The 123,502-nt window shown below is 31.5% G+C and overlaps 4 protein-coding genes and 1 long non-coding RNA gene across 6 annotated transcripts; 2 read left to right on the forward strand and 3 right to left on the reverse strand.

Annotated features, from left to right (window-relative positions):
* Window positions 1-990: 990 nt before the first annotated feature.
* On the reverse strand, window positions 991-18,121 carry LOC127718180 (hemicentin-1-like). Of its 2 annotated transcripts, XM_052224142.1 has the most exons (12): window positions 18,078-18,121; window positions 16,898-16,964; window positions 10,314-10,595; window positions 9,130-9,396; window positions 8,098-8,403; window positions 6,875-7,210; window positions 5,587-5,673; window positions 4,997-5,024; window positions 4,408-4,445; window positions 3,099-3,230; window positions 2,498-2,541; window positions 991-1,342 (listed from the first exon to the last, which is right to left on the reverse strand). In XM_052224142.1, exons 2-12 carry the CDS (start codon window positions 16,953-16,955, stop codon window positions 1,055-1,057), a joined length of 1,866 nt encoding a protein of 621 aa, XP_052080102.1. In that variant the 5' UTR covers window positions 16,956-16,964; window positions 18,078-18,121; the 3' UTR covers window positions 991-1,054. The 2 variants fall into 2 exon arrangements, with proteins under 2 accessions (XP_052080102.1, XP_052080103.1); XM_052224143.1 differs by lacking the exons at window positions 16,898-16,964; window positions 18,078-18,121 and adding an exon at window positions 12,837-13,023.
* A 14,746-nt stretch (window positions 18,122-32,867) lies between these two features.
* LOC127719085 (uncharacterized) lies at window positions 32,868-34,316 on the reverse strand. Its single transcript, XR_007990159.1, has 2 exons — window positions 34,224-34,316; window positions 32,868-33,013 (listed from the first exon to the last, which is right to left on the reverse strand). It is a non-coding gene; the product is annotated as an uncharacterized LOC127719085 (long non-coding RNA).
* Window positions 34,317-51,462: 17,146 nt separating this feature from the next.
* Window positions 51,463-61,828, forward strand: LOC127719086 (uncharacterized). Its single transcript, XM_052225123.1, has 10 exons — window positions 51,463-51,533; window positions 51,846-52,109; window positions 53,149-53,454; window positions 55,176-55,493; window positions 56,193-56,279; window positions 57,283-57,316; window positions 57,646-57,677; window positions 59,930-60,016; window positions 60,174-60,220; window positions 61,398-61,828. Exons 2-10 carry the CDS (start codon window positions 51,959-51,961, stop codon window positions 61,614-61,616), a joined length of 1,281 nt encoding a protein of 426 aa, XP_052081083.1. The 5' UTR covers window positions 51,463-51,533; window positions 51,846-51,958; the 3' UTR covers window positions 61,617-61,828.
* A 15,825-nt stretch (window positions 61,829-77,653) lies between these two features.
* Window positions 77,654-78,614, reverse strand: LOC127718741 (ras-like protein rasX). The gene has a single exon (XM_052224796.1). The coding sequence runs from the start codon at window positions 78,612-78,614 to the stop codon at window positions 77,820-77,822; it is 795 nt and encodes a 264-aa protein (XP_052080756.1). The 3' UTR covers window positions 77,654-77,819.
* A 6,797-nt stretch (window positions 78,615-85,411) lies between these two features.
* On the forward strand, window positions 85,412-119,581 carry LOC127718181 (UDP-N-acetylbacillosamine transaminase-like). The gene is made up of 5 exons (XM_052224144.1): window positions 85,412-85,498; window positions 105,525-105,817; window positions 109,455-109,711; window positions 110,260-110,964; window positions 112,610-119,581. The coding sequence occupies exons 2-5, from the start codon at window positions 105,748-105,750 to the stop codon at window positions 112,901-112,903; spliced, it is 1,326 nt and encodes a 441-aa protein (XP_052080104.1). The 5' UTR covers window positions 85,412-85,498; window positions 105,525-105,747; the 3' UTR covers window positions 112,904-119,581.
* Window positions 119,582-123,502: the final 3,921 nt, after the last annotated feature.

A 123,502-nucleotide genomic window follows, 5' to 3' on the forward strand; every position in this document is an offset into this window, starting at 1 on the left:
ATTCACGTTTTCTCACATATTTTAATATAGATTGAGTGTCCTAACATTTTATCCGAATATACTTTTTTTTACAATCCTGTCAAAAGATTATTTCCTGGTATATATGTATAAATAACAATTCGTGTGAGAGCAATAGAAATAAATAGTTTTACTGATCATTTGTCATCTAATTTTCTTGTCAGTAGTTTGATTTTTCGAGTGTTTGAGTTATTTGTCATTGTTTATAATATATATTTCTTCATTTCATAATCAATCTGTCATAGCATAATGTTAATTACTTTTTATGATATTCCAGGGCACCTGATTTTTCTTTATTTTCCAATGGATGAAAATCCGGTTGCGCACTTTTAAATGTTTTAAAAGCCTTATAAGGTCACACTGCTTAATGTTTCCTTATCTTTCATTCACAAGGACGCATAAGTATTATACACTTATATTTAAAACTGACATCAAAAAGTACAATTGAATGACTGGCGCCTCAATAAAGCCCTTGATTATCAATAATAGACAGTTTAAATGTCATGATTCAGGTTTCAGACTAAGTCAACTTTCTTAGAATATGATGTTGAAGAATATTTATATCTTTTACAAACGTAAAACGAAAAATCCCAGATTTGAACGCACTCAAAACCATAGCAAACGTATGCAATTGAGAAGACTTGTTTTGTGTCTACAAACAATGTTGGAAAGCAATCTTTTTGAATGAAACTAAAACCAACAAAAACAAATGTCAAACAACCAAGCAACATAACGTTCTGACAAAAATAGTTCATGTTTGTGTGTCTTATATTTTGTAATTCATTGACCAGACAAAATTCTGTTAAAGCTGGTAACCAAAGTGGATGCAACAAAGCATAGGGTACAATTCTACGTATTTTTTAAAACAACAGATCTAAATCATTTAAATAACACTTTATAGATTTGGTGCGGCCGATGCGCTTTTTCATGTTAAGCTTCATAAGTAACACTGAAAGGAAATAAATTGGAAGCTATATCTATATTTTATTGTGATATCATTCAATCTATATCTAAGCGCAATGTTTTTGCATTTTACTTAAACATCGTTAATTTTATTCTTTATATGCGAAAATATTGCAAGATCCTCAATTTCAACGAAATCTTCGTCGTCACTATTCGATTCATTGAGTGTATCGAGATCCTCAATTTGAACGAAATCTTCGTCGTCACCATTTAATTCATTTGGCGTATTCAGGACCTCTGTCTGCACGTGTGTTAAATCGACATCGGCATAGACAGTTTTGTTTTCAATTCCTATGATACGCATTTCATTTCCAGGTATAGAAGGTTTAAATGTTATATCTGCATAATTTAACTGTCTTGTCTGAAAAATAAATGAAAACTGAAAGAAAAAATTTTATTGTGAAAATATACCAATTTTACCCTAATGTTGATATCTTTTCTGATAATTTAAATCTGTTTAATTTTTGGCCTTCATAATTCATAGAAATTCTTACTAATAAAACAACCCAATATTTTTCTTCTAATACAACAAATTTTGTTTTTGCAAAACATATTTTATTTTTAATACCAAATCCGTATTATATTTTAGGTAAAGTTCCCTGTCAGTGGCTGTTGTTTTCGGGACTCAATAATTGATCAAATGCTTGGCTAAGGATTAACGTGAAAGATTCTTATTGACATGATGAACCACTAAGCTTACACTAGCAAATGAATTGTAGTCTGATATGGTTATTTTCATCAGAACAGCTCTTAAAAGTCTGAACAATAATTTTTTAAGTAAAATTAAGATTAAGGTATTTCCAGACTTATCCGCTGCAGTATATTCAGTAATGTTCAGACCATTCACTTGCAGTCAATTAAGATCTGTTCATTATATGTTCAGACTGTTAGGTAGATGTTTTTACCTGTACAGTCAATTGCAATACTGAATTGTTTGAAACGTTTCTGAATAGTACAGAATTGACTGCAAGCGAATTGTCTGAACAGTACTATACTAACTGCAGTCATTTAAAATGAAATAAACTAAACGCTTAAGACTGAAAATGACTTGATGATTTATTGTTCAGCCTTTTAGATGATTTTAAGATCAAAATGACCGTTTCAGAAAACAATGTTTTTAAATAGTGAAACAGCAAATAAAAAAAAAACTTTTTATAGCTTTTTCACAAATACAATTTATTCAATGAAAACAATCAACTGCTGCATAGAGTACATCAGTCGTTTTGATAATGTGTATGCACTGTGGATTATATAAACGTTGATTTTAATTCACTGAATAATACTACACACTTTTCGTACTTCGACGAAATTTTCAACTTTGGCTTTATGAATCTTAGACACCAAGATCCGATTTTTTCCCTTTTGAATACATTAGGCATATTGATTCTTTTTTTTTTTAATTTTGATACAAAAATAGAAAAAAATAGGTTTGAAATTGTAAGTTAAATCTTTTCTGAAATATATTCAAATCGTAACAGTCCAAAATTTAATAGAGTGTAAAAAGATCATGACTCACCGGTACCTGGAAACTGTTGCTTAATATCTGCGGTCTTTGGTTTTCTGAGGAAAGATGAATTTAATTATTAATTACAAAAAAAGATAAAACAAATATATTAAGTTCGACATGTCTGTAAAATATAGTATAATTCCTTCAATATAAAGGATCAAAATGTGATTTCAAATATTTCATTAGCAATTTTAGAGTTAATTTTTTCAAATATTTGGAGTATCAATTTTGTATTGTACTCACAAATGAATAACAAAAAAGAAAGTTTCGGAACGACAAACATCATATTTTAAAACAAAATTTATTACATGTACACGCACAACCTTTATGGTTCATAAAACGTTGTGTTTCTTAGTTGCTTTTATTCTCACTGTATGATAGAAAAAAATCAAGATTAATATGTAAAAGATAAGGAGATGTGGTATGATGACCAATGAGACAACTATCCACCAAAGTTCAAATGAAGTGGATGTAAGCATTTATAGGCCACCATATGGCCTTCAACAAGAGAAAACCCCATACCGTATGGTTGGCTATAAAAGGCCCCGACATGAAAAATATGGAACAATTGAATCGTTCATTTAACCACTGAAACTGAGTTAACATGTACCTGCATTAGAACTATCAGTCCTTTGACTGGTTGAACCTGTAGCATGTTCTGACAAAGTACTGCGATGTATGGCCTCATTGAATCTAAATGTATTTGACTGATAAAGTACATTCTCCACAGATTCTGCACCACCTGTAGTATATAAGAATATTGATTGAAAAATACAGATTAAAAGATGAAATCCAAAATACTTTCAAATTTAAATATAATTATTTCTGGCAATTAGTGTTGAGTATTCTTTAATTATTTTCATTTTGCTAAATATGTTTACTTTTATATGTGATAGACATATAAAAATAAATAATTTCTACTGAAAATGATGTTCACTGTTGCACAGCTTAGCAATCTCTAGTTGACTTAGAATTAAAATAGCAGATGCTATACTATTCTTACGAGGGTTTGAGCTGCTCTGCTTGCAGATTAAATAGGCTTTCAATTTCTCTTCTTTTCGCCAGATTGGGTCAATATTCTTGGCTGCCTTACCTTCCATTGCATCTCATGTTTTGAATGCGATTCTTTTGTCAGTCTGTAGTTCTATATGAAAAGTTTTCTTAACTCTTTTCGTCTTTACGCTTGTTGCTTTGGTCATGCATTTGTTTATAATTCTATCACATATTTTTATAACCTTTCATTTCTGTGATGAAATTTTCGTTTTTAAACAACGATGAATATACTAAATGTTGCATAGAATAAATAGTTACAGTAAATTATATAATAACTACGATATGATATATTATTGTTATTTTCGATAGTTTTGTGTATATTTCTAAGTTCATTTGTGAACTTTCCATTTCTATGTAGCAACATTCCAGCCACGCCTGCATACGGAGTATGTATCTCCCAATTGTTTCGATATTCAAGGGCTTGTGTTTCCTATCATGATTTCCTTGATAGAGGGTTGCTGCTCACAAGGAAGCTATTAAAACAAGAGTTCCAAATGGTGAAGATGAAATCATCCCTTCGTAACTACAATCCCGTCCTCTTTTCACGAATGTGACCTACCGAATTAGACTTGTTACCGGGTTTGTCCTAACATGAGCAACACGACGGGTGCCACATGTGGATCAGGATCTGCTTACTCTCCGAGCACCTGAGATAACCCCCAGTTTTTGGTGGAGTTCGTGTTGCTTAGTCTTTAGTTTTCTATGTTGTTTTTTGTGTACTATTGTTTGTCTGTTTGTCTTTTTCTTTTTTAGCCATGGCGTTGTCAGTTTATTTTCGACTTATGAGTTTGAATGTACCTCTGGTATCTTTCGCCTCTTTTTAGAATTAGTGAATAACAAAGTTGCATTTGATTAATTATTAATACCTTCCACAACTTCTATAGCTTTGTCGGAAGTTTGTATTCTGAAAGAAGAAAATTACATTTTATTCTTACATTCTTTTGTGTTTCAAAGAGATGAATCAGTTATTATATTTTTATGAGATATTTGAAGATACACTAACATGATGGATTAAAACGTATTTAGGTAGATCAGGTGTCTTCTGCCATCTTGACAATCGGTCTACATTTGTTAAGAAATGTGCTCATTTTTGAAAATGAATATAATTCATTTTGTAAAATTTCATCTGACTGTAAATTGTTTTCTTTTTCTTTTTTTTACGCCTGTTTTTACATATACAGAATTATTTTTGTTTAATTTTTTCGACGTCGACATATAAGGTTAGCTTATGTAAATTTCATAAAGGAATGTGCAGTGATTTTTTTCTTTTTATTTTGTAACAAGAAAACGAGTCCGATAACCCCTATTTTTAGTTTCATTTCTGAAAACACATTACAAGATCTCTCTTACTAGTTTCTTTGTATCAAAAGTATTTATTATAAAAAAAATTACGTTCGAAGAAAAAGTATTGATATATGAATATGATATTAGTGAGAGAACAAGAAGGGTTCCTACCTTTTATTCCTTAATCTTTTAACAAGTGCTGTAATAGAAAAGAAAATAAGTGGAGGTTCAAAATCACTTGGTACAAATGAATATCAACGTATGTTCCTGTCAGCGTATGAAATTGAGAAAACTTCTGACAGATTTTACTTTCAATGGATTTGTTTTTATCAATCCCTTTAAGTTTCAAAATATTTCAAACCATTATTCAAAGGAGAAAGTTTGTCATTCATAATCAAAGATTAATTGTGGTGGTCATGTTTCTCATTCGATCAAAACAAAATTGGAACTTTTTATAAAGGACTGTCAATATAGCGTTTCTGTCAAGTTAATGCAAGATCGACAAAGCAGTTTTAGTAAAGAAAGATGCAAATGTGATGATCAATTGAGTTTCAAAGAGAAGTATTAACATATTGGACATGTGAGCTAGAACGTATTTTAATCGTATATTTAAGAACATTCTCGATGTTCTATTCATTATGTGCCTCATTAATGTTAGCTCAGTAGATTCTAAAAGATAAACCGCAATATAGAGGTACAGTGTTTATTCCTGCAAATAAAGAAATGTTGTTTAATGTATTTATATTTATATTCATACTTACCCACAACTATTCCCGATATGATAAGTATGGAAGTCAATAAAGACAGGACAATCACACCAAAACCTAGTACACGGGGTCTTTCAGTTTCTGCAAGTATGAACAGATTACGAAATATGGACCTTAATTGTAGCATTGTATTTAAGGATATACGAGGTTTTTTGTCCTCTCAATGGGCACTGCTTTTCTGTTCCATTTTTTATTTTCATTTTCTTCTTAACTCTCGATCAGGAGATAAGCTAGACAAAGAGGAAACGTTTTAATTTGTTTCTTTCTGGCCCTACATCTTCATATCTGAATGTGTTTGTTACAAGCTGTTATAAAGCTTTGTGACAATACATATCATTATTATATACGTGTAAGCATTCTTTCATCATTGTAAGAACACTTTCATGGAAGGTTACATTTCAACGCAATAGCACAAACTTTTAAGGATTTTGACAATGCATTATGAGTGGATCACGAAATCGGCATTCTTTCTCAAATCAAAGTGGGGTTCGTGATGCTCAGTCTTTGGTTTTCTATGTTGTGTTTTGTGTACTGTTGTTTGTTTGTCTTTTTCTATTTAGCCATGACGTTGTCAGTTTATTTTTGACTTGTGAGTTTGAATGTCCCTTTGGTATCCTTCGCCTCTCTTTCTCATAGCATTATAATCATTAAGTTTCCGACTTTTTTGCCTTTTGTTCTTTTTAAACAGATTTTGAATCTACCTTTCAAGAAAAAGTTAGGACCTAAAATGTACTTCAGAAGTAGAAAAAAAGTACATTTAAATTAATTAAGTAAAAAGGAAGTTGAAAAAGGACGGATAACAACTCTTAACGTTAAACCTTTTATTTTTTTGGTATGCTTAAAAATAAAATTGAGAATTGAAACGAGAAATGCGTCAAAGAGACAACAACCTGACCAAAGAGCAGAAAACAGCCCAAGGTCATCAATTGGTCTTCAACACAGCGAGAAAATCCCGCACCCGGAGGCGGGCTTCAGCTGGCCCCTAAACAATAACGTATACTAGTTCAGCTAATGGACGTCACACTAAACTCCGAAAGATATATAATGAACCAAAATTTAAAAACATACAAGACTAACAAAGGCCAGAGGTTTCTGACGTGGGATAGGGGAAAAATGCGGCTGGGTTAAACATGTTGTGTGAGATCTCAACCCTCCCCCTTAACCTCTAGCCAATGTGGATTAAACAAACACACAGCAATACCCACGGTAAAATTCAGTTCAAAAAAAGTCAGAGTCCGATGTATTAATAGGTAACAGACGAAACTAAGCAAAATGACATTACCTGTATTCATACATTTAGATTCTACAATTAAACTACTATTTCCATGGTGATTGCATAATGTGATTTTATATTTCTTATTATCCCTTTTTTGCAGCACGGCTAAGCTGATTACAATTTCCAGTCCTTCTATAGTAGTATTCGTGCCATGAAACACATGCGTTGTGTTTTTTGGACTCATTTCTATATCATGCCGTAAATGTATACTGTTTTCTTCTTCAATATGACTGCATTCAATGCTCGATACATTGTGCACAACCACAACCACCTTTAATTTAATGTTGTCCCTTAATTTTCCAAACTGTATTATTTTGTTTTCCTCTACAAAAACAGGAGGACCTGTGAAAAGTATAATGATAAAATACGTTAATTAAAGAGACAGGGGTTTACCGATGCTCAAATCTCGTAAATCGATGAAACAGAGACAAATCAAGGCAAGAAGCCTGAACCGACGGAATCGTATGAAATTCAAAAGGAGCTAGACAGGGGGCGTCGCCAGGGTAACAGTTTCCAGCTAAGCATACATCACCAGTTAACAAGTCAATAAACAAAAAGAAAAATGATAAGATACTTTGAATTTATAAGTTATGATGTCGCTTTTTATCTATTTGTGTGTGTGTTTGCATTTGTCTCCAAATTATGTCATCAAAATAAATCTATGTATGAAAGAAAAAAAAAGGTTACCGTAGTAAACAAAAGCTGACTAGAACTGAATAAATAACATTGCTTGATATTCTAGATAAAAACCTTTCTACACAACTGTTTGCCTTTTAGAGCTTGAACTTCTTTTCATTGAACACAGTAAATGGTATATTTTCTAATTTGCAATTTCACTAATTTGGGTTGTTAGATCGTTGTCTTTTTGACATCTCATTTTATTCAGATCTAACAATTTACTATTAACATAATAAAAATATATGGTTAAAATTGTATTAAGGCATGACTAATACATGCGTAAACAACAAATGCTTAAATGCTTGAAAGAGTCTGACCAGATATGAATGTGTCATTGTTCAATTATGTGCAAAAGACAACATTTTAAAAATACAACTAACTGACAATTGCAACGAAAATGCATGAATTTTGTTAAGTTTACAGCGAGGACAATATCTGACAAATACCTTAAATATTTAACGTTTGTATATCCAACAAATCAGATTATGATGAAATCAGAGCAATAAACTAAAATTCACAGACTTTGATAATTACTAATGAAATGTACATACCTTTCCAAACAACAAAAAGTTCGCCGTACTGGAATACATTCCCGTGAGGATCGGGAACTCCATTACTTGCATTGCAAACATATATGCCACTGTCATCAAATTTACTGGTCGTGTTTTTTAAAATAGGTAGCAGAAGCTTTCCATTAGACGTAGAATTCAGGTATCTTATATGTTCATTGAAATATGAACGGTGCTCCCACCTACCAAATGTAAAGCGGTTTGGTACACCTTCCGGAAAACATTGCAACTGTCGCAATACTTCGTCTTTAGAAAAGTGAATGTATTGCTTTTCCATGATTGGAGGATCTGTAAATCATTTAAACAAATAAAGTGATAATGAAATGAACAATAATCTTTAGTTTTCAAAAAATGTTACTTAATATACCTAATCTTGTTTCAACTATAAAAATTAATACCATACTTTCTAATAATAAATGAGACACAATATTAATAAGAGAAGCAGATAAAAATTTTAAAAGCACAAACGATGAGTAAAGATTTCTTCTTGGATGTGAAATATTTGTTCATGCTTAATCAAATATCTGGCTTTGATGTAAAAAAAAAACAACATTTCATTAACATGGATGAATAAGGGGATACATACTATTCCTTTTTTCTATATCTCGTAATCCCTCATTATTTCTCACTAATTTTGATTAACAATATTTTCAAGTAATTGACGGCTAGACAATATGTGCATACTGCCACTTATTCAAACAAAAAACCAAGCGTAGTACAGTATTATTCATCTGTCGTTCATTTTTTGTAGATACCATGTTTTCAATCAATGGACAACATTTTATTTCAATTTTATTAAGAATAAATGTAAAATGATTGCTTTTAAATCAATGTTATGTTTTGGTGGGGGTGTTCTTTTTTTTTTTATCCTTTTCAATAGAAATATTCATGTTCATTACTTCCCTAATGAAACAAATTATAGGCTTAATTTCAGAATCAAATATTTTTTGAAAAATAACATATCCTCCCTTTTTACAAACAAAGATCGGTGTCATGTGTAAAAATCTTTATTACATAGGACAGTGAAGTTAATTCCTTTTCTATCCTTTCCTATTTCGTTTTCTGCAATACACGAATATTTTCCTCCATCGCTATCGCTTATATTCATCAAGGTAAGACAGATACTGCTAGTAAGATGTGCTTCTTTTGTTACGTTTTGGTCTTTAAACAACCACATTGTTTTAGTAGAAGGTCTGCTGTTAGAACTACAGCACAGTCTGTTTGTTTCTCCTTTGATAAAATGTCTTTCATCTGGGAAGTTAAATTCAAGAACAGGCTTATCTAAAAAAAAAACATCTCAAAGATAGAAATGTAATACTTTGTATATTTTGTATATATAATAAGGATGATATATACCAGGTAGGAAATAAAGAAACATCTAAAAGATCAAAAATCGAAATAGGCGAGACAATGCTTGAACGTTTCAAATCAAAAGAAATTCGACAGGTGAACGACAACATATAAACACTTATACAAGCAGAGAACACTAAAAATTGTATTGTTTTGCAATACAAACATGAGCGCTCACAAACATGTTTAACCCCGCCACATTCTTTATATGTCTGTCTCAAGTCAGGAGCCTTTAGTTCAGTGGTTGTCGTTGGTTCATGTCTGTCATATTTGTTTTTCGTAAATTGTTTTGTTATAAATTAGGCCGTTATTTTTCTCAATAGAATGGTATCATATTTTTCATGTCGGGACTTTTTATAGCTGATTATACGGTATGGGTTTTACTCATTGCTTCAGGCCGTACGGTTGCCTATAATTGCTTACATCCACTTCATTTGAACTTCGGTGGATAGTTGTTTCATTGGCATTTATACCACATCTCCTTACTTTTATATAAACACACAGTTAATAGGTCCGGAACATTAGGCATATTTACAAACGTTGAGGTGGCAAGTCACTCAGTTAACCTTATAAATGTTATACGAGTTTAACTTTTGATAAGGTCTGTTTGGCTTTTAAAGCCCTGTATGTATTTATCAAATTATTAGTTTTTTATTTTTTGACGCAACTGTCTTTTCAAAATTTATGTCTTGATTAATGTATTTGTGTTTTCTATTAGTGCTGTATTTATATTTATTTATTAGTCGTCATCTTGAAAATTTACTGTAGCTTTGTCAGAAATTGCAATATAATTTGATTTTGCTACAATTACCCTTTCAGAACAAACACAATACAGTAATTCAACGTACATCTTATATGCAGTGTTATGACTTTTTCTATAATGTTTTCTTTTTTGGCATCATGCACTTGACAGCAGAATTCCGACAAATGATCTTTTTTCGTTGGAATAAAAGAATACGCCACATATCCAGAACGACCTACTGCCACTACTCTGTCGTTGTGTCTCCAAAGAATAGTTTTTCTGATGTTAACACCGTTGAATATGCATTCTAAAGAGAGATTGTTATTTTCAATTCCACGAAGTATGGCGCCTGGTTTTTCGTTTGTTATTGTAATGTTCGCCATAGAAACTGTAAAATGAAATAAAAATATATGCTTATAGAACTTATAAACAAATTGTATTACAACGTGTTTGGATACCATTCATACGTCCTTATTTTGGTATAGAACTGCACGTGTTTAACCTGTAGTTAAGGCTCTTAAGTTGAAGCAGAAAAATAATTGAATTTCAATATATAGTACTGTTAAATGTAATTTACATTTGTGTGGTATGAAATTTCAAACGAGTTCTTGCTCAAGGTATTGGAGTTGTTTGCCATTTAGGATTTTACATGGCCGCCAATAATCGTTTAAAATTTATACTAAATTTAGCAAGTGTCGATACAAATTCATCTATCGGGTTTTCATTGAAACTGAAAGTATCCTTATATTTTTGTTAACAAATATATTGTTTGCTTTCAATAATAAATAAAATCTATTGAAGCCCTTTGATTATATGGGTTTGCATATTTTATTCTTAGTGTAAAACAAGTTATAGTATGAATCAAATAGATATATTTTCTTCTTTTGTATAAAAGAAAAATTGGTAAAAAGGTGTAAATACATTTGGATATTCCAATTTATAAAGATCCACGGGAAGGATCATTTACTGATCTAAAGAACGCATTCGTTTGCATCAGTAAAATTTTCCCTCCATTAATATCTTAAAATTCGGTAACAATCAATAGGTAAAGGTTTAGTTGCCAAAAGTGTACATTTCACATTTAGGAGTGCGAGTAAGAGTCTACTCCGTTGTCCTTGAAACGTAAAATACAAAAACATATTTTTAATATATTTTAACAATATTATTTTGCGTCAGAATCAATTGTTTTATATTTTAGGGATTAAGGTTGATTTGATAACTCAAAATTTTCATTACCAGGAAAAAAAGGCATCACAATGTATATGTGTCAAGTTTATTTCTTATTCAATAAATCATCGTTACAGCTTAGGTTGGATTTTTAAACGCAATAAATCTTTTAATGCGCATTATAATTATTTTTTATACAAGTTATTTCATTTTCGTTGTAAGTTATTTAGGCTTGAGTATAATGTTATACATGAAAATTTACCTAAAACGGAGGACGAGAAGAGCGCTCACTCACAAATGCCTTAAACGCCTGTCAAGATTATCTGAACGACTTGCTATAATTAAGTATAAAAAAGAAGATATGGTATGATTGCCAATGAGACAACTCTCCACAAGAGACCAAATGACACAGAAATTAACAACTATAGGTCACCGTACGGCCTTCAGCAATAAGCAAAGCCCATACCGCATAGTCAGCTATAAAGGGCCCTGAAATGACAAATGTAAAAATATTCAAACGGGAAAACTAACGGCCTAATTTATGTACAAAAGGTCTTGAAAGGAAATCGTTCCTACAAAACAATAGCTAATTTCAGTATTTAATCTCGGGCTTTTTCTTTTCAGGCTCTAAAACAATTTTCAATTCTGTCATGTTACGAGTATTTCTATACACTTGTTTAGTATGTTATTTTAACTTTCAAAAATTCGTCTTTAATAACCAATCAGACAATAATTGTCACACAATATTGTTTCAAACGGTAATTACTGGGTAAATCCAAACTATCAATTTGGAATCGTTTATAATATGATGTGCTTATATCAAGGGTCATTATGACAGGACGTCATTTCTACGATGGTAATTACCTTATTCTTAATAAAAACAAATTCAATATTGTCAATTTGAGGAAAGTCTGACGGTGCAGAAACCTACCTTAGCATGTGTTATAACAGCTCCGATTCATACTTATATTTACTTTATTTAAATTGTAAAAATAAAGAGATATGGTATGATAACCAATTAGACAACTATCCACCAAAGAAAAATTGACGTGGGTGTAAGAAACTATAGGTTTAGGATAAATTTTTTTTATCACATGCTTGAATATTTTCAAATTATAGGTATCAAAACGAGTGAGAATTATATATCACTTGATATCAACTTGAGTTAATTGATTTGAATATAATAATAAACGAGTCTTTGGTCAGTTTATTGTTATTATTAAAATTAAATAAAGAGAGTTAATATCACGCGATACGTAATTCTCACGAGGTGTTAAATGTTTTCTCTTATAGCCAAAAAGGACATTGTGGTAAAATATTTTCGATTTCGGAAGCTTCTTTTACTATATAAGTCCGCATACTGTATTTTAATCATATCAGACTCTGTTCATTGTGATACAAGAACAAATGCAGGAAATATATGCATGTAATAAGTCACAACCATAAGATATTTGCAATTTACCTGTGTCCAATGTTATCATCGTCATATACAGTAGCCGACAGTATCTCTCGTTCAGCATGCTTCTTGTCTTGAAGTTTAAAAGATATTATTTACACTAAGAATAAATAAAATACAAATACTAATGCATCAAAGATTTTGGAGACTTAATTGTACGTTTTCATAACCTAAGCGCGGAAGATCCTTTCAAACTTAAATTGACCGGACGAAAAATACAAATACAGCGGCTTCTTTTTTTTGTGATGTTCGACAGAATGATATACGTATCAGCGGTATTTAATTCATAACAGCCTTTTGAATCAGCAAAAATCGAGCCAACTTTACTCATATCTTAGGGAAAAACATCGTTAAAGTCAACGCAAATTGTGAGCCAGGAAGTCCGAAAGTTTACAAAAAATAAATGTTGCAGGTAAAACAATTGTCATTCCTTTCCAGCCCTTTGATAATTATACGTTTTTTCACAATTTCAAGCCAATTTGGAGAAACACCTTTTATATGATGACGCATTCGTATTTTTTCGTTTAAATCCTGAAAAAGTGTAAAAAAAGTCAAAGTGAGTACAATCGATTGTAGATATTTTTGTCTGGTCAATTTAAGTTTTAAAGGGTCTTCTGCGCTTACGTTAAGGAAACCAAGATACTTATAGAAAGCGCAAGCTCTGAAATATCGTACAAGCATAGAAAAGGAAAGTTCACAATTGGGAAGCTAAAATCATCCCATTTGTCGTAAAACGTTGCTCTTAAACCGACCCTCATTGTCTATTAATAGACTTAACTGTATCTGTGGTATATCTTATTTAAAATTCGGTTGGATAGATGTGTTCAACAAAGTCAGCAGTATACATTTGTAGTTTTGTTTTATAAAGTTTAGGTTTTGCTTTGGTCAAGCCAGTCCTACTGAAAGAATGGAGTCGTCAACTATGGGAAGGTGGGTCAATGACTATTGTCATTAAACGTTGAAATGCAGTTTCTTTTCCGACAATCTGACATTTGAAACTTGGACCTCGTCGGACATGCATCGCAGGTAAATCATGTAAATGTAGTAAATGTATTGAGATGTTATCAAAGTAATCAAGTAATTTGTCACACCTAAGTAAAAACAAGCAGATATTTTCGACAGGCGGATAACCTGAAACTTGTATGCGCTTCCGCTCAGTTTTAGTACTGATACATGACAAGAAAACGTATGCTGTGAAAATGCAAGACTGCAATACAGCATAATACTTAATACCTTCAAACAGATAATAATATATTAATTAAATACTGGTTTGGATATGCTGACTGTATTAATAGGCAGCCACGTCCTGCCATAATAGGAGTGTTAAATTATAATTCGGCGTCGCGTGTAGGGTTAAAAGCCTTTGCAACAACTCTCTAGGAGTCTGAGTGTGGCCTCTTGCATGGCAAAATTTCAGTCCCTTTCCAGCATGCAGTCTTGCTCTATTGATATTGCAAATTTCCCGTCTTCATCCCTGTGCACCTACTTTGTAGAACCTACATATTATTTTGATATCTCCGCTTGATGAAGTAGGGGTTTATAGTGATTGGGGTGTCTTTTTGTCCGTTTGTCCGTCGGTTCGAACCAATGTCGTCTAAACCAAAGAATGAATTTCATTACAACTTTCACATAATCTTTATTTCGTAGTGTTCTTGTGCACGACCTCTTATACTTTTTGATCAGAATGATTTCTTTGGTTTCTATAATAAAACATAGATTTTTAAATTTTATATTAAAAGGGATTTAACATTCCCCTTTTGCATTTCATCATAAACTTGTGAATGGTTTTCAATCAGACGTTCTCAAATTCTTCAGGACTTAATGCAAATGTGCATCTCCTACTTTACTTTTTTATCAAAATGATTTTTTGGGGTTTCCATATATACACATGGACTTTGCCCCTTCATAATATAGGGATAAACATTCCCATCCGCAACTTATCACATACCAGTAAATGGATTACAACCAAACTTTCACGGTTTCTTCATGACATCATGTCATTGTGCTTCCTTTTTTTTCTTTTGATTAGAATGATTTCTGGAGTTTCCCATACAAATACGTGGATTTTGCCCTTTAATATTATAGAGTGAATATCCTCCATCCGACACTCTTTCTACACCATTCAATAGATTTCAATCGAATTTATAGATTCCTTTTAACATAACGGTGTTGTGAGCCTCCTATTTGAGCAGAATGATATCTGAGGTTTTCAATTCACAAATAACGACTTCACTCTGTTATTATATCATGAATAGTATATCCTCAATCCGCAACTCCTCTTAAACCAGTCAATCGATTGCAATCAAACTTTTGCAGATTCTTCATAACATAACACTATATTTCGTTCCGATTAAAATATTTCAGTGTTTTCTGAAGCGATAACAGGGAATTTTTCTTAATTTTTTTTACATAAGAGTTATTTTCGCAGTGCCATTCAGCAAATCATATTCACACTACAGTACACTTTTATATCCGTTTCGCCTTATTTAGGGGGTACATAACACTACAGAGAGATAACTCTGTAAAAATCAGCTGAACGTTTTAATCACGTTCTATGTTTAAGGAAATATTAAGCTTCTCAATGATAAAAAATAAGTGTTTGTCAAACTGCTATGTATCCAATGAAATTTTTCTCGATAAAGTGTGTGGTTCAATTTTTTTTGAAATTTTTATATTTTTGTCAAAGGGTCAAAGTAAATATTTTGTCAAAATTTTATGAAAATTAAACGAGCCAAAATTAATTTTAGTTAAGGTGTTTGGTACCACCTTAAGAGTTTTCTAAGAATCTTTATAACATATGGCCAAATTGCCCTCCTTATTTAGTTGTTGATGTCAATTAATTTCCAAAAGCAATGAATAAGGAAGGAGAGGGGGTATTATTTTGTAAGCCTTCCTAACGGTATCTCTAGTATTTTATATTTATTGTTCTGAATATGCCAAAACTTATTCCATTCGGGACGTTTAACAAACAGGAGACAAGTTTTGATGACATTCGATGTGGTTTTATCCTTTTAAACACATATACAAAATTGTACTTACCTGCAAACTATTTCCTCAATGCATTTGTACTAACGAACTTTCACTCTCACAACTTACAGACTTATTTCAGACGAATTGATTTCATGGTGTACAGTAAATCAGTTTCTATTCATTGAACTCATAATTGTGTATTGTTTCTTTAACGTTTTTTGTTGGTTAAATACAACTTAAGTTCATATGTCATAGATATATCAATTAAATTTACATATCAAACATAATATGATGTTTTAAAATTTATCCGATACAATGGTATTTCCATAAAAAAAACCATACAAATAAAGAAAAGAAACTGTTACTCCTGCTCTTGAAAGGCTGTATGCTGATGAACTGTTTATATATATGATATGTATTATAATAAATAGTGTCAAGTGGAAAGAACAATACGTATCATGATATACACGAAATTGTAATAAACAATTACTAATGCTTCCTGTTAAACATTAAATACAATTTGACGTCATGTATTAAAATCAAATCCATGAATGATAATTGTTCCCTGTGGTGAATTCTGTTGAAAGATTTCCTTTTCAACATTGTCCAATATTAAATGAGAATGAGGGGCCTTTGCAATAAAAATCAAATATATAGGAAAATGTCTTTCTTTGTCATGTTTGTATTGTTTCTAGTCTGAAAACTGTAATGTTTTCAAAAGAAGTCATTTCTTAACTGCTCAATTTTCTCGTTTTCTTGCTTGATAAGGTTCTTATGGATGTTACAACAAACCTTACAATATCATCATCTTTTATTGAATGGTTTTCCTGTTTTGAGTTTAAGATTTTCAACGACAACAGAACAATAAAGAGAGTTAATATCACGCGATACGTAATTCTCACGAGGTGTTAAATGTTTTCTCTTATAGCCAAAAAGGACATTGTGGTAAAATATTTTCGATTTCGGAAGCTTCTTTTACTATATAAGTCCGCATACTGTATTTTAATCATATCAGACTCTGTTCATTGTGATACAAGAACAAATGCAGGAAATATATGCATGTAATAAGTCACAACCATAAGATATTTGCAATTTACCTGTGTCCAATGTTATCATCGTCATATACAGTAGCCGACAGTATCTCTCGTTCAGCATGCTTCTTGTCTTGAAGTTTAAAAGATATCATTTACACTAAGAATAAATAAAATACAAATACTAATGCATCAAAGATTTTGGAGACTTAATTGTACGTTTTCATAACCTAAGCGCGGAAGATCCTTTCAAACTTAAATTGACCGGACGAAAAATACAAATACAGCGGCTTCTTTTTTTGTGATGTTCGACAGAATGATATACGTATCAGCGGTATTTAATTCATAACAGCCTTTTGAATCAGCAAAAATCGAGCCAACTTTACTCATATCATAGGGAAAAACATCGTTAAAGTCAACGCAAATTGTGAGCCAGGAAGTCCGAAAGTTTCCAAAAAATAAATGTTGCAGGTAAAAAAATTGTCATTCCTTTCCAGCTCTTTGATAATTATACGTTTTTTCACAATTTCAAGCCAATTTGGAGAAACACCTTTTATATGATGACACATTCGTATTTTTTCGTTTAAATCCTGAAAAAGTGTAAAAAAAGTCAAAGTGAGTACAATCGATTGTAGATATTTTTGTCTGGTCAATTTAAGTTTTAAAGGGTCTTCTGCGCTTACGTTAAGGAAACCAAGATACTTATAGAAATCTAAGAATCTTTATAACATATGGCCAAATTGCCCTCCTTATTTAGTTGTTGATGTCAATTAATTTCCAAAAGCAATGAATAAGGAAGGAGAGGGGGTATTATTTTGTAAGCCTTCCTAACGGTATCTCTAGTATTTTATATTTATTGTTCTGAATATGCCAAAACTTATTCCATTCGGGACGTTTAACAAACAGGAGACAAGTTTTGATGACATTCGATGTGGTTTTATCCTTTTAAACACATATACAAAATTGTACTTACCTGCAAAATATTTCCTCAATGCATTTGTACTAACGAACTTTCACTCTCGCAACTTACAGACTTATTTCAGACGAATTGATTTCATGGTGTACAGTAAATCAGTTTCTATTCATTGAACTCATAATTGTGTATTGTTTCTTTAACGTTTTTTGTTGGTTAAATACAACTTAAGTTCATATGTCATAGATATATCAATTATATTTACATATCAAACATAATATGATGTTTTAAAATTTATCCGATACAATGGTATTTACATAAAAAAAAACATACAAATAAAGAAAAGAAACTGTTACTCCTGCTCTTGAAAGGCTGTATGCTGATGAACTGTTTTTATATATGATATGTATTATAATAAACAGTGTCAAGTGGAAAGAACAATACGTATCATGATATACACGAAATTGTAATAAACAATTACTAATGCTTCCTGTTAAACATTAAATACAATTTGACGTCATGTATTAAAATCAAATCCATGTATGATAATTGTTCCCTGTGGTGAATTCTGTTGAAAGATTTCCTTATCAACATTGTCCAATATTAAATGAGAATGAGGGGCCTTTGCAATAAAAATCAAATATATAGGAAAATGTCTTTCTTTGTCATGTTTGTATTGTTTCTAGTCTGAAAACTGTAATGTTTTCAAAAGAAGTCATTTCTTAACTGCTCAATTTTCTCGTTTTGATGCTTGATAAGGTTCTTATGGATGTTACAACAAACCTTACAATATCATCATCTTTTATTGAATGGTTTTCCTGTTTTGAGTTTAAGATTTTCAACGACAACAGAACAATAGACTGAACGAGTAATTATTCAATGTTGTTCGGTCAGTTTTCTATCTAAGGAAAATATTACTTTAGCTGTATTTGGCAAAACCTTTTGGAGTTTTTAAGACCTCAATGGTCTTGATCTTCGTACTTTATTAGGCCTTTTGAACTGTTTTATTCGGCCGTCACCGATGAATCTTTTGTAGAAACGCTCGTCCAGCGTACACAGTTTTGAATCCTAGTATCTATGAGGAGTTTATATTCAGAAAAAGCAATTGTGGTAAAATCAATACTCATCAGACATTTCATTCGTGGTAATTTAGGATTTGTACTTTAACTTGTATTTTAAAAATGCAAAATGATGAACACTGCATTATCTAAAATATGAGAGATCACTGATGGATCAAGCCAAATACATTAACAGCACTGAATTTACAGCCAGAGACACATCAGATAAAAATTGTTTAAACTCTTAACTATACTTTAGGTGTGTATGTTCTTTTGAGATGTAGTTATGATCAACATGGATGGATCAGCCTCACAAACATCTTTTAGTGTAATCCTTCAAATGTTTCAAAACGAAATACAATTTACCTGTGAATTAATGATTATACAAAAATAAGATGTGGTATGATTGCCAATGAGACAACTTTCCACCGTTAACCAACTGACGTAGAAAGTTAACAACTATAGATCACCGTATGACCTTAAACAACGAACAAAACCTATACCGCGTTCTATTTTTTTTTTTATTTGATCCGCTTTGAACATTTGTATTACATTTTGGATATTAAAATATTTTGGCCTCAAACATCATTTGAGAGACATCAATTGTCGAAATGCGCATATGTTGAATTGAAATTGGTGCCGTTTATAAATGTTATTACTACTACTGGGTCGATACTTCTGCTTGTGGACTATAAGTCTCCGATGGTATCACCAGCCCAGTGGTCGGTACTTTGGAACAAACAGATATTGTATGAAATTATTGGTAATTAAGGAATATATCTCCCTCATGCAAAGCTCTGATTCCTTGTCCAGATTTGAGTATACTTTAGGACCTTTTTTGGTTTGATCCGCTTTTCAACATTTGTATTCGATTTTGGATATTCAATTATCTTGGCGTCAGGAAGAGACATAAATTGTCGAAATACGCAGCTGGTGCATTAAAATTAGTACTGTTTATGCTTAAAAGACCCCGAAATGATATATGTAGAACAACACGAAAGAGAAAACTAACCACCTGATTTATGTACAAAACAATAAATGAAAAACAAATTATGATATACAGCAACAAACGATAATAACTGATCAATTGCAGGCTGTACTGTTTATGCTTAAAAGACCATGAAATGATATATGTAGAACAACACTAACCACCTGATTTATGTACAAAACAATAAATGAAAAACGAATTATGATATACAGCAACAAACGATAATAACTGATCAATTGCAGGCTCCTGACTTGGGACATGCATGTTGCGGGTTTAAACATGTGTACAGGCGCGCCATCCCTCCCCTAACATGGGATAATGGTGTGACAACATCATTTCTGAAAAACTCTATACGTGCCTTAGTCATTTCAGGTCAGTAGAATAGTTTTCATAAAAATAAAGGTGTCGCATATAGTTATTTTGAAGTCTCATTAGTTTTAAAATTGAAATCAATTGTCACAATATGTGCAGAAGATTTAGTATAAGTAATCTCGATCTTATGGTTTGACTGTGTCATCATATATAGGAATATTTGCAGGACAAATATTTTTATTCCTGTTATCTTTTCTCGTTCAATTGAGTACTGTCAATCTTAGCAGTTACTATATTTATCTTCCTTAATACATGATCACTATTAAGTTTATATAAGACCAAGAATACTGCTAAAAATCAACAACACCTATCGAACTTTGTAGATATATCCCGGCATTATTCACTGCAACATTAAATTAATAATTATAACAAAAATACCGAACTCCAAGGTAATTTCAAAGAGGGGGGGGGGGGGGGGGGGTCATAAAAACTGACAAAATCAAACGTCAACCTTATCAACCAACTTGGTATAGGCATTTTCCAAAGAAAATTGTGGGTAAAACCGGGTTTTATAGCTAGCTAAACCTTCCACTTGTATGAACACTGTTAAAGTAACTGTTTAACGACTTTGGAAAACGAGATAAATATTATATCAGAAAGTCGTTCTCATTTTAAAAAATGGTCAAATAAATTACAAAAATATGGTATTAACGGGAAATTAGTAAATAATCTTTTGGTATATATAAAGATATTGAGTCATGTGTCGAAATCAATTTTCAGATATTTTTCCCATGTCTATCCTTTCTTACATTTTTAATTACAATGTATCTGACAAAGAGGAATTGTTTGAATCTATATTTTTTTAAATCAGTATTGGTTTGAACTAGGCGAGTTTGAATGTAATCACACTTTCTTCGGTTTTCTGTGTTTATAGTTTGTATTTTTTCAATGTGTTAGTTATTAATCAATCTATTTTGTTCATGATATAAATTATCATTATTAAACGTTACAGCTGGATTTTGAAAAGTTTGAAACTTTTTGTATTTAATACGTATCCTGTTGCGTGCTTTCTTCCTTAAAAGGTTTTTAAGCAGAGAAACATGTTTCCTCGTGCGTCATACCACAGGAAACAAAACTATTAATCATATTATTAGACGTTAAAGATCAAATTAAACGGAACAATTAAGCTAGACTTACGCTTTACTTTATAACTTATATTTTTTTTAGTTCAGCGTTAACTTGTAGTATAAAGTTTAAGATTTTAACCCCAATTTTCCACACATGTTGTTAAAGAAGTTGAATCTTACGATAAACTAATTGACACTGTCAGCAAAAACTGCACTATGCTAGGTGACTTATATTAGAACAAGATTTTAATATTGGAAAATGATTTTACACTAAAAAAACATTACGCAAATAACAGAACATAGAGCTATAACTAATTGTAAGTCACTGATATTTGTATTTGTATTTGTACCTATAGTTGCATTAGCACAACTAATGTACTTACAGATTGCTTATCCACAACCCTCAGTCAATGTCTACTGACTTTGAAATTGTTGCATAGCTTGCATGTTGAAGTATGCGATAAGGTCAATTTAACAGTTCAAGAAGGTTAATTATATTTGTTATATAACTACTAGTAATTAGCGTTTAAATGTCTCATTTCTACGGCGAGTATATTGATCCGCTCTTTTAGTCATGATTCATTTACTTTGAAACCTTTTCATAGTTTAAATGTTAACGTTTTTGATTGAGCCATTTGAAGGGAACCATTTATGATAAGCCAAAGTCTTTTGGTAAGCAGTTGTTAAGCAGTGACATGTTTGATTTTCATTGAGATTATTTGGCCCCGGATCATTGACTTCAAAATTTTGAATAGTTAACATGTTAAAAAGTAAAAATACAAAAATACCGAATTCAGAATTCAGAAATTTCAGAATGGAAAGTCCCTTATCAAATGGCAAAAACTAAAAAAACATCAAACGAATGAAAAAGAACTGTCATAATCCTGACTTGGTACAGGCATTTCCTTATGTAGAAAATACTGGATTAAACCTTGTGTTATAGCTACAGCCCCTGGATGGTGTAAACTTCCCAAAAAAAACCGTGTATGGTGTATCGTGTAATGGTGTATGGCATATGGTGCAATGGTAGAAGGTGTATGGTGCTATGGTGTATGGTGTAAGGGGAATGGTGTAATGGTGTAACGTGCGATCGGGAATGGTGTGAATGAATGGTGTACGACATTTAAAACTATGCAAAATATTGATAAGAACTGATCTTAATTTAATACATTAATTTACAATATTGTGATCAAAATTCGTTTCTCAAAATAAATAAATGATTTTGTAGTCGCACGCTTTCTTTGAAATTAAATTGCATTATGGTGTAATGTGTAAGGTGTATGGTGCAAAGGTGTAACGTGAATGGCACAGGGTGTATGGTGTAATTGCACAGGGTGTATGGTGTAATGGTGTATGGTGAATGATGTAATGGTGTATGGTGTTAGTGGGAAGTTTACACCATCCAAGGGCTGTATCTAAGCCTCTCACTTGTATGACAGTCTCATAAAATGCAATAATATGGACAACAATGTGTGAACAAAATAAACAGACATAATAGGTAAAAATGTCAACAATTGGGGTACAGCAGTCAACATTGTGCAATAATCTTAATCATTATAAAAGCAAACAACTATGTCAACAAAGAAAAACAAAATGACATATAGACTCTCTATAGACAAAGCACATATTACATTGTAAGCAAATATGAAAGACAAGAATACAAAAAAATGACCACATCACAATAATACGATGGCGAGATGTATAAATATCGAGCCACGCCAAAAGGATACTACCAAAAATTGATTAAACAGTAAAGGTTAAAATATTCAAAGACAAAAAAATAAAAAACGAACACTGTAATACGTTATTAAGATGATAAATAACGTCCGTACCTAGAATCTATACTTCAAGACCATCATGTATTATTTGTGAAACTGATACGGAATTTTTATCAACAAGGTCTTTGTATCTTCCGATGAACTTTCTTTTAGAAAAAAGACGCAACGTTCTTTGACATAACCCTCGTTCATCAACTTTATGCCTAGACACTGGTGACGTTTTATAAAGTCCGAGTAGCAGCTGCAAACTCTTGAATATCGAATGAGTTGGGAAATGTGTATACCATATGCAGGTGAAGTTGGTATATTGCTGCTAAGTTGTGGGAAATTGATAATTTCAAAATTAAAATCGTCTCGTTTGTCATAGATTCTGGTACTGAGATGACCGCTTATGTCAAATTCGAGGTATAAGTCTAAAAATGAAGTGTTGTAATTTAATATAAACATTTGTATTATACTATAAGATATGTGTCTATATCTTATGATATTATTATGTCCCGAAAGATGTTTCACAATCTGTAAAATCAATCACGACATGATTAACACTTATAACCTAAATACCACTGTATGTATATCTCTGATATCAATAATCCAGCTTTCGATTACAAATATATGACACGGAAAATTCTTGTTCATTGTTGAAGTACTCTCCTGCCTTGGATTTTGTGAAATAATTTATAGCGCGATAGAATGTACTTCCTGTTAGGGATGTATTTTTGGTATCACATACGTTACTATGCTCGATCCCTTTTTTTATACATCTGATGTGGAGAAAAAAAACTCATAAGCCGACGGGAGACTGACCGAAAATGGCAAAATACTAGAAACAACGAAAGGCCAACAGTCCACAAAGCACTATACAAAATAAATCAAAGTCTGCCAACATGAAACATTAACCCTTACAAAAACAAGAATGTGTCCATTTTACACGGATGCCCTACTCGCACTACATTTTCTATGTTCAGTAGACAGTGAAATCGGGGTCAAAAAGACAAAAATAGGTATCGAAAAAAATTGTTAACAAAGGTACAAAACTCCAAGGTAAATTCAACAAAGAGAAATTCCGTAAAACATGACAAAATCAAACGCTCAAATATTTCAACCAAAAGAACGAATGGAACAAAACTGTCATATTCCTGACTTGGTACATGCATTTCCGAAGAAACTGATGGGTCTTGGTTTGAGCGTACAAATCGCAGACATGAAAGACAAAATTTTGATATCATATACATTTTTTTTATTTAAATGATGATCTTTTTAGAAATTTATGCTTTGTATAATGTCAGCCAAAGGAAACAAAATAAATATAACGATTGAAAAAAGTAAACACCTTTTCATCCATGAAAAAGGTGTGCGTTTTATGAATATAAGCTTTTCGACGTATCGTCTATAAAATCACTTGAGCTAGGTAAAATGTCATAATATTAAAGAACATATTTAAGAAAAACGAACAATTAATAGTTATTTGACTTATCTTAAAAGTGTAAATTTCATTGTGTCTGACCTCAGTTTTGCTAAGTGTATTCAAAATATACAAATATTCATATAACAAAATACGACCCACAGTATTCATGACTTTTCACAATAAAAACATGTTTAACCTCGCCGCATTCGATATGTGCCTGTCCATAGCCAGGAGCTTGTAATGCTGTTTGTTTTTTCTCGTTTTAGCTGTTTTACATGTTGTCATGATGTCATCTTTTAAAACATACAATATGCTAAGAATGCACTGTTTAAGCTTGTTTGTCCCTTGGTCTCTGGTGGAACGTTATCGCATGGGTAATTGTATCACACCTCCTTAATTTTATATTAAGTGCGTTTTGTTATACAGTTGCGCTCATTCCATGGTTACAAATCTATGGTCTTGAATAAATGGGGTATACATAAACGTTCACTAGAATTGTCAATTCTTGAACTGTTTGAAACTAGCAAATGTTCAGTTGTACAAAGTCTATTTTACTTAAGACCATCAAAGTTCCGTAAGCATCAGATATCTGCACGGACAAAAAGCATTTAGATAATAACATCAACGGTACTAATTTTACTGAACCAGTTGAGCATTCTGGCAATGAATGTCTCTTCATTGATCATCGAAGCTAAAATATTCAAAAAAGCTAATTTTATACAAACGTTGAAGAGTTGATCAAACAAAAAAAAGGACCAAAAGTATAGCAAAATCGGGAGAAGGAATAGAAACGTGCATTAGGGAGATCTTTCCTTAATTTAAAAAAAAATTATTTCGTAAAACAATTCTTTAACAGCAAATTTCAATCAAACAATATCCGCATTTTTATGCCAGTACCGAAGTGTTTGCTCCTGGGCTGATGATACCTTTGTGAACAAACTGTTCACCAGCAGAGTTATCGACCCAGTGGTAGTTCAAAAAATACCAGTACCAATTACAAACGCGTATTTGAACAATACACGTCTTTTTTGTGATGCTCGACGCCGAAATATTTGAAAAACCAAAACTTGAAAAAGTCGGAGAACTCATCAAAAGGAAAAGGACCTATAGTATAGTTAAATTGGGACAAGGAACCGATAAGTAGTTTTACCTGTGTTCGCGAGTTCACTCAACCTAATACAAGTTGACTATCATGATTAATCCAAGGTAACTGAAAGTGGCGTGAAACACCAACAAACAAACAACAACACAGTTATTAAAGACAAGTTCTACTGACAAATATTTCAACATTAGAACAGTCTTATGAACTTTAACGGAACCTTATCCATAGTAAAATCGAGCAGCGAAAGAAAAAATAACACGAAGAATGTACATTGGAAATCAATTAAAAAATCACTAATTCCATAATGATAGACATTAAAATGAAAAGTAAACAAGTGAAAACAGAACAAAACTAAGTACTTGTAAAATATCAATGAATCCTCGTAGTAACTTGAAGCCAAATTAAAATTCTCTGACTTACAGATGTAGAAGTCATGGTGTCCTATGCTTTAACACTGTTCAATGTCATTATATGTTCTCAAACCTGTAACCTAGGTAAATCTTCTCAGTGTCAAATATCTGTTTTGCTAGGCATTAAAATTTGTTGTGACGTAAATGGGACTAAACAGGAAGGTACCATATGATTTATTACTCATACTTCCGGTTTCAATTGTTCAACTTAATGCACATTTTAATTTTTTGTTTTTTTTTTTTTTACCACCAATAGTGTTCAAAATTTTGTCATTTTAGCTTTATTGATTGTCTTGTTGCAGTGCAGTGCAAAAAATATTAAGTTTGGACTTATATTGAAGCAGATAGTGATTAATCAAACAAGAAATAATCATCATCATTGTCATGATTTTATCTAACTGTTATCATGGTTATAGAAACAAATTCAAAGGATGAAGACAATTGATATACGACATAGCTGGCTAGAGTTAACTATTATATTGTATGAAACGGGTATTTATATTTATTTACTATTGATAATTATTTTGTATTCTATTTTGCTATTAACTCATACATTATCAATAACCAGTATAAAGTTGATTTGTACGAGCTTTGGAAACACAAATGTTCATTAACCGATCCACTTCAAAACTTAAATTGTACTCTTGTCCAAAATTCTCAAGGTTTGAATTCATTAATGGTATTGACCACTATTGGGTCGATGCCATTGCTTGATGTGTTTTGTCCACTATGGTATCACTAGTCAAGGAGTCATCACTCTCGAGTCTAATGCAGACAAACGCTCGTCTGACGTTCTTAATTATAAGCCTGGTATTAAGATGATTTTTTTTTTAAATACAGGTTTCCTGATTTGCTACCGTACCAACCGTAGTACGAACTGGGAGCCGTCGTTGAACTTTTGAAAAAAATTCATACATGCCCTTAATGTCAACGTATGTTTTATGAATCATTCTCAAAAGTATTTGAAGGATTTTTAGCTACAACTTGATATTAATTTCATGTGAATATTTTGCCTATTCATAAACACGATATTGCGTGTACTCGATTTTGTTTTCAACCAACCGTTGCAAGTAACCGTTGCACGAACGGTTTGTAATTAAGATTTATTTTCCATGAAATTGCACAGCCAAAAAGAAGCTAAATATAAAGCACATTTATATTTTATCTAATGTTCGCCTGTTATATTGATATATAACACCATAGACTGAATAGGTTGGCATTTTTGGGGTAGGCTTTTAGAAAACATGATAGAGTAAGAGCTATTTTAACATACAATACTGACCTCATAAATTAAAATGTATAAATTATGAACCGGTTGCACAATTGTTTGCACCTACATAAAAAAAAACTCCTGTGCAAGTCAACTTATTGTATCAAATTGTAAACCCGACTAAGCAAGTCTCTAGGTATATATATAAACTTATATCATATTGTTGACCAACACACCTCATTATTAAATAATCAATATCGATGCTTTGCATTCTTTAATAGAATTTGATATTGTCACTTATTTGAGTAGTTTAAATTCATTATCTATACCATTCTGATATTTTTCTGTATTTTCGCAAAAAATCGTCATACACACGTATGAGAAATATTACCAAAGTTAAAAGTACGAAGAAAGGGTCAAATAAACGATACGCTATAATTAGATGACAATTGTTCTAGTCTTTTTTAAATTCAATGATTTGAGACATTGGTGGGTTTTTTTCATCGGCGACAGAATAGTATTTATTTATTTTTCAATATTTTTTTTCAGTTAGTTAACTTTTTTAGAATGCATTTCTAGAAAAAAGAATATTCAGTTGTTGATAAACAAAAGATGAAAAGAGTGCCCTTTTCTCACTTAATATGAAGTCTTAGCTCTCATCCTCTCAAGAAAATTTGTTTCTGCTGTATTGATCAAAATAGATAAATAATAATAATAATAACTAATTTCAAAAATCATGCAAGAACTAATATGAAATCGAAACAATTTTGACATGTTAACGAATATAACCAACATCAGTAACACGTGTTTTAGAAAGTAGTTCATAGATATTTTTTTAATTATTCCAAATTCTGTTTATACACAAGAAAACATGTTTTTTTTCTATAAATAAAAAAACAAAAACAATACCTATAACAAACAGAAACTCAAATCTATATTTAGAATCTAAAAGCCGTGTCAATTCAGTTCGTTTTGGGTCTGTTTGCTTCATGCACTTGTTCACAATTAAATAATCTGATAAAGAATCAACGATAAAGTGTAATAGAAACGTTAAAATCGTTATGAAATAAAAAGTTATGCTAGTATTCTGCTGATGTGCATTTCAATTTTTAAAATTTGATCATTATGAAAACTTTTCGACTCCGCGGTTAAACCCAGCCTACTATTATTGAAATGGTTATGGACGACATTTTTCAGATAAACCACATTTTGGAATTTTTGGGTTTTTAATGTTCTGTAACCTGGTACAAAGAGTATTTGTTTCTTTTTTTAACCTGTTTTGATTCGATCACAACTGATGTGGACGAAACGCGCTCGTCTGGAGTAACAAACTATTATCCTCGTATCTTTAATGAGTGTTTTTTTCTATAATTTTAAAAGCAATATCATCCAGGTCACAAAGAAAAAAAATTAATACATATGAAAATAATATGATATTTCATAAATAATACTTTAGTTTAAATGACTGAGATATGTTTTTTTTTTGTAAAGGTTATGTGCAACTCAATCCAACTCGTGAAATAAATGAATGTGGGTCATTTATACACAGAGAAAAAGGTAAGCCATTATATCAAAGTATCCTTTCGGAATCACCAATACGGTTTTAAACAAAAGTGGAAAAATCAACAAATAATCCCCGATGGGTTCTCTTGTTTATTCTTTCATTCCAAGAAAGAAGATCATAAATATATATTTTCTTTACAATGGCTCATTAGAAGAACACGCCCAGGTTTGATATTTGACGTGAGTTCATCTAAAGATTTTTTAGGATGTTCATTTTCCACAATTTCTAGTTTTCTAGTTTTTTTGTTTATTTTTTAGACTCCTTATGCTTTTTTTCTTAAAGTGAGCATTAAGAATGTTGGCAATGTAACCTCATTATTTCTGATTTTTTTTTTCTAAAACCAACATTCAAAATATACTTTTATGTAGTCAACTATTTTGACATTAATGTCATTTTAGCAATATTTTGAATAGTTTAACACGACTTTTATAATTTTATAATCAAATTTCTAGGAGACATTTTACCTTCTAAAGCTTTACATTTTGAAAATGCTTTGCTCTCACCACTTTTTACAAAAATCACACAACATTATTAATGTGTAACATGTGTAATGCAATTATGATAATTGTTTAGGAGAAAGTGTTATATGAAAGATATAACATTTTAAATATTTTGAAATAACGTTCGTCTTTTATTTTTTAAAGATAAACCGCATTTAACAATGAACTACACCTCAAACAAGGTTTATGAGGGACAACCCGTCACACTCTGTTGTTGCTCTGAAAGTCGGACATACACAGTAGAAATATGGTGGATGAAAAGTTTAGTACTGTCTTCAAAGTATGATTCGAACTTCATTTGTCATAATATTATAAACGTCAGTCGTTACGATAGCGGTAGTTACCAATGTTTTGCAGAAATCGAGATTGGCATTGTGAATGCTGAGGTTGTAATTGAAGTTTTATGTAAGTCTGAATTTATGGTCGACAATATTTATTGTGTTTTCGATCTCTTACTCGTTCAACATTGATATTTATGATAATTTCGGAGATCAAATATTGTCCACAAAAAAAATATACCGTTTCAGAATCTAAATGAGTATGTGATATGTACACCAAAAAGTCATTGGTTTGATTTATATTCTTAAGGACGTAGTTAGCCAATCACAACATTTAGATGTAAGCTTTTGAAATTAATACCCAGAAAGCATTAGATTCTGAATCGTCGAATTGGGTTTTTTAGAAAGACGTGAAGTGACAGTAAGAGAAAAAAAAAGGGTCGATTTATTGTCCTTGTGAATTAGCGTGTGATACTAGTATGAAAGAAGGCTTTTAACTCATAGCATAATGTATCTTGCGATCGAAACGGAACATGAACTGTATATTTGCTAGCATTCTGTACTTTCAATATGAGTGCAGGCTGTTTAACTTTGAAAAGAAATAAAAGCTTAGCCTTGAATTCCGAACATCTGTCAGAAAATATTGTTTGTACATATAATTGTAATCTCTACAAAACACAGTAATTTTTTATGAGTTCATGTCTTATTATAATTTAGCTTCAGAAGCCCCCTGTTATTAATAAAACAACGGAAACACTCGATCGGAAAATTAAATTTGGGGAAAGAAATGGTATTCTTTATTTGACCTTTTTAACTTTATGGATTCGAGCGTCACTGATGAGTATTTTGTAGAAGAAACGCGCGTCTGGTGTACAAAATATTAATACTAGTATCTATGATGTGTTTAATTTTCATCATTTTTTTTATTTGTTTCAGTAAGTGTTTTGTGACATTTTTAATAAAATACTTTCAGATCCTCCTGATATTCCAGATCAACACATAAATGTAACTGAAACTGATATTACACGAACCCTACAGTGTATCGCACACGGGGTACCTGCAAGGTATTCATATGGTCAATGGAAGCATCTGTCATACTTTGGAAAACACATCAGATATTTAAATTCTACTGCTGACGGAAGAGTACTTCTACCGCTAATTTCAAACAAGATCAACAGATATCAGGACAGCGGTATATATATATGTACTGCGTCAAACGGAATTTTTAATAGTACCGGTTTTAGTTTTCAGGACGGAAAGATTTTCGTTGTTTCAAATGGTAATACGTATGTATATCAAAACGGATATGGGGTTTGTTTCGCGTCAATGTCAAAATCTCTCTCTCTCTTTGTCACCACACGCACACTATCTTTCAAAAACGCGGTTGGAACGGTTTCGGATTAATTTCCGAAACACTTTTTACCTTAATTTATAAATAAAAGGCGTCATTACTTTAATTTTAATACTCTCAAAGCCATAAAGCAGATCAATATCAATGCAAGAAAATTAAACAAAAATGGATGGAGTCGCATTAACACAAAAAGGAGCGAAACCGGATGCGTAATCAACTACTGCTTTACATACTTCATCGTCTATGCGACTCCACACTCAGTCAAAATGTCACAATTGGTAAATTTTTCAAATCACCCCAGTATTCCTGTACTTGCCAATTTACGAAACATGTCTTAAGTGAGTTACGACACAGACACATCGTACCAATTCCTGATGGTGACCGTAAGAATAAAGAAATGTAGATTTCAGTAGTTCATACCCCGTTAATGAAGTCCATTTAGAGTAAACAAATACTACCGTAACGTATTAAGGTGGTACCTAACACTACAGGGAGATAACTCTGTAAAAATCAGCTAAACGTTTTAATTACGTTGTATTGTTAAGGAAATATTAAGCTTCTCAATGATCAAAATTAGTGTTTGTCAAACTGCTATATAACCAATGAAATTTTTCTGATAAAGTGGTTGGTTCAATTTTTTTGAAATTTTTATATTTTTGTCAAAGGGTCAAAGTAAATATTTTGTCAAAATTTTATGAAAATTAAACGAGCCAAATTAATATTAGTCAAGGTGTTGTGTACCACCTTAATTACGATATTAAAATATTTAAACGCCATTGAATAGAGCAGAGAAATGAAAATTAATAATTGAAAAGTTGAAATCATCACGTTGGTTATATAGTTTGATAACTCTTAAAAAACGAATTTAACTTGTTTAAGGTAAAGTAAATAAATGTTCAGCACAGAAACAGCATTCACAAGACATTCATTACTCGTCGCGAGCAACCTACCACAAGACCATTCTTTTTTACAATGCCTATAAAAAATGTCAAAAGTGATCTGTTATTTGATGATGTAACCCAGCAGGCACACAACGTTGATTTAACATTGAATCAATGTTTATTTTCTATGTTGAATCAATGTTGAATTATTATTAGATGTTTGCAAATTTGTATCAACGTTGAAATCCTACGTTGAATCATTGTTGATATTCAACTTTGAATCAATATTGAATAATGGTTGCTTCAACATTGTTTAAACGAATAACTCACCTTGAATTCCGATTGAATTCAGGGTGAATACCATATTCAACATGGCATCAAAATCGGTTAGTGGTTGTATTCAACTGTGTTTCCACCTAAAACTTAAGTTTCATTCATCCTGTATTTTCTGTGTGTTGCATTCCATAATTTTATACTGTAGCAATATTCAAGCTAGTGTCTTCTCAAGGCCCTCTACATGCTAAATGTCATAGCAACATTCTGCCGCAGGAAACTTTATCCAATAACTGCTCCATCAGACCAAAATATACAAAAATCTCAGAAAAAAATTGATGAACTTTAAATAATATCATTGCCTGGTCATATTTGACATGATGTGATCTTTTGCTCATTGTTGAGGACTGTATAATGACCCAAAGATATATAAATAATGTTCTGTGGTTGATGATTGTCTTGTTAACAATAGGCAACAATAAAAACTTTGAATATATACCATTGACTGTCAATTACTCATAGAAGAATTTTCAACAATAAAACTGAGAGACCACATTCTTGTGATAAGAGCATGACTTGACCATGATGATGTCAACAACCAATCAACTGAATAACAAATATGTGTGTTTAGGGCTTTTCTACGAACCATAATTTAACCCCCAAGATTTTTTTAACATTAAACGATATGCATATAAAAACACAAATTATCATAGAGAAATATTGATCTATCCTTATTTTTGAAAGCACACAACCCTTAATACACATAGTTTTTGCCCAATGTCTATTCTAAATATCTGAGTGATCAAAATATAAAACAACTTTTGCTGTTCCTACTCCATGTATTCTAATGTCCAACCACTGATTATAGAGAAATATATCAATACGATAAAATTAAAATAAATTTATTTATTAATAGTGAAAACTTCAACTTCTTTCTTCTCCCACCCTGTCTTTTTGGGGCCCATTTCAGAAAGGTTGTTGTTTGGTCAGACACTTGTCGTTCCGTGATTCCATAGGTCTTCATGATGACATCTACAAAATCAAAAGTTATAACATTGTCAAGTTTAATACTGTTCAACATATTTAACTATTAATAACTTCATAATGATGATATTTAAAGTATAAATCAAAGGCATAAGAACTCATGAAAACTAAATGAAAGTTAAACTTCCATCTAAATCTCAACTACATTTCCTTTTTTATAGACCAGAAGGTATAATCTGCAAGAAAATCCTAAATACTACATTTTAACTTGAACAAATTGAAGGTTTATCCACATATGTCTTTTTCTGTATTACTTGTGTTGATGCATGGATATCTATCTGATTGACATATACAAGGGTTGTAAAGGGGGGTTCTTAACACGAAAACACGTGAAATAAAAATCCCCAAAACGTCGCACGCAAAATAAAAATTGGGATAAACGGAGCACGAGAAATAAAATCGTAAATGCTAAGGAAAAAGTACTAGCAGTTATTACTCAGTCGTTCTTGGAGATCACACAGTCATGATAATGGACACGAAATCCCTGCGGTCACCTTTTCGCGTCTGCTAGTTGCATCCGATTTGAAAAAAAAATATTCATAACTTGATAGCAATTAATATCCATGATATCCTGGGAACATATAATTTAAAAATCCAGACTGACTTGGAATTTAGTCCCGGTTTACTTTTTTTATCAAATGTGGGACAAGCACGAAAAATTAAGAGTACCAACACGAAACACGGAAAATAAATAAGGGGAAACACAAATAACGCATGTCGAACCAAAGACAAGAAAACGAGAAATAAAAAGGCCAAATACGTTGCATTTCTTTACCTACCTCATATGATATACCCATCATCTTTGATTACCTTGTCAAAACACTACTTCAATTTTGACAGTAAAATATTAAAGGTCCAACTTGGTGAGCCATATAGCTTCTGACCTTTCCATCCCAATTTTGTAAACAACTCATGCCCCCCTTTTTTGTGAGATTTCGTGGACCTGAATTGAACAGGTAAATAAAAATAAAATTTCTTTTTTCTTTTGATTCAATCATATGATGAATTCAAATAGTCAACGATAAAAATTCATGAGACGTTGCAAGGTAAATCGGGAATGGTAACATGCTAAACATCCCCCTTTTCCTCGTGTAAAATTTCAACTTTTCAGTACAGTTTTCATAACAACTTGATATGCTCACATTTCGAAAATACGATACTGTATTAACTGTAATCACAACAATTTATATATACTTACGATAAAATATAAAAGCTGTATACAGGAAAGATATTGATAAAAACTCTGTAGAATCACCTTGTGGTCTCGAAAGCGGATATTCAAACTTTGGCAACAAAACCTGCGCATGCGCATATCTGAATTTGTCTTAAAATAGAAATATGAAAAAAGCCGCGAATTTTAAAATTCACTATTCTAATAGATCTATCGGTTGTTTATATTACAAGTTATCAACCATTGATTATGAACTGATTTATACGTCTTTCTCTTTAGATTGTTAAAAAGAATAGAAAAAAAAAGGAATGAAAACAAGATATTTGACATCAGCAGCCACGGGAAAAGGGGGCATATTTTTAGGGGAAGGGGTTATTCACAAATATTTATATTTACTGTATGATTCTGTATGCAAGCTGGTTCTATTAATTTATTATGTTTTGGGGTGGGGTGTAATTTGGGAATTTCTATTATACGGGGTGCAAAGTTCATGATTAATTTATGCTGATATACACTGCGATTGTTTTATATATAATTCTATAATCACCACGACAATTAGTGATAAATCTACTGAATATTCTATTTTATGTGAATATCGTTGTCAATTTAAAAAGAATTGTGATGTGCCCAATACTTCTTTTTTGACAATTCTGGTATCCACAACTACTGGGTTTTATATATGATCATATATTGTTTAGCCAACGTTGATTCAATATTGGTGTTTCAACACAATGTTAATTCAACGTTGAAACAATGTTCTAATTTCAACGTTGAATTGTCAACGTTGAATCAATGTTGAATATTTGTTGATCAATGTATAACCTAAAATCAACAAAGATTCAACGTTGATTCAACAAAGTGTGCCTGCAGGGAAGATTGAATTGTAATGTCTTGCACATGTTGAAAGTCTGTACAATGCATGTAATAACAATAAGTTATTAAAAACACTTAATAATAGAAAACCAGTTGCTTCCTGCAATAATTGCATATAGTGTAAGTGAATTCCACAAGCTTTATATAACTTGCAATTTTCATGGGGTCATATTCTTTTAATTGCTTAATATTCAAAAGCTATCAAATGTTATTTTGATCTTTCTAAAATAGACACTTGTTAACCTTATACTATCTAAATGGTCAAATACTTAAAATTGCTAGCGTTTTATTGAAAATTCAGTAAACAAAATTCAGTCAATCAGAAACGAGCTTGCATCTGGCAGAAACTCATTCTGTTTTGCATAATAGGAAAGAAGAAATGTATAAAATGAGCATTTGTCAGTATTCCTCTTTGTAGTCTATTTTGCACATAAACGCTATCTGTTTAAGAATATAATTGAACTAAAACAAAGTATAGATTGAATAGTCATTCTTGATGAATGGTAAGTAACAGGTTTCAAATAATATGATGTCAAAATAAAACAATTGTAGCCTTTTTATTTCGGTCAATACATAGAGCTGTTATTTTGATTTACCAAAATCACATCAGTAAATACATTTAATACTCTGCATATTGAAAAATCCCTATCGTAAACGCATACGTAAACGAAAATCTCTTTTAATGAGACTGTACAATCGATCTTTCAATTAAGCATGGGGGTAGTAGTCTAGCGCAAAGGAAAATATCAAATAAATGATTGAATAATTGTTTGTTAGTGTTTAACGCCACTTTCAGCACTTTAAATATATCATGGTTGTCAGTGCTTAATGGTGGACGAAGGCGGGATGCCAGAAGAGAACCTATGAACTTTAACAAAAAAGATAATCTTAGTCAATAAGATTTTTGCTTTAGAAAAAAAACGATATATAACTAGAAACATACTGTTGTACGTTTGTTTTTTCTACATTGGGTAGAGGTATAGGGGGAGGGTTGAGATCTCAAAAAACATGTTTAACCCCGCCGCATTTTTGCGCCTGTCCCAAGTCAGGAGCCTCTGGCCTTTGTTAGTCTTTGTATCATTTTTAATTTTAGTTTCTTGTGTATAATTTGGAGTTTAGTATGACGTCCATTATCACTGAACTAGTATACATATTTGTTTAGGGGCCAGCTGAAGGACGCCTCCGGGTGCGGGAGTTTCTCGCTGCATTGAAGACCCCTTGGTGGCCTTCGGCTGTTGTCTGCTCTATGGTCGGGTTGTTGTCTCTTTGACACATTCCCCATTTCCATTCTCAATTTTATTAGTCAAACATCTAAAACAAAAGTAACATGCAAAAAAAAAAATATAAGGAAACATGGTTTTACCATTGTTAAAACTCAGATAACCTTATTGGTATGTATTCCGCTGATTGTTTTAAGGTTGATGAACACACAGTAGCAAATATTTCACATAATAATGCGATATGAATATACCATGCATTCGAATTAAACCAGCACGTTGAATTGGGTTTTAACGGTTCAGTAGCTCACAAAGCGATAGTCAACTGGAACACATGTAACTTTTCAAAAATAAATTATTTTGACTTCGAGTTGATAAGTCCTTAATTATGCAGGTTGGAATAAAAATACCACGTGCTAAGTAGAGAAGCAGGAAATGCTAGTACCAATTTTGTTTTTACTTGACCCCAAATCGCTGACATCTATAGTTAAAACTATTTTTTGACTACTGTAAGCAACATTTCTTGTACAATTTTTTATGTTACTTTAATTTTCTATAATAACATATATTTCCTATACTTTTCCGTCAAATTCTAATATTGTCAAAATATTTTTAAAAGGCCCGCCTGTGTTTTTGAAGAAAATTGTAAAAAGGCGGAATGGTCATCCAGGGAAAATATTCAATTTGAAATGTATTGTATACACTAAATCTGAGATAGAATGGTATAACATAAAAAGTGAGAACAAAGAAATAGCAGCTTCCATACAGATGATACCTGTAAATAGTACTATGATTTTTCATGGAACTGTAATATATGTAGAAGCTATTGAAGTCGTTTTGAGCTTCAAAACATCAACTATCAGTAAATGTCATAACTACACAGTAACACTGTGTAATGGTTATGGCAATAACAGTTTTATAGTAGAGATAAAACCAGTCCCAGTAGGTAAGTTGTTAGTTTACATATACTTTTCTCAATATACAAAATGGGTTCTATACAATAAATTTGAGATAGAATTTAGTTATGTAAAAAGTGAAATAAAGGAACAACATCGTCCATGCAGATAACACCGTTTGATAGTACTACGATTTTCCATGGAACTGGTATATATCATGTATATGAAAAAGAATAAATTTATCATAGATACCAGAATTAAAGTGTGTAAGCCGGAAGCGCGTTTCGTCTACAACAGATTTACCAGTGACGCTCGAATCAAAAAAGTTAAGAAAGAATAATTAAGAACGCAGATGAAAAACACTAAATGTTAAAAGGTTTTGAGCTTCAACAGATCAAATTATAGTTGTTCCGAGAACGGAAGTGGTATGTTTGTTTTAGGGTAAAAACCAATTTTAGTCTATGTTGGAACGATTTTTTAACAGAGCATTATTTGAAGAAAAAAGCTTTAAAAGGATTTTTTTAAACATCTTTATCTTGAGTTTTGTATTTTATCATCAACTATTATTAATATATTGCCGCAACACAAAATACTTTGGCTGAGTTTAAACCACGCAGTACACCTTACTAGTCGATGTATGACCATTTTGTTTGTTTTTTCGCCTCTCGCCTATGACTTAATCAATTGCGTTTTAATCAAATTTAAAATTAAAATGATGTGTTATGATTGCCAATGAGACAATCATTCATCAGTGAACTAACAACAAGAATGTAAACAACTGCAAGTCCTTGTTAACAATTTATATTTGATTTGTAGAGGCGTTAACGCAGATAGTTGGTATAATAATAAGTAGACTAAAGGATATTTTTATTTGCCTATAACGTTAAAATCAAGAGTAAATAAGAGGGATTTTAGACCAAAAAAAGCCGTTTACTGAAAACGAAAGGGTTGGGATAAAACAACCCCCTATTACACTGAACATATCGAGCTTTGTCTTTTGTTTTGCATTAATCAGGTTTGCTTCGAGTTCTCATTATTTTAAAATTACATCTCAAATATGTACATTACGCTCATCGCATATATGTAACAAATCCAGGGATCACATGTTTTAGAAATCGTTTATTATAAATGTGTTAATCATTAATTATCTAAAACAAAATACGACATTTATTTTATGGTTGTTATTTTGAATTTAAGCAGCAAGTAAACTTCACTGGTATTACAAAAAATTTATATAAGTTAACCTGGTGTCATTTTTTTCTAATAATTATAAAATGAAAAAACTGCTTAAAACAAAGAAACACAGTAATACATGTAGTTGAATAAAACTTCAGATGGAAGGAAGATCATTAATACCAAGATTGCTGTAATTATCGTCTCAGCATTTCTGCTCTTGTGTGTAGTCATTTCAGGGATTGCAAGTAAGTAATTGTTTCTTTATATGCTTAATTTCTAATCTAAATTGTCAATTTTTATATTTTATTGAAAAGATCTTTTGAAAACAATCTGATACTTGGATCTTTTTTACCGAATATGTGTGGACCTATGACCATATTTCTTTGTTACCTTCACTTTAAGGGATTCATCAGGGTGTTTGAAGCTTGTTTCATTGATTTGTAAAAATATTAATGTTTGCCTCGCTTTTTTATATCTCAAAACAGTTATATTTATACAAAACCTAGGGCTAATTCGATTAACCATATTAACAAAAATAATTATCGGTTCAAAGATAAGGCACTTTTTGTATAATGATAAGATAAGGTCGTTTCGATTATAGCATATGATTGTCCGGTGTTCTCACATGTCTCACTTTATTTGCATTTAATGTGTTGTCTAAATAGCTGAACAGTTTTTTATCCTTGCTGCAGACCATTTTGTAATTTTTATATCCTGGCATATACAATGATATATATCAAGTAATTGAATTGTGTAATACTGCAATCTACTAAGACTGGTTCCCTATCCTGTATCTGTTTGTTTTAGATACCCGTGTGTTGCAACACAGTCTACAATCTTCTTTGTTTGTACATTGAACACTTAAGAAAAATGGTCGATAACTAAAGATTATGTCGATGTATATTTGAATATATTCTTGTTCATTGTAGTTTTCCTAAAAAGAAAAAGAAACACGAGGCACAAAGTTAACAGGTATGTTAAATATTTACCTTTGCTCATTGTTAGTTTTAACTGTCCGAACACACTTTGGATATAATTTTCAAACTTTTGTATAATAAAATAAATAATAATGCGGTTTGATTTGATAGTCCATACGAATACATTTTGTTTTTCGTTTTCACACTGAATATTTATGTGAACGGTTATTAGTTTTCTCTTTTATTTTACTCTATAGCTATAATTGTCAATAATTTTCGTCATTGTTCAAAACGCAGTTGCAGCTTTATCCTGATATCATTTGCATTTGTTTGATTGTTTGGAATCTTAGTTTTCCTATTTTTCAGTGCAACTGAAGGTACATGTCGGACAAAGTCGCCAGATGGTAAGCATATTGTTATCTTAAAAAATCACCATTTGTTTAGAAAACAAAAAAAACAATATCGCTTACAAAGTTTATTCTCAAACTCTTTTTGTCGATTTGATGTTTAAATTTAAAATCTGTTCATCAGCATCCATATAATTTCATTGATGTTCGTGTAAGCATTTTATCAAAACAAAATAATTTAGACGGAAATAGAGAGATTTGTCAAAGCAGTTGTTATCAATGTCTATATGTATGACATTATTCTTTTGTATGAATTATAGTAGGACCTCAATCCAAAACTACATTTATACAAATAGTAGTACGTTTCAGAAATCAAAACAAAAAGGAATTATACAAAAAAGCTAAAATTGTTCTGGTTGAGAATGTAGAATCAAAACGAACTTTCAATGTGTCTCTCACAAATGTTAGGTTAGTACCGTAGCTGATTTATGTTTAATTACTACCAATATACTAATTGTAGGTTATCCTGTACCAGTGAACCATAAGCAAATTAAACGTGAACAGAACAGAGATCCATTGGTAAGATGAATTCGATAAACATATATCTATAGTTTTATAAAATTCTTTAGTAATTTTTGATTGATTTAATTTCAATTTTCCGATCGCCCGATATTCAGTTTTCTGTGTTTTAGTTGATTATTGTGTGTAATTCTGTGTGTGTTTTTTTTTTCTCTTTCTTTGGATATGTTGTTGTCCATTTTACTTCGAATTACGGTTTTTTATATATTCTCTCCTTTTTTTAGTTTTGCAAAATTTCTAGAAAATTTCATTTCATAAATAAAAATTAACATTTAAAATCATAGCAAATACAAAAAACATTGACAAGCGATCAGATGTAATCTCCTACATATAACCAACCAGTTTAGGTATCAACTAAATAATTGTAAATCCAAGTAAGACGAACTTTTTTAATAGCGTATTCTGAATTCACCTGTAACAAAAAATAAATAAATTAAGAGCTGTGTCAGCAAATTAAAAGAAAAGAAAGGAAAAACCCAAAATTGTCAACGGTAACACGTTTGTAACTATAATCACAAAGACATATACTTCACTTTATACATACACATTTCGTTTTAAATTTTTTAGTTAGGAACTTAAATGACGAGAGGATAACTTTTGGATGTTTTAGCGTTTTTCACCTTTGTATTCATTTTCTAAGATACTGTTTCCAATATAACATGAGGAGATGTGGTATGAATATCAATGAGACAACTATCCAACATAGTCCAAATAATGTCGATTGAAGCAATTATAGGTTAACGTACAGTCATAGCCATTTTGAATTACGTTTATTGAATTATAAGCTTCGTGTGTCCTCTCACAAAATTTAGCTTCATCTGTAAACTTTAACCAGATCATTAGATTTAGTGTCTTAGAATGATAAAAATTAAAACTGCAAATTATTGACTTTCATATTAATTTTTTTGGAAAATATCCAATATCATCTTATTTTTATATTTTAACATAATTATCCGATTTTTTCCAAAAAATTATTAAGAAATTCATTCCAGAAATCTAAATTGAGGAAAGTTATGTCTTTTCACAGATATATTGCTATTACAAAGAACGATGTCCTTTCATGCAAAATTGCACTAACTTTGAAAAATTAATTTCATGTGTAATTTGCATTTCAGACAGATGTTGAAAACAGAACAGTTCAAGCAGATGCAAATGTTTCAGAAAAAGCTATGCGCCTCGTTGATTCGCGGCATGTGCTGAGTAGTAATGAAACAGGTTACTCCGATGTCTGGTGCTAATTAATGGAGGATCTTTGATATAACCCCGCTATATGTATTGAGCTCCCCTCCTTCTCAGGCAAAAGGCAGTGGTTGTTTGAAGTTATATCGTAAAGCTTTAAGTAATTAACAGTAGAGCATGCATGAATCCAAAACAAAAAGGCCCTGTCAGTTTGTATTTTTAAACATCAATTGTTTAAGTAAATGTAATGTGTATGTATTGCTAAATGCATCATATTTGAAAATATAATAAGAAAAATTGTATATCTGCTTCATATTTATAAATATAATAGTATGAATTAGGGATAGATTTCATTTTTCTTCCACTTTTCTCGAACTTTGTCAACTTTTTCTACGTTTATGACACCATTGGGGAAAATCTGTTTGAACTGAAACGATCGGACATTTTTACATTTGTTCTTTTTAAATCTTCACCATATTATCACAGAAAACAAAAAAATTCAGATGTTTAGGGCCAAAATTGTTAATAATAAACCGAATCCAAAGGGGTAAGTGATAGATCTTTGACAGCCTTTTTAAAAATTATTGTCACATTTTTAAGGGTCTGCACAATTTATTACTTGGCATATTATGAAGAAAAGTATCTTTTATTTGACAATGTATATTGACCTCTATATGTCTTTTGCATTATTGTATTCGTTTAAATTTTATCTCATGGACATTCATCTTACATCTGTTTATATTCATGTCAATATTGATACTATTAAAGATACAGCAAATAGAAATGCGAATAATGAAATAAATGTACAGAATATTCGTAAAAACGTCCTTAAATTTACAATATTATATTTCACTCTTAGTTGATTACAATTGATCAAATCTGGTCCCAGAACGTTATAATAAGTAATCACACGTTATTGTTTTGATTTGTTTTGCGCTTAAATTTTATGAATTTTTAAAATGCATAACAATACAAACATAGCTGCACAAATAAAGGCAACAGTAGTATACCAGTGTTCAATAGTCATAAATCTATTAAGCGAAAACAAATCCGGGTTACAAACAAAAAACCGAGGGAAACACATCAACCAAAAACCATTTATTATTTAAGTATCAGTTATCACGATATTAGGACTTGACGAACTCATCATATACGAAACAATTTGCAGAAGAAATGGTTTTAGTGTAGTTATCTTTTTTCTGTAATTGGTCTTTTTTCTTTTTGGTACTCTAAGTCCGATCATTTACTTCGTTTATCTGTCTTAGTATGATTTAATATGTATACAAGACAGAAAATGATGTTTGAAATAAATGATCACTATCAAACTTGTTTGCCCTCTAAATGATTTCAAAAACTGCGTTTGAGACAAATTAAAATATCAGAACTCCCACAGAAGATATGAAAACACGAAATGCAAATAGCAAGGTTATAAAAAAAGGAATGTTATTACTTCTTACAAAAATTGGATTGTCAATCATCACAAATGTCGAAGAGATTATGACCCTTTCATCTGAAAACCATTTTTTTTAGGGAAACATACCTCATTGTCATTTTGGAAAATGAGGTGATTCATGTTTCAAAAAATCTTTTAACTAAATGTTTTGACATGCAATTTCATAAAGTTCTATTGAAATGGACCCTTTATTATCAGAGACAGTGTTTATTTAGAATATGTTCACGCCAGGTGTATTTTTAGAGCTACAAATAAGATTTTAAATATTTCGCATTTTTCCTAAAAAAAAAAACCATTTACGGTGCTGACTAAATAGCCTTTTCAAACAAGTTAAAGTCTACCCTCATTAAGCAAAGATCAATATGTGTCCAGCAGTAATTTGTAACAGCTTGTACAGAGAACATTTCATATTAGAAACCTCAATGTCATTGCAATGGAATTTGTGTGTTATATTAGTATATAGTAATGTATAACTTTTCTCTGTACTTGTAAATATTTTCAATTGTGTATATACTTATGAGCCTGAATTAGTAGTGTATGCCTGAGTAAAGTGCATTGAATTTTTTAGAAGAATATATAATGCATATTGTAATTTTGAATTATATTAAAGTCGGTAGGCACAGTTATCCAATTAATGTGTTGGTTTATTATCAGATTAATACATTCGTTTTATCAAGGTGAATTAGAACATAATCACACAGTTTTCTGTTTTTTATTTAATAAGATATTTTATCAAATGAATATTAAATTATACAAGTTTTTGTATTGTATTCAAACATTTTGTATTTAATTGATATCAAGTTCATTACTTTCTTCCTTAAAAGGAGTAATCAGAATAAATCAATGTTTCCTTGTGTTTCATACAACAGGAAACAAAACTTTCAAAGAATATAACTTTGATGTTTCAAAAAAGAATTTAAAATTATAATTAGGCAAAAGCAAACCTTACAGGGAAACAAATAAACTCGTACCACTAAAAACTCGTACCGATGCAAACATGAACCATTGTCAACTCGTACCAGACCTGCTAAAAATATCAACATTTGTACCTCAGCACTCAAGTTGAAAACACGTGTGCAGACTAGTGTTCTAGTTTATGTTTAAGAGTAGTGGGCATAGTTTTAAGGCGAAAAGGTTTCTTGACTGAAAATATGAAACTTGGTGATGTTCTCAAATCATAAATTTAAATATTTAAATAAAATCAATGTATTTATTCTGGATTTATAGTAGTTTGGAGTTGTAAAAAGCCTTGTCAATTATTTGTAGGAGTTGTAAAAAGCCTTGTCAATTAGTTGTAGGAGTTGTAAAACTCCTTGTTAATTAGTTGTATAGGAGTTGTAAAAAGCCTTGTCAAGCAGTTGTAGTTTGGGGTTGTGAAAAGTCTTGCCAATTAGTTGTAATTTGACGTTGTAAAAAGCTTTGTCAACTAGTTGTTGTTTGGGGTTGTAAAAGACCTTGTCACTTAGTTGTTGTTTGGAGTTGTAAAAAGCCTTGTCAATTAGTTGTAGTTGGTAGTTGTCAAAAGCCTTAATAATTAGTTGAAATAAAGTATGTGTTTTTCATCGTTTAAGACTCTATGCCTTTGAGACATAGTTTACAGAATAATTATTGAATACTACTAACGAGTGATCAGGGTTTCATGTGTTTACTTGGTTACGAGTTTGCAACAGTGCGAGTTTACTTCCAGTGATACGAGTTGACAGTAGAACGAGTTTGTTATGATACGAAAAAATGTGTACTACAATTACATACTACGTAATATAATCACATAATTCGATACGCAGTAAAAATCTAAATCACGTCACAATGCTTTACTTACTAAGCAAAATAATGTAATGTGACAAATTAAGATTATTAGAAACATTTATATAAAACACGTGAAAGAAAATAAATGTTTAAAGTTATTTAGAAGATACTTCTTGACTGCGTTTGATAATGGCGGTTTGTTTTGTTTTGATTAAAAATAGATGTTCACGAACGTTAAACGTATTTGACTTCCCAAAATGTAAGTTTGATAAAAACTTGGTGAGGTTATTCAATAAATAAATTGCAGGTGCACTTTACAATTTACTATACTATATACTTTAATGTTCAAACTAACTTTTTTCATCGAATTTTCATTCAAATGTAAGATCCTATATTATATACTCCCTAGTCATCCTTAACATTAAAAGAGAGATACCAAATGAACATTCAAACTCATCAGTCGAAAATAAACTGACAACACCATGGCAAAAAAAAAGACCAAAAGACAAACAAAGGCATACCAAACACAACATAGAAAACTAAAGACTGAGCACCATGAACCCCTTCAAAAACGGGGTTAAACTCAGGTGTTCCTCATCAATTAATACACACTTTCCCTTCTGTAATTTTGTTAATCCGACTGACTTAATTTGCTATGATATACAGGGGCGGATCAAGCCGTTTATAAAAGGGTGGTTCCAACCCAGGATAAAGGGGCAGTTCCAACCAAATGTCCCCATTCAAAAGCATTGATCGTCAAAAAAAAGGGAGTTTCAAACCCCAAGAACCACCCCCCACCCCCTAGATCCGCCACTGATATATATATGAAATACCCAACGTTTGTATCAATGGTACACTGTATATACGACATATGTCCGATATAGTGACAAAACCTGTTTATTTGCAACAACGGATTATTCAGGAAGCAACAGTCTTTTCAGTATTTTGGGGATTGCAAAAATCTAATTTACATGTTGGTAGAAACATTGAGAATTTCAGCGATGATAGCAAATCAACAGTTTTATTTTGCATGAGTTATGTCAAGTTGAGGTATAAAACAAGAGAGAAAAGGCTGGTAATTTTCTGATGAAATGTGGTCTAAATATATGCAACAAATGAAATATGAGAGATCGAAAAAGTAAAATGATCTATATAAAAAAAAATATATAAATAGTCACTATTTTCAGGATTTATTTTCCAGAAAAAGCTTACTGGTGGTGCTGTTAGAGCACTGTCCAAAATAAGGGGATGGTTAATTGGACACAAACATAAGAAACTCCCCAGATTTGTAATGAACTTGTTAACTTGCAATGCATTTTTGTCGTTGGTCATTGATTATAATTACTGTCTGACATATTTGTTTTTGTTTATGGTTTGAGAATAAATCAGACTGTTGGATTTCTTGATTGGAATCATTCAAATTGTACCATGCTGGTTACCGAGCGGTATAGTATTTGATCCCTTTTTGCTCTGGTGAATAGTTGGCAAACATACCACATCTCCTCATTTTTATATTAAGTGCATTTTTTCTTATACGGATGCACTTATTCATTGCTTGCAATTTTTTGTTCTTTTCTGAAATAAATGTATAGATGTCTTAGAAACTGTTTGAATTTTTGGATTCTGTGTGGCAATGCAATATGTAAACTTCATATGACGCAAAGTGTTTAATACTTGTGAATATAACACGTTATCCGTTCACGTTAACTTAAATGTTAGAAGGAACAAAATACAAATGTACATTTCGATACATTGTTCTCTCCGTGTTCTACGGCTTTTGCCGCCTATAAAAACTGACCACCATATGATATAGCCAAGGACCCTAGAAAGTGGCGTTATACAGCAACAACAAAAACTAAACCTTAAGACAGAAATATAGACTAGTTCTAGTGACAAATATTCCTGCATTGGGACAGACACATTAACTGGAATTCAACCTTATCCCTTATATCGATCGGTGGAGAAACAAGCATATAGAACAAACAATGTAAAGTTTCGAAAAACTCCCATTATAACAAACAATTAAAATATAGGTACAAGTAAACAAGTAAAAACAATCAATATTAATGAATATCAATATAGAAATCATGCCGCTCTATGCTTTAATATTATTTCCCCTCATTATTTGTTTTTAAACCTGCACTCTGTACCACAATAACATTGTACTCTACTCTTCGTCAAATATATTTTCACTAGGGGTTCAAAGTTTGTTCCGGAGTGAATGTGAATATAAAATTTACTTAAACAGGAAGGACATCATATGATTTATTAATCATTCATTTGAATTTATTTGTTCTAATAACCGCATTTATAAACTGTAGGCAAGTTTTTACTTTCCCATAAAATAATCAAAGGAGAGCAAACTATCATCGTCATCGCCAATCGAACAGAGTTTTAATGATTCATACGAGGTTTAAGTTTGAAACCAAGAGTGATAATGATCATAATGTACTGGTACAGGGAACATCATGGTCCACCCCCTGAGGTCTTTAGAAGACTGAAAAAATAAGGACTAAATAAATGCAAAAGTTAACAAATGATATATGATAGATCGGGAAAGTTATATAAACTATATGGAGAACAAATATATTTCGTTATTTATGTTTGTAAGATGTTGCCTTAACCTTTCATTTGTTTCATAACTACATACCCTTCCGGAGCACCTGAGATCACCCCCAGTTTTGGTGGGGTTCGTGTTGCTTAGTCTTTAGTTTTCTATGTTGTGCCATCTGTACTATTATTTGTCTGTTTGTCTTTTTATTTTTGGCCATGGCGTTGTCAGTTTGTTTTCGATCTATGAGTCTGACTGTCCCTCTGGTATCTTTCGTCCCTCTCACATAACTTATACATATACTTTTTTTTATTAATTTTGATTTACAAGTAATAGAGTACACTCTACAACTGCTACTAGTCATGTAGTAACGTGGAAGTCAGCAAAACATATCATCAAAGATACAGACCATTTCTCAAAGCTATATTGCAGAGACTACCTTTATATCATATTGGATTGAAAATAAATTTTCTCTTATATAATAATGATGTGTTTTATATTCCCAATTTATTTAAACAATTGGATCATCAATTTATAGTGTTTAATAAAAAAATATCATATCAAAGAAAACCAATGATCCGAGACAGCAAATGTACTATTTATGATTTTTTTTTAGATAAAAAGCAAACTTGTGCTCTTGTTAAAGGCAACAGAAGTATACAGCTGTTCAATAGTCACAATCCGATTATGAAAAAAAAACCAAATCCGGGTAACAAACCAAAACCAAGGGAACCCATCAACTATAACAGGAAAACTTCGGAACAACAGAAACACTGAACTACAACACAAGTTTACGCCAACATACATAGAAACGGACTTTAGATCATAACTACCACATTCCGGACTTGGTGCAGAACATTTTAAGAAAAAATAGTGTTTTAAACCTGGTTTTATGATAAGCCAAACCTCCCGCTCATATGGCAATGTTAAAAATATCGCTAAAATGACAACACTACTTGACAGGAATACAGTACAAACAAACGCAAGAACACTCAGCACAGAGAAATACATAGATAAATAATATAATAGTACATTTCAACATGTAAACCGCAGAATAACAACGGACACCTCCCGTGAATTTACGTACTATCACTGTCCTGGATAAGGAATGGGATTGAACGCTGAGGAATATGTTTGATCCTTCCAAATTCTTTATGTGTCTGTCCACGAGACTGCAATTCATTAGTTGTATTGCATATTTGTTTATTTTCGTTCATTAATTTGGCATTAATCAAGTCATGCATTTCCTAGATTGCTTACTACATGTACTAGACGATATGTGTCTATTTGAAGGCCGTGCGGTTCCCTGTAGTTATTGCATTCTTGGTAGTTGGTATCTTGTGAAATCTTGGAAATTATACCACATCTACTTATTTTGATATAAAATCATACCAAATCCACTTCTCTTATATAAAGTGTTGCTGCTGCTGCTCTCAATTTATACTTGAAAGTCTTTCCTTTCTTGAACAAATATCAATCAAAAAATTATTTTTATTATTAAGGTCGGTGATAAAACATTAAGATTGAATTTGCAACAGGTTATACTGACAAAGGTTCCTGATTAGGATAGTCACAGGAACTCACGCCGATCCTTATGCCTTTTGATATTAATGAATGAAAAAAAAGGATATAGAACGTACAATGAAATTATTTTTCGAGAGGTCATTTAGAATGTGACGAAACAGGAAGGATGAAATATAATTTAATAATCATTCATTCAAATTTAGTTGATCAATTTAACGTCCTTTTTAAATTGGGATTTAAAAAGTATTCAACCACACGAGCAGACATCATCAACAACATCATCATCATCATCATCATAATCATCATCATCACTATTTTAGAAGTTTTAGTATATCTATTGTTATATGTTATAGATCAAAGGATGAAGTCATTTGATATACTATATAGCCTGCAAGTGTTAACCCTTGTATTGTATGAAACAGGTATTTATATTTATTTTTTATTTCGAACGGGATCGTCTTTTATTTGTCATCGACTCATAAAACATTGATAGCCGATAAAAAAAATCATTTGTACGAGCTTCAGAATTCCACAAAAAACTTTCTGGGGTTCAAATATACTGCGTTTTAAATACCATTGTACAATACGGTAAATAACCAGCTGCATTTGAACACCTTAAGTTAGTATGGATGTCTTTCGCCATCTTAAATTGTAAAAAACAGAGAACCTAAGGTCCAGATTTTCAATCAAGTTAGCAGGAATGCAGATAACCTATGTGAATTTTCATTTAAAAGAACAATTTATAAGATTTTAACTTATAAATATTAATATTTTTCAAGTGTTGATTATTTTTGATTGATTTTTAATGTTTTTAATTTGGCATTTTAAGGGGAGGTAACTCTGAAGTAGTGCATTTTCTGAAGGAATCTACATGGAATTTTGCCATTTTGTATTTTAGCCGGAAAAAAGGTACGGTGACCCTATCTTTTCCTTTTGGTATTCTCAAAGCATTTTCTAAAAGCTATCTTCTCGTATTTTATTTTACAATTCTATCATTTAGTTTAGATTCTAATCACATAATGATGTTTTTTCCTGTATAATCCATACAAAATGTGTCATTTTGTCACAACCTGTAGCTTGAGAAAATGCTCGGTGACCTATCATTTTTTTATATTTTTGAACATATATCAATATGTACTACGTTTTGACAAAGTATGAACAAATTCTATCATTTTTAATTGATACTCCCATACCACCTTAAGTTAACTCTCATCTAAAAGCACACAAGGGTAGAATTATCACATGTTATTGACCGTTGTCACTTGACAGTTATCCCACGTAAAACCGGTTCAATATATTACAAAACAATTTTAGTACACAAACTAGTTTATGCCTGGTATCTTGAATGGCAGTCTTTTTAAAGATCAAAAATAAATATCAAAACATCGTAAGAAAACAACGCCAACCTTACCATGCTATTTTGAAGAAACCATCATCCTTAGCTAGACATAGTATATCTTTTGTTTCTGTATGTCTGCTAATTTAAAATAGCTCAAGATAGGATTTGGTTAGAGTGATAGCAAATAACGGAGTTATCTCCACTTGAATGTTATTGCATAGTGCACGTCAACCAAATTGTATCTTCAATTAAAAGAACAGGAAACGGAAACGAAAGTTATTGTTGTGCATAACTACCTATTATGAACTGAAATCAATGTAAACTTCAGTTTTTATTTGTTATGTTTTTACCATGGCCTGATTCTTAGGCTGACTGGCACTTAAATGATCTCTATTCTTATCATAGGTTGATGTCATTCCTGTTGAACCTTTTGACATAGATAGTATCTACTATTATCACAAGCCCAGTAGTAAGCACTACTGTGCTGTCATTTAATATCATTGATACTTTTATAAATGGTGTAAGTCAGTTTTAAATGCTTACGGTAACTGGAGCATCTAAATGTTTAGCGGTAGATTTTTTACCTGAACGGTTGTAAAGGACTGCTGGGTCAATGTACTTTTAAATTTCAATTTAAAAACTGGAGGTCAGGGACCTTGTGTTTTCGATAAAATACATTGACATTAACGAAATCAGTTATTCTATATTAATTTGTTAATTTAAGGGAAATTACACTTTTTCATTATAGGGAAACATTAAACTATAGAATTGATTTACATTCAATGAGAGAATTGCTTTTCATAAATGCTTCCACAATATAAAATAGAAATAGCCTTATTTTCTAGAAAAATAAAAAAAAACAAAACAATGTGTCCTATCAAATTCAATAAAATAATCTGCCCTTGATTTCAAAAGGATTCTTTTCTGAAAACGTTACAAACACTTAACTTCAATCAATTGTAGTTTAATCTTTTATTTCAAGTTTTAGGTGTTCATGTTTTATATTGAATTATGCTTGGTTAAATATTTTTAAACCAAAAAAGTATTTTTGCATTATGTCCAGAGAAGATGCTCAAAAAGAGAAACCGTATCTATCTTAAGCTCCGTATTTGTTTCTGTAATCAAGTTGTTGTTTCGAGCGCAACTGGTGAGTCTTATGTGGAGGAAATGTGCGTCTTGCATAAGAACCTATATTCCTGATATCTTTGATGTTTTTCACCATTTTTAACCACGCTTCCGGGTGCGGAATTTTCTCGCTGTGTTGAAGACCCATTGGTGGCCTTTGGCTGTTTTCTGCTCTTTAGTCGGGTTGTTGTCTCTTTGAAAATTCCCCATTCCCATTTTCAATTTTATCAAGGAAAGTAGGAAATAAGAAGATGAATACACATAAAAAACGATACATGACATGAAACTTTCATATTTTATTCATTCAGTTTAAATGACTAAGATTTTTTTTTCTGTTAAGGTTCTGTGCATCTGCCTTCAACAATCAACAATCGTGTAGTAAAGGAATGTGAGTCAATTATACACAGAGGAAAAGGTAAGCATCTTTACCAGAAGCATCCCTTTGATATCACCAATACAGTTATAAAAAGTGTAAGAATCAACAAAGAATCACTGCTAGGTACTCCTTTTAGTCTTTAATAAAAAAAATGTCTGAATACTGCTAGGTTTTATGTAAAAGATTCTGCTGAGTGCTTAAACATGTTAACAGAATTTCACCACTTTATTCAAAAACCACACAACATTATTAATGTGTAATGCAATCATGATAATGGTTTGTAATATAATGGAAAAATACAACATCTTCAACTGTTTTGAAATAACTTAATATGTACCATTTTTTTCAAAGATAAACCACATTTAGCAGCGACCTATACCCCACACAAGGTTTATGAGGGACAATCCGTAACGCTCTGCTGCTGCTCTGAAAGTCTGGCAAAATCAATAGAGATATGGTGGAGGATGAACAGTTTAATACTGTCTTCAAAGAATGATACGAACGTCCATTGTCATAAAATTATGTACGTCAGTCGTAACGATAGCGGTGTTTACAGATGTTTTGTAGATAACGAGATTGGATTATTGAATGCTGATGTTAAAATTGAAGTTTCGTGTAAGTCGTTTTTTATTAGTCGTTAATGGTTCAATTATTCGTTCGTTTTAGAAAATTGTATTAACATCAGAGTCAAATATTGCCGTTTCCAAACTTAAACAATAATTGCTTGAGTCGTGTTATCACTTTTGTCACCGAATTTAAACAAACAAGGTACAAAAAGCTCCATTTGTGCATTATTCGATGATTTGTTTTGTTGACAATTAAACCGAACATTTTCTTTGTGTACACAACTCTTCCGAAACATGAGTTATATAACTGTTCGTACCTTAAAAGAACCTCACGTCATTTGTCAAATTTCCACTGTTTAGGAAGTTGTTAGCCATTCAAAACGTTTTGGTGTTTGTTTTTTAAAATATTACCCAGAATGCATTCGATTCGGGAACTACGAATTGTTATTTCATTTTTTTTTTCCAAAATGGCATGACATGTTATAGTCAGAGAAAACACAGACTGATTCGGAGTGACCGAGAATCACTAGTATTTATATCATTGTGAAATGGCAATTTGTAGATAAAGGGTAGTATTGCGTAAGTCGAGTGAAAAAATAGGATTTGATCTCATACCACACAGTATCATGTAATGGAAACGGAATAATTGCCCGCATTTTGGTATTTTCAATATGAGGTAAACACTATAAAACATTGAAAAGAAATAAAAGGCAAGATTTGATTTTCGAAATGTTAGAAACTCCTGTTAATACAAATAATTCTAATCTTTTTTTAATAGTTTGTATTAGTCCAATATATTAGCCGTAAAAGTTGAGACAAATAATCAAATTAAAATGTGAAGAAATAAGTGGTTTTCATCAATTATATGTACTTACTGTAGATAGATATAAGAAGATATGATGGTATGAGTGCCAATGAGACAACTCTCCATTCAAGTCAAAATTTATAAAAGTAAACCATTATAGGTCACAGTATGGTTTTCAACACGGAGCCTTGGCTCACACCGAACAGTAAGCTATAAAGGGCCCCAAAATATACTTCCAATTATAATAAGTATAGTTTTCATATTTTTATTAAACATCTTTCAGACCCTCCCGATATTCCAGATCAACACATAAATGTTACAGAAAATAATGTTTTGCGAACCCTACAGTGTCTTGCAAACGGGGTACCTGCAAAGTATACATATGGCCAGTGGAAGCATCTGTCATTTTGCGGTGAATACATTAGATATCTAAATTCTACTATTGACGGAAGAGTAATGTCACCTCAAATAGCAAATAAGATGAAAAGGTATCAGGACAACGGTATCTACATATGTACTGCCTCAAACGGAGTGGTTGATAGAACCGGCAATAGTTTTCAGAACGGAAACATATTAGTTATCGCAAAAGGTAATTCCAAAAATATAAAACTCTCTCTCTCTCTCTCTCTCGTTTGAAATCCAAAGGAAGCGAGAATGGGTACGTCGATATGGTAGTGTTTTCTGCTTTGCGTGTTACACCCGCCACACAATCAGGTGTCAATATCTGGAATAGGGCACACTCTTTGATATATCAGATCAGACGAGCATTCTTGAATCTCAATATCTATGAAGGCGAAAACATGTCTCCAGTGGGTTGACACACAGACATATCATATCCGTAAACTAATTCGTGACGGTTATTGTAAAGTTAAAGTACAAGTAGTGTCTATTTCAGTTTTTCTTCTTCACTACTTGATATGACATCAGTTTTTTGGCCAGAATTTGGAGCATATCCCCGTAAATTAAGTCTGTAATATTGTGAACATGCATGCGTAATATATAAATTGAAAGATAAAATATGTTGTTGCAGAAGGTATATTACTGCTGCGAAAACTGAAGTTGGTAACTGGAAAGTTGAGATCATTAAGTTAATGAGAGTTTTTAGTTTGAAGTCTTCCATTTGTATCACTTATTCTGAAAATAACACAATATGAAGCCCACAATCTTTGATTTGTGGTATCCTTAATCTCTAGTTCACTGGGATATATGAGGTACAACCACTCAATGAAATCACGGATTATTAGGTGACAGGACATCATTCGTTTATGTTTATGTAAAATAAATGAATTTTGGAAGGAACATTCTTCTCTTTACTTTAAGAAGTTTCTGTATAAATTGTCCTTCATCAGGATACAAAAACAAATAGGCTAATAGGGGTGCACAATTAATACCCATTAGAATGCCGACTGTCTAGTGAATATTAACCCACTAAACTGAACAAAGATGTTTTCTATCAAAACGTCCATCATTTTGATGAGATAATCTTCAATTACTTGTTGCTTGAATCAATGTAGGTCTACAAAAAGTAAAATTTGTCATGAAATGAATCAAAGCAGTTGTATCTACCATCCCCTTTTTGATGAAAAATCACAGTAAAGCGGGAAGATGCAAATGATTTTTTTAAATTAGCGTGGGGAATAGAAGTCAACAGCGTAAAGAAATCCAGAAAATTTGAAGATTCTGATAGGAGATTTTAGAGTAGATTGTCAGAACTTTTAAGAATCGACATCTAATTGACTCCACTTGAAGAATATACCTCTCCGCATTATTTCTGAAGCCCATCGTCAACTGTAGAAAGAATAGTAGGAAGAACAATCTGTATTTGATGATTTTGCTTTACACTGATTATAACTTGAAAAGAATAGCGAAAAATGGTTTGCACGTTTTTAAGATTCGGTAACATATACGAAAGCTTCTGAGCACTCAGCAGCAAATATTACACATAACATTGACCTTAAGAGGTCAATGAGACATATGACTTTATCCTGACTTTAAGGTTGACCAACATGTTAAGTCGGATCTTTTTACATATTAACTGATTGTACAAAACAATATTCTTACTGCGAATCCAATGGTCGTTTCTTTTACTTTTTTAATCCATGTGCTAGACTAGGCTAAGTCGTAGGAAATAATGGTATTATTTTGTTTTAAATTTAAACCTCAATTGGCCGAGATCTATAGGTAAGACAATTTTCGGTATACTATAAGCAACATGTCTTGAACATTTTCATTTTGATTTTTTCCCCTTAATTATCTATATTTTTTATACTTTCCTTGCACTATTAAAAATGGTAATATTGTTTATTCAAGGTCCGCCTGTATTTGTGGAGAAAATTGAATATGATCAGTATGGTAATCTTGGGCGAATATTTAATCTGAAATTTTTTGTATACTCTAAATCTGAGATTGAATGGTATAACATAAAAAGTGAGAACAAAGAAACAGCAGCTTCCATACAGATGATTCATGTAAATAATACTATGATAACAGAAATAACCATAGAAGCCATTGAAATCGTTTTGAGCTTCAACATATCACAAAACAGTAGCTCTCATATGTACACTGTGACACTTTGCAATGGTTATGGCAATTACAGTTTTGAAGTTGAGATAAAATCAGTTCCAGTAGGTAAGATGTTATTTTATATATTCTTTTTTTCTAAAACATCTTTGAACAATCTCTACAAACCGGCAAAAAGCGGAACTCGTTAATTTTTTCAAATTTTCAGCACTATTGGCAACCTGCATTTACAATTACCCTCCAATCTGACACTGACAAACAAGCCTGATCTTTTTATTCAGCAGTTGCTGTATTTGTTTTTAAAAGCGATTTACATTGTTTAGAAGCAGTCCGTGAAGAAGACATAACATATCTTATAGTACTTCAATATTATCGTTCACTCTAGCAAAGGACCTAATTGTAGAACAAATATTTACACTTTTATATAATTGGTGTGTCCAAAGTGCTGTTCGGGTTCTACCTTAATCAGTAACGCCTTAACCCAAATATTAGAAATCAAAGAATGCAATAATACCTGAATATGCGAAAACCCCCTATGATCAGACAGAACCTTAAATGAAAAACAGCCAAATTCATCTTATTTCAGTTTTGCTTAAGGTAGTTGGAACCTTAATTTCATAATAATTTCAAATTGTTTTCAACATTTAATTTACGAAAGGAGTACTTTGAATCATAGCAGTACCTTAGGACTTACCATCTTCCCTAAGTCTGAATTATAATCTGAATTGATAGAAACTACATGCCGACACACAAACACAGTCAAATTATAAGAAAAATTACTGAAACCTTATTCTTTTTTAACTTCAGAAGAGAAAATTACCCATGGTACCAAGGTTGGAATTATCATCATTTTTGTAATTTTGGTAATGTGTGTCCCAGTTTTTGTAGCAGCAGGTAATATACCATAATAAATACGATCTTAGTAAAACGGCATCTTTGGATTGAATGAAGCAAACTAGCTGTAACGTCTTAAAATTAAGACCATGTGTGGCACATACATGTAATTTTATAACAAGATAATTCAGATATCTTTTAGAAATATTATAATGACATGTTAATATCTACGACTAACAGGACACAATTTTGCTGATAACAACTGACAATTTTGATTATTATTGTATCACTTTATTCTTCTTTTATTCTATGCAATATGAAAATTCATAGATAATTAATTCTATGTGTTTGTTTTATTAATTTTACATTCTCTCATTTGATCTTATAAAATGGAATTTTAACTCCAAGATTATTTTTTGATGTACTTAGATATAGATAGAAATATTGAATAAACAGCTTTCTCGTTTCTCGTTTTTATATAGATTAGACCGTTGATTTTCCCGTTTGAATGGTTTTACACTAGTAATTTTTGGGGCCCTGTATAGCTTGCTGTTCGGTGTGAGCAACTGCTCCGTGTTGAATGCCGTACCTTGACCTATAATGGTTTACTTTTATAAATTGTTACTTGGATGGAGAGTTGTCTCATTGGCACTCATACTACATCTTCCTATATCTATTCAATTCTACTAGCGCGAAGAATACGTAAATGAAGGGTATTTCTGATTTTAACTAGTTAAATTGCTTCTATATATAACATTAATAAAAAAAATGATAATGTATAGAATTACCTTACGTCAAAAAACGACGGAAAAAGCATGTTTTTATCATTTTAAATTGGGATTTCGCCAAATAACGTCAACATATTTTGATATACTTTACTTTTGCTGTGACAATTTTTATTTTATTAAAAATGAAAAAAATTCAGGGGTTAATTGCCGGATTTATTTTTTTGTTTGTTGTCTTAAAGATCGATTCCGTGGACTTCTTACATTTGCATATCTTCACAGTATCAAAATTGAAATTTTTAGGTCAATATATATCTAAAAATCACTTTTTATTACAGTTTTCCTGAGAAGGAAAAGAAACAGAAAGAGAAGGTATAGTTGCAATAAGCTTTTCAACCCTTATTTTCACCTATTTGAGAATAAAATTATGGTATTCTTTGTTTAAACTGGTACATTTTACCATGATGTTTATATAGGAAAAAGAGGCATTTATAGTTAAATAACATTTCCGGATTTGTATATTAAATATTTTTTATAATTTCTTTTACCATGCAGAAATTCTGAGAATGCATGAATGTCGTACGGTTTTTTTCTCCAATATCCATTTTAACTTACTTTATGAAGATTTCAAACATTATCTTCTTTTTTTTAAATATTTGTATTGATGCAATCATGATTGTTTCTATTTTCCTTAATTTCAGAATAGTGGACAACATACCAGAATCAGTAGAAGGTAAAGTATATATTTGTGTTTGAAATAACAGTAAGAAAATGGTATCAAACCATTTATCAAGCTATCATAAGTTTGCCTGGCTTTTAAATGTTTAAGTTTGAGTGTTCTGGTGAAGGTGAACACAGAAAAGCGCTTTCGACACACAAAATTTATGAAAAAATATTTTCATTAACTCTGTGAGCATTTCTTAGATATGAATGTTTCACTTTTTTCCCTTTTTTCTGAGTAATTGAGGCATTTTTTACAATTCCTGATTCGTGGTGTTTGGTGTTAATGTTGATGCTAACGTAAACCGGTGTCCAAGAAGTGAACTATTTACTTGTAACCACGTCGAATAATTGAGAAACTGCATTGCGATATAGATTGATTAATCCATACTTCATTGACGATGCGATGACTTGATGTGTCCAGATGGTGTTGATCAAATTTAGCTATTCATGCAAAAAGTTTTCTTTGTGTTTTTCCTGGTTTTAAATGCCACAAATCTTTCACTTCTTATTGAATATTGACTTCCAACTATTTGGATTAGAACGACACTGATACAGACAAAATTCGCGTCTTGTGTACTTAAATATAAGCCTGGCATCCATGATGAGTTTTGTATACGCCACTGATATAGATAATACTCGCTTCTGGTGTACGTTTCGTTCTAAAGGACATCTTTAGCCCATTATGTTCACCTCTGTGTTGACTTGAAATGGTATTGATACGGTGATGTTCTTATTTACTGTCTAAATTGTTTTTGTAATTCGATACTACAAGGTCTTTCTGCCAAAGGGCATTTACGGCTTCTACACACAATTCTTGTTGATTGTGTAGAACGTCAAAGGTCCATGGTAACGTCACATACTGAGGAGCACAGACAATGTCAAAAGACAACGCAAAAAGACGATTTTGGCGGTAATGAAGCAAACTGAATAAAATGCATTATTTGTATACTTAAAACGGATGTCAAAAAAGGATACAGGATCATCAGCTTTTTAGTACTAAAAATACCAACTTATTTAACGTGTTTACTAATTATCTAGGAGAGCACAACTCACACTTTCAGCACAACGTTTTGAAGTTGGTGGTTTATTTGTTCTTCAACTTTGTTTTGGATTTGGTCTTCCAAATGTTTTGATTCGGGCGCCATTGATTAGTGAAATGTAGACGAAACCAGCGTTTTGAATATCGAACTAAAGCCTCGTATCTTTTTTTTAATGTTTACTGTCGATATTAAACGAACTCTTTCGCCAAAAATATCTTAAGGGGACGACCATTTGATATTCTGGGGGGGGGGGGGGGGGGGGGGGGGGGGGCAGGAGGATTTGTTTTGGATCGGTTATTTATTTTTGTAAACTAAGAGGACAGATTATCTATTTTCTGCACTATTGAAGCAAGATTTTTCATTTTCATTAAAGCAAGGGACTGATTATTTATTTTCACAACTATATTCATAATATTCGAAAACATACAATTTTTAAATTATTTGTTTATTATAAATAATTCATGTATAGTCAAGTCATTATGTACCATTTAATCAGAATTAATTATTATTCTCTGCAGAAATGAATCTTCTGTATTCCCCAATGCATATACATGTATTGCATACATACACAGTATTAAAGTTTGGTTGTATCTAAGGCTCTTTTAAAAGTATTGGCAAACATGTTTTTTTTAAGGGTTTTTTGAACTGCTGAAGGCCCAAGAAGCTATAGAACAAATGATGCAAAATCATGCCTTCTGGGTGTTCCCCAGATCCTTTCTTAAACTGAAAATGCAAGTTCTGTTTTAATAATTTTATGACAATATTTTGGTCTCAAAGCAAAATCACGTTATAGATTCAGTGTAAGACTTAAGTTTCTAGGAACAACATCAAAAGACAAATATGCATGATAAAGCAAAAATGTAATTCACATAGTTAAGTCTGTGGCTGCTGTGTTTTTTTAAACTCATGATCAAGTTAATAATAAAATTACTAAATTACAAAATGAATGAAATGGTCGTCCCCTAATCAATTGGAGGAAAAAATATACACATGTTTTCTAACTCGTGCCATCATTTTTTTTTAAACCTTGAAATTGGGGATTGTGATAAAATTGAGAATGGAAATGGGAAATGAGTCAAAGAGACAACAACCCGACCATAGAGCAGACAACAGCCGAAGGTTGTTTTTGTTGCTACAATTCTGCTCTATTGTTACTTTGGTATTTTGCTATATCGACAGATCTTCTCTTAGCTAATGCATGTTTTTTGTATCTTTATTGCAGGTCAGCCATTGCCTGTAGAGAACATTGTGTATGAAGCTGCGATAGCATTTCGACCAACACCCCTTCAAGCTAGCGGTGAAGTCATTGGTAAGAAAATTATATAAATATTTGCTGGCGTTTTAAAATCCTGCAATTTAACTGTTAGTTCGGTACGTTTTCTGGTGGTCCAAATGATCAATTTGGTTACTGAATTCTTTTTCATTAAAGGTATTCAGCGAGTAATTTGAAAATAATCTTTTTTCAGAATATAATAATGAAACATACAGCCAAGAGCAGACCATGCGACCATTGGTAAGATAATTAATTATCGTTTTTTGGGTGAAACAAAAAATGACAGAACTACTTACGTCAAATAAGGAGATGTTGTGGGGGTGTCAACGAAACAAATATCCACCAAAGACCAGAGGATACGAATTTATATACCCAAGTTCATCATACGGTATTCAACAATCAGCAAAATTAATACCGTACAGTAAGTACGCAAGATCCATATAAAATGTCCAGTTTAGACTGAGAGATAGGAACTCTGATTTATGTGAACGTTTCAAAAGTTTTAAGCTGTGAATTAAAAATTAAAAAAAATAATGTATTGATAATAGTCAATGCCGACATGATGACTTGTAAATAGATGATTACAACTCAATATAATAGTTGAAGGGCAGTGGTTTTGATCAAGGGGTATTGAATCGAAGGACAGTGTATATTTTATAGTAGCTGTGCTGCGCATTTCAGAGTTAACGTCATCAGAAATTTTCAGAACCAAATGTCGAGAGATAAAATGGTTAAATATATTGACAACTGTATCATTAATTATTCTAAATTAAGGAGAGTTTCTCCATAATCATTAGCTCTGATTTCTTTTCAGAATTTGGCTATACTTTTCGTTGTTTTCTGTGTTAACACATCTCTTTCACGTTTGTATTAGGTTTTGGCTTACAAAATATTTTGACCTCCAGCATCACGGATGTGATATAAAATGCCCACATTCGAATCTGGTGCGGTATAATTTTTGTCGTTAAACTTGGTTTTAAAGACCACGCCCATTTAGGGAAAACACGAAACATAACGATCAAATCAAAAGTCTGACTTACATAGTGTTAATGCATTTTATATGCAAAACTCTGTTTTGAAATGTTCAGTACAATAATTGAATCGTATGATAAATATGTGTACACATTTATTAGCGTAAGATTTGTCAGTTGCCTTCACCATTTTCACAGACGTCTTAACCATTATGTGCATAGTGATTCACAATATTTGAGGGAGGATATGAGTTCTGTACCGAAACGTCCTAATTTGTGTAATATAATCTACTTGTCTATTTTTGAAGACCGTATGTTAAACTCTTTTTGGTCATTTGTTTCAGTACATCAAATGGGTTTTATATTAAGAACTGCTAGTGTTTAAAATTTTATGATTGACCAAAAGATAGTGTACATACAAAATTAATGAGTTTATTTCATTTCAGACAGGACAGTTGAATTATTCAGATATGTATTTTCAACCGTCTACGTCTCAAGATACGCGGATCATAGGAATAGAAAACAGAACAGTATATAGCGATGTAATTAATTCAGAAAGAGGCAGTAGTGCCATCGCCACGAGGAGTATATCCAGTAGTGATGAAGAAGATTTTGTTGACATTGAGGGTCTTGAAAATTTCATTGACAGAAGTGAGGACATTTGAATTTGAAAAAAATTTATGTAAGATATCACGAAAACAGACTAAAAGTTAAAAAATAAGAAATCACATTTCAACATTTCCCAGGTCTAGGCATCGACCATCCATTTTATTATTTGAGAAGACAAAAATATTGAAAACCGACAATGATTAGATACAAAAAAACATCTTGCGTCTGTAAGATTATGAAAATAAAGTTTGTTTTCAAATAAGTTGAACCATTTGTTTGTGCCAAGGCAAAAACATAATAGTCCCTTCCCTTCATCCTCTAAACACACACATTTACTCAAAATGAAAGATCGGTTACTTAGTTGGATATCTGCATATTATATGTTGTTTAAAGATGCAACTTCTCTCTAAATATTTTGCCGAGTACCAGTGTGTATTTTGATAATATCAGCCTTCTGCAGCAACGTGATCTATTGTTACAGTGTCACCAAACTCCAACACTAACATCTAATGTTAAACAAGGCCCCCAATCATGGGCAACAGCATTGATTGAAACAAAGTCACCCTTCTCAACCACCATCATATCTTGTTTAACAATGCCACTAATATTAGGCACAAGAGTGTATTGTAACAATTACAGGCTTTTCCTGCACATGAATGTATTGTAACGATGTCACCCGTCTCCAGTACCAGCATCTATGTTTGACAATGCCACAAATCTAGAGCACCAGGATCTCTTGTAAAAATGTCAGCCTTCAAGAAAATATTTTAATACACATTAAGAAAATACCTTTAAAACATACTTTTACCATTTTTACTAGGGATGTCAACGAGTACTCGAATACTCGAATACTGCAGTATCTATCGGTTATAACGAGTATCGAATTATAAAGAGATAATCGAATGATAGATTTCCTGTTAGGCAATTGTCTCTTGGTATACATTAAATTTATTTTCTTGTAAACGTCTCTCAGAGATTAAAATAGCAATCACTGATTAATCATAATTTAAATACGTTCCGAATAACTGTACTGAATTGTCCTTCAAATTTCCTCGGATATATAACGTTTGAAAATACAAACGATGTGCTATCATGTATCCTTTAACAAGACAGACGAAATATACTAAAAGGATATTCAAACTCACAAGTCGAAAATCAACTGACAATGTCATGACAAGAACCGACGAAAAGACAAACAGTACACAAAACACAACAAAGAAAACTAAAGACTGAGTAACACGAACCCCATCACAAATTGGGGGTGATCTCAAAGTTATTGGCTATTTATGACAGCAACTTCCCTAGGCCTTCACTTTACTCTTTTGTGCAATGTTATATCCCCAGGTGAACATAAAACAAGTATCTTTGACACATTCCCCATTTCCATTCTCAATTTTATTTAAAGGTATTTGTGCGATGCAGAAATAAAACGTTGTCAAATATTATGACATGTGATGTTATGCTTAAGTGGGGAATTATATATTGTATTACATTTGTAAGACTTAAGACTGACCAATTTCTACTATTAAATCTCATTTTTTTATGAAATTTTGCCATCAGAAACTACAAAATAATAAGTTTGTCCTTATCTTTATTTTTCTAGAACGTTTGACAAGCGTATCAGCAGGCCGGCTGATTTCTCTGTTATTTTTTTCATTGTGTTATAAACCATTGTCACCAGACAATTTAACAAAGGCAAAAATGTATTTATACTTCGACGGCATATATACGATTTCTATTAACTTTTATTCACGCAAAACAAGACGACTTCTTATCAGAAAAACCATTTAATGTTTTTATTTTTGTTAAAACAGTACAACACGTTATGGTTTTAAGTGTTTATTTAGAATAAAACTGTCATATTTGTAATGTTGATGTTATCATTTTCACAACAAAAATATTGTTTACACTAAAAATACTCTTTTAAAAATAAAGTGAACAATTGTAACGCTAGTGGTAATATTTAAGGTAGCACAATACAAAGATTTTTTTACTTCCAATCTCCAATCTTTAAAATGCTGTTATTTTCTTAAGACTGCATATAAATTAATAAAAGAGGTATATATAGATATATAAAAGATTAATCTTTTAAATGAATGCAATATTTTTGTTATGCAATCATTATGTAATCAATTATTATGCAATTAATGGCAAAATCTTGGTCAGTTTACTTGAATGAATTTAGCTCTATCATCTCTTCAACTACACAAGAAATTTAAACGTTAACTTAATCAACACAGCAGGAGCTACAAAAGGGTGTCTCAAATTATCGCTATCATATTCCATTCTCTTATAAATCTGTAATTAGTGTAAACATCCTTACCACATAAAAGTAGATAATGTTTGATTAGGTGTAAAATTTGATCTATACATTCTATCCGAAATCTGAGACACTCTTTTGTAGATAATGGCTCTAGGAACAACATATAACAAAATGTTTCCACATTCGCCATACCAATCATTTTTTAAACACCTCATTGCCATACCAATTATTCTTATGATATGGCACAAACCCTTCTAGAAAGGACATTTTGCCGTACAAATATTAAATACTTTACCTGCTACGCCTCTGATTAATCCCTTTTGAACTCTGTGTCCCGACGGCCAAGTCAGAAAATACTTAAATAGCTCCCGACACATTCAAAGGGGGTTACGCCTCTGATTATCAGAGTGAACTCTATTTCAGAGATACTTATTGCTATTATAATCATTTCCAATTATCTATGTCTACGTAGTGTACTGTACATAAATGTCATTTTTTTTTATGTGGCCAGTGTGGGGAAAAAGGACCCCCCCCCCTTTTTTTCCCAAATACATAAACAAAACAAAACCGTAATCGTATTTAAAGGATCCAGTAAGTCTTAGAAAACATTAACCGAAATGATTAAAGGAATCAAGCGCAACAGACTCAAATATAAGCGCGGTTTCTGCAAATTCAGTTCAATGGAAATGCTCACAAACGTCATCAACATTTTGGTGATATGATGCATAAAAGAATAAAATATTAATAACTTAACTTACCTCAAACTTGCTGTCACTCGTCTTGCATCTATAAAGTAAATAATAATCGACCTTCGGCGTCTTTCAAATTTCCAACCGGAAATGTTACAATTACTCTCAAAGAAACACGAATCCGGATACGGTCTGATATTGCGGGAAGTTCTCGTTTTTACATGTTTCGGTTCCAATTAAAATTAATGTTTACATTGTTTATAATAATGTACAGACGAAAAGCAAAATACTTTTCTTTGAATACAAAATATTTATTGGCACAAAGTCATTAATTATAACAATGAATGGTTCCATTTAAAAGTCAGTCCTGTACAGTAGTATTGCATATAATAATATTTAAACAGACATATATATATATTTATAATGAAAAGTTTATAGGATATTTAGAAAAATGTGAGTGGAATAATTAGACCATATTACAATAATCACATGGGATGTTTTAAATCTGAATTAGGATAAGAAAAAATTGACATGAAAAAAATATCACGGCCTTTTCACTGGTTTCAACAACCAGTGAAAAGGCCGTGATATTTTTTATTAAGCATGAAAGGACAAATTATCACGGCCTTTTCACGGGATATTGAAATTTCACGGTCTTTTTCTAACATCAAATATTTTTCACGGCCTTTAGAAATATTTTTTTTACAAAAGTCACGGGGTATTTTCACGGGGTTTTCACGGCCCTTTGATATTTCACAGACATTTCACGGCCTTTTCATGGGCTGTTGTTACAGTAGTGTTAACAAGTATATAAAAACCCTTAAATTAAAATCAATGGAATTCACAACTATACATGTTGTTGACATACGTGATTGAATTGAAAATGTATGTGTGTTGATTGATTGATTGATAGATTGATTATTAACACCACTCAAGGACGTAATGGATATATCATTCTTTTGTGCCAGTCTCTGTACTCCGGGCTTCAAAGTTATTGTGAAACTACCTACTCTAGGGGCGGAATGAATCAGGTGTGGTTTCTTTCGAAAGATTGCTTAGAGTACATACAATCTAAGACTATTTCCTCTTGCAATAGTATTAAAACGTTTGACTTTTCTACCCTTTACATGTACAAGTATTCCCCTTTCCAAATTAAAAAAACAAACTGAAAGAATTGGTCATATTTTGTTTTATAAAAATGATGGCCAACGTAAATACAAGTATCTGATCTTAGGGAGGGATAAATCGTACTTTGTAAAAAATCACTCTAATTCAAATAAAAAATTCCCTGAAACTGACACTATCAAGATGCTTGATTTCTTGATTGACAGCATATTTGTTACGTTTGTAGGAGGTTTTTTCAACAAACAATCGGTATTCCCATGTGAACCAACTGTGATCCTCTTCTTGTCGACTTGTTCCTTTATTCGTATGAGGCTGACTTCATACAAGAGCTACTTAGGAAGAATGAAATGAAGCTAGCAATAACCTTTAACTGCACGTTCCACACTGATATATATATAATGTACTCCCATTAAATAATTCAAAGTTTGGTGACTATGTTGAACGCATCTATCCAATCGAATATGAAATAAAGGATATAACCGATACAGTGCAGTCTGCCTCATATATTGACTTACATCTAGAAATTGCCAATGAGTGTCGGTTGAGAACAAACCTTTACCACAAAAGAGATGATTTCACCTTTCCAATTGTGAACTTTCCATTTCTATGTAGCAACATTCTAGCAGCACTTGCATATGGAGTATATATCTCCCAGTTGATACGATTATCAAGAGCTTGCATGACCTATCACGATTTCCTTGAAAGAGGTTTGCTGCTTACAAGGAAGCTATTGAATCAAGAGTTCGAAGTGGTGAAGTTGAAATCATCCCTTCGGAAATATTACGGACGCTATCATGAGTTGGTCAACCGTTATGGAATATCTGTTTCCAATTGTTGAAACCACAATCTCGTCCTCTTTTCCTCGAATGTGAGCTACCGAATTAAACTTATCACCAGGTTTGTACTTACATGATCAACACGACGGGTGCCACATATGGAGAGTGATCTGCTTAGTACCCTTCCGGAGCACCTGAGATCACCCCCAGTTTTGGTGGGGTTCGTGTTACTCGGTCTTTAGTTTTCTATTTGGAATGTGTTTCGTGTACTATTTTTAAATGTCTTTCATCGTTTTTCGTTTTTTGCCATGGCATTGTCAGTTTGTTTTCGACTTATGAGTTTGAATGATCCTTTGGTATCGATTTCGTCTGTCTTTTGTGATATTTGTGTTCATTGTCCTCATTTATTTACAAGTGCCTTTCTTTCTTCAAATGAAAGACTGTCAATATATTTCACATACAACTTTTATATTACATAACGGTATATTAAATCTCTTCTTAGAATATGAAAAAAAGCATTTCGCCTATTCAAAATATAAAAATAGGTCTTGTTAACAATATCATTTGCATTCATATTGTCGAAAAGATTTGAAAACTTCCAATATACAAGTGATTAAAAACAAAGTACATTTTATCAAGTAAGGTATTAACACTACAGATACCTGGTTAGATAAGCCTAATCAAAACCCAAGCATTCGGACTAATTTAAGTAAGTAAATGTCATCACCTGCAAACAATTAGCGAGTTACATTACACAAGAACTTGGTATTTCCGTTTAACAATAAGTGTTAACAAATCCCTTCTTGAGAATTAAATTGTTAAATTTATCTGCAATTAATAATATATAACTCCAATATTTTACTCTCGGTGTTCTCCCGCTTAGAAAAAAGCCATTGCGTTGATTTTATGTAAACTATTAGAACTTCTATTTAAAAAGGTGTTATAATAAATAAATAAAATTGCGATTTTCGCTTTACATCGATAATACACCAGCTGAAAGAAACAGAAGTGAATTATAAGGTCAATGTATGTCGTCTTCCAAACAGACACGTGTTTATACAATATATCAAACTCCTACTTATAAAACATTGAAGAGATCATGTTTTCAGTACGTGTTTGCAAGACTTGCCTGTTACGATGCTAGTTTCGTTCCTTGGTGAAGTAAATATTTTGCAAATAGCTATAAAAATCTTCTAAATACTAGATCAAATTAACATCTTTTCGAATAATCATAAAAAAAAGTTCATTCAACCTCCAAAAATTTCTAATTATATAGGTATTCATCAATATTTTAGACATTTTTTCTCTATTCTTTATTTTTAAGGTTTTGGTTCAGCAACGTAGTTTCCGTGCAAATGTGGCCACATCAACTTAAACGTTAGTACACATCTCCATAATGATGTGATTTTTTTAATACTATATGGCAGATTAGTGTTGTAATCCAGATTTTGCTGATATGCTGAAAACCCCTTTCACATAATATTTGCCTGGAAACTGTTCAGCTACCAGAATTACTAATAGTTACTCTAAGTTAAGAATATATTTTTTACATTTTCAATCATAATATAATATATATAGTAATTTAAGAAAGAATATAAAGTCTCCCAGTATTATTAGATATGACTGATTTAGTTTTACTTCAAGTCCCAATGCTTTTTTAATACTATATATGACAGATTAGTGTTTTAATCATGTTAATCCAGATTTTGCTCTTTGCTTAACATGGAAATATGATAGTGTGAGTGGGGCACGGTGTGTTTGGTTAATATTCCAAATGCTGTGTAAAAATATCTTTCTGAAAACACTTTTAAATAGCTTGATTTATAAAACTTGTATTTTTCACTGCATACCTATTGATTGAACCTTGTGAGTAAATGTGTTTCTTAAACGAACAGAATTTATATAAAAACAGTGTGTGTGTTCCAAGGATGTATGACTTGAAATAGATCAATTTCTGAGTAGAGACAACAACTTTTTGAAAAAAATTATTTAAGGTTGGTTGTTTAGCAGTTGAACTTTTGAGAAAAACAACAACAACAAAAAAGGAATGTATGTAAAAGAAAACTCATCAAAGATACCAGTCTTGTAAATGTGTACGCCAGACGCGCGTTTCCTCTACAAAATACTCATCAGTGACGCTCAAATCAAAATAAGTAAAAAATCAGAGTTTTAGAAACAGTTATAATTAGTTAACATTGCCATATCAATGATAAATCATCTCAACACAGAAGTGCAGACCACTGGGCTGCTGATACCTCGGGAATTAACGTGTGTGTTTTTTGTTTTTGTTGTTTTCTTATAAGGGGTGTTGTTTTTTGTTTTTGTTGTTTTCATTTTTCAATTACACGAAATTAATTGTTACTCGCACTATTTGTTTGAAATGAAATCTAAAGGTTTTTACAGAAAAAAATGAGAACTATCAAAAAACATCACTTTTGATTCTGTGTAAAATTCTTCAAAAAAATATTTTCTCTTTGAATCAAAATACTAGAACAAAATGTTATGGGTTTTTTTAATACTTTCACAAAAAATATATAATCTACATGACTGGACGCATTATTACAAGTGATCTTAACATTGTAAACAACACGTGTTAACCGGTTAGAAAAAATACTCAATTTTACAAAACTAGTTAGAGCAATATCAAACGAGAAACGCACCCAACAATCTCTTATGTTTGGAATGTTATGATCAAAACTTTGACATGAAACAAATGAATTTCGAAAGGATGTGATTCATATTTTGGTAAATTTCCCGGACGTTCTACAGATCAATGTTTTGAAAACGCACCTCAGAACTTTGTTTTTTAGAAAATGTTATGACCTAAATTTTGACACAGAACAATTCAATTTCAAAAGGATATGATTCTAATTTTGGTTAATATCCTGGAAGTTTCTCAGAACAATAGTGATTTGGAATATGAATTTTCAATATGAATAATGATTTGGATAGCACCTAGAAACTCCAATATTTTACTCTCGGTGTTCTCCCGCTTAGAAAAAAGCCATTGCGTTGATTTTATGTAAACTATTAGAACTTCTATTTAAAAAGGTGTTATAATAAATAAATAAAATTGCGATTTTCGCTTTACATCGATAATACACCAGCTGAAAGAAACAGAAGTGAATTATAAGGTCAATGTATGTCGTCTTCCAAACAGACACGTGTTTATACAATATATCAAACTCCTACTTATAAAACATTGAAGAGATCATGTTTTCAGTACCTGTTTGCAAGACTTGCCTGTTACGATGCTAGTTTCGTTCCATGGTGAAGTAAATATTTTGCAAATAGCTATAAAAATCTTCTAAATACTAGATCAAATTAACATCTTTTCGAATAATCATAAAAAAAAGTTCATTCAACCTCCAAATATTTCTAATTATATAGGTATTCATCAATATTTTAGACATTTTTTCTCTATTCTTTATTTTTAAGGTTTTGGTTCAGCAACGTAGTTTCCGTGCAAATGTGGCCACATCAACTTAAACGTTAGTACACATCTCCATAATGATGTGATTTTTTTAATACTATATGGCAGATTAGTGTTGTAATCCAGATTTTGCTGATATGCTGAAAACCCCTTTCACATAATATTTGCCTGGAAACTGTTCAGCTACCAGAATTACTAATAGTTACTCTAAGTTAAGAATATTTTTTTTACATTTTCAATCATAATATAATATATATAGTAATTTAAGAAAGAATATAAAGTCTCCCAGTATTATTAGATATGACTGATTTAGTTTTACTTCAAGTCCCAATGCTTTTTTAATACTATATATGACAGATTAGTGTTTTAATCATGTTAATCCAGATTTTGCTCTTTGCTTAACATGGAAATATGATAGTGTGAGTGGGGCACGGTGTGTTTGGTTAATATTCCAAATGCTGTGTAAAAATATCTTTCTGAAAACACTTTTAAATAGCTTGATTTATAAAACTTGTATTTTTCACTGCATACCTATTGATTGAATCTTGTGAGTAAATGTGTTTCTTAAACGAACAGAATTTATATAAAAACAGTGTGTGTGTTCCAAGGATGTATGACTTGAAATAGATCAATTTCTGAGTAGAGACAACAACTTTTTGAAAAAATTATTTAAGGTTGGTTGTTTAGCAGTTGAACTTTTGAGAAAAACTACAACAACAAAAAAGGAATGTATGTAAAAGAAAACTCATCAAAGATACCAGTCTTGTAAATGTGTACGTCAGACGCGCGTTTCCTCTACAAATACTCATCAGTGACGCTCAAATCAAAATAAGTAAAAAATCAGAGTTTTAGAAACAGTTATAATTAGTTAACATTGCCATATCAATGATAAATCATCTCAACACAGAAGTGCAGACCACTGGGCTGCTGATACCTCGGGAATTAACGTGTGTGTTTTTTGTTTTTGTTGTTTTCTTATAAGGGGTGTTGTTTTTTTGTTTTTGTTGTTTTCATTTTTCAATTACACGAAATTAATTGTTACTCGCACTATTTGTTTGAAATGAAATCTAAAGGTTTTTACAGAAAAAAAATGAGAACTATCAAAAAACATCACTTTTGATTCTGCGTAAAATTCTTCAAAAAAATATTTTCTCTTTGAATCAAAATACTAGAACAAAATGTTATGGGTTTTTTTAATACTTTCACAAAAAATATATAATCTACATGACTGGACGCATTATTACAAGTGATCTTAACATTGTAAACAACACGTGTTAACCGGTTAGAAAAAATACTCAATTTTACAAAACTAGTTAGAGCAATATCAAACGAGAAACGCACCCAACAATCTCTTATGTTTGGAATGTTATGATCAAAACTTTGACATGAAACAAATGAATTTCGAAAGGATGTGATTCATATTTTGGTAAATTTCCCGGACGTTCTACAGATCAATGTTTTGAAAACGCACCTCAGAACTTTGTTTTTTAGAAAATGTTATGACCTAAATTTTGACACAGAACAATTCAATTTCAAAAGGATATGATTCTAATTTTGGTTAATATCCTGGAAGTTTCCCAGAACAATAGTGATTTGGAATATGAATTTTCAATATGAATAATGATTTGGATAGCACCTAGAATTAGTTTATTTTTGAAAACGTTATGACCCTTGACATGAAACAATTAAATTTCAAATGAATTCATTCTATATTTTAGTAAACCTCCTGGAAGTTCGTCAGAACAATAATGATTTTAAAAAGCACCTAGCAACAACATATATTTTGGGAAACATTATCACCTCATGAAAGACATAATGAATGATATGCAGCTGATTCCCCGGAGCTCAGCCCTACATTTTCTCAAAGTTGGGTCGGTGACTCTCTTTATCACGGTCATATAGAATTTTTATTTTTTTTTAAGAGGGGTCTTAAATATGTTTTCTTCTGTAAAGAAGAAAGGACTATAAATTAATACACTTTTATGTTTAGTCTTTCATCAATATTGTTGTCGCACATGATCCCCGACCTGTTTTATAAAAAGGCACCTTAGTTGCTTATATGTTTTGTTTTAAATGAATAAAGGGGTTATGGTAGTCCAAGATGACTTCATTTGGGAGACTTTTGTAGACAAAACGTCTGGCGTACAAACTTGAAGCCTGGTATCTATGATGATATAGATAAGAATATGTGGTATGAGTGCCAATGAGACTATTCTCCATCCAAGTCACAATGTATAAAAAGTTAACAATTATAGGTCAAAGTGCGGCCTTCAACACGGAGCCTTGGCTCACACCGAACAGCAAGCTATAAAGGGCCCCAAAATGACTAGTGTAAAACAATTCAAACAGAAAAACCAACGGTCTAATCTATATAAAAAACGAGAAACGAGAAACACCTATGAACCACACCAACAAACGACAACCACTGAACAACAGGCTCCTGACTTAGGACAGGTGCATAAAAATGCAGCGGGTATAAACGTTTTAACAGGCGCCAACCTTCACCCTAACATGAGACAGTAGTGTAACATTACAACATAAAAAGACAACTATGAAATATCACCTGAAATGGCTTAACTCGATCAAAAAGACATTTAAACAAAATCAAGTAAACATACACTGAACGAATAAGGGGAAAAACATTCAACTACAGGGGGGGGGGGGGGGGGGGGTATTGTATTTTTGTCTGAATCATAAAATTTCACACTATAAGGTATTGGGAAAATCTGGATTCAGAATGTTTTGTCATCTGCTTGACCACAATATTTTTTTTCATCAAATTGGGGATCATAATATTTTTTTTAGGAAACCCCCCTCCCTTTGAAGTTAAATGGTCGTTCTCTAAGTTTGATTTATGACACAATATAAATACAGAGTTTATTTGTAACAGCATCCTGATACAGTCGTTACTTGTATAATTTACATTTACAGACTAATTTTAGTACACACAAATAATGGTTGATTTAAGGATACATTTGAAATCTTTGGTAGAAAGGATCATTTTAAAGAAATGTTGTCAAGGGTTGTGAGAATTTGACTGAGAAAATATTCACTGATTTACCCTAGAATTAACACGACGTTTTACCAGACAGGTGCTATTTCGTGATGTAATTTGTAATTTTCGTTTGTAGTTTTATAACGTATACACTCTTGAAAAATAAGTAAACTGTAATAATAATATTGAAGGTGGGGTTGATTGTATGGGGGTGGGGGTAGGAGGGGTAACACACATTTCGGGATGTGGGATATAGGGGGTGGAAAAAGTGGGGATATGAGACATATGGATTGAAAAGGTGTTGCTGTAGGACATATAGTGGGTAAAAAAGAGTTGCTGTAGGACATATAGTGTGTGAAAAGGTGTTGCTGTAGGACATATAGTGGGTAAAAAAGTGTTGCTGTAGGACATATAGTGGGTAGAAAAATGTTGCTGTAGGACATATAGTGGGTAAAAAAGTGTTGCTGTAGGACATATAGTGGGTAAAAAAGTGTTGCTGTAGGACATATAGTCGGTAAAAAAGTGTTGCTGTAGGACATATAGTGGGTAAAAAAGTGTTGCTGTAGGACATATAGTGGGTACAAAAGTAGGGGTGTGAGATATATGGATTAAAAAGTGTTGCTGTAGGACATATAGTGGGTAAAAAAAGTTACCAGGTTAAAAGTGATAAAAATTACAAAAAAGCAGATTTGGGAAACAAGCACCTCGTGTCAACCCACCCCCCCCCCCCCTTTTTTTCCGCCTCAATATTTCCATACCAACATGGCTTATTTTCAGATTGTCTTATAAAGAACTTTGATATATTAAAGAATTTAGTAACTAGGTGAAAGTATTTGCCCTTGATCTTTTCTGCTGAGGATGAGCTCCAAATTTCACTTCCATATAAAATGATTGGTTTAACTGTGTGGTGAAAAACGTGTAATAGAGTTTCAATTTTATGTTTATGATATGCTGAAAACCACTTTCACATAGTATTTGCCTGGAAACTGTTCAGCTACCAGAATTATTAATAGTTACTCTAAGTTAAGAATATTCTTTTTAATATTTTCAATCATAATATAATATACATAGTAATTAAAGCAAGAATACAAGTCTCCCAGTATTATTAGTTATACGGTGTGTTAGTGACCTAATACGATATATATGGGGTCAGTAAATTCCATATGGAGGGAGAGCGAATATCGAATCTCCATATGGAATTTACTGACCCCATATATATCTTATTAGGTCACTGCCACACCGTGTAACGAATTTATCTTACCGACTTTCTTCACATGTGGTATTTAGACTAGCGGCCTATCAAAGTGATTTAGTCTTCAATACTTAGTATTAAGAACCTACTTCCATTTGTCTATACAAAAAAACAAATGCCAACAATAACAACTTGTTAGCTTTAAAGGAGACGTGACACGATTTTTAAATTTTTTATTTTTTTTTATCAAATTGATAAATATTAGTCTTAAAACATATTTTGTACAATTTTGCTAGTCAAAACCTGATCAATCGACATTTTTTAGGTCAAAGAATCCAGCGCTTGTCATAATGAATGATTTTTAATTAGATAACAATCACGTGATCGTGCTTACGTCAGTGGTTACAAGCTAGGAAAATGTCACTTACTGTGGTAACAATCCGATCGGTATTGTCTGAAAGATCGTCGTTGTTGGACTTTTCGCATGAAGAATTAATATCCTTTTCTTGGTTCTTTTCCACACACAATGGCTCAAATTGATGAGGTCAATTGTCTTTGTAGTTTGTCAGTAATCGGGAAAAGTGCTTTCAATACCGTCCATATAGTGATCCATAGTGTATCGACTTCGTCATATAGGTTTGTCTGATGAATAAATTTAATAAACCGCTTTCTTCATTTTTTTTTATTTATTCAAATAAAACTACTTTTAATCATGATTCAAAATATAAATTTTATTATTGATGATCAAATTGTTCTTTTTCCTCTCTGTTACGGTAATGTTATAATTATGTGTGCTCCCGAAGCAGAAAGAAAAGAAAGAAAAAAACGATATTAAAAGTAAAATTATGCGTTTGCAAAGGGTACGTTTTTTGTTTTGTTTTGGTTACGGTGATACTTTTAATAGGTATAAACTATCACCAAAAGTTATGCATATATTTTTTTTGGTTGGAAACCATACATCACGCCAAGGATTTGTATAGTGACAAATCCTTTATCACACCTTTTCTGCATTAGGATATTCAATTAACAATTTTATTACTTTCCCCCTTTTTATGTAAACAATTCAATTCAATATTTTAGTTACGTCTCACCTTATATATAAAATTAAACAATACAAAACATTTATTGGAGGCTGTTGTATTAGTAATTAAATTTTGACACCTATAGCATACTTGACCAGGTGAAAGGTAAGAAGGCACCTGTAGTGTGATTTAGTCGCGTGTTATGTTATTTACCTTGAACTACTGTAGTCTTATGTTGAAATAATTAACATAGTTCTAAAGTATGCAATTCCATCCAAACCCTTATAAATCTAACTTCAAATTTAAGGAATTACACAAAGTAAATTCAAGTTCACACATTTCCACCCTTCTCTTCCCAATATCATTTAGCAATCAATTTGTTTATTGCTACCAGCAAAATGCTTGAGTCCAGAAAAATATTCACAACTTAATATTTCTTCAAAAAGGGGTCATTTGAATAGATGTTAAATTTTCAATCGTACTGAGCATGAACATGTTTACATGTTACATACTTCAGTCTTCGAATACATGAATTATGTATTATTTGTATTTGGCTTTGATCTAGCTTACATTATTTGTGCGTTATCTGTATTGTTTTTACGTTAGTGGTTTCTGTACTTCGTAACGATCTTTTGAGTTAGACTGGTTTTTATAGTTCTTGTGTACTGCTGTAAGACCGCTATCACACGTTTTTTTCTGCGGAAATTATTTTGTTATAAATAAGTTAGTTTTATCGATAAAATTGTTTCACATTTTCATGTTGAGAACTTTTATAGCCGAATATACGGTATGAAGTTATAGACTTGCAAGCATACAGAAATATTACTTTTCCATCTCAAGAAGTCAATTAAAAAAAATGCATCTGTTATAAACCTTTTTATATCTGCATATTCTTAAAAGCAATAAAAATAAGATCTATATACAGGATGTCTATAATTAGTTATCAACGCTGGTTAGGGTATTTAATTGGTGGTGCATAGGGTATTGTATGGTCGTACTACATGCAGGTATTCATTAAACATCAGGTATAGTTGTACCTGTATTGCTGTAACAATAATTTATATTCCAATCTCACCTGTGCCCCCGGCAAAACCAACATCCAGGATGTACACATAGAGCTTATGAAGTAATATTGCGTAATAACTATATCTTATCAATCCCCCACGTGGCGTGACACCTGAAGCTTGCAACTTCAAACGAGACCTGAAATTGCGAAACTCAATCAACTGTACCGTTCACCTGTGACCTATGACGAACTCATGGCATGGCACCCGAGACCCCAACTCTAGATTCCTTATAAAAGTGGGCGGAAAGAAGTGTCGTTTGGGCTTGTTAAAAAATCCTATCTTTACGCCTTCTAAGTCCGCGTGTCATTCGAAAAATAGAAAATATCATGTCAATATTCTTTTTAATTATATTGGTGAACCATCGGCATCACACATACTCATTTTCTTATCACTGTCATGCGTTTTGTTGGATAATAATCGAAACTAAATTTGCGCTGTACCCATATGTTAATATGAATGAAAGGAACCACTGACGTAGTAGCCTCGTTCTGAGTGACTTCCGGGATGGAAATATGCATATTTGACAGGTCGATAAATCCTTGCATTAAAATCTCATTAAAATACATATTTTAACAAATATTTGAGAATTATATTGCTATCGATGTATTTTTGGGGAAAGTTAAGTATAAATAAACATTTTGAAACACAAATTGAAAGTCGTGTCATGTCTCCTTTAAATTTGTTTTATTACTTTATTTCAATCGTTCATTATCAATTTCTACGTCTGTTGAAACCTTTCAGATTTTTTGTTTTGACAGGGAAGTAACTCCTTACTAACCCCATATGGTAACTAACCACATATTTTTTTAGGACACCCTATATCAAATATATGTAGTCACCACTTGTAGTCCTTTAACCAATCATATCCCCAGAAATCTATAGGAGGTAAGATAATATTAAATATGACTGATTTAGTTTTATTTCAAGTCCCAGTGCTTTACATATAAAGATAGGCGAAATATACCAGAGGGCTAAATCATAAGTCAAAAACAAACTGAAAATGCCATAGCAAAAAACGAAAACAAGTTATTGTCTAATTCATGTAAACACCGATGACGCTCATTTGGCGTTTCAGACAGTAGAACAAGATCATCTGCATACATGAAACAGTTCTGTCTGAAACTGTTTAAAACCCATCGATGGCCATTACCTTAAAAATATATCCGTACTTTGAGGGGGTAGAAAGGGGTCTCATTCCCAACTCCCGAGAAAATAAATGCAAAATCCTGAATTCCCGTGAAATGAATGTGTCCGTTCCCACATCACGATATAATTGAATCCCGAATTCCCGACGATTAAACTAACTATTCCCGAATTCCCGTGAATAAATGGCTCAATCGCGAATTCCCGAAAAAAGGTCCTTCCGTCCCTATCCTTTGGTCTGAGGTGGATAGTTGTCTCATTGGCAGTCTTACCACATCTCCTTATTTTTATAATAAAAGAAATCAAGCATAAATATTTACATAATCTATCTAAATTTTTTTTTCAATTCGTATCTAGCTTTCTTTTGTTTTGGTCTGCAAATGATTGACTAAAACAGTTTGAACAGAATTTAATCTTTTTTTCTTCCAACAGTTTGTATCTTGATTTCATGAAAATGGACACTTTAGACTTACATTTGTTTTATTCCATATCAATGTATAATTTGAGATTCATTGTTTGAGAATGTGTTAACTCATTGTCATTAATCGGTACAGTTAAGTACTAGATCTACGGAAGTATTTTCGTACCTTTGCAAACAGTCCTCTATTACCATTTATTTTGGTCTTAGACTCGTTTTCAGTAGTGCCTTGTTCATATCTAGTGGTTTTATAAGAATATATATCCTCCAAGCTTTTTCTTGCAAGTTGTCCTGTCGCGGTAAACTTTTCATTGCCCGTTGGTACACTTGTGCTTCTAACAGTAAAGGGCTTGTCATCATTTTTACCAAAACTTTTTTTCCTTGCCAATGGATTGTTCGAACGCAGTTTTGGTTCTGGTTTCAAACGATAAATGGTATTTTTCTTATAACCGACGAACGCAACCTGTTGAAAAATTTTAGTAGAAGAAACCACTTTATCGTATGCAACCATTTTGTCGAACCTTTTCTTTCTAAGTTTTAGTCTGAAACCGTCATCTTCTACTGATTTTCTTGATAAGCTTGTAGATCGAATAGTGAATCGACCAGTTTGGAGAGCCCTTGTATTTCCGAACTGTTCCAGCAGAATGTCGAAAATATCCTTGACGTTCCCACCCTCTTTAGTCGACACTTCAAGAAAACATCCTCCAAGATTTTGATTAAAGGCCCACTCGAGTGCATTAAATGTTTCTATTTGCCTCTTATTGTCATTGTCAATTTTGTTTCCTACAACAACACATGGAATACTTAAGACGTTTTTGCGAACGCATTTAATCTGTTCCCATATTCTTACAACTTCCCTAAAGGAATAGGCATCATCGATTGAATACACAAGAATAAAACCATTTGCCTTAGAAATGTAAATCTGTCTCATTGCTGGAAATGCAATGCTTCCTGCAGTGTCTATAAAATCAACATATTTTATGTTCCCATTAACACTATATGGCTGAGTTTGAATATTTTCTACTGTTTCTGTGTAAATTTCGGTGAAATATCCGTTCATGTATTGGTTTAAAATTGAAGTTTTACCAACGCTGCCTGCCCCCAGCAAAAAAACTTGATGCCTTGAAGTGTCGTCTGTCATTTTAAAGAAAAGCTCTAAATGTTGATTGATTGTTGGTTGCTTAACGTCCTCCCTAACTGATGAGGCTCAGTGGTAAGTATTGAGGTCTTTTAGACGTGGTTAACATTTTAAGTGAAATTCTCAACCAATCAATTTTGATATTTCGCTGTTGCCGTGATATTAAGTAATTGTTTTGAATTCACGCTTTCCTTTTAAGGTGTTGAAAATAAGGAGTGATGAATTTGAATAGATTTGTATCTTGCGCAGCTGTTGACTTTTTCATCTCCTCGATGAATATTCCTTGTGACTCTATATATACATGTGCTAATATCATATTAAAAACAACTCCCTGTGAGAAACTATATGTTTACATGTGAATTGTCCCAAGGATTTTTCATTTAACATATAAAGCTTAAATATCATAACAAGCAATATGCAAAGCATATTTACAAAGGGTACGCACATAATTTGGTTTTTCCCGCTGCATGAACAAAGTAAAAACAACCGAAAACAGCGTCCATTTTTAAATAATTACATTACATGTATGTTTCATTATAATACGTTATTTTGATTGCCTAACAGCAATCTCGCGTCATTCTGAAATTAACCTTCATTTCAAAATGAAATGTACATTCATGATGACACGAGCTTCCACAATAAAATGCACAGGTAAATAAAAGAAAAACTTGATAGAAATCGTATTTCCTAGCAAACAAATGTAATTATAAGTATTGAATGCTTCTTTTAGTAATTTTATAGGGTTGTAAAAGCGTTGACCGTGCGCACATTTTTAGAATTTCCGCGCTTCATACAAAATGTACTTAGGTCAACGCTTTTACACCCCAATAAAATTACAAAAAGAAGCATTCAATTCTTAAATGAAAACAGCTTAGAACTTAATACAAAAATTGTATCCAAATGTCGCTTTTCGTTTTTTGTTTTAAAAGGAATGACTGTAATATTTTTTTCTGTCTATGAAGAAATAACATAAAAAATGTGGTGCACACTGAATAACTCACGTAGCGGGTTATTCAAAAGTGTGCACCACATTTTTCAGGTTATTTCGTATAGACAGAAAAAATATTACAGTCATTCCTTATAATTAAATTCTAAAAAGGAGTAAATCATGATAAATAAGTTGATGACGTCACGGTCACATGACAAAATTATGTCTATGAGTTGATAGACAAAACACGGTCAGCCAACCAGAAGACGTGTTACATCCAAAATTAAATTATTTTGTGATATCAAAAACGAAAACACTACCGTTTCTCGTTTTTATTTTGGTTTAAGATATGAAATACGAGAAAACATTTATTTTTAGTTTTTTGTTTTTGAGAAAAATCAAAACTGAAAAACGAAAACACTTTTAATTTTTGTTTTTCGTTTTTAAATTTCTTAAATGAAAAACGAATGGACGCAAATATACACGGACCTCCCTGGACCTTGTGTTGTTCGTTGTTGTCAGTTGTTATTTTTAGGTGTGATTTATTGTTATTGTCTAATATTTCGGTAATCATCCTGATGTCCTTTGTACAATTGATATTATCTATATATATTTTTCCCCCGACATAAACAGTTTTGCGTTTTCTATAAGAATAAGCCATGCAGGGTGGATCCACGGTTTAGGGAAAGGAGGTATCGTTGTCTAAAAAAAGGGAGGGTTAACTCTGTATGCCCCCTCCCCTGAATCCGCCACTGATATGATTCATAAAAGTATGCCTTTATTTACACAACGTTTGAAAATCCTATTGAAAATTGTTTATAGTTTTGTTTAAACTATCGGAATGCCATTGTTGTATTGTAATCCTTGTCTACTTGTTGTTTTCCTTGACCTCATTTTCAAGATTTATAGTAGGGTGCCCATTCAACGAATTTGATCGATTTGGGTTAACGGAATAACACACGTCTGTATTTATATCATCGTTGTCTACAGTGGTAACGATTTTCTTTGGGTCAAAGGTCAAAGCTAAAATTTCAAGGAAAACGCATAGTCACGTATAGATAGATGGCCGCCCCTACATATATGAGTTTATAGAAAAATAAATTCAAATAATTCAAAGGATTATAACTTTAGTTTCTATATTTAGGACTAATTTGATATATCTGTTGCCAAATATGGTTCGAGATTGACATTTGTACTTATAGGGTGCACATTTACAATTTTCATTCTGTTGTTTAAAAACAGTGACCTTGACCTATTAAAATTTCAAAATTCGGAATTTTTACATAAGATTCGATACAAGTGATCTCTAGAGATGATTTTTTGATATTAACACTTATAAGTTTCCCTTTCCAAAATGTTTTTTTTTTTTGCGTCTTTTGAAGAAGGTGTTCGTAATGATTTTCTTGGTAAATATATTCAATTTTCTTTTGTTGAGAGTGGAAGCACATCAAATTGTACTTAGTTCCAAAACTGGTGTAATATTAACGCAGAATTTATTGAATGTATTAGCAGGTTTGAGTATATCTTTGCTTTATAGAAATAAAAAAACGGTGAAAAAAGGGGGAGGGTTTCTTCTAAAATTATGTAAACAAAATGACAAGTTAATCACTCCATCTTATACACTTATATGACTTATTGAGCATAAATTGGCCTACAATTGACATGAAGTTAAAGATTATCCACAAAAAGAGGGTTATGTACAGCATCGATGTATTTTACAAACACTTGTAAACAACATCAATCTTATTAAAATATAGATCTCCGATTTCGTTATCCTCATATGAGCTGATATATACGAGCACGCGAGTTAATATAGATCAGAATTTTAATCAGACTGAAACAACATAGAAAAATTGCCGAAGCTAGTAGTAGCTATTACGTTTCATTGTCTACTGTTAAGCTGAAAGCCCACCGACCAGGTTTAGGTTAGAGAGCTAATTTCAGTTGTTCTTTTTTAAATCGCAAGACGCAAGTCGCAAAATGCAAGGCATACAGAATACAATCTGATGTTGGCGGCGGCAACACCGTAAACTATTTGTATAGCTTTATATTTCAGAGGGTAGAGGAATTGAATGATTCATACTTTGTATATAGATCCATTGTGTTACGAAGTTCCCGTCTGTCATATGATCATGTTCCTTGACCTCATTTTCATGGTTTAGTGACTGCTAAAAACTGTATATAGACATAATGTGGTATGAGTGCCAATGAGACAACTCTCCGTACAAGTCAAAATTTGTAAAAGTAAACCATTATAGGTAAAAGGTCTTATCTATATAAAAAAAGAGAAACGAGAAACACTTATGAACCACATCAACAAACGACAACCACTGAACAACAGGTTCTTGACTTAGGACAGGTGCAAACAAATGCAGCGGGTTTAAACGTTTTAACAGGCGCCAACCTTCACCCTAGCCTGAAACAAAAGTGTAACATCACAACATAGAAAGACACACTATAAGATATCAACTGAAATGGCTTAACTCAATCAAAAGACATATCAACAGTAACAAGTAAACATACACTGAACGAATAAATTTGATCTATGTCACAATATAAATACAAAATTAATTAAAAAAAAAAGAACCATAACCTTGGACAAAATGCCGCCAAATAAAATAACGTACACAGGTAAATAAAGATAATTTTGTGGTAAGGTATACATGGAGTACGGATATATTTTTTACAAAATAAATAAATTTTTTGTTCATAGTACGAGAACAGAGTGAAAAATTATCGTCATACCAAACACTGGTGGTATATATTAAAAATAGTGAGACGAGATATAACACTAAATAAGTAAATATTAAAAAACAAAAATGCATTACAAATTGAATCAACAGGTCAAATTAACACGAAAGTACGATTTGAGAGTACTCACAGTTACTTAAAGCTAGATAAAAGCCATAAACAATTAAAAATAAAAAAAACATGTATCAGAGACTAAAATCAACTAAAACACATAGCTCTTTTTTTTTTCATGTGAATGTCTCATTTATCATGAGTTCTAGGATAACGATATTTGGTTACTAATATACGGTATCCTTGCAATGCATGTCTACATGTCCGTCAGACATGGTTCAACTGACCTCGACCTTATTTCATGGATCAGTGAACAAGGTTAAGTTTTAGTGGTCAAGTCCTTATCTCAGATACTATAAGTAGTGGGTCAAATATATTTGGTGTATGGAATGGTAGCAAGGTGTACATGTCTTAGTGGCAGAGTTCATCTGACCTTACCTCATTTACATGGAACATTGATAATGTTAATTTTATGTAATACTTGTTGTATGATATAAAAATAAGGAGATGTGGAAGTAAGTAATTATAGACAACCGTACGGCCTTCACCAATAAGAAATCCCCATACCGTATGGTCGGCTATAAAAGGACCTGATATGAAAAATTTGAAACAATTCATTTGAGAAAACTAACGGCCTAATTTACAACAAAACAATTTACCAAAATAAATATGACAGACATGAACCAACGACAACCACTCAAATACCGGCTCGATCCTGACCTGGGACAGGCATATAAAGAATGTATAATTATTTTCTCTAAGATTTTTGACATAATACAGTTAGTAAAACATGCTGTACCAGTAGAATCCTAGTTTTACGGTAATGATGTTAATGATCATACTTTTCTCAGACTATTGATGACGTCCTTTCATTAGCTTTCAGTAAGGGGACAACCATTTGATTTCGAAAAGGGGAGGGGAGGATGATTTTGAAAATGAATAACTTAGCCTGGTATGAACTGAAAATAATATAGGGCCAAGACTCTTGAGGTACACTTTTAAAAATATGTAACAAATTATTAATGTTTTAACACATTTTAACACACTGTATTCTTTTTGACAAGAACTATTTTACATATCTAAGGGCGACTGATTCAGAATCTGAGATAAACCATAAGTTTTAATAAACGTTATTATTACATTGGTTGCAATGAATTACATTGATTTCCCAGTGAAATAAAAACTGATAATTTCACATGTGAAATAAACGTGGTTATTTCACTCCTCTGACGTCATACAACAATAGGCGTTGTCATGACGTCGGATCAAAACAAATTGTGAATGCTTAGAAAAAGATATAGTTCCTTACATATTCTAGTTTAATTTCAGAAAAAAGACCATTTGCCAATGTAATAAAAAGAATAACTAATCAAAGAATTCAAATATCGAAAAATATTCAACTCGTGAATTAGTAGAATAACTAATAGAAGAATCCAAAATCGAAAAATATTCAACTCGTGACCGAACAACACTGATAATTCGCGCATTCGTGAATTAATGTGTTGTTCGGTCACTCGTTGAATATTTTTCTCTATTTGAATTCTTCGATTAGTTATTCTATAAATCATGTGGAAGGCAATCAAAGGCTTTAGATAGATCCATAACAATTGAGCACTGCAGTGTATTAATTTTTATCAGCTTTTTTTCCTATCTTCGATCACTCTTGAAAGGGTTTGTAATAACCGGTTTTGCAAAATGTAAAAGTTTTGGGGAAATTCCATCGATACAGGTTGCCTTCTTTATATTAATTGTACTAAGGGACTGATCATTTTCTTTCGTTGGTGAATGGGAGGAATATTTGAATATCTCTTATTTTTTTCAAATAAAATCACCCCCCCCCCCCCCCCTTTTAAACACACTTTTCAATATTTATATTATTTACAACAAAAGATACATGCATACAATTTCTATTTATGTTATTGTTATTCAATAAAATATCGCATCAGTTTTGAAAATATGAAAATAAAGCTTCAAGTTGGGAAGTTGTTTGTTACTTCAGGGAACTTTATTTAGATATGCCTGTTATGGTCTCATTATAAAAATAAGTAGATGTGGTATGATTGCCAATGAGACAACTATTCACCAAAGTTCAAATGAAGTGGATGTAAGCAATTGTTGACATTTACCACACCTTCGTTCAATGTCAGCACATTTTTCCTATCCTTTATTAAAGAAGTTAGAAAATTAACTTAGATAAAAAATACTTTTCTGGAAGAACATATTGAAACTTAAGATTGTTATCTTAACAATTGAGCCGAATAGATTATTAATGTCTTTCCTGCCAAAATTTTATTATTTGTATTGTAAGGGGAAACGTTGGGTGTGGGTCCGCCTAACTCCACATCTCCAGGTCATAAAGGAAAATGTAAAGACATATTAAAAATGCCACACTTGACTCCTAGATATCATATTGAATCATTAAAATATATTCTCAATCACGAGTTTTACGATTAATCATGTACGGTGTTATGATATTGTGAGTATTATATTTATTTATCTTGGCCTAATTTGTTTTGTTCAGTCAAATTAAACTGTACTTAAATCTTTTAACTACTAAAATAACATCATATGTCAGAACATAGTTTATATTGCTACCTCTATATTTGGATCATTCTATTCTCATAACATGTATGTATCTGTATGCCCCACAAGGGCTCCGAATATTGGAAATAAAATACGTTTAATGTTTATATATTTAAATGAAAAAATGTGAATAAAAGTGTGAATAATAAGGATTGAATCTAGGACAGTGTAAATAGTGGTGGAGGAATATCGGTGGGGAACTACTTTCCTCCCATACGGAGGTGTGCCTTGATTAGCAGAATTACGTATACAGATACAGATGCAGTAGTAGATTCTGTCGTTACCTTCCCTGTCCTACTAGAGTTCCCATACTAGCGGATTTTGTGTGGGGATGGTAAAATTATATCATCATTTATTTTAAAAGGTATGTCATCATTCTATGTAGTTCTTATTTTACCGCTTTCAAAGTAAGGTGCGTTTATGAATTGGTCGGTAAGTCGAAAAGGTGTTTACAACCTTGAAAACTACGAAACCATAATTTGATTTCTGAGAAGGAAGGAAGTTCGTAATCCGTCCATTTTACAAATATTTTTATTTTCCGGGTTTGATGAACCAACCTTCAGGGTTTAAGCTAGGATTTGAGTGCTTTAGTCACTTTTGCGCGAGATGAAGATCAACATTATTTTGGGTAACAGCAAGGATGTATGTATATTACTAGCTATACATCTTTGTCAGACTAAGGCATAAATTTACTAGGCAGTAATTGCATGATTTGACTGATGTGTCACTTAAATATGAAGATTAGGATATAAGATCTGAAAATCTAGTTCAAAATTTTACTTCAATTAGTTTCAGGGGACATTCCTGATCAACAAAAGTTAGGTTCCTTTTTTTAAAACCAGGAATCACAGTATAAATGAACTTGTTGAACTTTGTAAGTCTATTACACTGCATAATCATCATCCTTATAAAACGTTTAAATCGATATTTTGAATTAATTTCTATAAAGTTGGAACCAAGGATTTGTACAAATTCACATGGAACGATTCCAATAACTGTAAATTGTAAATTAAACGAGAATTGATCACGTTTACTTTCGATTTTCAAATGAAATGTAAACGGGAAGTGACAAGTAGATAATAAATTCAGAATGAATCCAGATTTATCTACGGATTGGTTCGTGTTTAAAAAAAGGCAGGGAATTATCATTTTTTTTATTTCAATTTGCTTAGTACATGTAGCAGTCAGGGGAGTTACTTGTACAAGTGATTTTTAAAATCACTTTCTCAAGTGATTTTTTCAACAAAACTAGAGTTAATTCCCTTTCATTACTTTTTAAAAATCACTTCTACCAGTGATTAGAAATATTTTTTAAAATCACTCATTCAAGTGATTATTATGTTTGGAAAAGTTTCAATAAGAAACCAGGGTTATCTCCCTCTTTCAGAGGACAACATCACAACAGGGGTCATTTTGACATTAGCTAATAGAAGACACCTGTTTAAAAGGTGAAAATAAATAAAAACTAACTTGTAAGGAGAAAAATTTATTTTCTGAACAAACAATAGCATTAGAAATGATTAGTAGCAATCTGTTCAAATGTTCCTTCAAATAAACTGCTTGCATATACTGTAATAAAGGGACATAACTCACAAACTGTAAAACTGATGCTACCATATTTGTACTCGTGCTGAGTTTGGCGGTAATAAGCATTGTCTATAAGGTTCATTACATTTGGTTGAGGCAAAGTTAAGTTAGAGAACGGAAACCAATTTTGGGATGTACAGACAACATGGACAAGGGTAACACTTAATGCCCCTAGGCTACAGCTGGGGCATAAAAAGGAACAATAAAAACTCATAAACTGAAAATGCTATATATATATATATGACCAAAAAAAAATCACAAACATTTTTACATACATTTGTAGAAAACTAAAGACTCAAACAGTAATAAATAAGATTTTGCAGGTCATAATTATAATTTGTAGTGAAGTTAATGGAATATAATCATTCATTAAAAAAATAGTATTGATCACTGGTATAAATAAAAATAAAACACTTCAAAGGGTGTCTTTCATCACATACATTTTGAAATAATGTAAATCACTGGTACAAATGATTTTAAATCACAGCACAGAGTGATTTTCATTCAATAAGAATGTTAATCACTTGTACAAATGACTTAAAATCACTGCACAGAGTGAATTAAAATGTGTGTTTATCTCCGATACCAGCAGTATTTCCAATTAACTTCTATGGTGAAAAACAGATATGTTTTTTTTAATTCAAATTAAAAAAATAACTATATTTATCAATCAAATCAAATCTGTTGTAAATTGTATAATTTTAGAGGGCTGAAACAAAATGTGTGCAACAGCAATTGAATCTTAATAAACAAGAGGCTCTCAAGAGCCTGAATCACCTACCTGTTATTTTTTGCTTAAATCTTTCATCAATGATTATTTTTGCTTTTCAATATATATTAATAATGAGTGGCTTAAAAATACCATTTAAATGTTCTTTAATGAATTGGTGGCCATGTTTGTTGGTGGATCAAAACTTCGGATACAATTTATAAACTAGATACCCTAATGAACATTCATTCAAAGTTTGAAGGTATTTGGCTCAGTAGTTTCAGCGGATAAGTTTTTGAAATAGTTTATGACGACAGACGCCAAGTGATGACATAAGCTCACATAGGGCACTTCTGGCCTCAGTCAGCTAAAAAGGGGGGATGACTTGAGTGACTTTTATTTACTGTTCAGAGTGATTTCAACAGAACACTGGTCAAAGTGATTTCCAATTAGAAACTCCTCCCCTATTAGAAATCCAGTACCAGAATATTAATCTTTATTTAATGACCAGGACTAATCATCAATGATTGAACTCTGTTGCAGATTTTAGTCTTTGTAAGGGTTGTAACAGAATGCAGAGGTCATAAAAGTTGTCAAATTTTGCAGTCCTAGGTCATTTAAATCTTTTTGTCAGAATATAACTATTTCTATAAATTTAAATTCAGATAACATTTTTGTTGTAATCTGGTTCAGCAAGGGGTCCTGACTGTCCAGCACAAGATCATTCATGAAGAAAAAATTGATTTATCCAGGTGCTTAAAACCCAAATCATTTCAAATTGCAATTAAAATTTATCTGTAAAAAGGTTACATGAACTCGTTTCCATATTTACCATCATACATGGATGAAAGCAGGGTTCAATTCTAAAAAAATGTTTATTCCTCTCACATTGTCATGTCCCTGGTCAGGATCCTTAAATTAATTTCAAATTACCTTCAAAAACTGACTTACTAAAGTAACATCTTTTCATTGATTACAAAAAAATTATCAATCAGATCAAATCTATAATTTTTTAAGAATATTTCATAGGGCAAAAACACGATAACTGCCAAACCATTTATCAATTGAAAAAAGGGAGGGTGCTATGCTTTCTTTTTTATTTTTTTTGCTCACATATTTGAAAGGTCAGACAAACTAACAAATTAATGTTAGGCCAGGTCTAAATTTAAATTAGGTCGTAAGTTTTCTCGTTTGAATTGTTTAACATTTTTATTTCGGGGCCTTTTATTGATGACAATGCGGTATGGGCTTTGCTCATTGTTGAAGGCCGTACAGTGACCTGTAGTTGTTAATTTCTGTGTCATTTGATCTCTTGCGGAGAGTTGTCTCATTGACAATCATACCACATCTTCTTTTTTATATCTATTACAAGTATTAGCTACATTGTACTACTACAAGTATTTTCAAATGTATTTTTATTCTTTAATGTGCACAATGTGTTCTTTATTTCAATAAATTTGAAAATAGGTGTAGCTTGAAGGAAACTGTTGGTTTTTTATTTTTTTTTGGGGGGGGGAGGGGACAAAAGTACAAATATCTCAAATTTTCACAATCGTTTTTTTTAGTATGTTTAGTTGTTTAGTTATAATAACTTTAACTAATGTAGTGAATTTGAATCTTAATCACTGTGTAGAGTGATTTTAATTAATTTTTCTACGTGCATCACTTCAACCAGTGATTTTTTTTACTTTAGCTTCAAAATGCCACAGATCAACTTGATCATTATGATGATGATGTACAAATGCTTTTTAAGTGTATTGGTTTGGGGGGGGGGGGGGGAGGGGGGTATTTGAGTGCACATGAAAGGTTTTCCTGACAATTACACCACAAAGTGTTGACGCCAGAAGGAGATAATATATATAATACAGCTTTTGACAAGAATATTTTGTAGTATTTGTGATTATTGTTACGCCTTGAATGTTTTAATTGATAAGAAATATTTATAGCACACAAGGTATTTATAGCCAATTGACCCAATTTATTTATTGAACTTGTCAGTGATCATGGTGAATATTTACCAACTAATGTATAAGGGGTGTTAAACCATATTTTCTCATTCAAATGCATTGATCGTCCAAAACTTGGCTATCATGTGTAAAACGATACAAGTGTTCGGTAAACCGGAAGTAACTTTAGTTGTTGAGTGATGAATCTGAAAATGCATCACAGGGTATACATGTGCAAATGAGCAAATATTTATATTATTTGAAGAAACTTTTCCCAAAGAACTGTAAATCTATCTTGTATTAAATGGTCAAAACATGTCCAAGAATTTTGTAATATTTCTGGACTTACATGTATATCTTCTTTATTATTAAAAATAAGTGTACCCGTCTTTTAGAAAAGTTGTTCCAAATTATGAAATACATGTATAATAATTTTTTCCCTTTTAACAGTCTATGCCAAACAGTTTTAGAGTTTGTCTGACTGAAAAAGAAATTTGACCTTTTCGTCTATATTTTCAACTAAAAAATTCTGAAAATTTCTGTCTGACCGAATGACTGTTTGTCTGACATTTTGTTGGTCAGTCAAAGTTTGGGATAAACTGTTTTTAAGTTAAAAAATATATGTTTTATGTTTTACAACAGTAAAATGACCCCTTGTCTGAGGGACAGTCCCTCATTAAAGGGATATCCTTCATTTGGGGGTTGTTCCCAACCTGTTATAATAGTTAAGAAAACCCATAAGATCACGCAGTCCAGGATAAATAATAATGTAAATCACTTGTACAAATTATTTCAAATCTGATCACTGCACAGAGTGATTTACATTAAATAATATAAATCACTTGTACAAATTAAATGATTTCAAATCACTACACAGTGATTTTCATTATGGTCAGATCATATGTTTTCTTACCTCATATGAATTTGTACTATGCATGCTTTTTTAATGGACATTGTGACGTCAAAATGCATTCTTAATAGTAAGACAAGGGTGCAAACGCTGAAATGTCTCGCCTTCTTTACTAATCATTGATATCATGTTGATAGTCACTAATATAAAGCTTAACTACAACTATCACATAAACTTAACATGATCCAATAAAATGAGGTCAAGGTCATATAAACCAAACAAGAAATACATTTACACCTTACAATCATTCAATACACTAAATATAGTTGACCTATTGCTTATAGTTTCTAAGAAACATACTTAATCAAGAAAACTAAACATTGACCAATGAACCATGAAAATGAGGTCAATGTCATATCAGTGTTCTAGCTTGAATCTCAGGGCAGAAGGGTGCTAGTTGTCTGAAAGGGCACTTTAGCGTTATAACCCAGATTTTAAGGGCAATGTTGGACAGTGTATAAATCACCTTGAATATTGCTAGGCTCAGCTGGAGAACATTAGTTGTATGATATGAACCATGCAAGGCAGACATGTACAGCTTACAATTCTTCCATACAACAAGTATAGTCGACCTATTGCTTATAGTTTAAGAAAAACAGACCAAAACACAAAAACTTAATACTAAGTAATGAACCGTGAAAATGAGGTCAAGGTCAGATGGCATCTGCCAGTTGGACATGTACACCTTACAGTCCTTCCATATACCGAATATACTAGACCAATTGCTTATAGTATCCGAGATATAGACTTGACCACCAAAACTTAACCTTGTTCACTGATCCATCAAATGAGGTTGAGGTCAAGTGAAAACTGTCTGACGGGCATGAGGACCCTGCAAGCTACGCACATACCAAATATAGTTATTCTATTACTCATAATAAGAGAGAAATTAACTTCACAAAAAATCTTTACTTTTTTTTCAAGTAGACACTGAACCATGAAAATGAGGTCAAGGACAATGGACATGTGACAGATGGAAACATCGTAACATAAGGCATCTATATACAAAGTATGAAGCATCCAGGTCTTCCAGCTTCTAAAATATAAAGCTTTTAAGAAGTTAGCTAACGCCGCCGCCTGATCACTATCCCTACGTCGAGCTTTCTGCGACAAAAGTCGCAGGCTCGACAAAAAACCCATAAGACCAGGATAAATAACAATGTAAATCACTTGTACAAATGATTTTAAATCACTGCACAGAGTGATTTACATTAAATAATATAAATCACTTGTACAAATGATTTTAAATCACTGCACAGAGTGATTTCTATGATGGTACAAATGATCTTACTGCACAGTGATTTTTAATAATTTCATATAACATGCATAAATCTGAATGTTAGATTGATAGATCAACAAGCATTCTGGGAGTATTGCATGGCAATATATAGTCCCCTACCCGTTAAAAAATCATTGTAGTGGAACAAAATGCTAACTTGATCTTTAACTTGTCATGATAAAGCTATATAACAATTATCAAATCAATATCTTCAAGCATGACGAAACAAAGTGAGGAAAACTGATTATTTGAGTGAATTTTCCAAGTCCAAGGACCATAACTCTGCACGAAATCTTCAGATTGGAACAAAATTCAAACTTATCTGTGACTTGTCAGGATAAAACTATATACCAATTATCAAATCAATATCTTCAAGCTTGACCGAAAAAAGTGTGGAAACCTGATTATTTGAGTGATATTTCTAAGTTCAAGGACCATATAACTCTGCACAAAATCATCAGACCGGAACAATATGAAAACTTGATCTGTAACTTGTCATAATAAAACTATATACCAAACATCAAATCAATATCTTCAAGCATGAAGAAAAAAAGTGTGGAAAACTGATTTGTCGGACTGACGGATGGACAGACAGACGGACGGAGTGCAAACCTAAAGTCCCCTTCGACTTTGTCGGTAGTTAGGGGACTTATAAAAACAACAAATATGAAATATGCATGATAATGTGATAGAACATTTAATGCCTAATGCAGTAATGGTTAATCACATAGTCTATATAATTTTTATGCAACTGTTTATCTGTTTATTTTCCTGAAACACATAGTACATGATATGCACAATTTATACAACTGCATGTACAAATGTAATAAACTATATAAAAAATACACTTGGAGATAAATATGCAAGTTATTTGTTTACCATTTCTGGCAAAAAAAAATTATCTTTGCATGTTTGATCATGTTAGTTGTTACGAAGTTTGGTAAAAAAAGATCTGCTTTATTAAGTCTGTATTTATCAAATAAATATTTAATATTTCCGTTTGCAGTGTGAAATTATAATAAAAAAAGAAAACGCACAATGATTTCATATTTATTTTATCGTGCCAAAATTAATTTCTGACATTCTGACAAACATGCACGGGGAAATTGTTTAAACTTTTTAAGTCGTCAGGAGTTAATCCCCTTTAAGTTAATACCATTCCAAAAAATCACTTGCTGAAATGATCTTTTGTACCTGAATAAAAAATATCACTCATTGGCGTGATTTCCAATCTTCAGAAGGTCCAAATTTCTGACCACGCGAGTACTTGCATTTCAATCGAGAGTACGTATATTTTTCAACGTCAAAACGTAGTTTAAATGTTGAAGTTTATCGGGAAAATATTCACAGTATCAGCAAAAATCTTATAAAATCCCCAGACTATTAATATTTCGAGGCTATTTTTAGTCATTTTCAATCAATTTTTGTAAACTCCTTATCTTGTCAATGTTTACAGTATTTTCCCACCATATCTTTGGAAAACCACGTGGTTTCCGCAAAATCTCGCGAGATAACAACGAGCTACAAATTGCGGGAAATTCAAATTTTCAATTTTCTTTACCGATCGCTATGTTTCTATGCAAAAATAAAAAATCACGCAAATAAGTGATTTTAAAAATCACTTGTACAAGTAACTCCCCTGACTGTGTAGTAAGAACTTAATCATTGTTAATATTTGTCTTTCTTGTATTTTGGCACTAAATTTATTTCGTATTTTACGTTTTAGTGTCTATAAATTCTTAGGAATACTTTCACGCATGCGCAGTATATCGTAGAGGAAGCACCTGTTTGACTCCTCGATAAGATAAGATAAGTTAAGATAAGATAAGATAAGATAATTTTATTGGTTCAAAATCCAAAATTATAGGATTGTTACCAAGACAATAAACATTGACTATACATAAACATACAAACATAATCTGACCACATTTATAAACATTATATATATATAACTGTATATCCCCTCCATTATTAAAAGAGAATATTGTTACAATAATAAATGAATGTATATAATCTCTGCTGAGGAGGTGGTACCACAAAGTTATTAAGTACTCAATAAAGCATTTCTAGAATTATACATGGTGCTTATGAATTTTACAATAATTTTAATTATTTCAGTCTCACCACAGGTATACAAAAATTTAAATCTTGCTTCATTAGTCAAATAAAAAAAGGGGGAACTTTTTCACTAATTTTGGAAAATAATTGTTCTCTAATTGTATTTAGTTTTGTACATATTATAGTGAAATGAAATTCATCTTCTACTTCTAAAAGACACGAAGGACAAATTCTTTCTTCTTCAGGTGTTTAAGTGTGTCGTCCTTGTTCAATTTTAAGAACACTATTACTTATGCGAATTTTGGCAATGATGATGGAAGTTTTTAACGTGAAAACATTTCTGAACGTTTTGAATAAAGTTCTATATCTTTTTAATCGAAATTGAACATTTTATATCAAAGATGACGAAAATACGATCATTTGACGAAACTACGACAAACGAACTGCAAATTATGATTGATTTAGAAATATTGAAATTAAAATGCGAACTGTCCGGGGGAAAACAATTTTGTTCAAATGACGAAACTACGACATTGAAACGAACTGCAAATTGTGGTCGTTGGCCTTGAGAAATATTGGAATTAAATGCAGACTGACTTATTTTACTGGGGAAAATAATTAACCGGATTAGTGACCCATCCGATGGCGATAAGCGGATTAACTGTAATCACATCTTTATAACACCTGTTGTATAAATGTTAATTAGCTGAGGGTCATAAACTTGTCAGAAACATGTAGACAGGTAGAATTATAGTATTTTCATGTGAAAATAATTTTACATTTTAAAAATTTAAGTGACGAAAATTTATTTGAAATACAAATGTACTTTTGTCATTTTGAAAACAGTTTCGTAAATTACGAAAGTGACGACCGCTAGCAAAATTACTGAACCTATAGTGAAGGCTAGTTTAGTCAGAGATGTATGATACATTTATGTCTCAGCCGCTGGTTTATTTCGCACAAACCCCCTAACAGTCATGACAGTAACAGCCTAAAAATTAAATTCAGACATATGAAACCATCATTTCCTCGTTAAATAGATCAGACACAAGCCATTTAACTGGTCAGAAATAGCCATTAATTTGTGGATTATACCTCATATTTGTACAACTTATCACTAGAAGTGGCCAGGATTACCCTCAAACAGTATTTACGTACAGTACACATGGTAAACCTACCTTACCTTACCTCTGTATCTTTACCCCCTTCAAAGGAGAACCACACAGGTTCTGTGTGTTGAACAATAAGAAATAATAATTGATACTTCTGAGATTAATTGGTGAAATGTATACATATTTCTGTACAGGGACTCGATTTCATAAGGAAATTGCAGGTAACACTAATATAATTTTCTATTGTTCATGTTGTTACCTGCAGTTATCATGGTTATATATTGTTACCTGCCAAATAGGCATGATAGGAGAAACAAGAAACTCTTATGAACCACATCAACAAACGACAACCACTGAACATCAGGTTCCTGACTTAGGACAGGTGCAAACAAATGCAGCGGGTTTAAAAGTTTTATATATAATATGTATGTTTTGATAAATAATTATACAAAAATTCAAAAAATTGTACCTGAGGGTGCATGACCATTCCCCTTTTTAGCTCACCTGGCCCAAAGGGCCAAGTGAGCTTTTCTCATCACTTGGCGTCCGTCGTCGTTAACTTTTACAAAAATCTTCTCCTCTGAAACTACTGGGCCAAATTAAACCAAACTTGGCCACAATCATCATTGGGGTATCTAGTTTAAAAAATGTGTCCGGTGACCCGGCCAACCAATCAAGATGGCCGCCATGGCTAAAGATAGAACATGGGGGTAAAATGTAGATTTTGGCTTATATCTCTGAAACCAAAGCATTTAGAGCAAATCTGACAGGGGGTAAAATTGTTTATCAGGTCAAGATCTATCTGCCCTGAAATTTTCAGATGAATCTGACAACCCGTTGTTGGGTTGCTGCCCCTGAATTGGTAATTTTAAGGAAATTTTGCCGTTTTTGGTTATTATCTTGAATATTATTATAGATAGAGATTAACTGTAAACGGCAATAATGTTCAGCAAAGTAAGATCTACAAATAAGTCAACTTGACCAAAATGGTCAGTTGACCCCTTAAGGAGTTATTGCCCTTTATACAGTACAACCTGTGACTTCCTCTTAGTTATGTCCACCCTCTTGTATGGTCAACATCAAATGGTGGCCATTTATTGGGGTATTCAATCTTGAGATGTTGGCCATTTATTGGGGTCATAAAACATAGGTTGATGTTTTATCTAATTATGTTACCTGTTGAAATCAATCAGGGTTGAAGTTTTCAGCTTGTATGTTTCATTTAAATTTACCTGTACAGGTAACTCTGGTTTCTTCTCAAATTGACATTTCACCTTTTCTTGAAAATGTAGAATAGAATGTTTGTTTTAGTCTTTGTTATTTATATCATTTGTTGATTTTTCTGTCTTTAAATTTATATATTTTCCTTTTTTTCTAATGTTTTTATTTTTTTATGTTATTATTATTTTTTATTTGTTTTTTTGCTTCTTATTCTTTTAATTTCTTCTTGGAAAGAATCTTGAGTAGAAATGACAAAAATTCAAATATAAGTTATTGACTAGCATTTGAAAACAAAAGAGAGAATCCTTTAAATAATTATTTTTTCAGTAAAAAAAAGATATTGTACATGATGATGTACATGGTATTCTATTGTTCGTTTGCATTATTAAATGAATTATTATTAATTATAACTTATAATCATGCAAATGATATATTTAAAGAAACCATGAAGCAAGTAATTTAACAAGGCAGTTATTCACAAATTTAAATTATCAATATCATGAATATCAATCCTTTTACAATAAATTTTGTTAACAAAGTTGTACAATCTATTATCATGATTTTTATTCAGGAAAACTACAAATATCATTATATGGTATAGGAATAAACTATTTTTGTTTATCTTTGATATTTTTCAAATCTCAAAATGAGTTTTGCATGAAGAATCACTAAAGAGACTTACAAAGAAATTATTTAATGAAAAAATTGTCTTGCTTTTTGAAACAATTGTAAACTTATCAAATGTGTTATCTTCAGTTTGGCTAATTTTGTCAGTTAACAGACAAAATTTGTCTCCAGAAAAAATAAAGTACACTTCTATATACTAGATTAGGACATTTTTATGGTCTATTAATTAAATCACTGTTTGTTCTGTGTATTATATTGTCGAAACTATAGGACTGGCATATGCATGATACATATTCTTGGTATACATTTGCAAAGAATATTTCACTCAACTCAGGCCTTTTAGCATGTTTAGATAAAGTTAATAATTGCAGGGACTTGAATGAATTAGATTCTTTAAAGCCCTCGATTAAAAATGAATTTTAAGAAAAAAATAAGAATATTTTTGAAAATAAAATAAAAACTTATGATGAAAACAGTAAACTCAAATGCTTCACTAAGTAAATAATTAGTGGTTATAGTTTAGAAATAGAAAATGGCGAATAAAAATTCCTATAAAGGATAGAATTGTTTGTAAAATTAACATGACAACTTAGAGATTATCTATTTGAAAATTGTTTACCTTCTCATAATAATGTCTCTGCCCGGTTTATGAATAAAATCATGAATCTTATGAATAAAATCTTAACCAAGAACAAAAAGTAAAAGAAATGCTAAACCTCTATAACATGGAACATGTTTTAAATATTGGCTCCTTTTTAAAAGAAAGTCATTAGAACTGAGGGCAGAAACCTAATAACTTTTTTCCATGTGTTTTGATTTCTTACAGAATTGTTATTTCTTTGCATTATAATGTTTGATATAGGATTTTTTTTGTCAGAAACTTTATTAAATTGTAATATGTTTATATGACAATAAAAAAATTATAAAATTTTTCTGTAATGAATATTTTGAATATTTTGAATATACATGTATTTATACAATAGAGAAATAATGAATTGCCTAAATTTTATTTAGAATAAGTCCTAAAGATAATCTTAAACATTTGTTAAACAATGTTAAATGCAGTAAGTATAAACAATTTTGATTTTAGAAAATTAATTTGAGAAGCACCTTTTCAATGGAAAAAGGCAGGCGTTGTGAAAGTGTGCATTATATAAGAAGATGATATTCATCCATTATTCACTTGCCAAAAAATGGTGTCATCCTGGTTTGCCCACATTTAATTGCAGGTTTATAAAAACATAGGGTGTTTTGTTGTTTTAACAATTTATTTATTTCTGAATTATAGTCATATTTTAATCTTTATTTTACCTGTAAAATTTTATAAAAGATACTTAATTTTACTATTAAATCAAGGAAAAGTTGCAAAGATATTTTATAAATTTACCAGAAAACTGTATTGAATTTGACAAATATTAAAACAAAAATACAAAAAATGTTTATTAGTTTGACAAATTATTGACATTTTTTTTAAATTGTTGGTACATTCCGAAACAAAATATGTAAAAAGTAAGTAAATGAAACTTGAGAATAAATACGTGTCATTTAAAATTCTTTTTATTTATTCACTGTATTTATTTTTTTTGATTTTAATAAATACTTTGTTCTGAAATTTACATCCAAGCTGTTAATAATTTCACACACAGAAGTAGCACCATGCTGCATAGATAAAGAAGCTTGCCCAAAGCAAGAGTGTCATAACTTAACTTGCTAAATCAGCAATAGAAAATGACAAAAAAAAAGGAAATGTGGACACTGTAAATTAGCTGGACATTGTAAATCAAAAAATAGGAAAAGTACATGCCCAGCATTGCCTTAACAATAAATTATGAGGATTGTTAAATATATATAATTATTTCAAATCCTAATTTACTTCATTATTTTTTAAAGAGATATGTTGACAGGGTATCATTTCTTTTTGTTAATTGTTTAACCTAGATATATATATATATATATATATATATATATATATATATATATATGAATAAGTCTAAATTGAAAACAACGTTCAAACCTATGATTGCGTTGGATAAAAACCGCAATTTTTATACGTGTGCATGCAAAACAAATTTCTTGGTAGAGAGGTCTAAATACAGCACAAACAACATTTTCCAAAAGACCAAAAAAGTTAAAAAGTATATTTTAACAAAACACATTTGACTAACAGGTCGAACAACGGATGTTCTCAAACCCTGCTGACTGGCATTGGCGATTGCCAAATAAAAGGGATCGCAAGATGTAACAAAAACGATCTTTATTATTAATTCATTACCAAACAGAAAACAATAAACTTGCGGTTTTATTTCAATAAGACAGATGTAATAACAAACACAGCTGGTGTATTCTGTGTTCTTTTAAAATTTTCACCAATACCAGAAACAAGGGCAAAATTGTTATTTTTCACTATTGAGATAAAACATTTGTAACAAAAGGCTATTTCTTATAAAACTACAGCCCGTATCACTCTGAAAATTTGCAGTAATGTTTCTCTTACAAATAGGTACTTTTTCACCATGGACCTCATTTGGACCCAAAATTTCATGTTTGGTCACATATAGTGACCATTATTACTTGATTTTCACCATAGTGCTTAATTTATTTCCTTGTGCAATGCATGTATAAATTTGATTCATAAATAATATAAATTATGTCTGCAATAAAAGACAATTTTATAATATATTGGTGTATTTATATCATAATTGTTTTGTTATTAGTTGTATGTCAAATGAATCGCTTGAATTGATATTAAATTATTGAGAAAAAAATGTTCGATTTATTTATCATTTATCTATAGAAATATAAACTACAAAATGAAAAATACCTGAATATATAGAAAACACAGATAAACTATAAACCTATTAAGTTGGAACAGACTATACAATTGTATGCTCATTAAACCTTTTGTCTTTTTTGTTTTCTTTACTAATAGATAATTAGTATAATTAAATGTGGGCAAACCAGGAGTAAACCCAAAAAATACATGTAAAAAATAACTTAAATTGATTGAATTATTTAAAAGTTATAACATCAAAACAAACATTTGCAAACAGTCATGAGAAAATTTTTACAAAAAAAAGTTAGGAAGCTATATGTTCAACTAGTTTTATTATTTCATTTTATTTTAGAATTTTCTTGTCATAATCACAGTTATTAAATTTGACAAACACAAAAAGTGATATATTTTCCCTGAGACTGACACTTTACCTGTAAGTTATGTAATTTTAACACTTCAATGCATTCATGATTTCTCTTTATCCTTGACTAGTTTTTGATTAATACCTTGTGTATTAATTAAGCAGCAGGGGGTATAATGATGGACATTTAGGGCCATCATGGTGACCATATTTTTTATGGCCACCATTAATAAGATAATGTCACAGGTAGTACTGTAGTCAATTTTTAACCATTTTTCGTAAATTTTTGTAATCTTTTACAAAAATCTTCTCCTCTGAAACTACTAAGACAAATTTAACCAAACTTGTCCACAATCATCATTAGGGTATCTAGTTTAAAAAATGTGTACGATGACCCCGCCAGCGAACCAAGATGGCCGACATGGCCAAAAAATAGTACATAGGGTAAAATGCAGTTTTTGGCTCATATCTCTGAAACCAAAGCATTTAGAGCAAATCTGATGAGGATAAAATTGTTCATTAGGTCAAGATCTATCTGCCCTGAAATTTTCAGACCAATCAGGGAACACGTTGTTGGGTTGCTGCCCCTGAATTGGTAATTTTAAGAAAATTTTGCAGCTTTTGGTTATTATCTTGAATATTATTATAGATAGAGATAAACTGTAAACAGCAATAATGTACAGCAAAGTAAGATCTACAAATAAGTCACATGACCAAAATTGTCAATTGACCCCTTAAGGAGTTATTGCCCTTTATAGTCAATTTTTTACAATTTTCATAAATTTTGTAAATTTTTGTAAATTTTTACAAAATATTTTCCACTGTGACTACTGGGCCAAGTTCATTATAGATAGAAATAATAGTAAGGAGCAAGAATGTTCAGTAAAGTAAGATCTACAAACACATCACCATCACCAAAACACAATTTTGTCATGAATCCATCTGTGTCCTTTGTTTAATATGCACATAGACCAAGGTGAGCGACACAGGCTCTTTAGAGCCTCTAGCTATATATAGTTAAATTGGTCTACATTGAGGTCAAAAGGGTCCAAAATTAAACTTTGTTTGATTTCACCAAAAACTGAATTATTGCGGCTGTGTTATATGCTCAATCTTATTGTGCATTTAGATTTTTTATTTTGGGCCCTGTTTTCAAATTAGTCCATATTAAGGTTTGAAGGGTCCAAAATTAAACTTTGTTTGATTTCAACTAAAATTAATTTTTTTTTTTTTTTTAAAAGCTGAATCTAGCCATGTTGTTAGATTTTAGATATCAGACCATACTAGGTAAATTAAATGTCCCATTTCAAATTTTTAAGATCTTTGACCACATTTTTTTTTGTGTCAGAAACCTATATTATGTCAAAAATTTGATCACAATCCAAATTCAGACAGTTTCAAGCTTGAATATTGTGTGCAAACTTGCCCCAATTGTTCAGGGTCCGACCTCTATGGTCGTATCAGGCTGTGCTCAGCGAAGCATTTTATTGTGGATTGAGGAAATTTAAAGTAGGTACATTGTAGGTTACGGTTGGTAAAATTATATGTTATTTTTTTATTTTAAAACATTTTACATGATATGGCCTATATAGGGGCTTATCCTAAAATGTTCATCAAGCACGTGTTAAAGAGGCAGGAAAGACAACTATATTTTTTCAGCCTTATGTACCAAATCCAAATAAAATCCCTTTTGATTTTCTAAAATGTTTGCGATGCACGTAAAGAAAATTGTACTATTTTTCCATTAAATTTATTCACATATGGTCCGAGTACACAGTTATCGTCCTTTGATTTTCGTTGTCCACAAATGTAGTCCCTAGTGTGGACAGTGTGTTACTTGCTATTTTTTTTTATACCCCTTCCAAATTTATTTCTCCATGTTTTATGACTCAAATAGCAAGTAGGGGGGTATAATGACACTGTAAAAAAATTTGGGTCATGAATTTTAAAGTAAAGCAGTGATTTGGTCCAGCTGAAAAATGTTAAAAATTAGCACTTCGGAAGCTGTCAAAAGATTTGAAGACCCCCTTAACATAAAATTTTCCATATTTTGAGTTAGAGCCGATGAAGTTTTCTATAATTTTGATATAATTTGTTCCAAAAGTAGTACAACACACTGTAAAAATATTATTGAGAAAGCGCAGGTGGGATTTTTTTAATTTTCATTTATTGTCTAAAAGAAATGCACTACGAAATAACTGTGTACTCGGACCTAAGAGGTGAAATCAGGAAATATAGAATCTGTACTTTGGCAACTTCCCTGAATGATTTGATAGTGTCAATTTGTCAAATAGCATAAAACTAAAGGATTTAAACTTTTATTTGATAGAATTTCTGCAAAAATGACCAATTTGGGCATATTATGGTCAAAATAACCATTTCATAGCTTTTTCAATTTTGATGCATAAGTGGCATTCTGACTTTCTATCTGACAGGTTTTTATGTGTCAATATTTGTGTTTCTATGCTTCAATCCAGTTGTATTACTCATTTGTGAACTCTGAATCTACAGAAAAGAAGATTATCTCAGACAATATGTACAAAATGTGTTGTATATATGACCCTCGTCTAACGCCCTGTTTGAATCAAGTTAAATGTGAGGAGCTTGGAACATAAAAGTTGAAGTCCATAAAAAAGACCTCACTAAATTTGTATAAAAAGCACTTAACAATGTCTTTTGTACCTGTTTCATGTCACATAATATCTTTCTTTTCTTCTGTAGGATAGCAAGTGGTTCAAATATAAGCTTGTTGCGACTAAAATTGCATGCATGTTTTTCACTAAAAAGTGAAAAATCTTTGTATCAGACCATACTGTCAGCAAAAAAAGTTGAATGCAAGAGTCTTTTTGTGCTCAGATTTATTGTATCATGTCACCTGAGTATAGAAATGATAGAAAAGACACAAATTTTTATTTCCTATAGCTTCAATATGCATGTTTAAATGTAAATATGTGCTACGGCCTAAATTGACCCTAAATTATTTTCAGTCTTACTTGGCCTAAGACCCTTTTAAACTAATATGATATGTTATTTGTGAGTTTTCTTTCCATTTAAAGTACATTAAATATATATGTAAGGATTATTTATAACCAAAAAGCTTTACAAATTTAAAATTGCTGGAAAATATTACATCTTCATGTAAGGCCTCCCTTCATTGGAAAACCTCCATTTTTAGGCACAGGCTCATATAAATTTGACTTTTTAATAATTATGATAAGTCTGATAAATAAAATGAGTACTCAATTGCTTTTAATACATAATATTTTATATATTAAGGCATTTCAAAAGTACTTTTTTGCAATATTTAAATTTTTTAAGCCCCAAATGTTGATAGTTGAAATTTTTCAATTTTAACGTCTACATTTAACACGCAAAGTTGAATATAGAATTAGTCATATTGTCTATAATATATATCCTATTGCCATGAAACTTTGTAGGCAGTCTTATAATTTATTAAGCTTTGGTCATACCAAGTTTCATTAAGATTGGTCAACTTTTTCTACCCTATTAGGTCCGAGTACACAGTTATCGTCCTTTGATTTTCGTTGTCCACAAATGTAGTCCCTAGTGTGGACAGTGTGTTACTTGCTATTTTTTTTTATACCCCTTCCAAATTTATTTCTCCATGTTTTATGACTCAAATAGCAAGTAGGGGGGTATAATGACACTGTAAAAAAATTTGGGTCATGAATTTTAAAGTAAAGCAGTGATTTGGTCCAGCTGAAAAATGTTAAAAATTAGCACTTCGGAAGCTGTCAAAAGATTTGAAGACCCCCTTAACATAAAATTTTCCATATTTTGAGTTAGAGCCGATGAAGTTTTCTATAATTTTGATATAATTTGTCCCAAAAGTAGTACAACACACTGTAAAAATATTATTGAGAAAGCGCAGGTGGGATTTTTTTAATTTTCATTTATTGTCTAAAAGAAATGCACTACGAAATAACTGTGTACTCGGACCATATGATTGAAGAAGATGTTTTAAAGAACTTTAAATTAGCTTTAATTTATGGTTGAAATATTACCATCTGATAATATTGTGAACTTAAGTTATCATGGTTATAATCATTGTGATAATCATGATAATTGTTACAAATATTGAATAGGCCAAAAAGAATTAAAATCCACTCCATATTATTTATTGCAAGCTGACGTATAAACATATACACAGAAACAATGATAAATTACATGTACAATGTAAATGATGTATTTTTTTGTACATGTACACATATATATATATATATATATATATATATATATATATCATGTATATGTACAAGTCTAAATTGAATAAATAGAGCATACAGAAAAAAAGGAGATTTTTTTTCAGAATTTTGTTTTCATTAATTGTTATCAAATTTTACAATAAATGAATCTTAAATCAGATTACACATTTACACTTGTAAGACAATTCTGAATCAGTCAAATTTTTTTTTTTGTTAGCCTCCTAGAGGTCATTTTGTCAACATATTTTGTTATCTTTTTAAAGAAATATTATATATGCCAAAGAAACTTCTGTGTCAAGTGTGTTAGTAGATTACATTACTTACAAACTTTAAAATTAGAAAACTTAATACAATGTAGTTTAAATTAAATTAAAATACAAAATAATTATAACATGTATAATGAGCTTATAATTACTTTAAACTTATCATGTAGAAAGTATGTCAATAGTGGTACAAAAGATGTATATCAAAGGCCAAGTTAAATATATGTCTGTACATGGTTTCTCTACCAAGTCTGATTAAATTATAGATGCAATTTTAAGAGTTATTTCCCTTTTGTCACCAAGGTGGAGGTATATCTGCACTTCATAAATATCGTTTATAGATCAGCCAAATTCAACTTGTTATGCTGACCGCTAGACTTTAGGAATTTGGAAAATGTTGTTTTCTGAGCAATTTTTATTTCTTTTAGCCTTGCATGAATTGTCACTACCATCTGGTAAGGATCTCTTATCAGAATTGGTTGTACCCCATGGCCATGTTTCAGTTTGATTATTCAAATAAGAAAATCAAGCATCGATGTACCCCTCCAAAATGTGGGCCAAGGGAAATAATATAACTAAGCTCAAATTACTTCATATCAAAACCTTAATTTTTATTGCCTAACCAGGCCAGGGATCCTAACTAATTTTATTGTGATTTATATTGTGCTAACAGTTTGTTCCCAATGGCCATATATATACAATGTACTTTTATATAAAGTATTTTTGAAAATGAAATAAAAAACAAACTTTCTTTTGAATTTTCTATCATTTTATAAATGTAAAAGCAGTTATGGCAGTAGATATTTTTTTTATATTTTGAACAGCATAATTTTTCAGGACATAAATACATCATGTACATAATTATAACTAAAATTTGATATTTTCCTTTTTAAATTTTATTGTTTTAATTTTCTATAAAGAGCTTTTTAATCTAATAAAGAACAGAGAAAAATGGCCTAAAAAATAAAGAATACCGAAAATGAAGACACCCCCTTTCAAATCCTCTACCATAATGACCATCATGTGTACAAAAAACAAAGAAAAACACAACATTGGCCTTATTGTGAGTATGAATGACCTGAATTGCTTAAGCTTATGGAAATTTGAAGATAATTTGACACATAATGTATTTCAGTTACAAATATTTGTTGTTTAATATACTTATAATAACTAATGCATACTTTTTAATAAATAATACTTAAAATTTAAAATTTTATGACATTTAAAGAAAATATTGATTTTATTTACAATTTACATCATGTACATTGCATTAAATATTTGAATGATTTAATGTTCTTATCTAATTATCTTTTTAAAGGTACACTATACACCTGTATGATCTATTTAGCATTCCTTCATTATTTGGTGTGAATATGAGTTATTCATAGCAGAATTGTTAATCATGAAAATTGAACCGTTAAAGACAATTTAAAGACATAAACAAAGGTTGAAAAAAAAAAAATCTCGCACACAATTGATGGAAGAAAAGGACAGTTACTTGTACATGTACATATACATTTTGTGACTAAATCATATAATGAATGCAGAATGCTAATTTATGCAAGCAGAAGATGGAATCATCAGTACTGCCTTATACATGTGTATACATAGGTGAGTCAAATAGTCATGTACAATTTACAATCAGGGGTAATACTTATATACAAATCATTTTTATTTACATGAAGAAGTAAGTAATATTTGCTTGTATACATAAATTTGTAGAAACAAATTTTTTTAAGGTTTGAATTATCTCCCCTTAATCTTCTCCAAAAATTTACTTAATATGGTTTGGGATCACAGTTATCGTCCTTTGATTTTCGTTTACAAATAAAGTCCCTAGTGAGGACAGTGTATTTACCTGGAATTTTTTTCATACCCCTTCCAAATTTGTTTTTTCATGTTTTATGCCTCAAATAGCAAGTAGGTGGAGGAAAATACAATGCAAACAAATTTGGATCATGAATTTTAAAGTAAAGTAGTGATTTGGTCCAGCTGAAAAAGGTTAAAAATTAGTATGTCTGAAGCTGTCAAAAGAATTCAAGACCCTCTTTACATAATTGTCCATATTTGAGTTAGAGCTGATGAAGTTTTCTATAATTTTGATATAATTTGTACCAAAAGTAGTACACCGTACTGTAAAAATATCATTGAGAAAGTGCAAGTGCAATTTTTTTAATTTTCATTTATTGTCTAAAATATGCACTACAAAATAAATGTGTTCTCAGGCCATATGCAAGTAATTTTTTTACAACCCTTAAATTTTCATGTTTTAGGAGGTCAAAACATGCCTAAGCAGAATTTTTCTGGTTCACTAATTAATTTAATTTTTGATTAGAGTGCAACCTTTTAACAAGAACTAAGCAAAGAAATCTATTGTGTAAAGATGCTAAGTAGCTGCACATGGCCTTCAAAAATTGCTTCCTTGCGGCTTGTAAATGAGCAGTATTTTGAAGATACATGTAACATACATAGGAGATTTTCATGTGGATTGTCCATGAAGTTATACTATATATATATATATATAATTATGAATGGTAAAGACAACTTTTAGTGACATACAATTAAACACTCTATTAGAGTAATTAATGTAGTAAAGAGAAATTCAAAAGTAGAAGAATATAACTTTTTTATTTGTATATAAGTTTAAAAAAATCTGAACGTCTAAGGGATATAACTCTATCTCCAAAATAATTCACTTGTACCAGCTAGCAGTAAATAAAAAAACACTTGTATAAGTATAACCCCTGACTGATGTATGAGGTTCTGGATGGGGATTACAGTAAAGAGAATACTGGGCAGAAAATACAGAAAAAAAGAGCCAAAAAAATGAAGAGAGAAAACCTGAAGACAGATTTTGGGATCTACCCATGTTTGATACTGTTAATTCAGAACCTTTTGCTTCCTTTTATTGTTGAGATTTAAAAAAAATGAAAAATATGCTTGATTAATTAACAACCACCAAATTACAGACTTTTGACTTGGGACAGGTCCTTAAAGAATGTGGCAGGATTAACATGTTTGTCGGTGCTCAACCCTCCCCTAAACTTTATTTTGTAGGACATTATGGCAAAAAAAACATCAGAAAACATGGCTTGATAGATTTATTTTAAAATAAGAATGATGTACTGGATTCATTTATCTTCATGTATATCAATTTTTCATGGATTGAAGAAAAACTGTATTTTTGTGGATTTTTGATTTCATGGTTTTGACAAAGTCTGCATACAATATAAAAATAAGGAGATGTGGTATGATTGCCAATAAGACAACTGTCCACCAAAGTTCAAATAAAGTGGATGTAAGCAGCTATAGGCAACCGTACTGCTTTCAACAATGAAAAAAAACCATACCGTATAGTTGGCTATAAAAGGCCCTGACCTGAAAAATATGAAACAATTCAATTGAGAAAACTAATGGCCTAATTTATAACAAAACAATTTACGAAAAAACAAATATGACAGACGTGAACTACAGGCTCCTGACTTGGAACAGGCACATAAAGAATGTGGCGGGGTTAAACATGTTTGTGAGCGCTCAACCTGCAAGCCTATATAAAATGCGTATTTCCTCGAACATTGAAATTTGTGGTTCACCTTAACAAAAGAAATCCATAAAAACTGGTATCCCACGAATGATAATGAATCCACAGTATTATTTTTTATGCCCACGCCGTAGCGGAGGGGGCATTAAGTTTTACCCTTGTCAATCTGTACGTCCCAAAGTTGGTTTCCGTTCTCTAACTTTAGTTTGCCTCAGCCAAATGTTATGAAACTTATACAAAATGCTTATTACCACAAAATACAGATCAAGTTTGAAATTTGGTGGCGTCACTTAAACCGTTCTATAGTTATGCCCCTTTACAAATGGAAAAATTGCTGAATGTTTGGTTTCCGTTTTCTAACTTTAGTTTGCCTCAACCAAATGTTATGAAACTTATACACAATGCTTTTTACCTCAAAATACAGATCAAGTTTGAATTTTGGTGGTGTCACTTTAACCGTTCTAGGGTTATGCCCCTTCACAAATGGGAAAATGATGAATTTTTCGTTTCCGTTCTCTTACTTTAGTTAGCCTCAACCAAATGTTCATGATGTTATGAAACTTATACACAATGCTTATTACATGTACTACAAAATACAGATCAAGTTTGAATTTTGGTGGTGTCACTTTTACCAGTCAGGGATATAACTCTATAGGGTTATTACAGAAAAATAACATACATATGTTATTGTGGACTGAAAAATCAAAGAACTGTGATAACATATGTATGTTACATGTTTCAAAGGGACAATATACATCATTAGTTTAGTTAAAATGTATGCAAGTTCTATTGATATTACTATTGTCTTTATGTATACTTAACTATAGAAAGATATAACAGTTCATAGTTTGACAATTTTGCATAGTATACCTATGTTATTACAGAAATAATATGCCTGTAATAACTAAAGGGTGTTATCACAGCTTCTCTATATCACTCCAAAGCATTTGCTGAGACATACATCATGCTTAATTACAATATATTTTAATTTATTGTAAGAAATAATGACCAGAGCATGTAATGAGGTTCTGCGCAAGCTTCCCAGTAATTCCCAAGTGTCTCATATAATAAGTTACATTCCTTAAATAACTAAGCCTTTAATGTTATTACAGCTAAGTTTATCCCTTAAAAGCCTTGTCTCATTGATTTACCATGGTTAATCAAAAATGTATTAATTTAATTTAAAAATTAGTTATCAAGGCTATGCATTTAGTTTCTGCGCAAAGTCTGAAGAGTTCCCTAGAGTCCACTATAAATTAAAATATTTTTTATTTATTTTACAAATAACAAACATATCATTATGTTATTACAGATTTAGAAAATTTTAGGAATAAAGAGTAGATAACTCATGAAAGTATCTGTAATAACACACACAAATTATTTTCTGTAATAACCCTATAGAGTTATATCTCTGACTGTTTACTGTTCTAGAGTTATGCCCCTTTACAAAGGGAAAAATTGCTCAATTTTTTGTTTCCGTTCTCTAACTTAAGTTTGCCTCAACCAAATGTTATGAAACTTATACACAATACTAAGCTTATTACCACAAAACTCAGATCAAGTACAAATTTGGGTAGAATCACTTTTACCGTTCTTCAGTTATGTCCCTTTATAACTTTATTTGATATGCAAGTTGGGGTCATCATCTGTGTCCCATGGACACATTCCCCATTTATTTTTATTTAAAAAAAAACATTTTTCTTTCAGATGCCAAATGGAAGGATATTGGATACAGTATTGCCCAATGTGCCAAAGTTCACAGAGACCGAGACAAAATCATTGGTCAGCTAAAGACCATGTGGTTAAATCCGTCCAATCAAAATCATGTTTTGCCTTGCCTTTCAGTCAGAACTGGATTAGACTTGTTCCTGAGGGTCATGAACTATCCTCCTGGCTCAGAGATTATAATGTCAGCAATAAACATACCTGATATGGTGTATATAGTTAAACATCATGGTTTAAAGGTAAATGTTTGACTTTAAAGAGTAATTAATTTAAAGCTTGAAAAGTAGTTATGATGTTTACCTAACATTCTAAACATGCTGAATGAGTGTTCCCTATTCACTTTATGTGTCTCTCCCAAGTCAGGAGCCAGTAATTCAGTGGTTGTTATTGGTCCATTTACTTACATGTTTGTCATATTTGAATTTCATAAATTGAATTGTTATCCTCACTTTTCATTATTTAGTTTGGATTATTTAGGGAATATTTTTCATAAAGATTTCTAAATGTCTTATTGTCTAACATTTTAAAGCTACTATGGTGTATTAATTAGTGAAAAAAGTCATATATATATATATACAAGAATGTAATGTTTTTTTTAGCAACATGTTACATAGTTGTAAGTAATTTTTGTTTACTTATTCACATATGTTGAGATCAAACAGTCCATGATAGTATCACAATTGCTGGAATTGCTTTCTATCATTTCAGCAAAACATTGACTCAGTTATTCATTCTTAAATGCAATTCAATTCTCACTGAATCACATTGTTTTTAACTGTTTTTGCAGGTGATTCCATTAGATGTACACATAGAGACAACATCTCCAAAAACCAATCTTTTAGAGGCTCTTATAAGTGATAAAACAGTGGCCATTATGGTCGCTCATTTGTACGGGAAATGGTCAGAGATGGATGCAATCATTAGTACCGCTAGACGAAAAAATATACATGTCATTGAAGATTGTGCAGAAACATTTTGTGGTTTCGAAAAAATTGGCCATCCTGAAAGTGATATAGCACTATTTAGCTTTGGCGTAATAAAATACTACACAGCATTTGGTGGCGCCATTGCAAAAGTCAAAGATGAAAAATTGTATCAGAAAATGTGTGATTTATATTCAAAATATCCCATGCAATCACAATTTGTTTATTTCAAGAAACTTTTCAAATATTGTTGTGCTTACGTTTTACTTGACTGCCCGAGCGTTATTCATCCTTTAATGGTTCTGACACGAAAATTTAACATAGATCATAAAAAATATGTCATTAAAATGTTACGAGGATTTCCTGATCATTTGATTGAAAAAATTCGACATCAACCATCTACAGCTCTGTTAAAAACTGTGTTTTATAGACTTTCAAATTTTGACAGAAATGATTTTAGGACCTGCTCTTTAAAAGGGGAATATGTGAAGGAGCGACTTCCTGAGAGTGTGACTTTGGTTGGATCACAGGCAGAAATCAACAATTACTGGTTATTTCCAATATTAGTGGTAAGGAATAAACAAACAAAAAAATCATTGAAACAACAACCAAACAATATACGTTCACAAAAAAATTGAGGTCACTATATGGTTTTCAATGATGGCAAAATAGAATGTAAAAGTATATTGATTACTATATCATAATATTTTGGTTAAGATGGTCAATTTTCACAAATTCATCATTAAATCAACTAAAGTTCCTCTTTTCTTACCTACAAGGCAAAATTGAATAAAAAAAAATCCTGTTATTTTAAAATCAATTTTTCACATCTTTCATGTTTTAAAATTTCCCAATCACAGTATTATCATGAGAAAGAAGTATGTTTCTAAAATTTCATGCAGTATCTTCATGCTGCTCTTTAGAGGTAAACCTGTTAGTCGTTTTGTAAACAATATGAACTACAAAAATTCTTAAACTACATGAAACTATTAATTATAAATAAGAAGAATTGGTATGAGTGCCAATGAGACAACTCTCCATCCAAGTCACAATGTATAAAAAGTTAACAATTATAGGTCAAAGTACGGCCTTCAACACGGAGCCTTGGCTCACACCGAACAGCAAGCTATAAAGGGCCCCAAAGTGACTAACTAGTGTAAAACATGTTAAATTCTACTTTCACTACAGTTTATTATTATTTCTTTTAAATTTTATCCCCTACCAAATTACATTTAAAAAAAGACCAATAAATTCATTACGAAATTTTTTATGCAATAAAAAAAGTCCACTCTAAAATCAATCTCAGGTATACTATAGATAGGTTTTGATTGATACAATTTGAGTTACTTCCCTTTTTTTGCCATGTTTGAGGTCTAAGTAAACATTTCCTTCGTAAATCAGCCAAATTTAACTTGTTATACTGATTGTTTAACTTTAGAAAAAGGGGTTTTCTGAACAATTTTGATTTCTTTTAGCCTTCCTTGATTCATCACTACAATCTAGTAATGATCTCTTATCAGACTTGTTTGTACCACATGAGGTAGAAATTAGGGGCAAAAAGGGTCCAAAAACAAGCATTTAATTTTCTAGTTTCCCAGACAATAACTTGTGTTAAAGTTTATGGAACTCTCTGAAATTGTACATTTTTCCTAAAAAAAATAATCTTCAAAATTTCAAAAAAAATTGGGGGGGGGGTTTGCAGAATAGAGAATTATGGGCCAATACTGCAGGAAAACGGTCCAAAAAAATAAAGAATGGAGAAAAATGGGTCCAAAAAGTGAAAAATAGAGAATAATAGGATGGTTTTTAAATATAAAGAATAGAGAATAATGAGTAACACATATAAAGAATAGAGAATAATGACCTAAAAAATTTAAGAATACAGAAATGAAGCCCCCCCCCCCCTTCTTTATTTATTTTTCTTTTGAAATATCAGTTTAACTTTTTATTTTACTAGGAAATTAAATTCTTCACAATCAATATACTTTGGATTTCCTGAACCTAGATGAAGGTGAACCACAAAGCTAGATGTTCAATGAATTACAAATTTTCCAAAGGCTTGTATGCAGACTTCAGCAAAACCATGAAATCAAAAATCAACAAAAAATACAAGTTTTACTCAATCCACGGAAATTGGTACCCATGAAAATAAATGAATCCACAGAACAAATGTAGCTAATTAATAGACTTTTATTTGTTCTTTTTTGTTTGCAGGATAATGCAGATACCTTTGTCAATCTACTGCATGCTATGGGTATAGACGCTTATCGTGGTGCCACACAGGTCAACATCATTGAACCGGAGAAGTGGAATCCTTACTTAGATTATTTTGCACCGTTAGTCAACTATTACCCACAGGAAGCTCGCTACCTGCTGGATCATGTGGTTTATCTACCTATTAATAAATCTGTACCATTCAGTGTTCTAGATCAGATCTGTCGAGGGGTTGAAGAGGCTGAAAAATTGACCAAAAAGAGTGTTAATGTTAGAATTCAGTCAAAATTATGATGATTTTTACTACTGTTAGAATTTAAAGTCAATGCAATTAGGTTTTTACTAATGTTAAAATTTGGTAAAATGTGTGATGTTTTTACCAATGTTAAAATTTAACCAATACATTGTACATGTACTATAATGCTTTTACGTATGTAAAAATTCAGCCAATACATACATATATATAAATGTTTAAATACAATCAAGACCATATTGTTTTACCATGTTTGAAAATGTTAGAATTTAGTCATAACCATGATGATTTTTACTGAAGTTAAAATTCAGTGAATGATATTTTTACTAATGTTACAATCCAGTTCTTAACATGCTTAATATAATATTGGAATCTAGTATGGTGTGTGATATTGTTTAGAATTCAATCAAATTTATTATTATACCCCCACTTTAAAAAAGTGGGGGTATACTGTTTTACCTCTGTCTGTCCGTCCGTCCGTCCAATGAATATTTTTTGTCGCATCTTTCTCAGGAACTACATCATAAGGATTTCTGAAATTTGGTTTCAGGGTTTATATAAGTCAGCTATACCGTGTGATGCGTTTTCAGATTCATCACTCAACAACTTCCTGTTAACCGAACACTTACATATTTTTACACTATTAGAATTATCCAGTTGTGGCGGGGGTATCATCAGTGAGCAGTAGCTCACAGTTTCACTTGTTTTTTGATGGCAAAGATTGCATAAAATGAAATAATAATCATTATGTCACTAAGGCTTGATAACAATATTTTCCAGGCCTCATATCTACCTTTGGGACTGCAATCAACACAATCATGACAATGCAGCAAATAAATGATCAGTGAAATTCATGCTCGTTTTCCTTATAAAGACATTTATATTTTATCCTTCAAGGTTGATTGTCATTGAAATGTTGGGAGACAATTACAACTATGCACAACACCATCTTAAGAATTACTATGGGTTCATTTATTTTGGTGGGTAACCAATTTTTTGTTGATTGAGGAAAAATTCAATTTTTGTGTATATTTTATTTCATGATTTTGCCAATTTCTTACTATGCAGGCCTTAAGCAATTTTTTTTATATTTTTGAACATTTTAATTTGTGGTTTAACTATACCCATTGTTATTCCAAGAATAGTAATGATTCTACAGTAAATCTAGTTTTCTTAACAATGGTAGTTTACATATATTTAAAATGTTTTATATCACTTACATTTTAGTTATGACTTATATTATGATTGTATAAGGCTGTTTTTAAATTATCTTAAGATTCAAAATGCCACAACGAGTTTTTATATTTTGTAAAAACAACAATTAAAAGTGAATTATGTATGTCATGTATGTGATTTGCCTTGCTATTCATAGCTTAGTATTTGAATTCGTTTTTTTTCTAAATGACCTGTTAAATGTTAACTTCTTCATTTAATTTGGTCTCTGGTGGAGTGATGTCTCATTTGCAACCACGTTTTTTATATTCACACCTCTGTTGTTTTTGAAATCAAAAGCTTTATAATTGGCAAGTTTTTTTTTGCAGTTGTGTAAGGCTTTTAGCATGTTTAGCAGATTGAACGATTTGATGATGAATCTCAAAACATAAAAGTTTATGTTTATTACACCTCCTTTGAAAATACCATTTAAAGATCAATATCTTATAAAAGATTACAGAACTAGGATGATTTTATTATTGATTATTTGTTATCAGGGCCTCAGTGGGTGAGTAATTCTAAGTAGTTCAACTTCTGTGTCACCAGCCTGTCAACACTGAGGTTGTGAGTTCCAATCCCCCACTTGGCAGGTGTGTTCCACTCCAATCTTAATTGACTAGGATTGTCAGTTTTCTTACCGAAGGTGCGTGGTTCACTCGAGCACTCCTGAATCCTACACCAATAAAAACTGACCACCACAAAATAGCACAATAGTGCTGAAAGTGGCTTTAACACCAATCAAGTAATCAATTACTAGTTACCATGGTTATGTTTTGCAAAGATTACTCTTTTGTTGGAAAGCTTTTAGCAGATAAAATTGTTTGATGATGAATCTCAAAATATTGAATTTTATATCAATTACACCTGGTTTAAACATACCATCTACTCAAAGATAATTTTTAGAACATTGTTCTCTTGATTTGTTCAAGGTTGTATACTGTATACATTCCCCATTTCCATTCTCAATTTTATGTCTGTCATGATAAGGGCTATTCGATTAAAACAAATATGGGAGGGTTGGAAGGGAATTTTTATGTTTCGACATAGGTCATAGTTGTTTATGGATGTCCTTTAAGGTGGCTGGGGCGCCTTAATTAAAATTGATAGAATTTTTTGATAATTTGTCAAAATGAAGTTTTTATCATGCTTTTTTCAAAAATATAATAAAAAGTATGGGTCACCGAACTTTTTTTCAAGCTAGAGGTTGTGCAAAATTGTCAGATTTTGTATAGATTATGCATTGGAAAATCAAATTTTGTGTGATAAAAAGAAAACTACTTGATAGAACTTTAAGATAAAATGTGAGAAGATAGCTCTTATAAGATGCTTTCAGATAAGAAAAAGAAAAAATAGGGTCACTGAACTTATTTTCTTGCTACATGTTGGTTGTGAGGAGATTTTGGAAGCCTCTTTTTACCCTCCCACATTTCTTTTAATGTAATTGTCCTAAAAAAAAATTCAGATGAAATTGATCTTTACAGAACATCTGTCAAACTTTGTTTTGTCAAGTATGCAGTCCATTTTCTAATCTGTAAAAGATAATGGTAGTGTTTTTAAATGATTTGTAAACTACATGTAGAACAATCTGTTACCAGTTAATTTGTGTGGTTAAATTCTTGCCAAATTACACTACATTTGAAAATAATTTTGAAATTTCTAATTACAAATCAGCATATATGTTTGCACTATTGGCAACTAATTACTTGGTAACATTGAATGGATTTCTATTATTGTAAATTCAGAAATTATTGTGTTGTTTTTATTATTGCAAAAAATGCGAACAGGGTTATAATCGCAATAATTTAAACTCTCATTTTGAAATTTTTTATATGAATTAAACAGGATTTTTCTCAATATCGCAAAATTTAAAATTGCATTTTAGTCTAAAATGACAAGATCACAATAATGAATACAAACAATAATTTCTGAATTTACAGTATTGTAATAGATCAGCAGATTTTTCTATCAACCTCAACATTTAAAAATAAAGAGATGAAAATAAGTTGATGTGGTATGGTTGCCAATGAGACAACTATCCATCTTAGTCCAAACTGAAGGTCACAGTACTTTCTTCAACAACAAGCAATCCCATATTATATATTCCGCTTTAAAAGGCCAACCATGACATAATGTGAAAAATTTCATATGAGAACACCAACAGCCTTCTTTAAGACATAACAATAAAAGAAAACAAATATGACCGACGGCTACCAAGGTAGCTATATAGACCACTAAATAACAAGCTCCTGACTTCGGAACACTCAAATTTATATTGCTTAATGCATAAAACGTCTATCTACAAATTTGAGTTAAATATAGAAATTCAATTCTTTTTAATTTAGATAACGGTTGGCGGATTGCAGAATCTTTTTATGTTGATTTGTAATTATGTAATGAATTTTCGATTGTATTTTTAAACACAATAGATTTTTATTTGTAATTATGTAACAATTTTCTATTATATTTTTAAACACAGTATAAATTTAAGTTCTGTTCATTTGTTTCTACATAAGGAAATGCCTGTACCAAGTCAGGAATATGACAGTTGTTTTCCATTCGTTTGATGTGTTTGAGCTTTTGATGTTGCCAATTGTTAAGGGACTTTCTGTTTTGAATTTTCCTTGGAGTTCGGTATTTTTGTTGTTTCACTTTTTTTGAAACTAGGTAATGAATTTTCAGTTGTATTTTTGAATACTGTGTAAATTTAAGCTATAAAATATTTTTTTTCTCAATGTTGTATAAATCAGAATATTATTTAGTTATCTTTCTTTTATATTTTTACATGTGCACTAAATATATTTTATATTTTGCTTTTTTTTCCTCCACAGATAAGTGTTAAAAATTGGACACTGTCATGTCAGCACTATAATATTAAGTATATAGGAATTTTAACTGTATGTAGTCAGCAGCAGTTTTACATGCTTCATACTCTATGCCAAAAATATTGCCTTCGGATACTGCCAACTTCAGATTTCATTGAAAGCCCTGTAGCTATAAATATATATTAGGTGACTTATTAGGTCCAATGGAGTGGGTGTAACATTGACTATGTGAACGTTGTGATTGTGCTATATTTGATGAATCATGTTCACAAGTCAATTAATAATCAAAATTACTTACTTACTTATTTATCTTTTTACCATTTTTAGAGACAGTGTTTAATAAAATATTATACAATGTATTTATACTCACAGGTGAGACATATCTCTGTATCAACAGTTTATATATGTATTATCAAAGAAAATGTGATAATCTGAAAACATATATTGGGTGATGTAATATTTTGTCTTTAAGACATATTAGAAGATTAGGTTTATATTAAACATTGTTATCTACAATAGTCAGAGTATGTATATAGCCTTTTTCTCATGTTATATTTGTCAGTGCCAATTGGTAACCCCGAATAATTCAGTCCCTCCCCGTGATCGACTCTCCCACTCGCGAGGGCCTGAATTCTTTATACAATAAAAACGCGTCACGAATCCAGGATTTTGATTGGTGCTCTCTGTGAGAGAGCGCCAATCAGCTAATAGCTTAATGTTCCGAGCTAATTCCGAATGAATATTTGACGATTTTTAATTGACAAGGCCTTCAGGCGTTAATGTAGCCATCGTAGAGCAGTGGAATATAACGACTGAATTATTTGGGTTATGCCAATTGAAGAGGAACATATGGTTTACAACAACTAAAGAATGCTTTTTGAATTCTGACGAATGTTTAACTCTGTGTTACAATTTGAGCTTCCTAACAATGATGAAAATTTTCAAATTAGTTGTTCCAAAGAATAAATTGGACTTCAGTTGTAAAAAAAACTAGGCAATTTTTCATGTCTGCTGATAATTCTATTTTTTCTCTGACTGAATGATATGAAATTTTTTGACAATGTCACTACTAAAACTAACACATCTCAATGTAAGCTCCCCTTTGATTTTGATGATTTTGATGATTTTCTGATTACTTATTCCAGAAATATTTAACTTTGATTTTCAGATTTATCATTCCAGAGTTGTAGAACTTTTATTTTCAGATTTATCATTCCAGAGTTGTGGGACTTTAATTTTCAGATTACTCATTTCAGAGTTATGGGATTTCAGTCATAAAAAAACATAGGCAATTTTTCATATGTCTCAAGGCACAGGAAACTTGTAGGACAATCATCAAAATACTGTTCACGCCTTTAAAATTTATAAACCTAAAATGAATGTTTTCTAGTGGCACACTTTTGTCTAGTTTATTGCATGTGAACCCAGCAAGTTGCAGTTGCAAGCAAATTGCCATGTCTTGCACCTTACTGTGCCAAGTACAGTTAGGTTTTCTTTTTGTCCCAGCGTAACGCGTTGCGGGGGACATGGAAATACCTGGCGTCTGTCCATGTGTTCGTCTGTACGGTCTTGTTAGTGCTCTCACAGGTACACTTCTTGCCAGATTTTTATAAAATTTATAGTATAGGTTAATATCAGCAATATCTCGGACAAGTTCTATAATGGTGGACGATCGACTTTTTAAAAGAGTTATGCCCCTTGGAAAAATTAAATTTATGGAAAATGGCCTCATTAGCGCTCTCACAGGTACAATTCTTGCCTGATTTTTATAAAACTTATACTATAGGTTAATATCAGCAATATCTCTGACAAGTTAGATAATGGTGGACTATCGACTTTTTAAAAAAGAGTTATGCCCTTGGAAATTTTAAATTTATGGAAAATGGCCTCTTAAGCGCTCTCAGGGGTACAATTCTTGCCAGATTTATATAAATTATACTATAGGTTAATATTAGCAATATTTCTGACAAGTTCTATAATGGTGGACAATCAACTTTTTTTAAAAGAGTTAGCCTCTTGGAAATATAAAATATGTGCAACGCGGGGGACATTGGAACTCTGTTCTTTTATTTTTCTCTTTTTTTAACAGTTTGGTTTTCAAACAATATTTTCATACAGTAAATTCACAAAATAATATTATGTCTTTTTTTATAATGTGAAAAGTTAAAAGGGTTTCAGATCACATTAACATTTGAATTTCAATTATGTATTTTGCAATTAAAATATCTCTGATTTGTATTTATAAAAATGCACATTTCAGTCCACTTTTGTCGATTCAAAGTTTCTAGCATCAACTTCTGATTTTACAATTATTTGTTAGTTTCCTTGTCAACCTGCTTCGTGTTCTTAAGTTGTATATTGTGTGTCAGAGCTTTTTATTCTGATATACAGAAAAGGGTCAAGACAGATTTTTTTTTTTAATGTTGAATCTACCTGAATATGCATGAAATAAATGCCACTGAACATTAAACAAGCAACAATCAATCTGTTGTGCATCCAAGTTATATATTATGTGCACAATTGATGTCCATGCTTCATGTTTCAATTTTTATTAGTATTTTTATAATTGTATGTAAAGAAAAGTACTGGTGTTTTTTGTACATAAGATTTATTTAATATGTTATTATATTCAAGATCTATTCATTTTTAAATTCTAATAAATAGATTTGGGAAATAAGCGACAAACGTGTTATGTTTGCAGCCTGCCCACTTTGACTGAATTAGTACAAATATGTATAAGATGTAAGAAGTCTGATCCTATCAAAAAATTTCATATTTGTAGTGGCAGAAAAATATTCCTTACTAGCCTCTTAATGGTCAATTATCTTATTGTTGTATTGTATACCCGATGATGTATACAAATTAATAAGTTCAGAAATTTTTGCTATATAAAAGGAAGATGTGGTATGATTGCCAATGAAACAACTCTCCACAATAGACCAAATGACACAGAAATTAACAACTATAGGTCACCGTACGACCTTCAACAATGAGCAAAGCCCATACCGCATAGTCAGCTATAAAAGCCCCCGAAATGACAAATGTAAAACAATTCAAACAAGAAAACTAACGGCCTAATTTATGTACAAAATAATGAACAAAAAACAAATATGTAACAAAGCAGCAAACGACAACCACTGAATTACAGGTTCCTGACTTGGGACAGGCACATACAGAATGTGGCGGGGTTAAACTAGTTTGAAGGCGCCAACCCTCCCCCTAAACTGGGACAGTGGTGTAACAGTACAACATAAGAACAAACTATAAAAATCAGTTGAAAAAGGCTTAGATGGATACAAGGAGAAATACATCTAACAAAAACACAAAGTGGACGTGGACGGGCACTTGTCATCCCAACAACAAAAAGACACTTAGCACAGATCTGAGAGTACTCGCAGTTACTGACAGCTAGTTCAAAGCCAATAACAACTAATAAAAAAAATCATGCATCTAAGACTAAATTATCAATCAGTACACATCCAACATCCAATGGATTTAGTGTAAAGACGTCATAAACAGTCAGAGAAAAACATGACCTTGTGCAATGCCAAGATACAGGTATCAACAGATTGTAAAGCCATGAATGTGCATATGTATATAACAATTATATTTAGATTTTAATTTAATGATGACAAAATCAATATGTAGCACCAATAAAAACAATATTCAAAGATCTAATTACAGTGTTGAATGGTAAAAATGAGGATGTGCTATCCTGTTTGAAATAAGTTTTCTACAAGTACAACCAAACTTCAAAACCAATTTTATTATTTATTAAAAGTAAGTTCCTTTGGGTAAATTTTGGCAGTATATTTAGAAATTTCTTGATTATTTAACGAAAAAATATCATCAAGATATGGGTAAGTGTTGTTGAATTTTTGAATTAAATGCAATTTAGACGGGTCTTTACTGAGTTTGGTCATAAACTGTGATTCATAACAGTACAAGAACAAGTCTGCTATTAAATGGGCGCAATTGGTGCCCATAGGAATACCTACAACCTGTCAATTAACTTTATTGCTGAAATGTACATAAATATTATCAAGGAGAAAATCAAAAGCTTCAATCATCTCATCACACCTCAATATTAGTATATCTAGCATATTTACCTTCCTCATTAGAGAAGAAGGCTTTAAATGAGTTGCAGCAAATATATTTGCATTCAGATTTACCAAACGACCATTTAATAAAATAGGAAAACGTTTGTTTGATAAGATTGTGTGGAAGTGTAGACTAAAGAGTTGAAAAGTCAAAACTGTCAACAGAATGAAAAGGACCATCAAAAGCACGTAATTTATCTAAAACATCCAAAGAATTTTTTACACTCCAAAAATAGTTTATTCCACTATTTTCATATATTTTATGACAAAAGTTAATGATAAGTTCTTTGATAGTAGTTAAGGAACTAGTTAAAAGCACTAAAAGATTAGTTGTAGAACACTTACTAGAGGCCGAGATGAAATGATAATTTACTGGTTTTTTGTGTAGTTTAGGTAACCAATACATAGTAGGGACCTTCAAATGTTCAGAAGAGGCCTTAAGCTATGATGTGGTTATGATAATATGTTTGTTTACTATATGACTCTCTGTGGAGCGCACAGACTTGAATGTAGATGAATTTAAATTTTCATTCTTAAGAACGTACCTCCGTGTAGTATTTACGGCATACCACCATCACATTGTTGGCTGCTTTGTCGGCTGGTACAAACATAAACTGTTATCACAGAGATATGTCTCGCCTTTTTGTAATTTTGATAATGCAAATGTTGAAATTAAAATAGCAATACTTTAACATGTAATTTATGCAAATATTCAAAGTCAATGAACCATGACTGAAGGTACATGGCTAAACAATCTCCATGGAATGAGATGTGCCAATGCTAATACAACTGCAAACCAAATACCATTGACTTATTATAAGTCGTTCCCTTTAAACAAACCTAAACACAAACATTAACTTGTAAACTATGTAAAAGTTTCAAAGTCAATGAACCATGATCAGGGGTGGGGCTATATAATCTCCATGGAAACGATACTTGCAAATGCCAATACATTTGCATACCAAATATCATTGACTTAACATTAGCAGTTCATCTTAAACTGATCTAATCACAAACTAATACATGTAAACTAAGCAAAAGTTTCAAAGTCAATAGACCATGACTGAGGGGGCAGGACCAAATATTCTCCATGGAAATGAGATGTGCTAATGCTTATACAACTGAACACCAATTAACATTGGCCTACCACAAATGGTTCCCCTTGAACTGACCTAATCACAAACTAATACATGTTAACTAAGCAAAATTTTCAAAGTCTATAGACTAAGGGGGCAGAGCCAAATAATCTCCATGGAAATGAGATATGCCAATGCTTATACAACTGCATACCAAATATCATTGACCTACCACTAGTGGTTCCCCATAAATTGACCTAATCACAAACTAAAACATGTAAACTATGAAAAGTTTCAAAGTCAATAGACCTTGACTGAGGGGGCAGGGCCAAATACGGTAATCTCCATGGTAATGAGATGTGCCAATGCTAATACAACTGCATACCAAATATCATTGACCTACCACGTAGTGGTTCACCATGAACTAGACCTAATCACAAACTAATACATTGTTGATGCCGTCGCCGACGCCGGAAACAGCATACCTATGTCTCGCCTTTTTGACTCCGTCAAGGCCAGACAACAAACCGCTTTGAAAGTACTTGAAGTTTGTTTCTTATTCTAGAAATAGGCGTATTATGTACTCTTTTATTTATTTCTGAAATATTTTCAAAATGTGATATTCGAATATCCACAACATTCATGCATTTATTTAAATAAGAATCAAGAGATTTTTTATCAGATTTTTTCCCTTTTACACCAATTTTTACAATATGTTGAAAGAGTGTCTTTTGTGACCTGACGACACTGTTTCCAATCTAATTTAGATGGAGGACGATACTTTGGTCCTTTTTTTTAAAAGTTTTTAACTTCTTAGTCTTGAACGATATTGAGGTCCCCCTTAATAACATGGTTTTCATTGGTGCCCATAGGAATACTTACAACCTGTTGATACACTTTATTGCCGAAACGTACATAAATATTATCAAGGAGAAAACCAACAGTTTCAATCATCTCATCACACCTTCAGTATTAGTATATCTAGCATATTTACCTTTCTCATTAGAGAAGATGGCTTTAAATGAGTTGCAGCAAATATATTTGCATTCAGATTTACCAAACGACCATTTAATTAAATAGGAAATCATGTTTTCATTATTACTAAAACTGAAATAGGATAGGTTTCAAAATCATCAAAACTAATATTTTAAACATCTAAAGCATTATTTGTGTCCAGCATTTCTTGAAATTGCAATAATTTATTTCACATTTTTTTCCATTGTTCAACAATACATAGCAAAAATAAGTGCACACAAAAATTTCTAAATTTACAGTAGTTGGTTCTCATTTGAAATATGCATGGAGAGTAACAGTTTGTCTCATTGGCACTCATGTACCACATCTTCTTGTATCTATGATCAAGTGGCCTTTTGACACTATAAATTCTGGTGAATTAAGAATGTCACATTTTTCCTTCATATAAGTAAGTC

The sequence above is a fragment of the Mytilus californianus genome, unplaced genomic scaffold (assembly GCF_021869535.1).
Source record: "Mytilus californianus isolate M0D057914Y unplaced genomic scaffold, xbMytCali1.0.p SCAF_10, whole genome shotgun sequence".
Lineage (NCBI taxonomy): Eukaryota > Metazoa > Mollusca > Bivalvia > Mytilida > Mytilidae > Mytilus > Mytilus californianus.

Bases quoted from the DNA above. Each gene is read 5' to 3' on its own strand.
- LOC127718180 (XM_052224142.1), bottom strand. From the start codon at position 16,955: ATGCTGAACGAGAGATACTGTCGGCTACTGTATATGACGATGATAACA. The intron at 8,404-9,129 runs GTAATAAAGATT...AATGATTTACAG, and splicing joins AATTAACTTCACTGTCCTAT to ATCCTCCAATCATGGAAAAG. The intron at 4,446-4,996 runs GTAGGAACCCTT...TTCTTCTTTCAG, and splicing joins AAAAGATTAAGGAATAAAAG to AATACAAACTTCCGACAAAG.
- LOC127719086 (XM_052225123.1), top strand. From the start codon at position 51,959: ATGAACAGTTTAATACTGTCTTCAAAGAATGATACGAACGTCCATTGT. The intron at 56,280-57,282 runs GTAATATACCAT...TTTTTATTACAG, and splicing joins CCCAGTTTTTGTAGCAGCAG to TTTTCCTGAGAAGGAAAAGA. The intron at 57,678-59,929 runs GTAAAGTATATA...TCTTTATTGCAG, and splicing joins CATACCAGAATCAGTAGAAG to GTCAGCCATTGCCTGTAGAG.
- LOC127718741 (XM_052224796.1), bottom strand. From the start codon at position 78,614: ATGAGACAGATTTACATTTCTAAGGCAAATGGTTTTATTCTTGTGTAT.
- LOC127718181 (XM_052224144.1), top strand. From the start codon at position 105,748: ATGCAGAATGCTAATTTATGCAAGCAGAAGATGGAATCATCAGTACTG. The intron at 109,712-110,259 runs GTAAATGTTTGA...CTGTTTTTGCAG, and splicing joins TTAAACATCATGGTTTAAAG to GTGATTCCATTAGATGTACA. The intron at 110,965-112,609 runs GTAAGGAATAAA...TTTTGTTTGCAG, and splicing joins GGTTATTTCCAATATTAGTG to GATAATGCAGATACCTTTGT.